The 122,504-nt window shown below is 57.3% G+C and overlaps 2 protein-coding genes and 1 long non-coding RNA gene across 11 annotated transcripts in view; 1 reads left to right on the top strand and 2 right to left on the bottom strand.

Moving 5' to 3' along the window:
- Positions 1 to 5,698: 5,698 nt before the first annotated feature.
- On the bottom strand, positions 5,699 to 15,435 carry LOC112547133 (uncharacterized). 3 transcript variants are annotated; one of them, XR_012896766.1, is made up of 5 exons: positions 14,957 to 15,331; positions 12,068 to 12,210; positions 11,509 to 11,641; positions 11,237 to 11,376; positions 5,699 to 6,502 (listed from the first exon to the last, which is right to left on the bottom strand). It is a non-coding gene; the product is annotated as an uncharacterized LOC112547133 (long non-coding RNA). The 3 variants fall into 3 exon arrangements; XR_012896765.1 differs by lacking the exons at positions 11,237 to 11,376; positions 14,957 to 15,331 and adding an exon at positions 15,359 to 15,435 and having other exon boundaries at positions 5,701 to 6,502; XR_012896764.1 differs by lacking the exon at positions 11,237 to 11,376 and having other exon boundaries at positions 5,701 to 6,502; positions 14,957 to 15,321.
- A 9,080-nt stretch (positions 15,436 to 24,515) lies between these two features.
- Positions 24,516 to 93,353, bottom strand: NCKAP1L (NCK associated protein 1 like). Its single transcript, XM_075902081.1, has 31 exons — positions 93,085 to 93,353; positions 81,813 to 81,923; positions 80,748 to 80,840; positions 79,966 to 80,022; positions 79,607 to 79,749; positions 79,143 to 79,233; positions 77,416 to 77,553; positions 76,858 to 76,906; positions 75,107 to 75,263; positions 73,870 to 73,926; positions 73,254 to 73,350; positions 71,421 to 71,530; positions 69,782 to 69,914; positions 69,546 to 69,627; positions 69,216 to 69,274; positions 68,625 to 68,770; positions 67,112 to 67,244; positions 66,541 to 66,660; positions 65,802 to 65,941; positions 64,956 to 65,087; positions 64,224 to 64,442; positions 62,572 to 62,702; positions 59,043 to 59,140; positions 58,335 to 58,428; positions 57,635 to 57,717; positions 53,218 to 53,298; positions 45,313 to 45,406; positions 42,784 to 42,900; positions 41,179 to 41,288; positions 31,331 to 31,420; positions 24,516 to 27,291 (listed from the first exon to the last, which is right to left on the bottom strand). Exons 1-31 carry the CDS (start codon positions 93,184 to 93,186, stop codon positions 27,166 to 27,168), a joined length of 3,393 nt encoding a protein of 1,130 aa, XP_075758196.1. The 5' UTR covers positions 93,187 to 93,353; the 3' UTR covers positions 24,516 to 27,165.
- A 7,135-nt stretch (positions 93,354 to 100,488) lies between these two features.
- Positions 100,489 to 122,504, top strand: part of LOC102449466 (gametocyte-specific factor 1-like) — a 25,297-nt gene continuing 3,281 nt past the window's right edge. For 2 of the 7 annotated variants that reach the window (XM_025188754.2, XM_006131136.4), the window contains exons 1-4: positions 107,662 to 107,764; positions 109,657 to 109,754; positions 112,200 to 112,326; positions 114,300 to 114,389. In XM_025188754.2, the coding sequence (XP_025044539.2) occupies positions 107,677 to 107,764; positions 109,657 to 109,754; positions 112,200 to 112,326; positions 114,300 to 114,389 (403 nt within the window). In that variant the 5' untranslated portion in view covers positions 107,662 to 107,676. Of the gene's footprint in view, positions 100,512 to 104,865; positions 105,192 to 107,661; positions 107,765 to 108,908; positions 109,009 to 109,656; positions 109,755 to 112,199; positions 112,327 to 114,299; positions 114,390 to 122,504 lie in introns of those variants that run through there. The other 5 variants (XM_075902080.1, XM_075902079.1, XM_025188752.2 and 2 more) reach the window with 5 other exon arrangements.

Below are 122,504 nucleotides of genomic sequence, written 5' to 3'. Positions count from 1 at the left end.
GCATCTACACAGCGCTTATTTCAAAATAGCAGTTTCGAAATTGGAGCTATTCCTCATGGAATGAGGTTTACCAATTCCGAAATAAGCCCTCCGCTATTTCTAATTAATTTCAAAATAACGGAATGGCTGTGTAGCTGCTAGGAAAGTTATTTTGAAATAACTGCTGTTATTACTCAATACCTTTGCTGTGTAGCCATACCCAGAGGGAATAAGAACATAAGAACAGCCACACTGGGTCAGTCCAAAGGTCCATCTGCCGACAGTGGCCAATGCCAGTTGCCACAGACGAAATGAACAGAACAGGGAATCGTTAAGTGATCCCTCCCCTGTTGCCCATTCCCGGCTTCTGGCAAACAGGGGTTAAGGGCATCATTCCTGCCCTTCCTGCCCAATAGCCATTGATGGACCTAACCTCCAAGGCTATGTCTACACAGCAACATTATTTCAAAATAACTAGTGTTATTTCGAAATAACATAGTCTACGTCTACACAGCCGGAAGTTATTTCAACATTATGTCAAATTACTGTCAAGCTGGAGGACTTCTTACTCCAACTCCTGTAACCCTCATTTTATGAGGAGTAATGGAAGTCGGAGGAAGAGTGCTCTACTTCAAAGTGAGCACCAAAAATCAAAATAAGCCATTACAAAATAAGCTATGCAATTGACATAACTCAATTTGTGTCGATTATTTCAAGTTAAGCCCTGCTGTGTAGATGCACTCCATGAATTTATCTAGTGCTTTCTTGAACTCTGTTATGGTCTTGAACTTCACAACATCCTCTGGCAAGGAGTTCCACAGATTGACTGTGTGTTGTGTGAAGAAACACTTCCTTTTGTTTGTTGCCCATTGAGTGGATGTTTTCAGAGAACTATCAACAATGACTCCGAGATCTCTCTCTGGAGTGGTAACAGCTAATTTAATCCCCATAATTTTATACATGTATGTGGAATTATGTTTTCCAATGTGCATTACTTCACATTTATCAATACTGAACTTCAACTGCTGGTTTGTTATCCAGTCACCTAGTTTTGTGAGATGCTTTTGAAGCTCTTTGCAGTCTTCTTTGGACTTAACTATCTTGAGGAGTTTTGTGTCCTCTGCAAATTTTGCCACCTCCGTTTTCCCCTTTCACTAGATCCTTCATTGAACAGGGCTGATCCCAGTACAGATCTCTGGAGGACATCCCTCTCCATTCTGAAAACTGACCATTTATTCCTACCCTTTGTTTTCTGTCTTTTAACCAGTTACCAATCCATCAGAAGCCCTTCCCTCTTAACCCATAACAGAATTATGAGATCGGGGCTGTTAGCTCGTGGACTTGGCTTTGACACAATGGAGTGACCCCAAAGTCAAATCCCCACCCCCCATGGCTACACCTGGGGTAGACGATCTGAGTGGGGGTAGGGGAGAAAACTCCCCCAAAGCTCTTAGCGTCCTCCCGCTGGGGATGTCCAGTGTGAGGCTGGATCCTACCAGTTGGATGGTACCTGTCACAGCTCCCTGTTGACCATAAGGAAACTGGCTGATGGCGTATGTTGCATTCTCGTCCTTTTCCCTGCCTCGGGACGGAGTTGCTGTGCACTGCCAGCTGCTTCTCGTGAGTGTTATGGGACATGGTGCCTTCAGTTCCCCTGGGGTTCAAGTCCTACCCTGTACCTTGGGGTTCAGGTCCCAGACACTGGATTTTTTGCTTCTTACTTGCATGTAGGGCCTCTGCACCCTGCAGTGCCAAGCAGCCATGCTGAGCCAGTCACTGCTCATGTCAGGGCAGGCCCACTGCCGGCCCATCCGACGGGCCGCACTGGCAGAGTGGGCTGCATGCAGGAGGAGCAGGAGCTAATGTGGGTAATGAACGTGCTGCCAGACAAAGCCGCTCCCGCAGCGGGGAGCACTGGCAAGCTCATTATTATTTAATAGCATGATTGATGAGCTCGAAAATAGAAGCGGGCATCCGGCGAGGCCAGTAACGAGCTGCTCACCTTTCATTGTGGCACGAGCCAGTGACGGGCTGGGCAGAATGCACAGTAGTGCGCCCTGGAGGGGAGAGAGGCAGCACGAGGCTGCTACTTGTGCAGTGGCTAGAAGGTCCCAGTGGGTCCTGGTGTGCGTGCCCTGGGCACCGGGAGAATCACTCTGCTCTGCCCCTTGTGTGCTTGCACTAGTGTCAGGGCTGCACGCAGGCTCTGTTGTCCTCCCTGAGAGTGCAAATTGCATCCCCATCAGGCTCTGAGCAGGGTGATCCACTCCCCACCCCACGCTGTGTCTCGCTCCCCAATAGCACGCCGGGCCCCTGGGTGTTACAGCTGCAATAGCCAGCAGCCAGGGCTCTGGGCTGAGCCCCTTGCCAGGCATCTGGCTCTGAAAAGGAGGGGATGAAAAATCCTGGCCATCAGGATCTGGAACCTGGTGCTGCTCCAGCAGCTTAAACAGGTGGAACTGGTCAGAATCCCTGCTGTACAGGGGTCCCCCCAGCCTGTGCACCAGCCCCGTTCCCAGCCCTTGCCATCCGGGGCAGGCAGGGCAGGCAGCGGGCATGGCTGCAGGGCACCACTGCTGTGATCTGCTTCCCAGGGCCCCAGGCAGCCCTGAAGCTGCACTGACTGACGCCATGGCCCGGCAGGTCCCCCACGGCTCCAGAGTGGTGCGTCTGAGCCTCAGCCCCTGCCCCGGCCAAGGAGATGGCCCCTTGTGTCTGCCCAGAGCCCTGCCTAGCTCAGAGCAGACAGTCACCTCCCCGGCAGCTCCCTGACACAGCGCCTGCCGTTCCAGCCTTCGGTAGCGTGGCTACGGCCTGGGCGTGGGGCTCAGGACGTCTGGGTTCAATGCTGGGTCTGCGCGTGGCCTTGGCCAAGCTCGTCACTGGCTCTGGGCCTCAGCCCAGTCTGTGGGTGCCCGAGGGCACCGGCTGCCTCCCACTAGGGGCTCATCCTTTCAGCCAAGGGGGGAGGGAGCTTTGGCCAGCCCCATGTGTCTGTGCAGCCCCAGTCCAGCTCCAGCAGATGTAAAACAAACATTCTGTGACGGGCTCCCCCGGCTGACTCCAGCCAGGGAGCTGGATGGTGCCAGATGGGTGGCTGGAGCCCCCTAAGTTCCACTGGTCAGCCCCAAGGCCTGCTCCTTCCCTCACTGCCCCCTGCTGCTTTGCCTGGGCTCTGCCCTGCCGGGACCAGCCGTTTCTGGCTGGGGCGTTTCTGGCTGCATTCACCCAGCCCCGGGCTGCTGGGACAAACCCTACTGCAGGGCGGTGATGGCCGACCTAGAGAGAGGCGGGCAGGGGCCCGGCGAGGAGGAGATGCAGGTGCAGGCCCAGTGAGGGAGAGAGGAGGGCAGGGGCTGGGTGAGGGAGAGACACAGGCAGGGGTCGGTTGAGGAAGAGAGGGGGATGGGGGTCTGGCGAGGGAGGCAGGGGTGGGGGCTGGATTAGGGAGACACGGGCGGGGTTCCGGGAAGGGGGGGGGCAGGGGCTGGGTGAGGGAGGGGTCGAGGGAGGAAGAGAGGCAGGTGGGGGTCCAATGAGGGAGAGAGGGGGTGGGGGCCAGGCGAGGAGGGGGCTGGATTAGGGAGACACAACGGACGGGGGTCCAGGGAGAGAGAGGGGGGCCAGGGGTTGGCGAGAAGGAGAGAGGGGTGGGGGCCGGGCAAGGGAGAGTGGGGGTGGGGGCTGGATTAGGGAGACACCACGGGCGGGGGTCCAGGGAGAGAGAGGGGGGCCAGGGGTTGGCGAGAAGGAGAGAGGGGTGGGGGCCGGGCAAGGGAGAGCGGGGGTGGGGACTGGATTAGGGAGACACCATGGGCGGGGGTCCAGGGAGAGAGAGGGGAGCCAGGGGTTGGCGAGAAGGAGAGAGGGGTGGGGGCCAGGCGAGGGAGAGGCAGGGACACGACTTGGCAAACAACACAGCAAGACTAAACCCCAGGCACTCCGAGGTCGCTCACAGATCAGAGAAGAGGTGAAAAGTGTCACTATAGACTCATTGCATTCAAGCAGCACTTAGAGGCCACCACAGAGCACAGAGCCCCCGTGTTCCTTACCTGCCCCAAAGAGCCGAGGGGCCAGTCTGACCTGGGAAGGGTTGCTAGGCAGATGGGGAAAGAGGCCCAGGGAGACGGGATGGCTCTGGCCCTCGGGTCACATGAGGTCTGTAGCCGAGCCAGGAAGGAGCCCTGATTCCCTAAGTCCCTGCCCAGAAGCACAGCCCCCTGGCTGTTCCTCCTGCGTGAAGAGCCGCTGGAGCCACCGCGCTAGGCTCCAGAGGGGCCTCTCTGTCCCGCGGGGGAGTGGCCCAGCGGCAGCGCTCATGCCGTGCCAGGGAGACCTCCTGGCCTTGTCTAACAGTGCGAGCTGGCTGTGGGCGCGCCCTCTCTGCCGTGGCTTCCGTGGGCGGCGATGCCATCGGCCACTCCGCAGCCAGGGGCATGCTGCACCGGCAGCCACCGCCTCGGACCGCGTGTCAGGAAGGGACAGGTGGTCTGGGAGCAGGGGTCCCGGTTCAGCCAAGCGGGCCTGGCACTTAGCCCCCGGCGACACACGGGCTTAGTGGCACCCCTGTGCCGGGGGTCTCGCTGTATCGCGGCCTCGCGCAGGCCACGGTTCTGTGACAGCTGCTGCTGCACCTCGGCTCCAGCCTCTGCTCCAAACAGAGCTCCTGAGGCGCTAAAGCACTGTCTGCCCGGGTGCCCCAGCAGTGCTGGGTCAGCCCATGAAGCTGCCTTGCTTCCAGCCACCTCGGAGCAGACCTCCCATCTCTCTAGCCCACAGCCAGCCTCCAGCAGTGGCTGATGCTGATGCTGAGCAGACGATGGAAAGGAACCCTCCTGTGTCTAGCCAGGGGCTCTCTCCAGTCCAGTCCCCCCCTCCCCCAGGCCCACCGATGGCTCGCTCTGAGCTGAAACTGCCCTGCTCCTTGTCTCAGCTTGGGGCAGCTGCCGAGGTTCGTACCAGCCTCAGGTTTGTCGGAACCCTGCTCCCCCTGCCTCCAAGTGGAGCAGTCAGGCATGGAACCAGCAGCCGCGTACATTAGCTCCCTGCCCCAGAGGGGAAAGGTTGCTGTCTGCTGGTACTGGCAGGCCAGCGGACACCTGTTCAGCAACGTGACAGAGAGAATCCGGACGGTTCTGCTCCAGAGAAGATGCCGGGGGAGGGACTGGAACTTTGACTTTGAAGCGGCGAGCTAACATGCCCCCAGCTCCCGGTGAGTCATTCTCCGAGCCGGTCACGGTGGATGTGCTCTGCCATCTCCATTCCAATCTGCCGGGCACAGAGCGCGCACGATGTGAGCAGAATGAAAGCTGAGGCCGCGTCGCAGAACGAAGCCACACACACTGCCCGTTTCCCCCTCCCCATCTCGCCGTTCAGCTCAGCAGCCCTGGGCCTCGCTTCAGAGAAGAGGGGAACGCACAAGAAATCCTCGCCGAGGAGGAAAAGAAGAAAAGAACGAATGAACGAACATGCTTTACAACCAAGTCTCTCCAGTCCCCTCTGCTCGTCAGCAATAAGCAACGTTCCCCGGCTGTTTGTGGCTGTCAGTCTCCACCCCGAACTCTGCTCCCCACCTGCCTGCTTTGTCTTATCTCGTCTTCTACACAAACACAAGATGCCACTAACCAAAACTGCATTAAAAAGGGAATCTCTGACTTCAAAGGGCCGTGTTCCTGCTGCTCCAATTAGAGGGGAAAGCAATTCCTGGCTGAGGAGGCAGGAGGGAGACTTTGTGCTGCCAGATCCGTTCCAGCCCAGAGCGGGAGCAGGAGAGAGACATCTGTCCCTACTGAGCCCTTTGTAGGGCCTGGCCTTAGGGGAGCACAAGTCCCCTGCAGTTTGAATGTCAGTACTGTGCTGTGCACGGGCGTGTCCTCACTCCGTGGCCACACGCAGAAGTTAGGGACACTAGCTGAAGGAATGTTAGGCTGGCAGAATACCATTACAGAGGTTGGAATGTGCCCAAAGTGAATTCCGATTTTATTTTTTAAATTTGAGGCTGGCATTTTTCTGTTCAACGCTTTTTCTTTCTTTTTTTTAATACGCTGTTTTACTGCTTTTTAAGAAAAGACCACTGTGCCAAAAAAGGTGATTTTTCCCAAGAATTTAAAATGTTTCTTTCAAAACTTTCCCCTTTTTTTCCTAATTGTGCAGCTTTTTATTTGCCATTTTTCACCCACTGCCAATTTTGTCTAAATGTTGAATTTTTACAAAATTAAAAATGTTTTATTTCAGAATTTGGAAATTTAGTATTTTGAACGTGACCGTGGTTGGAAACCTCCCTTAAAATGTCTGGATTCAAACAATATTCTGAAAAACATACAAAATCCAAAAAAGCCTTCAGTCAACAAAACTGCTTGCAAAACTCTCATGGAAACTTGATTTGATTTTTCAGCCAGCTCTAATGCTGAGTTGATTCTTCCTGGGGTGGATGCCCCGTGTTCTCCGCTGAAGTAGAAATGTGCACCTGATGTTTTTGCTGAGAGCACTGAGGGAAGCCGCCGTGGAAACCAGCATTGATTTTCTGTTTGAAAGCAGAGAAAATTGTCATTCCGTTTAGTTCTGAGCTGTGGTGAAGGACATTCCACCACATGAAGTAATCCTAGCAGCTCTCACAAGCTAAATGGGCTGTTATGGGCAGGGGGCTGGACTTGATGACCTCCTTAGGTCTATTCCAGCTCCATGATTCTATGATTCTATGGAGATGGGAGACCTATAGTCAATAGACTGTACTCAGTAGGTGGCTCTCCCCGGTGTGAATCGGCTCAGAGCCACCACATTTGGGCGTGTGCTTTCTGCCTCCCTCTGTGGTTCAAACAGGATCCTTCTATAGATCCTGCCCTGGGCTCACTGCTACATTCTCAGCATTTCTCCGGGCTCATCGCTGTTTTGTTTAACTTGTGTTAAACAGCTACCGAGTTCCACCCAAGAGGTGGCTACAATTCAGGGCTGGTTCTATGTGAGCAGCATACAACCTGTCCCTGCAGTCCTTGCATGGTCAAAACTGCGATGGGAATTTCTGCTAGGACAACCAAGCTCCTAGCAGACGTTATAACAGCTCTTGCTCCACGTCACCAGACCACTGCTTAACTCTGACCCTGTAGGGCCCCTGGCATTGTGGGCCCTGGGCCATGGATGGCTGTTCCCTGTAAGCTGAGCGCTTGGGTGGCCACCCAGGAGAGATTCAAATGCTGCCCACCTGATTAGCAGAGCACCCACTGTGCCCACAGCCAGCAGCATGTGTTTCTACTGGTGGTGCACATCCACACATGCCTCAGTGCACAGAACAAAATTTATCCCAGACATAGATAGAGACAATTAGGAGGAACACTGATGGCTGGGACTGCTCACACTGCCACAACACACACCATAAATAATAATGCACCGAGCTGCTTTCTAGAGTTCAGTGCCGTCCCCAGCCCAGAGCGAGGCTGGCTTTGCCATATCTGAGCCTGTGAGCGGTGTAGCCGGCTACAGGTCACAAGGGACCATTGGGATCATCTGGTCTGACCCCCTGCACATTGCAGGCTACAGAACCTCAACCCTCTGCCCTGTAAGAGACCCCTAGTCTCTGTCTGAGTCACTGTCATCCTCAAATCAGGATTTAAGGGTTTGACGTTATAGAGACTGCACCATTTACACTAGCTGAAACCTGCCAGGGCCCCTGGCCCCTTGCTACAGAGGAAGGTGAAACCCCCCCCAGTGTCTCTGCCAGCCTGACTTTGGGGGGAAATTCCTTCTCCACCCCAGATGCAGCAATCAGTTGGACCCTGAGCATGTGGGCAAGACCCCACAGCCAGACACCTGGGAACAAATTCTCCGTGTAACTCCGAGCCCTCCCGCTCTGGGGTCCCATCTCCACCACCGGACATACTTGCTGCTTGCAGTCACAGCCTGCTGCCTGCCAGTGTCAGCAGTGCCACCACCCCACCCCCTCCAGAAACTTGGCAAGCTCAGATTTGCAGCCAGTTGGGTCTTGTGCCCCCACGGCTCCCCTTGGGAGGCTGTTCCCGACTGTCACTCCTCTGACGGGTCGAATGTCACGTCTCTGACGGGTCGAATGTCACGTCTCTGATGGGTCGAATGTCACGTTTCTGACGGGTCGAATGTCACGTCTCTGATGGGTCGAATGTCACGTTTCTGACGGGTCGAATGTCACGTCTCTGATGGGTCGAATGTCACTCCTCTGATGCCTTGAAACTTTCGGCTCCTTTCAAACCTAACTTTGTTGCTGGATCATTCATAGCCATTTGTTCTTGTTTTCACATGGGCATGTAAATAACTCCTCTCCCTCCCTGGTACGTGTCCCTCGGATGTACTTTTGAAGGAGCAGTTGTATCTCCCCTCAGCCTTCCTCTGGTGAGGCCAAACAAGCGAGCTCTTCGAGTCTCCTCTCCATAGGTAGCTTTCCCATTCCTCTGATCAGCCTAGTGCCTCACCTCGGCACCTGTGCCACTTTGAACACTTCTTTCTGAAACATGAGAGATCAGAGTTGGCCAAGAGTGCCAGAGGGTCTCCCCAGTGTCCAGGTGTACACTGGAACCAACATTTCCCTGTCGCTATGGAAACACCTCGCCTGACGCAGCCTAAGACCATGTTGGGCTTTTTCATGGTGTCACCACAATGGCAGCTCATAGTCACCCTGGGGTCAGCCCAGGTCTTTCTCCTTGTCTGTCATTTCTAATACATCCCCAGCTTATAGGGAACATTCTTGTGGCTAGTCCCTACTGCTACGTCTAGATTGGCATGATTTTCCGGAAACGCTTTTAACGGAAAAGTTAAAAGGGCCAGCTGTCTACACTGGCCCTTTTGCGCAAATGATTTGCGCAAAAGGACTTCTACCTGAACGGGAGCAGCATAGTATTTCCGCAAGAAGCCCTCATTTCTTACAGTAGGAAGTCAGTGCTTTAGCAGAAATTCAAGTGGCCAGTGTAGACAGCTGGCAAGTTTTTCTGGAAAAGCGGCTGATTTTCTGGAAAACTGGCCAGTCTAGACACAGCCTAAGTGTATGACTTTACTCTTTGCCCTATTCCCATTCCCATTTGTATTATTTCAGTTTTCAAGGCCACCCTAACATTGTACAGTATTCCAGTCCTTTGTACTGGCAATACCCCCACCTTTGGGCCATCACACACTTTATTAGCCAACACCCACTTTTGGTGCCAAGATACAAATGCTAAAGAAGATCAGTCACAAAACCAATCCCGGAGGAATTTCACTAAAATAAGCTCCTACCAGCCTGACAGGTAGGACCCTTTCACCACTTCCGTATCCACCACCAGTTCTCCTCTTAACCCTATCTTCTACGATTCAACAAATAATTTTCCATGTGGGACAGCATCAAATGCCCTGCTGAAATCCAGGTAGATTCGATCTACTGCATACCCGTTGTCTAAAAAAATGAGTTCTCTTCTTGAAAACACTGATCCACTTGGCCTGGCATGAGCTACCTTTTATCAAACGTGGTGTTTTATCCCGACCCAATTCACTTCAATACCCTGAACTTTCTCTTTCAGCATTTGTTTCAAGACCTTGCATACAACAGAGCTCAAACTAACAGGCCTGGAGTTTCCCAGCTCATTTCCCCCCTCTTTCCTAGAAACAGGTCCTACGTTAGCCATTCTCCAGCCATGACCCCCCGCGTCACACGATCGTTCAAAACCCTTGCTATTGGGCTTGCAATTGCTTGTGCCTGTTTCTTGGGTGGAGATTGTCCCAGTCCCTCAAATTAGTTCTATGAAGCTGTTTTCTGCTTGACTCACCGTGCTTCGTGGTCCCACTACGTATTGCCTTGTTTTTATGTATTTATTTGGCTAATTTTCTTGGCAAGGTCCAGCCCTGCTGGGCTTTTGGCAGCTCTCACTTCTCCCCTGCACTTTCCGCCCCCAAGAGGTCGCTTTCCCCTCACTGATCCTGCCCATCTGCCATTGCTGGGAGGCTCTCTGCTTTCCCTTAATTTGCTGTTCAGAAGCTTCCTCATACGGCCCTTCCCTAGGGGTTTGCCCAGGTAGGTCACACCGCGCAGCCGCTCCATCCCAGGCTCTGCACCCTCCAGAATCTGAGCCACGTCTCCTGTTTCTATGTCTCCGTGCCTCGCGCCCGCTGCCTGCCGGCTCTGTGTTGACAGATGCTGCGCCTGCCCTGCCCGGATCCCTGCTGCTCGCTGTCTTGGCAGAGGCATGTCAAGGAAAACTGAACCTGTCAGAAAGCCCAGGTGATGCATGTTGTTTTGTGCAAATCCATTAACCTTTGCTCCAGCCTTTTAAAGCCCTGGCAGGGGAGCAGGGTCTCCCAGAGCAGAGCTCACTGTGCTCCTGATGCCTTGGCTGGGAGTCTCGGTGGCTGCTCCGGAGAGTTGAGTTGCTCACACTTAGCCTGTGCTGCTCCTGTGAAGCCCCGAGGCCATAAGCATCCTGCTGTCACATCGCGCAGGCTCCAAATCTGACCTCCCTCCCTGCGTCAAGCCGTGCCCTGCCCTGCCTTGCACAGTTCTGAGGGCTCCAAGCCATTTACACGCTGGCTCCCTTTACAGGCCAAACTCACGCCTGAGCTAACTCCGCTGACTTCGGGCCATCCCTGGGCTTGTCTTCCCACAGCGTGAGGGCCTGCTTCACTAGTGCCCGGGCAGCCAACCCACAGCCCCCAGAATTTTTCCCCACCCCACCAAATAATGAGCTTGTAGCATTCCAGGAGTGGGGACCTTGCACGGTTCAGTTAGTGCAAGGCAGGTGTGAAATGCTACTGTCACAGCTCCCCCTGCTGGCGGCTCACCAGATTGCTGTGAGGAGATCCCGGCACTAGGACCCCATGTCCACTCTGTATGTGCGGTTGTAGAGATAGGGATGCAGATGGCCCTGGCTCATTCCTGCCCATACAGATGAAAATACAAATTTTGTATCTGTGCAGGGTTCTACCCCTGTGCCCTAAGCTCCCCTGGGTCTCAGCAGACTCCAGCCCGCTCTGGCATATTTCCTGCCACTGATTGTCACAGAAATGGAGCTCGTCAGCCCACCTGCAGTAGGCCCGCAGGACCTGCGCTGACCCCCAAATAGCCCCTCTCCCAGAATCCCAATGGAGGGGGGAGCGGCACAAGCCTTTTGCTTCCCCTCTACCAGCCCTGAGGCTGCATGAGCAGCGCAGAACACACAGGTGTGTTGCACAGACACCTGACACCTGATTGCTCCTTCCTTGAGCACATGAAAAATACAGAGCTCTAGGAAAAATAATAATAATAATAATAATAATAAATGCTGCCCACATCTCCTCATCCCTCCAGCATCACTGGGCCCATCCAGAGTTCTGCGCCCGTGCATGGCTCATGTTCTGGAACATGGGGCCATCTCCCCGGCTCTCTCTTCCACGTTCTGTCCTTAAAAACAATTAGATGTCCTGTCGCACCTTAGAGACCAACAAAAAATATAGACAGTATCCTGAACTTCCGTGGCCACAACCCACTTCCTCAGAAGAGCAGAGTGGAGAGTAAAGGGGGGGGGCTCACAATTTATGACAGAAAAAGAAGGGGGGCCGTACCTGTCAATAGTAGTGCTGGTGCTAACGAGGCTAATTGAGTGGGCTGGAAGTGTCCCATACTTAGCTTTCGATGTCGGTTGGGTGTTGAGTGTAAGGAAATCTGGGTTCATAACGGCCCATCCAGTTCAGGTCTCTGTTCAAGCCAGGAGAGAGAGTGTCAAATTTGCAGATGAAGGCAGTGAGGAGTGACGGGGCTCAGGCTATGGGAGCCCAGCCTGAGATGCCTTGAAGGAGCTGAGCACCTGCCCTGGAAATTCGGCCCAGTATCCCCCAGGCACTCATTACCTCGGAAATGTTAGCCGTAGGCGAGTTGTTGGCATCAGAAGGCAGCTGCCAATGAGAATAACAGCCTGTGGTGCATACGGCCTTTGTGCCGGCCCGGCGGTGTCTTCACACAACGAATACTAACTATCCCTGCTCCTGCTTTCCAGCCCCCCCTCGCCTGAGCCTTACCAGGGAGGTTGGATTCCCGCCCCCAGCTCGCAGGCGGAGAAGCTGCAGGAAGAGGGTTTGTGGCTCAGATCAGTGCACTGCTACACGCCCAGGGCTGCACACTTACACTAGCCTGGGGAGTACGGGATAATCAGCGAAACGTGAGCTCCCAGGGCGATGCCGCGATGCCGTTCTGGGATCCAGGAAGCAGGGGAATCACACGTCTATTTCACCTCTGTCTTCGGCCCTCCTGGGGTGGCTGCCGGACTCCTGTCACGAGGGACATCGATCAGTTGGAGGATTCAAAGAAGAGCCACGAAGATGACAAAAGGGCCAGGAAACCTTCCTCAATGAGCTCAATCTGTTTAGTTTAACAAAAAGAAGGCTCCGGGGTAACTTGGTCACAGTCTGTAGGTACCTGCCTGGGAACGGGATTTAGTAACAGGCTCCGAAGCCGAGCAGGGACAGGGGTCTAAGATCTGTGACTGAGATCATGAAACATGACAGGCGTTTAACCAATGCAGTGACACCTGTCGCTCTGCAGCAAGCCTGTGTAACTCGCACCCCTAGTGTGGTTCACTGTCCCTTGCAGTGGCACTTAGACCGCTTACAGCGAGAGATAAGAACAAGGGAGCTCTACAGCCAAAGCTGAGAGCCAGCTGGCTTTATAGCTCAAGCTGTAGAGGCTTCTGTACTAAGCTCCACAGATCCCTGGCAGCTACACCGACAGCAGTAATTCTGTGAGGCCTGAACGGCCTCCCCCTTCACTAACCTCTAGGACAGCTGTGGTCCCCTAGGAAAGTGCAGCTGGGCTCACAGCACCCAGGAGAGCAGGGCTGCCCCTGGACCACACAATCTGCTGTCTCACTGCTGGCCTTTCCCCTTGACAGACTCCTTTCTACCATCACAAGAAGGTCTCTAGGCAGGGACCCGTCCCAAAAAAACACGAGAAACAACCTGGCCTGAGCAGAGATTTTAGACCCTCACAAAGGGGAAAGCCAGCAGCCTGGGTGTCACCTAGAGCAGTAGGGCAGTGGGCTGAGGGGCTGGTGGCAGGGGACCTCCACTGTTTCAGCAAATTCTCTTGTTTGGGACAGGTCAGGTCCAGAGAGTGCGGGACCTGAGAGGTGCAACCTGCATAACTGCCGAGATCTGCGCTAGCCTCTTGTACCACAGCACCACACCGGGAGCTCCTGTTCCACTGCTTGGCCCTGAATCCTGCTCCCAGACACAGGCCGCGTGGGGAGGCAAGGCCTGTGCTCCGTGGAGCCAGATGGGGCCTTGCCCTGCCTGTACTAATGTGCGTTCTGTTGGAAAGGTCCTAGCTGCTCAAGCGCTCCAGAGCATGCCGGGAGACGGCCCTGTCCTCCTCATCCTCTCCCACTCTGTCAATCTCTGCGTTGGCTGCCGGCTTAATCGGCCGTGATTGCATGTTGTTATCCAGCTGCTGAGGGAAGGGCTGGAAGATTTTCAACACCACTGCGGGGGTTAGAGCGTTTCTTCTCCTTTTTTTTGTTTTTTTTGCTTCCTTTGTAATGAAAGCTGGGAGTCTGCACCATCCCCGTGTGCCGCATGATCCCAGCAAGCAGGCCTGATTCCGCACACGGCTCAGGGGTTAGTGCTGCAGGCTCCCCCGGAGCAGCCGGTACATACAGAGCAGCTCCGTGGAGGCTGGTCACCCTTGTGCAAGGCAGGGAGCGGGAGAGGCAATGCGCCCCTCCTTTGGTGGGCATGGTGACTCACCGTGGGTGCCAGCGTTTGCACGGGGCCCGGAGGCCGTCACTCGCACAAGGAGCCGGAACTGGCCCTGACAAACCGTCTCTTGTTACTCATCAGACTGTCCCATCCCAGCTCATGCCCAGTCCCTGGATCCTGATAGGCGCTTTGTTTTCTACCCTGCTGGTGCAGTGTGAGCATCCAGGGCAAGTCCCTGTGGTGCCTGCAGTGCTCAGCACCATGGCGCAGAATTGGACCACCCATTGCCGCAACCACCTCCTCTCCTGCTGTAAAACCCAGTCAGCCCTGCAGAGCTGAAGAATCCAGGACCGGGAGTGTAGGAGACAAAGGGAAAGCCAGGGGAGAGGGGGAGGCTTGCTATGTAAACCAATGCCTGCCATTCGGAGGTGAAAATGTGTCTGCACTTGGCCTCTTCTTGTCTTGCTGCAGCCCCCAGCTGCCCTGCGTCAGCCAGTGTCGGCCCTGCAGCTGGCAATGGGAATGCAACAGAAATTCCCAGCTCCCAGTGCATGGCCATGTGACTGTATGGGGTGGGCTGGCAGGGAGGATGCTGCCAGCTGGGCGAGTAACACCGGCTGCTTTCACTCCAGCCCAGAGACTTTGTATTTCTTTATTTGCTGTTTTTATTTTCTGAGCCTCAATGAAAAAGGCAGGGTGGTGCATTGGTTATGGCAGCCATCTGAGATTTAGGAAGGCTGGGTTCAGCTCTGCTACTGACTTCCTCTATGACCTTGGGTAAGTCCCCAAGGCTCTGGACCTTGGTCTCTCTGCAGAGCTCCTTCTCAGATCCACTTAGCCCTGTAGGCACCTTAACATGCTCTGGGCTTGTACAACAAGCTCCTGGGTGCCAATGCTCACCCTGATTGGCTGGCTGCTTTAGCTGTACTGATGACTGCCTGGCTATTTTTTCTCTCCTCTTATTGGCTAGTCATTTATTCTCTGCTGGAGACTGGCTATTTTATTTTCTGGATCTGCTGATTTGCTGGCGGGGGGAGGAGGGAGAGAGGGACGGGTTAGGGTACTGACAATTTTTTCTGACCACCCCTCTGCCTAGCGGATTTATGGGCCCTGATCTATTTGGCACGCTGAGGGGCTGCCTTACTCCACATGCACCAAACGGCCCTCCCCTGGGGCAGGCGGTTGGGATGTAGATGGGGTTCTAGGTGCCGGCTCTGGGACAGCGTTTGGATGCAGGGGTGCTCAGGGCTAGGGCAGGCTGGAGGGGGTTCATGACTGGGGTAAGAGTTAGGGATGTGGGCTCCAGCAGGGCCCTGCTTACCTCAGGCGGCTCCTGTTTGGTGGTGCAGTGGGGCTAAGGCAGGCTCACCCCTGCCCTGGCCCTGCACCGCTCCCAAAAGCAGCCAGCAAACTCCATCCCAAGGCCTGTTGTGCCCCCTCTGTGCTTTGTAGCGACGGGATACAGAGTGGGAGGGGGCAGGGCACCTTGACATCAGCACCCTCCTCTCCCTCCCCTGCCCTGCACAGGAAGTAGGAGTGTCCCCAGGGGGAGGGGTAGCTCCAAGGCAAAGAGCAGGAGATGAGCAGCAGTGGGGGGAGAGGCAGTCGAAGTGCCGGCACATGGTAGCCTCTTGGCCAAACCAGTCAGGATCACCTGCCAGAGGCGCCAAGATCTGCCAAGAGATCTCAATAGACGGGTTGGTGACCACTGGCCTACACTGACCTGACCGGGCACATGGACAGCCCCAGGCCAGCAGGGGGCGACTCTCCCACAGAGATGCTTCCCGGGGGGGGGGGGGGGGGTGGTAACTATGCCGACGGGAGGCGCTCCCAGGAGCATCGTCTGTAAAGCACTCAGGTGCCCCGCGTTGCCATGGCGCCGTCAGTCGATGAAAACGGAACTTTGGCGTCGGTGGCGAGCCTGCGCGGGCCCCACGTCCAACCTGCCCACGTGTCCAGGGAGCAGGGTGCCAGCTCTGCACCGTGAATCCAGCAGGGCCCTGGAGCAGGGACTGCAATGACCATTCCAATGCCCAGGTGCTGTGGGGACTGTCCCAGCATGGCCCCCAGCGCAGAGACGGCCTGCCCCGACTGACACCGTAGGAACAGTCCCCCAAGGGACACAGAAGCCATCACTGTGCTGGGGGGCTGGCAGCAGAGCTACATGGTGTAGACCAGGCCTTAGTTTCTGTGCAGGGCCATTCTGTGCTGGGGTCCCATCCATTGGATGCTTGGGGTGGTCACCATGGGCCCCCAAAAGCAGGGGGCCTATGGATAGGGTGGTTGTAGTTCTGTGACATACACCAGTGGGGCTGTCACTCCCACCTTGCACCCAGGGGTGCTTTAAATCGCCTGGGCTACTCACCAACAGGCAGGTCATACCCTGAGTGCCTGTGAACGCAGCCTGCCAGCCACGCAGGGGTTACCTGCTCTCCCCAGCCTTGGTTAGACAGCAGGGGGACCCAACACCCCCCACGCTCAGATGTTGCCCCAGGAATGGAGGCACTGACCTGACTGGCCCTTTCCTGGACAATGCAAATATTTCCAGTGTGCGATGCCCGTAAGGGAATGATATGCCAGTGTGTTAACTCAAACAGGGATCAGACACATTGGAGTAGATCAAACAGTAAAACAAGCAGATTAATGACAGAGAGATTTTAAGTGAATACAAGTAATGAGCCATAAAAGTCAGAAATGATTTCAAGAAAAGCAAGGTAAAACATTTACAGTACTAAAGTCTAATGTGATTAACTTTATTAGATGCAAGCGCAGCTTCCCACCACATGCTCCAACCAATTACTGACCAAACTCTCTGGTTAGCTTCCCTCCAGAGTCCAGCACCTGCGTCCTTTGTCTCTTCAGGTGCAGTGAAATGCAACGGGAGGGGGTGTCTTGGGGTATTTGTCCCTCCTTTGTATAGTTTCATTCAGCCCCCTTCTTGAAAAACATTTCCAGGTAGGCACTAGGGGTATGTCTACACTACAATGTTAGTTCGAACTAACGGACGTTAGTTTGAACTAACATTCATAGCCACTACACTAGCGCTCCGCTAGTTCAAATTTGAATCAAACTAGCGGAGCGCTTAGTTCGAACTAGGAAAACCTCATTTTATGAGGATTAAGCCTAGTTCGAACTAGCTAGTTTGAATTAAGGGGTGTGTAGCCCCTTAATTCGAACTAGTGGGAGGCTAAGGCTTCCCAGGTTTCCCTGGTGGCCACTCTGGCCAACACCAGGGAAACTCTATTGCCCCCCTCCCGGCCACGGAGCCCTTAAAGGGCCACGGGCTGGCTACACAGTTTGTGCCAGTTGCAAGGCTACAAGCACTCGTGCCAGCAGACCCTGAACCTGCCACAACATGAGCCAGCCACCCGAGGACACCCAGCCCTCCAGTGCTCCCCAGGACCAGCCTGGCGGCTCCCAGGAGCCTGCCCGGGGGCGCAAAAGGCAGGCGCCCGCCTGGTCAAGTGCGGAGATCGTGGACGTCATCGAGGTTTGGGGGGAAGCCTCCAATGTCCACGATCTCCGCACTAGCCACCGGAACGCGGCCGTCTACGGACGCATGGCTGCCAGCCTGGCCGCCAGGGGCCACCAGCGCAGCCGGGAGCAGGTCCGCTGCAAAATTAAGGACCTGCGGCAGTCCTACTCCCGGGCCTGCCAGCCAGGGGCCGACCCGGAGGCCTGCCCCCACTTCCACGCCCTGGACCGCCTCCTGGGGGCTCATGCCATCCCTGCCCCCCGGGACGTGATTGACCCCGGGGCAGAGGGCCCGCTCCAGGAGACGGAGGAGGAGGAAGAGGGCTCTGAGAGCCAGGAGCCTGCCGCCAGCCTGCCCGGGACCCGGGACCCCCGAGGCACGCCACAGAGCCGCTCCCCTGCATTGTCAGAGGCCGGGGAGGCGTCCACCTGTGAGTACCTTCGTGTTCCCCTTATGTGTACGGGGGGCTGGGGCGAGAGGGAGCCCCGGGACCGTGCGCCTGGGCCTTGCCCACCAAGGAGCAGCAGCTGGGGATCCTGCAGGGGCCCTGGCCTTGCAGAGGGGAGCTGGGTTTCACACACCTGGGCCCCTGGGGTAATTGACCGCTGGTCTTGTTGCACCACAACCGCAGCACCTGGGACTGCAGGGCACACCACCCCGCCTGCAGCAGCCGCCCGCGCCCGGGCAAGCAGGAGAGCCAGGAACCAGGAGGAGTACCAGAGGCAGCACCTCCGGTTCCTGGATCAACAGCTCCGTCTCCCGGACCACTGGGTCCAGGAGGACCTGAGGCTGCGCTGGAGGAGTCTGGAGGCCCTGGAGGAGCAGGGCCGTGCCCTGCGAGGCCACCTCCAGAGCCTGCTCGACCGCTTCCCATTTCTTCCTCCTGCTGCTCCCCCTGCTCCCCCTGCTCCCCCTGCTCCTCCTGCTCCCCCTGCTCCTCCTGCTCCTGCTCCCCCTTCCGCTCCTGCTTCCTCCACACCCCCTGTCCCTCCTGCCCCCCCCCCCACAACCATTTCCCACCGACGCCCCCGGACCCGCAGTGTGGCGAGACAGGAGAGGCAGCCGGACTCCCACCCCTGAGCTTTCCTTTCCCTTCCTCCCTTCCCTCCCCTTCCAGCTCCCTCGTCCCAGGTTTCCCCCTCCCCTCTCCAACCCTCATTCCTCCCTTCCCTCACCCCAGTTATGTTAAATAAACAGACGTTTTTGTTTCAAAAACAGGTGTCTTTATTGTACAGTAGATAGGGAGGGGAAAGGGGAAGGGGGGTAGGATGGAAGAAGGCCCCAGTGGGGCATGCAGGGAGAGGTCAGTCCTCCTCCTCCTCCACCAGGAAGCTCTCCCGCAGGGCTTCCCGGATCCGGACGGCCCCCCGCTGGGCTTCCCGGATGGCGGCAGTGCGGGGCTGACCGTAGTGTCCAGCCATGCGGTCAGCCTCAGCCATCCAGGCTGGCAGGAAAGCCTCCCCCTTCCGCTCACACAAATTGTGGAGCACACAACATGCCGCCACCACGGGAGGGATGTTGTGCTCGGCCAGGTCCAGACGGGTGAGGAGGCATCGAAAGCGGGCTTTCAGTCGCCCGAAGGCCCCCTCCACCACGATGCGGGCCCTGGTCAGCCTGGCATTGAAGGCCTGGCGGGAGGGATTGAGGTGTAGGGCTTCATGAGCCAGGGCTGCAGTGGGTAGGCGGCATCCCCCACCAGGCACACGGGCATGTCCACGTCCCCGACCCTGATGTGGCGGTCGGGGAAGAAGGTCCCGTCCTGCAGCCGCTGGCACACGGAGGAGTTGCGGTACACCCGTGCGTCGTGTGCTTTGCCGGACCAGCCCACATTAATGTCCGTGAACTGGCCCCGGTGGTCACACACGGCCTGCAGGATCACGGAGAAGTACCCCTTGCGGTTGACGTACCGGGACGCCTGGTGTTCCGGGGCACGGATGGGGATGTGCGTCCCGTCGATGGCCCCCCCCGCAGTTGGGGAAGCCGAGGGCGACGAATCCCCAGATGACGGTGTCCGGGTCGGCGAGGCGGACCACCCTGCGGAGCAGCACCTGGTTGATGGCCTTGACCACCTGCGGAGAGAGACACAGCAAAGTGCCAATCAGTGGGGCGCCCGGGTGGCTGGGAGCGTTCGTGCCCTGGCAGTGCCCCGCGCCCCACTCCCGGTAGCAACCCCCCTGGCGGCATGTAGTACGGCCGGGACAGCCCGACCCCTCCGGTGCGGGGTGCTTTCGCCTCCTCCCGCCCCCCCTTTGTCCCTGGGGCGGCCCATCCCCTCCTTGCAGCCCCCCTTTCCCCCGGCTCGGTGGCCGACGAGCGCCGTACCTGCATGAGCACCGCTCCGACGGTGGATCTCCCCACGCCGAACTGGTTCCCGACGGATCGGTAGCTGTCCGGCGTGGAGAGCTTCCAGAGGGCGATGGCCACCCGCTTCTGGAGGGGGATGGCGGGCCTCATGCGAGTGTCCCTTCTGCGCAGGGCAGGGGCGAGCCACTCACAGAGCTCCAGGAAGGTGTCCCTCCTCATCCTAAAGTTCTGGGTCCACTGTCGGTCGTCCCAGCGCTCCAGGACGATGCGGTCCCACCAGTCGCTGCTGGTGTCCAGACGCCAGACGCGGCGGGGCACGCCAGTGCCGAGGCGCCGCCGCGGCTCCTCCACGGCCCCCAGGGCGGCCAGGCGGAGAGGCAGGGGGCTGACGTTCCCCAGGTGGTGCCAGGCAGCCTCGAGCCATTGCTGGCAGGCTTGCAGCAGCAAGTCCAGAACGTGCACCAGAAGGTGCAGGGCGAGCCGTGGCTCCATGTTGCCATCTGCGGCGGCCCCCCCGAAGGGAAGCACCGACACAGACGGGCACAGAGACCAACGCTTTGCTGTCCCTCGGCGAGGTAGGCAAGCAAGCAGGAAAAGCTGAGAACCGGCTGTCCAGGGGGGTCCCTTTAAGCACGAGCCTCAGATAGCCTCAGACAGCAGCCACACAAAGCAACTGCTGACCTGATGCCCTGCCAGAACCGGTTTCAGCTGCCCTTAAATGCCCCCCTGCGTCCAATCAGTGTGGACGCGCTAGTTCGAATTAGCAAAACGCTAATTCGAACTAGTTTTTAGTTCTAGACGCGCTAGTTCGAATTAGCGCTGTAGTGTAGACGTACCCTAGGAGACAAAATGGTTTTGTTTTCCTACCTGCGTGATAGCCCCAGGAGCACATGTTCTCTTGCCTACGACACGCCTGTTTGCTAAATTCTGTGTGGGCAGAGCTGTGGGGTATATGGGACATGTGTTACTAACACCGCACAGGGGGCTCTTATAACTTCACATACAATGTTGCCACACATCTCTCACCAGGACAGTAATGCCCAGCAAATTAGGAGTTTTCAATGATACCTCACAGAGCAGACATTAGTGCGACAGACAGTCCCCCGGGGTGCTTGGGCATGCCTTGCCGCCAGGTGAGCTGGCTTTTGTGATGATGGTCCCATGCATGAAGAATCACAACCAGTCCCACAAGCTCCCAGCCACTTACCCCAGGTCAGAGGCCCTTTAGATCTCCCACCAAAAACAATGCTTTTAGTGAAGCCTGTATTCAACTACATACAGATTTACTGGGAAAGGAAATCAGATAACTATTTACAAGGTGAACAGGAAAACACACACACTCCATGTGCCCCATAGGGCTAAGCCAAGCAAAGCAGCTTGGGAATAGTCGCTTACGCTTAGAAATACCTGGGCCCCCGGAGGGCAAGCGCCATAGAGATGCCAAGTTTCTTTTGTGTGGGGCTTTCATCTCCCTCCTGCCATGTGCTCTGAGCTGCTGGGAGGAACCCACTTGCAGGACTCATCTTCGCAGGGCGGAGGCAGAAGAACACGTCTTTTGTCCTCCTGTCAGGGCCCGTAGGGAAATTCCAGCCCCACAATAGGCCAGCTGGTTCTGATGGCCTTGCCTTTCAGGAAGGGCACAAAACCTTCTGTTCAAGCTCAGCCCTTCACAGGAGTTAACGTCTCTCTCCCAGCTAGTGAGTGACGCAGTTGCAGAGGCTCCCAGTGTGAATGCTCAAAAATTACCTTGCAGCGTGAGCTCCTGTCATAACCAGGAGGGCTGCTATCTGCTGTTCCTGCCCCCTCCTTGGAGCGTGAATCTTCCTTGGAGCTGGACATCTTGCCTTGATCGGAGGCTGTTTCTACTTCAGGGTGTCGCTTAGGAAGGGTTGGTTGCTTTAGGGCTACTTTGCCCAATCACAAAAGCACGCACTGGGCTGTTTCCCTGCCCTGTTCTAGCCTAGCTATCCAGTTGCCCCCAAAGCTAGAGAAAAACAAACTGGTTGGGTTGGACTGTCCGGCTTTAGCTTAACCTTCTGTGTACCTCTCCCCAAGGCAGCAACAGAAAACAAAAAGAAAAAAAAAACCTCCAAAGCTTGCAACTACTACACTACCTGTATCCTTTTAAAATCCTGGGTTCTCAAAATGATCCCACCTCTGCCACCATGTCAAGGCTGTTCCCCACTCTGGCATGACTAATACAGAAGTGGGGGCCCACAAAAGCACCCCAAAACCTTATCTCTACAGGCTTTTGTACAAAAAGTTCCCCCCCAAATCCTAATACCCGGACTTTGGAGACTATCCGCTGCCACCACCCAAGTAATTCCAAGGAAACCAGGGAAAGATCATTTGGAAAACCTCCTCCCTAAATCCTCAGGGGTATTTCAAGTTCTTTCCCCCCCAAAGAGCTTGAGAAAGAAAAGAGAAAATGAGCTGCAGTCTGTGATAGCTGCCCCTGAGTTAGACAAACAGACCTTCCAGGACACAAAAATGAACCAATACAGACTGGTTAATTAGAAAAAGAACATAAACTTTTATTATCAAAACAAAACTACCATTGCAAGCGTAGCTGAGGTGGCTAGGTGGTAAGAGCCACCAATTGATATACTCAGAGAAAATTCCCTGGGTTAGAAAGCTTCATTACAAAAGAAAGAGAAAAAATACTTTTAACAGCACAGACATCAGTTCCAAATCCCCAAACCAGAAAACAATAAAACCTGACCGGCTCACTAAACTTTGCCCTACTTACACATTCTAAGAGATCTTTTCTTGGAGAGAGACAGGGCTTCCCATCTCCCTGTTACTTGGAAGGAAATCCCTCTGACTCAAACAAAGGAGGGAAAAGATAAAAATTCCTTTGTCCCAGTTTGAAATCCCTACCTGCATTGCTGTTGGCTGATCAGATACCTGGCTAGGGACAGGAGACCTAGTTAACCCCTTAGTCCCCAGGTGCTGATCAGCTCTCCTGGTTATGACAGCTACACATGCTCAAAGTGAGGTAACTGCTGCCGCGGCTCACAAGCATTCAGCAGAGTCTACACTAGGAGTGCACAATCATTTTTGCAGGGGGGCACATAATGAATTTTGGCAGTGGTCAAGAGCCAGTCCCCCTTCCCTGGAAGAGTCGGGGCCTTAGGGGAAGGGGTGGGGCCTCGGGCGGAAGGGGCTATTCCCTGTAGGCGCCCCATGGCAGGGAGAGGTGCTCCCTCACCCCTGGGCCAATCAGTGCCTGAGGGCACGGGAGCGTGAGAAGTCTCTCGTTCCCTCCCTGCCCCCACCCTGCCAGGAGCATGCAGCGCCTAGACGGAACCTCCAGCCATGTTGAACAGCAAATGACTTCGCACGCTCCCCCACCCCCAGGTCTCGATTGGCCGGGAGGCAGGGAAGTGACAGGATAGCCACAAGCCAGATCAAATGGCTTGGTGGCTGGATCTTGCCCACCCTTGGTCTACACCATAATCATCTCATCTGAGGAAGTGGGCTGTGCCCACAAAAGCGCCTGATACTGTAGGTATATTTGTTAGTCTCTCAGGTGCCACAGGACCACTCCTTGCTCATAAACCCACCTGACAGCGCTAGCACAGGTGAGCCAGGTGAGCGTCTGCGAGGGGTTTGCCACTGTTCAGCGCAGACTTGGGGACCTTGGCACAAGCTGGCGCCTGCTTTGCCAGCATCCTGCTGACCACTTTTGGAAATGTGTCCTGACACCCCTGCCTCAGTTTCCCATCTGGAACTGGGGGCCAGCGTGACTGGGGCCGGGACACCTGTGCGGATGGGGCCATCGCCGTGTGGCACGGCTGGCGTTCGTGTGGGCCAGGCTGCAGATCAGGATAGTTTTTAATCAGACGGGTTTGTATAGCAGCGACTGCGCCAGAGCGGAGTGCTCAGCGGGGCCCAGAGACGACGGGAGAAACAAACACGTTAATTAATTAAAGCCAATAAATCTTGGAAGCGCTCGCCTGCCTCCCCATCGCCACCTGCCAGACAACAAATGAGGCTTTAATGAGCAGTGCAGCACTCCGCTCCCCATGGGACCCCGGCCTTGCGCAGCTGTGGGTGTGGGGGGGACCAGGCTGGGAGAGTGGGGGCTGTGGAGGGGGGATGTGAAGAGGCAGCTACAGGGAATGGGAGAGGCGCAGGTGAGGAAATATCCCTGTTTAATGGGCCGTTCGTGCGGCTGGGCCAGGCCCCCGAGCTCAGTGGCCCAGGAGGCGCTGCGAGCCCAACCGCAGCAGCAGTCCCGGGGGACATTCGCACCAGGCCGATGCATCAGCTGGGAGAGGGCGCTGGTGTCAGCAGCGTTGCTGAGTGGTCTGGCCCAGCACAAAGGGGCGGGGGTGTCAACATCGCTGGGGGCTCGTGCTGCAAGACACCCCTCCCCCATGAGGCCAGGGAGCCGGTGGGGGAAACGCTGAATCCCCGATGCCCCGATACTGCCCCTGGCCTCCGATTCTGGGGCTTTCTGCCCCAGTGGGATGCTCTGAAAGCCAAGCTGCTAACTGAAGCGGCAGTGACCAGGGTGGGGGGCTGGGAGCCAGGACGGGGGGTGTCTCTCCCCAGCTCAGTGGGGAAGTGGCTTCATGGATTAGAGCAAAGACGGCCGGGGCACCAGGACTCCTGGGTTCTGTTCCTCGCTTGGGGAAAGTCACTATATCTCTCTGGCCACCTGTAAAATGGGGAAATGATGCCAAAGGCCTTCCTGGCTGAAGCTGTCACACCTAGACCTGTAGAACCCCTCCTGGTGAGTGGGCTGGGAGTGGCTGGACAGCCAACACAGGATAAGGGACCCTTTGAAGGCAGGGAGTGGGAGGGCTGTTCTGGAGTGGATTAGGGGATAGGGCCTACACCGGGGGAGTGCAGAGTGCTGGGTTTAAGCCCCAGACAGCCACCACAGGCTGCCCCAGAGATGGAGCCAGCTCCTGCATGAGGAAGGTAGGATAAGGGGGACTTGCTGAAAGTCAGGCCGGGGGGATTCTGTAGTGACTTAGGGAAGTAGGGCATACACTGGGGGTGCATGGGGTGGTGAGTTCAAGTCCTGCCACTCCCTGGGCAGCTCAAGTCCATCACCCCTCCCACCCACCCTAGAAGCAAGCAGCCAGCCAACACAGGATAAGGGACCCCCTGGAGGTAGGTGTGGAGGGTTTTTGAATGGCTTAGGGGATAGAACATTGCTCTGAGCCAGAGGGGCAGCCCAGTGCTCCCTCAACAAGGCAGAGGTTCGTTTGGAGGCAGCTGTTACGGGGGCCAGAGGCAGTGGCGCTGACGGATTGTGTGCATGAGCCCAGGATCAGGTCCCATGTCACTCAGACAGGGCTCCCTGGGACTGGAGCACAGATGATGCCCTCCCTGATGGAGATTCAAACACGGCTGGTTTTGCCAGCCCTGCAGGGTGAGCAAAGGGATCTCCAGCACCAACAGGAATTTTACTGGGGCAGGTCTCCAGGCTGTGCTATGTCATGGCTGCAACAAATCAGACCTCAGACATCTTCACAAGGAAAAACCTGTCAGTTTGCATTTCAGCCTACCTGCACTTAGTCTTAACGACTTTACTTCAAAGAGACTTTAACACCAGATTACAGAGAGAAACTTCAGAACTTCCATTCATGCTTAAATTTGACTCTTTACGAATGGGCCACAACAAAGATGCTAATTATCTTACACATTATAAAGACAGCTTCCCCTGATTAGCCATTCATTGACTTATAAACAGCTATTCCCTCCCTCCCCCCACCTTCTCTTCTAAATCTGATTTGTCAGTTTAATAATGTGTTTACTTTTTTCTTGTATTCCTTTGGTATATATGGTCATGCCAATTCTCTTCCAGAATACGATCTAAGAAAGTGAGCCTGGCCCATGAAATCTCATCACCTATTAAACCATCTTGCTAGTCTTTAAAGCGCAACCTAGTTTTTCCTTTTGTTTGGACAATCACAGTCATTCCTTCTGGCTTTGGGATTCACACCTGAATGACCTTTGTGCTCTTTCTGGGGATGGGGTGAGTTACCCTCTCCCCAGGCTAGATCCATGGCATCTGTGGGAGGAGATGAGTGGAGCAGGGCTGCCCTGGGGGGAATTCCAGCCCCACAAGTGCTGAGTTCCCCACAGACCGAGCCAATATCCTTAAAATACCCCCTGCTCTGGCCAAGGCTTAGTTGCCCTGACTCTGGGGCCGGGCCCATTCCAAAGGGTCTGCTCCTGGCAAGGAGCAAAGCCACTAAGCAAAGGAGTCTGCACCCTGGCCACTCCATGAGGCCAAGACCTGGCCAGCTCTGGCCAATCCCCCACAGCCCCATCCCATCCCAGGGGAGAGGGTTATGGGTCCAACAGGCCAGCACTGCAGAGGTCGTGGTGTTTTGCTTCCATTCCTGGCAAGCTCAGCCGAGGAACATTTCTGCAGGAAGGGCGAGAGAAGAGCTGGTTGGGGGAGAGGAGAGGCAGTTAGTTAACAGACAGGTCAGTATCTCCGTCTCCCTGCTAGAGGTGGGCAAACAGGCTGAGAGCAGGGCTGGGACACGCTCAAGTCAGCAACAGGGCTGGAAACAACACAGGAGTCCTGCCTCCCGATCCCCTGTTCAAACCCACTAAACAGCACCCCCCTCCTAGAGCAGGGGTAGAGCCCAAGTCCTGAACCCCAGCCTCCACCGCTAACCACTCCACCAGGCTGCCTTTGGAAAGGCAATGCAGGCTGGCCTGCTGCTGGGAGCAGTGCAGAACTGGGAGCGCCAAGCTCAGGGAAGACGCCCCGCTCTGTAATTCCGTTTCACCAAGCCAGTGACAACGGTGAGCTCCGGGATCGCTGTGTCAGACTTAGCACGGAGTCACTACCTTCCCCGAGGCTTCCCAGCCGGACAAACTGGACTTTGTGATCAAATGGTCACTTACACCAAAAACCACATCCCATGTAGGTTTCTCCCAGTCCCCAGAGCCCCATCACTGGCCCAGTTGGCAGGCCGGATCTTACCCCAGGACAACGCGGGTAGTAAACTAACCATTTATTAGCAGAGAAGAGGAAAGAAGAATTGTAGCGACGTTAAGGCAGGTAAACAATATGCACAGAGAGTCTCAGCCTGTCACTCTGAATGGCGGCTGTAGCGGAATCAAGTGCTATTTCTCAGAAGGCTTTTCAGGTTCCCAGGTGGTCTCTGAGGGTCTCCGCTTTGCATCTGGGCACTTCCCTGTCAGAGTCCAAGCAGGCCAGAGACAAGGGTCTTTCCTAGAAGCCAGATTTACAAGCTGGGGGGCCCCTACCCAGACAGGCGCTGCCTTGGAGGCCAGGGAGGAGGAACACACAGGGAGTCTCTGACCGCCAGTCACCAGTCACTCTGAAATTAGCACTCTGCTGTTGAAGTCCCTCATTTGCATGCCACAAGCTTCAATCTCCTTTCCTGGCTTGTTTGGGGGTCATTTAGTTACAGGGGATTAGACAAGGGAAATGTTTGCTACTCCCGTACAACCGGCCAGTGAGAAGTGAAACCCAGGCAAGGGACCTCCCATGCAGTTTAAACACCAGGCACTCTCCGGCACGTTTAACAGGCGCTTTGGGCTATGCTGATACACAAGGGACTAGGCTTGCGGCTCTGGCATGGGCTGGCACCTGCTCTGCCAGCGTCCTGCATGTGCACACAGGTAAGCCCAGCCCGCAGCCCTATGGCAACCTAAGCGCCTGCTCCGCGGCCTGGAAGAGGTGGGCTCATTGGCAAAGCTGTGGGGAAGAGAGGGCGAGGGGCGGCTGGGAGCCCCGCCAGCGGCTGTCAGTGTGCGGAGAGTTTGCTCAGCAGGAAAGCCTTGTGCACCTCGCGGTAGGCGTTGCGGAGCAGCACGTAGGGGAAGCAGGTCTCCAGCATGTCGGCCGTCAGGAAGGACGACTCCTCCACGATCTGCAACACACACACACAAGAGCCAGGTGTCACGTTACTGGAATTTGAGGGAAGCAGCCGGATCGTGGCTGCACCCATAGGTGGGGGTGCTGGCCCCAACAATGATATAGAAGGGGGCCATATGGGGTATTGAATGGGAGCTTGTTGTTTGCTGATCCTGTGTACGCTATTTTTGTGAGTGTATAATGTCTGTGTGAGTAGATAGGAATCTGTAATCTGTGTGGAAGCTGAATATTTCTCTGAATGTGGTTAAGCATGGCTATGGACAGGCTGAGTAGCGAAGCCCTGTGGAACAATGGCACTTGATGGCCCAAGGACACACCTAAAGCAGGAGGGCGGAGACCTAAGAGCTGCCAGCAGAGAGAGGCTGAGGACCAGGTGACCGGCTGAGACCAGAAGAGGCCAGGAAGGGGGTATAAAGAGGCCATGTGGTCAATGCCATTTTGTCTTCAGCTCGGCACTTCATCCCAGGGGCAGCATTGCAGGGATCAAAGAGCCCGATAGACCTGTGGACCTATTCTGATCTTAGGATGTGCAATAAGAACTTTTAAACCAGCAGCTGCAACATCTCTGCTAGAGCCTGCATCGAGGACTGGGAGATTCGGTGCATGTAACGTACTGTACTTTAATAACCTTACTCTCATGCTTTTCTTTCTTATGTTAATAAACCTTTAGATGTTAGATGCTAAAGGATTGGCCCAGCGTGATTTGTGGGTACGGTCCAAAGGGTAAATTGACCAGGGATCTTTGGCTGGTTTCTTGGAACCGGACAGAACTTGTTCGGGGTAGGTGGGATTGGGTGCTAGGATCCCCCACCTGTGTATGAGGCCCGGGGCCATCTGGGGCACGGATATTGCTGGGGTGTCGGAGGGGTTTTGCTCGGGAGGCTTCAGGCAGGTTGCTGAAGTGCTCTGTGGGACTGGTTTGTGGCCTATTTGGAGAGGTCACCAGTCTGGAGGCTGTAAGGAGCCCCGGATTCGAGCAATTCGCCCTGAGCGGACACCCTCAGCTGTGCCCAGACACGGCCCGGTCCGTCACACCAGGTAAGGGTCTGTCCCCGTCAGGGGCCCTAGCGTATGGCCCCACAGAGCAGGGGAACACTGGGCACGGCTGCCACACGAGCCCTCTGGAGACCCCTGGCATTACGTGGTGTGGCCTGCAGCAAGACGGAGGCTGCCCCAGAGGCCCGCGGCTGGGCATGTAGAGCTGCTGCAGGAGGCGTTCGGGGAAAGCTGGCAGGTGACTCGGGGACCGCATGGGACACAGCAGACGTGGGTTCTATTCCTGGGGATCTCCTCACTGCTCTGTGCTTCGGTTTCCCCATCTATACTAGGGCAGTGAAGAAGGGCGGAAGTGGTCTGACCCTGCCGGGCGAGGGGCTGGCGAGGGGAGCGGTGACTTTCCTGAAGTCAGGCAGCCAGGCAATGGCAGCGCAGGGAGTAGAACACAGGAGTCCGGGCTCCCTCTGCGTGGGAGGGAGGAGCGGCCAGTGTCCATAACTGAGTGTCTCGCCCTCCCCTTTGCTGTGCAGACACTCAGGCTCCAGCGGAGGCAGAAATTCACTGCGGACCCTGGGGTCCAAGCAGGCAGGGGGCCTTGGGAATGAGGGTGGGAGGGATGGGATGGCGGGATGGCAGGGAGAGCTGGGCCCAGCATGGCGTTCACATTGAAAAGGGCCCAGCCCTTCCTTGCCTGGGGCCTTGCTCCCAGAAAGCCCTGGCAGTGCAGGGTGGGCAGACGGGAAGCGGGGGGGATCAACCCTTGTCCAGCAGCCATTTCCTGAGACTGGGGGATAGGACAGGGCAGCAGGGAGAGGCTGAGGGAGACGGAGCCTCTGGCGGGTGGGGCAGCACTGGGAGGGGGAGGGGCCAGTGGGTTTCTCTCTAGTGCGTGGGCTGGGGAGGTCTAGGTTGGAGATTAGGAAAAACTCTTTCCCTAGGCGGGAGGGGCAGCACTGGGAGGGGTTCCCTGGGGAGGGGGTGGAATCTCCATCCCCAGAGGTGTTTAAGCCCTGGCTGGGTTGATTGAGTTGGGGTTGGTCCTGCCTTGGGCAGGGGGGCCGGACTCGATGCCTCCTGAGGTCTCCTCCAGCCCTGGGATTCTGTGGAGCTGGAAGCTGCTGACCCAAACGGGAAGCTCCGTATGTCTTCGGCTGTGACTGCTGCCCAGGGTCTGGGTCTGCCTCTGCTGTCCCTGCTCCCCACCCAGGGCTTATGGGGCAGCCCAGCCACCCCCAGTCAACTCTGAGACCCCTGCGTGGGCATCCCCTAACCCAGCTGTGGAGCTTCACCTTCACCCAGCTGCAGCCCCTGCCAGACTCTGTGCTTGCCCGTCCAGGCGCCCGATGCCCCTGGGTTTGGCTCAGGAGCCAGGATAGGTACAGAGCCCACGCACCAGGCCAGAGCGCTCCCCCCAGAGGGGGACAATGGGCCCGGGCAGCCTCATTCACACATTCCAGATTGAAACATTTGCATTTAAATTGCTTTGCTGCAAACACCCGCGCTCCCCGAATACCAATCACGGGCAGCGCAGGCCTGTCCAGGGAGCGGATGGGGAGCCCTCGCCTTCCCCAGGCACAACCGTCTCCTCCCATCAGGGCAGGAATCAATATCCTTCCGGTGCTAATGGAGACAGATAGCTGGCTGCCCAGCCTGCACGGGGCCGGTGCAAGGGGCTACTCTGGTGCCAACAGGGCAGCTCCAAGGGTGGCAGCTGCCCTCTGAGAGCACCCCCATCCTGCCTGCAGCCCCCGCCCCACACAGCACAGGGGGCTGCACTAAGCAGGCAGGTTGGTCCTGGGGATCAAAACTGCCGGGGACTGAAGCCCAGAGCTGCTGACAGCTCCCCACCGAGGGTAAATCCAAGTAAGGGCCAATGGTCCCCCCCTTCCAGAGCCAGCCCCCCACCCCAGCTCTCACAGCACAAGGCCAGAGGCAGCAGCTGTACCTACCAAATGTACAGCCAGGAAAAATGTCACGGCCCATGAAATGTCCGTCCCCCCCCCCCCCCACACACACACACACGAAATCTGGTGTGTTGTGCGTGTTCCCCCCGTACTGCACAGATTGTACAGGGGAGACCATTTCTCAAACCGGGAGTCCGGACCCAAAAGGGAGTGGGGGGGGGCACAAGGTTATTTTAGGGGGCAACAGCGAAGTTCCTGCTAATCTTTTCCAGCCACGTGTGGCCATCTGCAGCCTAAATGTTTCCTGTGCGGCCGCACCAGCGCTCAGCCACGGTATCGCCACCCTTCCTTCTGCCCTGCCCTCAGAGCTGGTTAGCCAGAGAGCAGCAGCTGCTGACCAAGCGCCCAGCTCTGCAGGCAGCAGCGCAGAAGTAAGGGGGGCAGTACCGTGGCCTGGCATCTGCTGGACTCTGCCCTGGGTGCAGTCTGCCTGCTGCCTCCTCTCCTAATGCTCAGGGAAACCCTGGCCCGGCAGGGTGACTGGGGCATGCACTGACAGAGGGGCATGGGCACAACACCCAAGGGTGCTGGCCCCAGGGACTACAGCAGCTTTCCCCAGGCAGTGCGTGTGGTGCTGGGGGTTCAATCCCCCAGCACAAGGGGCTACCGAGTGCCCGCCTCTCCACCTAGGGGCTGGAGAAAGGGGCTCTGTCCATCTGTGGGGCCGCAATCTTGCCCCAAAGACAAGGCCTTGGTCCCCAGGAGGGGCAGACGAGAGAGCAGTGGCCTGGTGATGCTGCTGCCTGAGAAGCAACAGCCCTGCAGCAGGCTGGGCATAAGAACTGGCCTGAATCAGCTGGCCCTGCTCAGCCCACTGAGGCACAGAAAGCAGGGGCTGCTGGAGCCAGGCTGAGCCCCACCCAATGCGGCAGGGAGCCTGTTTCTGCTCCTCTGACTGCTTTTATCCCTGTGGAGTGACAGGGGAGTCCAGCCTCGCCTCCCAGCTGAGCACAGCTCAGCCCCGCATGGCCAAAATCCTGCCCAGCCCCCGGCCCAGAGCACGTGGGTGTCTCAGCGTCCGAGTGTCTCCGGGGGCACCTGCCCATTGTCCACCCCAGCATGCAGGAGCCTCACCAGGTGCATCAGCAGGGAGATGGATTCCCGGTTCTTGGCCCGGAGCTTGTCGGTCTCTTGGCCCAGATGCAGGAGGCTCACGGACGCCAGCTGTGGGGAGGGAGAGAGATGAGCTCCCTGGCGGTGCCTTGGCAGGTCTGCAGAAAGCAAAGGCCCCGTGGCAGCTGGGACGATGCCTCGGCTGGGGCGCCTGGGCTTGGGGGCTGCCGAGCACGGGGAAGAGCCCCTAGGGCACCGCAGGGGTTGAGCTTTGCTAAGCTCCTCTCGGGACCGAAAACGGGCTTGAAGGATTCAGAGCCGCCGCCTACTCCAGAGCCTGGGGCCGGGGCAGGGCAGAGGTCTGCCCCGAGCCGGATCCAGACCCAGACCCCAGCCCAGCTCGCCATGGGGCCGGGGGAGGGGAAAGCGCACCTGACTGAAATGGAGACTCCCTGGGTGCAGGGAAGTGATTCTTCACCCGCCCTTTCCTGGGCCCTGGGGCGGGCACCAGCCAGGGACACGGAGCTGGCAGGGAGCCAGCACAGGCCCTTTTGGGGCTCAGAACTGGAGCATCAAGGGGCTCGGAAGGAGCAAACCAGCAGCCCGCCATGCCCGGGGCAATGGCACCAGGAGACTGGCTGGGGCGAGAGCAGAAAGGGGAGCATGCTCCTGAGGGCCCTGGCCAGTGCCACAGACGGGGGATCCCCCATTGCTCACGGGGGGAGGGGGCAGGGAGATTCATCTCTGTTCACAGCAGGGGAGGGGGGAGGTTTCCATTGGTCTCCGTGTGGGGGAGGGGCATTTGCCTTTGTTCTCGGGGGGGGGTGGTGGGGGGAGCTGCGTGGTCAGGCACAGAAGAGGAAGAACATGGGAGCCCGGAGCCTGCTGCACGGCAAGGGCGGCGTTTCGGGGGGGCAGCAGCCGTGCGCTCTGGGACGTGGCTGGCTCCCGATCTGGGACGCGGCTGGCTCCCGATCCCCAGACGCTAAGGGAGAGAGGGGAAAGCGCTTGCTCCCCTGCGTGCCTCTCGCCCCTGGCTAGTGAGGGGAGCGCACGGCTGCTGCCCCGCCCTCCCGAAACTCCGCCTTGCGCACTGGGGCAGGGCAGGGTCCCCCCTCTGGCGGGTGTAGCAGCCCCCTAGCGAGCAACAGGGGAACAACCTTCCTGACCCGCTCGGCCAGCGCCTGGGTTTGCCCTGAAGCAGTCGGAGCTCCTGGCCATAGCACAGCCAAGCTGCGGCAGTGTGCAGTGTGCAGTGTGCAGTGTCAACCCTTCCTACAGCAAGAGAGGGGGGCTTCCATTGCGCTAGGAACCCCACAGCCCCTCGAGGGCCTAACCCCCTTCCCTGGACCTGGCTGTATCGCCACTGGGGGGTTAGGCCCACAAACCTGAGTGCTGCAGTGACCCCAACCAGGGCCGGATTAAGGGGGGGCTAACCGGGCAGGTGCCTGGGGCACCAACCTATGGGGGGGCACCTGATGGCAGCTGTAAGGGGCACCGTGTGCCTAGGGCTGGGGGGCCGTGTGGCACCCCTTAGAGTTGCCATCAGGTGCCATGCGGCCCCCGGCGCATGGCGCCCCTTAGAGCTGCAATCGGGCACCGCGCGGCCCCCGGCGCATGGCGTCCCTTAGAGCTGCAATCGGGCACTGCGTGGCCCCCAGCGCATGGCGCCCCTTAGAGCTGCAATCGGGCACCGCGCAGCCCCCAGCGCATGGCGCCCTTAGAGCTGCAATCGGGCACCGCGCGGCCCCCGGCGCATGGCGTCCCTTAGAGCTGCAATCGGGCACTGCGTGGCCCCCAGCGCATGGCGCCCCTTAGAGCTGCAATCGGGCACCGCGCAGCCCCCAGCGCATGGCGCCCTTAGAGCTGCAATCGGGCACCGCGCGGCCCCCGGCGCATGGCGTCCCTTAGAGCTGCAATCGGGCACTGCGCGGCCCCCGGCACATGGCGCCCCTTAGAGCTGCAATCGGGCACCGCGCGGCCCCCGGCACATGGCGCCCCTTAGAGCTGCAATCGGGCACCGCGCGGCCCCCGGCACATGGCGCCCCTTAGAGCTGCAGTCGGGCACCGCGCAGCCCCCAGCGCATGGCGTCCCTTAGAGCTGCAATCGGGCACCGTGCGGCCCCCGGCGCATGGCGTCCCTTAGAGCTGCAATCGGGCACCGCGCGGCCCCCGGCGCATGGTGCCCCTTAGAGCTGCAGTCGGGCACCGCGCAGCCCCCAGCGCATGGCGTCCCTTAGAGCTGCAATCGGGCACCGCGCGGCCCCCAGCGCATGGCGCCCCTTAGAGCTGCAATCGGGCACCGCGCAGCCCCCAGCGCATGGCGCCCCTTAGAGCTGCAGTCGGGCACCGCGCAGCCCCCAGCGCATGGCGTCCCTTAGAGCTGCAATCGGGCACCGCGCGGCCCCCAGCGCATGGCGCCCTTAGAGCTGCAGTCGGGCACCGCGCAGCCCCCAGCGCATGGCGCCCCTTAGAGCTGCAATCGGGCACCGCGCGGCCCCCGGCACATGGCGCCCCTTAGAGCTGCAGTCGGGCACCGCGCAGCCCCCAGCGCATGGCGTCCCTTAGAGCTGCAATCGGGCACCGCGCGGCCCCCAGCGCATGGCGCCCTTAGAGCTGCAATCGGGCACCGCGCGGCCCCCAGCGCATGGCGCCCTTAGAGCTGCAATCGGGCACCGCGCGGCCCCCAGCGCATGGCGCCCTTAGAGCTGCAATCGGGCACCGCGCGGCCCCCAGCGCATGGCGCCCTTAGAGCTGCAATCGGGCACCGCGCGGCCCCCAGCGCATGGCGCCCTTAGAGCTGCAATCGGGCACCGCGCGGCCCCCAGCGCATGGCGCCCTTAGAGCTGCAATCGGGCACCGCGCGGCCCCCAGCGCATGGTGCCCTTAGAGCTGCAGTCGGGCACCGCGCGGCCCCCAGCGCATCGTGCACCTTAGAGCTGCAGTCGGGCACCGCGCGGCCCCCGGCGCATGGCGTCCCTTAGAGCTGCAATCGGGCACCGCGCGGCCCCCAGCGCATGGCGCCCCTTAGAGCTGCAATCGGGCACCGCGCGGCCCCCGGCGCATGGCGTCCCTTAGAGCTGCAATCGGGCACCGCGCGGCCCCCAGCGCATGGCGCCCCTTAGAGCTGCAATCGGGCACCGCGCGGCCCCCGGCGCATGGCGCCCCTTAGAGCTGCAGTCGGGCACCGCGCAGCCCCCAGCGCATGGCGTCCCTTAGAGCTGCAATCGGGCACCGCGCGGCCCCCGGCGCATGGCGTCCCTTAGAGCTGCAATCGGGCACCGCGCGGCCCCCGGCGCATGGTGCCCCTTAGAGCTGCAGTCGGGCACCGCGCAGCCCCCAGCGCATGGCGTCCCTTAGAGCTGCAATCGGGCACCGCGCGGCCCCCAGCGCATGGCGCCCCTTAGAGCTGCAATCGGGCACCGCGCAGCCCCCAGCGCATGGCGCCCCTTAGAGCTGCAGTCGGGCACCGCGCAGCCCCCAGCGCATGGCGTCCCTTAGAGCTGCAATCGGGCACCGCGCGGCCCCCAGCGCATGGCGCCCTTAGAGCTGCAGTCGGGCACCGCGCAGCCCCCAGCGCATGGCGCCCCTTAGAGCTGCAATCGGGCACCGCGCGGCCCCCGGCACATGGCGCCCCTTAGAGCTGCAGTCGGGCACCGCGCAGCCCCCAGCGCATGGCGTGCCTTAGAGCTGCAATCGGGCACCGCGCGGCCCCCAGCGCATGGCGCCCCTTAGAGCTGCAATCGGGCACCGCGCGGCCCCCAGCGCATGGCGCCCTTAGAGCTGCAATCGGGCACCGCGCAGCCCCCAGCGCATGGCGTCCCTTAGAGCTGCAATCGGGCACCGCGCGGCCCCCAGCGCATGGCGCCCCTTAGAGCTGCAGTCGGGCACCGCGCAGCCCCCAGCGCATGGCGTCCCTTAGAGCTGCAATCGGGCACCGCGCGGCCCCCAGCGCATGGCGCCCTTAGAGCTGCAATCGGGCACCGCGCGGCCCCCAGCGCATGGCGCCCTTAGAGCTGCAATCGGGCACCGCGCGGCCCCCAGCGCATGGCGCCCTTAGAGCTGCAATCGGGCACCGCGCGGCCCCCAGCGCATCGTGCCCCTTAGAGCTGCAGTCGGGCACCGCGCGGCCCCCGGCGCATGGCGCCCCTTAGAGCTGCAGTCGGGCACCGCGCGGCCCCCAGCGCATGGCGCCCCTTAGAGCTGCAATCGGGCACCGCGCGGCCCCCAGCGCATGGCGCCCTTAGAGCTGCAATCGGGCACCGCGCGGCCCCCAGCGCATGGCGCCCTTAGAGCTGCAATCGGGCACCGCGCAGCCCCCGGCGCATGGCGTCCCTTAGAGCTGCAATCGGGCACCGCGCGGCCCCCAGCGCATGGCGCCCCTTAGAGCTGCAATCGGGCACCGCGCGGCCCCCGGCGCATGGCGCCCCTTAGAGCTGCAGTCGGGCACCGCGCAGCCCCCAGCGCATGGCGTCCCTTAGAGCTGCAATCGGGCACCGCGCGGCCCCCGGCGCATGGCGTCCCTTAGAGCTGCAATCGGGCACCGCGCGGCCCCCGGCGCATGGCGCCCCTTAGAGCTGCAGTCGGGCACCGCGCAGCCCCCAGCGCATGGCGTCCCTTAGAGCTGCAATCGGGCACCGCGCGGCCCCCAGCGCATGGCGCCCCTTAGAGCTGCAATCGGGCACCGCGCAGCCCCCAGCGCATGGCGCCCCTTAGAGCTGCAGTCGGGCACCGCGCAGCCCCCAGCGCATGGCGTCCCTTAGAGCTGCAATCGGGCACCGCGCGGCCCCCAGCGCATGGCGCCCTTAGAGCTGCAGTCGGGCACCGCGCAGCCCCCAGCGCATGGCGCCCCTTAGAGCTGCAATCGGGCACCGCGCGGCCCCCGGCACATGGCGCCCCTTAGAGCTGCAGTCGGGCACCGCGCAGCCCCCAGCGCATGGCGTCCCTTAGAGCTGCAATCGGGCACCGCGCGGCCCCCAGCGCATGGCGCCCCTTAGAGCTGCAATCGGGCACCGCGCGGCCCCCAGCGCATGGCGCCCTTAGAGCTGCAATCGGGCACCGCGCGGCCCCCAGCGCATGGCGCCCTTAGAGCTGCAATCGGGCACCGCGCGGCCCCCAGCGCATGGCGCCCTTAGAGCTGCAATCGGGCACCGCGCGGCCCCCAGCGCATGGTGCCCTTAGAGCTGCAGTCGGGCACCGCGCGGCCCCCAGCGCATCGTGCCCCTTAGAGCTGCAGTCGGGCACCGCGCGGCCCCCGGCGCATGGCGCCCCTTAGAGCTGCAGTCGGGCACCGCGCGGCCCCCAGCGCATGGCGCCCCTTAGAGCTGCAATCGGGCACCGTGCGGCCCCCAGCGCATGGCGCCCTTAGAGCTGCAATCGGGCACCGCGCGGCCCCCAGCGCATGGCGCCCTTAGAGCTGCAATCGGGCACCGCGCAGCCCCCGGCACATGGCGCCCCTTAGAGCTGCAATCGGGCACCGCGCAGCCCCCAGCGCATGGCGTCCCTTAGAGCTGCAATCGGGCACCGCGCGGCCCCCAGCGCATGGCGTCCCTTAGAGCTGCAATCGGGCACCGTGCGGCCCCCAGCGCATGGCGTCCCTTAGAGCTGCAATCGGGCACCGCGCGGCCCCCGGCGCATGGCGTCCCTTAGAGCTGCAATCGGGCACCGCGCGGCCCCCAGCGCATGGCGTCCCTTAGAGCTGCAATCGGGCACCGCGCAGCCCCCAGCGCATGGCGCCCTTAGAGCTGCAATCGGGCACCGCGCAGCCCCCGGCACATGGCGCCCCTTAGAGCTGCAGTCGGGCACCGCGCGGCCCCCAGCGCATGGCGCCCCTTAGAGCTGCAATCGGGCACCGCGCAGCCCCCGGCACATGGCGCCCCTTAGAGCTGCAGTCGGGCACCGCGCAGCCCCCAGCGCATGGCGCCCCTTAGAGCTGCAATCGGGCACCGCGCGGCCCCCAGCGCATGGCGCCCCTTAGAGCTGCAATCGGGCACCGTGCGGCCCCTGGCGCATGGCGCCCCTTAGAGCTGCAATCGGGCACCGCGCGGCCCCTGGCGCATGGCGCCCCTTAGAGCTGCAATCGGGCACCGCGCGGCCCCTGGCGCATGGCGCCCCTTAGAGCTGCAATCGGGCACCGCGCAGCCCCCGGCGCATGGTGCCCCTTAGAGCTGCAGTCGGGCACCGCGCGGCCCCCGGCGCATGGCGCCCCTTAGAGCTGCAATCGGGCACCGCGTGGCCCCCGGCGCATGGTGCCCCTTAGAGCTGCAATCGGGCACCGCGCGGCCCCCGGCGCATGGCGCCCCTTAGAGCTGCAGTCGGGCACCGCACACCCGATTGCGGCTGTAAAATGCACCACACACTGGAGGCGGGGCTGCACATGCACCATGCACCCGGGGGCGAAGCCAGGCATGCATCGCGCGCCCGCTGCCCGGGGTGCATGAGTGGCTCGAGCCGGCTCTGGCCCCAACCTCACTTTTAGGCCTAAGCAGACAGACTGGCAGACCCTCTCCAGCACAGCCCCCCTCCGCTCCCTGCCGGGACGCTGGGGTAGCAAATGCCCCAGGGGGAGTCACCGCCACCACTGGCCCCAACCCAGAGGGCAGAACGGAGCCCCCGTCCCGGACACACTCCCTGCTGCAGGGGCTGCGCTGCCCAGGCGGACGGAGCTGATGGTCTCACCGGCTCGGCGATTCCTCATGCCTCCGGGAAGGGCCGCCTGGGCTCACCGCCTGTTATCTCTGCAGATGCCTGGACACGCCCCGTGCCTCGGGTCTGTGGCTGGATCTCGGCCAGCAGGTCGTGGTGGGCAGCAGCAGGCAGTGACCAGGGGTTTGCTTTTGGCTGTCCTGGCGAGTGAGCCCCCGCAGCCAAGAGCTCAGTGCTGCCTGCCCACGACATGCTCTCCCTACCAGCCAGCTGGGAGGCTCTCCAAGGGGCCGCCTCTGCTCCTGCCCAGGCATCCAGGGTATGCTCAGTGCTTGGATTTCCACCCTGTGTTCTCTGCACAGTGAGGCGGGGATCCGCCCCCGCCACTCGAGAACACACCAGTGTATCTGAGCCGGGATCTAACCTCACCCGCTCCCATGGGGGACAGGAGCCACTTCACTCCCGTCCATGGCTACACCCCTGCAAGGCAGCAGGCCCGAGTTACCAGCCCCCCCACCTCGGCAGCTCAGCCATGCCTGTCGCTCATGGCTTCGGGCAGTGTCTCCGTGCCTCGCGGCCCCAGCCATATGATAGGGATGCCCTGCCCCCACGAGTGTGTGGGGACAAAGACATGAGCAACTGGGAGACACCCAGCTGTTACCACAAGGAGCAAGTTAGAGAGATGCACAACTGGCATGTCTCTTGACCTGTGATGCTTCCTCAGTAGGGAGTGAACTGAGAACTAGCAACTCATTACATGTCATGGGACGCTGGAAAAAGCCAGCTCTTGGCTACGGTCGTGCTAGGTCAGACCCAAACTGGCAGTGATCTCAGCAGGCCTTTGGGTGCAGTGACACTCCACAGAGAGGACACCCTTGGCTCGGTTTGCGATCTCTGCCGTTTCTAATGAACAATGAATCAGGCTTACTCCCTAGCTGGCTGCTTTCCCACAGGCCAAAAATAAAAGTCTGACGCACAAGCCTCTTGCAATCCCCCAGTTCCTCCATCAGTCACCCACCAGGAGCCAGGGAGAAGGGCACAGGATTGATTTTCCCTGGTGTTTGGCCTTGGGACTCCAGAACTGCATGGAGCAATGGCAAGGAAAGTCTGAAACACTGAGGGCAAGAAAATGAGATGGGAGTGGAGAAGCAGGAGGCCTTGGGAACTGGGCGGTGGCTTGTCCCTCACTAAATGCCCCAGCTTAACAGATGGGCAGGCAAACCCCTGCCAAGCCTGAGCGGCGCAGCCAGGAGTAAACTGCAGCCTTATCCACCGTGCCGCCTGATTGCTCTCCTAAGGCCCTGGCTGGTTCTCTCCCCACCAAAGGAATGTAAATGCCTCAGAAGAGCTCAAACAAGAACTCCCTGGGGAAGGAATCCCTGTTTGGCGACAGACTCGACAGACTCGCAGCAGCAGCTCCCTGCAAACCTCCGCTGGAGCGCCATTAATTAGCTTCTCTTACAGCACAGCCGGACTGGAGACCCAGAGGGCCAGGGCTGGACTCGGAAACAACAGGAGACAGCCCAGGCCTCCAGAGCTGTCTCGCCCATTGGACGGTTCGGGGCAGCAGCTAGGGGCTGCACTTTGGGGGACCCCTTGGGGATCACGGTCCCGGGATGGGGCCTTCCCCCTCACTCTCCAGCGGGGCAGGAGTCACAGGAAGCAGAGCAACCCGGCTCTGCCATTTCCCCGCCGGGTCGCTTCACTTCCCCACAGCGAACGAAGCGGGCTGGGGCTGGGGGCTGGTGTGGTGAGTGGGAGGGGGGCTCAGCCTTTGCGGCCGGTGCCAGGTGCCCTCAGTAATCTCTTGTGTTGTGTAGAGGAGAGGTCTTAGGGGGCGGGAGGGGCAAGGCAGAGCCGGAAGAGGTGGAGCAGGGGCAGGCTGGAGTGGAGGGGGGTTGTCCCAGGCCCCTCACTGCACTGCAGACTGCACTGCGCCCCAGGAGCACCCGGCAGCAGGCCCGGCTTCTAGGTAAGGGCAGGCGGCAGAAGAGTGCCCAGGGCTCCGCACCCTGCCCCGGCCCTGAGCTCTGGCTCCGCACCCCCAGTGGCTGGGAACCTGCTGCTGGGCTGCTGCTCGAGGTAAGACCCTCCTGCCCCAGCCCTGACCCCCACCCCAAAGCCGGAGCCCCCTCCTACAGCCCAAAGCTCTCCTCCTCAGCCCCACCCCAGAGCCCACTCTCCAGTCACATTATGTTGGGCCAGGGGCATCAACAATTTCCTTCAACTGGGTGATGAGAAAAAAGTTTGAAAGTTACTGTCTTTACAGGCGGTACTCCCAGCATGCCCCAGGGGGCAGTACTCCCAGCACGCCCTAGGGGGGCAGTACTCCCAGCGTGCCCTAGGGGGCAGTATTCCCAGCACATCCTAGGGAGCAGTACTCCCAGCACGCCCTAGGGGGGCAGTACTCCCAGCGTGCCCTAGGGGGCAGTATTCCCAGCATATCCTAGGGAGCAGTACTCCCAGCACGCCCTAGGGAGGCAGTACTCCCAGCACGCCCTAGGGGGGCAGTACTCCCAGCGTGCCCTAGGGGGCAGTATTCCCAGCACATCCTAGGGAGCAGTACTCCCAGCACGCCCTAGGGGGGCAGTACTCCCAGCGTGCCCTAGGGGGCAGTATTCCCAGCACATCCTAGGGAGCAGTACTCCCAGCACGCCCTAGGGAGGCAGTACTCCCAGCACGTGGGGCAGTACTCCCAGCACGCCTAGGGGGCAGTATTCCCAGCACATCCTAGGGAGCAGTACTCCCAGCACGTGGGGCAGTACTCCCAGCATGCCTAGGGGGCAGTATTCCCAGCACATCCTAGGGAGCAGTACTCCCAGCACATCCTAGGGAGCAGTACTCCCAGCACGTGGGGCAGTACTCCCAGCACGCCTAGGGGGCAGTATTCCCAGCACATCCTAGGGAGCAGTACTCCCAGCACGTGGGGCAGTACTCCCAGCACACCCTAGGGGGCAGTATTCCCAGCACACCCTAGGGAGCAGTACTCCCAGCGTGCCCTAGGGAGGCAGTACTTCCAGCACATCCTAGGGAGCAGTACTCCCAGCACGTGGGGCAGTACTCCCAGCACACCCTAGGGGGCAGTATTCCTGGCACATCCTAGGAGGCAGTACTCCCAGCATGCTCTGGGGGCAGTACTCAGAGTGTGCTGTAAGGGGCAGTATTCCCCTCACATCCTCGGGGGCAGTACTCCCCACACATCCTCGGGGGCAGTAGGCGCTCACCAGCAGGAACTCCTTGAGGTGCGTCTCAATGTTCTTGCCGTGGACGGTGAAGAGAGCGGCCGACACGTGGATGATGGCTTTGGCCAGGCAGTGGATATTGTTGCTGTAACCTGCAGGAAGGAGGAGACGGGGAGGCTTGATGCCTGCAGCTCACTGACCTGGAGTGGGGCAGGGAGGCTGTGCCTGTCTCCCCACAGCACCCCCGATGCCCTGCATGCTCAACAGCGCTCCAGGTGCTGCACTGCTACAGAGACACTGTCCCCGCCTCAGAATCTAAGGGCCTGGGCCTGGGAGCCTTCACACACGCTCAGTTTGAAGCCGCTCAACCCCGCGAAGGCACTGGGCGACTGGCGAGGGGTTGGCAGCAGCGCGAGGGAAGTAACACTGCCATCGGCACGGCACTGGGGAGCCTCCTCCAGAAGCCGGCGTGCAGCTGTGGGCCCCTCGTTGGCAGGAACCAATTCCAAATGGCAGAGGTGCGGAGAAGGGCTACTCGGCTGGCCCAGGGACAGTGAGCCAATCTTACAGACGCTAGCGAGCGAGACTGCAGGGCAGGGGGCTCTGCTCCCTCTGTAATTCCTTTGGGGAGTGATGCCAGGGAGGGGGAAGAGCTATTGAAGCTAAAGGACAAGGCTGGCACAGGAACTCCGGGGGTAAACTGAGGCCGGAAATGAGAAGCAGGTTTCTACGGGTACGTCTACATTACAGAGATTGAAGCCGCCACTGTTGATCTTCTGGGGTTCAAATTAGTAGGTCTAGCGAGACACTAATTCGAATTGAAAGGGGCGCTCTGGTCGATGCCAGTAACCCTGCTTCCACGAGGAGTAAGGGACGTCAAGGGGAAAGCGTTTTACCTTTGACTTCCCGCAGTGTGGACAGCGCCAAAAGCCCAGTTAAGCTACTTTGACTTCAGCGACGCAATTGCCGTAGCTGAAGTTGTGCAGCTTAATTTGACCTTCTCCCGTAGTGCAACTGCACCCTGACTGCCAGAGGGAGGTGTGGGAACAGCTTCCCCACAGGCAAGAAACCGCCTGAGTTGGAAGCGGGAGCTTGACACGCTTAGGAAGGGGCGGATCTGACAAGGCTGCTGGCAGTAGCAGAGGCTGGGCCGCAAGGGCCTCGCCCGTCCTGCGTTCCTGGAGCAGGATCCGGGCCTGGTGCTGCGAACTCCCCAGCGCGGCTCTGATGTGATGCGTGTGAGCAGCCCTGTCACAGCAGGCAGACTCGGGCATTTTCCTTTGTTCGTGTCTGTATTTTTCTTGACAAGTGAATTATGGAACTAACTGAATGTGTCAGCTGGGGCAGGTTCCCTTGAATTGTGAGCCAGGCCTATGTTACGAAGGACCCCACCCAGCCTTTCCGCAAATGCAGGCTGGGGTTGTAGCGCGGAACAACATGAGGGCCCATGTCCCGGGAGCGTGCGCTTTGTAACACGAACTTGCACCACCTGCCCTGCCATCTGGGCAACTCCCTGCCCCCGCACAGCAGTGTGGTACTCTGGGGCACCCCCTGCAGGGGATCTAGTCCGGGGTACTGGTGCAGAGCTCTTTAGAGGCAGGTGAGACGATAACAGCATTGGGAAAATAGCCCTTCCTGGCCTCTTACCATCCAGCTCGATGCTGTACACGGAATGGGGATCGGTGGCGAGGAGCGGCAGGGCTACAGCCACGAAGACCAGCAGCAGACAGGCTGACTTGTACTCCTCCTCGGGGGACGAGCTGTCTGTCAGGCAGAGTGGGAGAAGATGTACAACCAGAAGTTTCAGTAATAAGCTCAGTTTGTGCTCTCCACTTTTCTCCCCGGCTTGGCTACTCGACAGACTTACCAAAACATATCTATAAAAACACCCAGCGGCTGTGACAGGCCAGTAAATTATCTGATCGATGGAGCCAGGCCCCTGCTGCTCTGCAGCTTTGAGTTTTGCTGAACAGAACTGACACTACTCAGATTCGCTTGACGCTGCATATGCACCATAGAAAAACTTCCAGTGTGGTGAGGGCGGGGAGAGCTCCCTTGGGTGCCCCAGGCTGGAAGACAGCGTGCAGACAGCCGGGGACCAGAGCCATGGGGATCCTGACTGTGTCCCCCGAATGTCCCTGGATCAGCTGCAGCGCCTAGGACAATGCTATGCGTATGATTAAGACGTATTTGTTAGCCCAGCCCAGATCTTTATTGGCTTCGCTCATTGCTAGCGCCAGGTTCTCCCTCCAAAGACAGATGCTTCAACGTAAGGCGATTCCCTTTTATCAAGGGCTTAATGAAGAGAACCCAAAGGTCAGTGTCATCATTGCCATTTTACAGAGGGGAAACTGAGGAACAGAGCAGGGCAGTGACTTGCTCACGGTCACCTACATGTGTGCACCTCCGAAGCGCTTGGCTGAGGCCTGGCCCTCCCTGGAAAGGCCTCCTGTTTCGGCTCTGTTGGGAGTGGGGCTGAGATTGCACCGATCTAGTGACACGGGCACCAGCCCTAGGGGGAGCCCCCGTCCCATTCCGAAACAGCTGTACTGGCATAAGCCACTTTAAGCTGGCTGTGGCATTCTATACGAGTAGGTCCCCCTGCCCCTGCTCGACACCGTGGAGGATGCCTGAGGCCCCCACGTGCCTCGTGCATATCACCGTGACATTGCGTGGAAGGCAGGCCAGGTGAGGTATCTGGGGACAGGTTATGAACTGCTGAAACCCACTGCTCTGTCTAAACCTGCCTAGTGCCTTGAAGGGATGAGATTGGGTTGTGCGGCTGTAGGTGAAACACGCTGTGTTGGGGGGCCAGCCAGACACTGCACAATTCAATGGGCATGAGGCCACAGCAGAGGAATTGCTCCCCCTTGCCTGGGACTCAGCAGTGACCCAGGACATGCCTGGCCTTCTGTGCCCCAGGCACATGGTACGGAGGGTATAGAAGAGCCCACAGGGGCCCATGCCTGGCTTTTCTCCTGCCCCCACATGTGCTGCAAGCAACAAGGACACTGAGAAGACTGAAACTCCAATAGAAGAGACAGGCCCGGGCTTAAGGGAGAACCCGGTGCACCGCGAACAGCGGAGAGTGGAAAACGGCGTGCTCTAGCGCTGCCCAGCCTGAGAGTTCAGACTGTGCGCCGGCATCTCCTTTTCCTTTGGGAACTACTCTGATGTGTTGCCCATCACCTCCAATCACTCGCCATCTCTCCTCTTGCTGGGCTGTTCGTCTTTACCGGTGAGTTTGGCTGCAGTGTCTGGTCAATTGCTCAGGGTTACCAAGGCAGGGGTCTATCCTAGCCACTTGCAATTCATGAAGCGGTGAACCTATTAATACATTAGGCTACATCACTGTAGCCTTCCTCTGAAAAAACCTATGCAAATGAAGCATGCCATGGAATATTGCCACACTTCATTTGCATAATCAACTAGAGGCCGTTTTTGCACAAGAGGCTTTTGTGCAAAAAGGAGCTGTGTAGATGGCTCCTTTCTGCGCAAAAGCCTCTTGTGCAAAAACAGTCTCTAATTAATTATGCAAATGAAGCACAGCAATATTCCACTCCGTGCTTCATTTGCATAAGCTTTTCTGAAAGCAGGCTACAGTGTAGACGTAGCCTTTCAGTGCTCACCTTGAGTATCTTCTGCAGGTACAATACTGGGGGCTGGGGGATCTGGCTGGTGTCTGTCTCTGTGGGATTTGTGAGGCTCTGGGAGCAGTCAAGCAATCTAGCTGGGTGTGGGGCTTCACCTGGGGTTGTGCTGAGTGATAACAGCACCTGGAGGGGTTTGCGGCTGGTCACTGTGAGACATCCCAGGCGGGAGCGTTAAGGGGGCACAGCGGCCCCCAGTCCCAGGCTGCACCCTGGGGGTCCTGTCACCCTGGTGTAACTGCATTCATGCCGGGTGGGGTTCTACTGCTTTGACTAGCCTGGGATAGTTACAAAGCTGCCACTTTCTAGCGTAGGCAGGGCCGGGCTGCGCACCGCTACAGACACAAACGCCCAGCGGCCGTGTCTGTGAGCTGGAACAGTCGCCTGCATCTCGATTCACAGTCGCATGTGAGAGCGCGACTGGAGGAGCGAGTGCTCCAGACTGCAAGGCGGCGGCAGCGCCGGAGGACTGGACTAGAGGGGCTCTGCTGTCACCTCGCCTGGCAGCTCCCGGCCTGGCTCTTACCGGTCTTCAGGTTGGAAAGTGCCGTCACCAGCGCGGGGTCAATGTCGCATGGGATCCCGGCCGCCGTGGCCAGCTCGAAGATGCTCAAGGTGACCTGGGGGAAAGGCCGGGAGAAGGGACGTCAGCATGGCCGGAGAGCTCCCAGGCCCCCTCGCTTCTGCTCCGTGGAATGAAACGCCTGCGTGTTTATGGGGAAAACATCAGCTGCTGTGAGTGCAGGAGCCGCGGCCCCACGGGCCAGTCAGTGGCCCACGGGCTGCTACCGGCTGGGGAGAAACAAGCCCCTTCTGCCACATATTGGCACAGCCTCCTGCCCCAGGCCAGCAGGGCCACAGACCGTCCTGCCTTCCCTGGGAGCATCTCCCTTCTGTGCAGGAGAGGGGGGACCCGGAGCCCCTGGGCTGTGAACACTGGGCTGTGTGAAGGGCCAGAGGCTGATGGAGGGGTCAGAAACGCCGTTGCAGGAGGCTGGGGTACAGCAGGCAGGGCTTTCTCCCTAGAGACATGCAGAGCCCAGTGGAAAAGAGCAGCAAGCTGGGGGCAGCTGTCAAGAGCTCTGCTTTCTGGGGGGCCCAGCACTGTGGGGAACCGGACCCAAACTGGCGGAGAAGTGGCTTGATATTAGCCCCGGCTGCCTGCCCCTGGGGTGGACGGGATTTACACAGTGCAGCTTGCTGGATGGCCAAGTCCCTACAGGCTAGCTTACCCCCCAGGTACGAAGCAAGGGTTCAGAGAGGAGTGTACATCCCTCATCCCTCCCCCAGGCCTCCCACTGCTATTCTAGTACCCTAGCTCTCAGAAAGCTAGCGCAGGGAGATGTACCCAAGCTGGCTGTGCAGTGGCCGTGCACACAGACCCCGAGGAGGGGGCCAGAGCTAAGGCACTTGAGGCAGGAGCCTGTCCCAGGTCTGACTGTGCCATGCCTTGGGCCCAGCCAGGTACCCACGCCTGGTGAGACTGCACCATGCCTGTACCCAGCTGTTCCCAGTGGTGGCAGATGGCAGAACGAGGAGCAATGGTCTCTAGTTGCAGTGGGGGAGGTCTAGGTTGGATATTAGGGAAAGCTATTTCCCCAGGAGGGTGGGGAAGCACTGGGATGGGTTCCCTAGGGAGGTGGGGGAATCTCCATCCCTGGAGGTGTTTAAGTTAAGGATGTTAAACACTAGTCGACTATCCGATAAGCATGTGCTTATATTGGATCAGTGACCCCACAGCCATGACTGCTCGGGGGGCTGCCCCCTGGGGACTCAGTCCAGCTTTCAGGGTCCATGATGGGGACTTATGCCCACTGCCTGGCTTCCTGGCTGGGATATCAGCCTCCCTGATGGCTATGAACTAGCCCTATCCTCAGGCAGGAGCTGGCTGGGGAGAAGGGGGCAGAGGGGCTCCAGGCTCCCCAGGGCCCCAGCCCTGAACTCCCATCGCTCTCATGGCTTGTTCTCCTGAAAGCTAAAGGGCCATAATTCCTGTAAGCCGGGTGCTTGTGGGGCTGCTCAGGAGAGATTCCAGTGCCACCCAGCTCCTTAGCAGAGCACCCCAGCGAGGTTTGTGTTTCTCCTGATGGTGCACAGTCACACAGGCCTCAAGGCACATAAAAATGTGTTCTGCACATGGATGAAACAATGCGCATATGGATGGAAAAGATTAGAAGGAACACTGGAAAAGGGGAAGATGCAGGCAGCCCAGGGACAGAGACACAAACCTGACACAGCGAGACAGATGGACAGCCATGACACACAGACAGAGAGCTCCCTCCACGTCTCAGGAGCTGAGCCCTTTGATGGTGCAGGATAATGAGCTCACACCCATCGCTCCTCCCTTTCTGTGCTGGGGCAGGGAGGCAGGACTCCTGGGTGCCATTCCTGGCTCTGCCACTGACAGACTGGTGACCTTGGGTGAGTCACTTCACCTTCCCTCCCTCTGCGCTGCAGCTTCCGCCACGGCAACACGGGGATAAAAAGGGAGCCCCTCCCTGTGGCTTCACTCATGTCCCCAAGCGCCAGTGCCCAGGCTGGTCTGCACTCTGGCTGAACAGCAGGTTGTCCTCGCTCACAGATCAGTGGGAAGCTCCACAGAACCAGATGTGTGTACCCTAGAGAGCTGATCTCCCCCAGGTGCCCCTGCTTGGCAGTTGCAAATTCCTTTAACTCAACAATGAAAAATTGCCCTACTTACATCCCTCTCGCCCTTCCCTACCCACTGGCTTCACTGGATGTGCACATACAGGGGACACTTTGTTAACCACTCTGATGCAGCCACCTCTGGGTTGAACACAGCAGCTGCTTAGCAGTGCGCAACAACACAACAGGCAAGGACCCATAGGCACACAATGCAATATTGGTGCTGCTGAAATAAACATCCCCCAGGGTCAAACCAAGCCTATCTATAGACCTAGTTACACACACATGGGTCTGAAATGCAGAGCTGAACACTGCTGGCTTAGCCAGCTGATGCGCCTGAAATCGTAGCCCAGCATCTCCCTGCAGCCCTGGTGCAGAATCACCCGGCTCCCTCCTGTTCCCAGCTTGAACTGTTTGCAAAACTGGCCCTGCAGCACCATGCACAGTTCTGAGCAGCCCGGATAGCCCAGCCGAGCCCAACGGGACCAGCATGGCAGCCCAACGGGACCAGCATGGCAGCCCAACGGGACCAGCATGGCAGTGAGCCAGGCCCATCCCCACTGTCTACGATCACGCCTGCAACACGGTGCCCGTCCCAGCTGTACCGAGAGGGACACCCCCAGCAAACACAGCTGCAGAGGGCCCAGCCTGTAGCCTTGCCACAATCCAAGGCAGAGGTCTAATGGGCTGTCTGCTGCTGCCCCCTGGGGCTTGTGGTGGGTATCACTGCCCTGACCCAACTACCCGGGCGCACACAACTCAGCCAGGGCTGTTCCCGGCAGATAGCCCCACACAGCCCAGATCCCCCCTCCCCCTGAGAGTTTCTCAGGCCTGTCCCCTGGCTACTCTCCATCAATGGCCCTGGGGAGAACAAGCAGTACCATGGGACTGCTCCTGGAGGTGCCCCTCCCCCCAGCCTGCGTCTGCCAAACCCCTGACCTCAGAGCCACGGGTGTCCATCCCCTGGCACATGGATCAGGACACCAGGCAGTGGCTGCATCTCCCAGCCCCACATACCCGTCTTGTGCTCCCAGCAATGCTCCCTGTACAGCTCCCACCCCAGCCGGGCGGGTGCTTGCATGCAGCGTGCTGGCCTCTCCCTCTCGGGGTCCCTCAGGCCATGCTGGACCCTCTGGCTGCTAGAGGCACCGGCTGGGCCCCCTGCTTCTTCTAACCCAGTGAGCTGACACCGTGCTAGTACTGCCGGAGCAGCCAGCTCCTTCCCTCGCAGGTGCTTCATGCTGTGGGGATGCGGGCCAGCCGCTGGGGAGCACAGAGGGCCCCGCTCTGGCCAAGGGCAGGGGGATGGATACAGCAGTCCAAGCATGCGGGGAAAGAGCCGCCAACCCCACTGAGGCACTGGGCCTGCCCAGTCCTGCCTGCACAAAGACACTGGGGTCAGTGAGAGCATGGGGGGGTGGGGCCCAGCCAGCAGCTCCAGGCAGCTCGTCCCTCTGCTCTATGGTTCTGAGCTCCGTCCCCTGATCAGCACCGGCCCCAGGTGCGTTAGGCCAGCCCCATGATCCATCTGCCAGGTGCAAGTGGCACCCAGGCCTGGAGTGATTCATCCCGGCCCTGCTGAGCTCCCCCGCACGAGAGACTCGCTCAGCCGGTGGACAGCAGGTGTGTGCTGCCCTCACAAGATCTGGTGGCCGGCACCAGGGTCTGATCTACCCAAACCCAGCCTGGGGACAGTCAGCCCCACACAGGGTGCGGCAGAGATCCAGTGCCCGCCTCCCGAGCTGCTCCCATCTTACTATCAGGAGCGGCATCAGCGCGACCAGACCTCTGTCCATGGTTCTGAAATATGGGCAGGAGCTGGAGTGGGACTCTCTGGCAGCCCAATGACAGGCAGCTTATAACCCTCCTTGTCCCACTGTGCAGTAAAAACCCACCTCTGCATTCACAGCCTGCCTCATTCACTCACAGCTTGACCAGCTCTGCAGTCACACCCTACATCCTTAACATACCCCCTGCCCAGCTCTGCAGTCACACCCTACGTCCTTAACATACCCCCTGCCCAGCTCTGCAGTCACACCCTACGTCCTTAACACACCCCCTGCCCGGCTCTGCAGTCACACCCTACATCCTTAACATACCCCCTGCCCAGCTCTGCAGTCACACCCTACGTCCTTAACATACCCCCTGCCCAGCTCTGCAGTCACACCCTACGTCCTTAACACACCCCCTGCCCGGCTCTGCAGTCACACCCTACATCCTTAACATACCCCCTGCCCAGCTCTGCAGTCACACCCTACGTCCTTAACATACCCCCTGCCCAGCTCTGCAGTCACACCCTACGTCCTTAACACACCCCCTGCCCGGCTCTGCAGTCACACCCTACATCCTTAACATACCCCCTGCCCAGCTCTGCAGTCACACCCTACGTCCTTAACATACCCCCTGCCCAGCTCTGCAGTCACACCCTACGTCCTTAACACACCCCCTGCCCGGCTCTGCAGTCACACCCTACATCCTTAACATACCCCCTGCCCAGCTCTGCAGTCACACCCTACATCCTTAACATACCCCCTGCCCAGCTCTGCAGTCACACCCTACATCCTTAACATACCCCCTGCCCAGCTCTGCAGTCACACCCTACGTCCTTAACACACACCCTGCCCAGCTCTGCATTCACACCCTGTGTTAGTATTCACCCCAATCCGCTCTGTATCTACACCCATGTCATTCTCACACAGCTCTGCATTCACACTGTGTTATTAACACATCCAGTCTGTCCTGTTCTGCATTCACACCCCGTGTCATTCATTAAACTCATCCAGTCTGCTCAGTTCTGTATTCACACCCTACGTCATTGTGACAGGGCGTCAGCCCCACACTTGCCCTTTAAGGGTAAATCCCAGCCCTGGCAGAGGGCTGAGAACAAAGCCCACAGCTGAGGCAGATGCTGCCAACTGAGGCCCAGCGAGGGCTGTATCAATAAGGGCTCCAGGAGGGAGGTGAGGACACCCACCCTCTTGTGTAGCTGGGGAGCAGGAGGGACCTAGTTGCCAGGGAAGCTAGAGGGTTCCTGACTTAGAGCAGGGCTGGGGAAAGGCAGGCAGAGCTGGACAAGTTCCCAGGCCGCAGGGCCTGAAGCAAGGCCTGAGAGTACTGGGACTGCAAGGGGGCAGCCAGGGTAGGCAAAGGCAGCAGGTCCACACCCTCCTGCCAATGATGAGTGGCCAGACTGCAGTTGCCCCTGTGGCCGGGGCTGGATGAAGACTGGCAGTGGGTCACTGAGGCAAGGTGGGGCTAGGGGAATTGGGAGGGGAGGGGAGGTCCCAGGAGTGCAGGGACACGGGGCTGCTGATAACCCCCCGGAAGAGACAGGTGCAGCGGGGGCTGCTGGAGGGCAGGGTCCTGGGAGGACGCGGTGGTCTGGGAGCAACACGGGTCCGGAATGGAGAGTGTGGAGTGAGGATACTGGGCGGTGCCCTGTGTGCTGATAGGAGCTAATTCCAGTGCAGGAGGCTCCGGGCAGTGAGTCCGACCCGTGAGTCATTCACACGCCCTGATCTGCCCTGCGCTCACACTCTGCATCGCACACACACCTGCTGCCCTGCTCTGCATTCACACCCTGTGTGACACATACACACACTGCTCTGCATTCACACTGTCATTAACACATGCTGCCATGCTCTGCATTTACACCCTGTGTGACACACACACACTGCCCTGCTCCTTAGTAACATCCTGTGTGATACACACACCGCCCTGATCTGCATTCATACCCTGTGTCATTAACACATGCTGCCATGCTCTGCATTTACACCTGCGTCATTCATACGCACTCTGCCTGGTTCTGCATTCACACCCTGTGTCATGCACACACACACACTGCTCTGCTCTGCATTCACACCTTGTACTATGCACACACACACACTGCTCTGATCTGCATTCACACCTTGTATTATGCACACACACACTCTGCTCTGCATTCACACCTTGTATTATGCACACACACACACTGCTCTGCATTCACACCTTGTATTATGCACACACACACTCTGTTCTGCATTCACACCCTGTGTCATGCACACACACACTATGCTCTGCATTCACACCCTGTGTCATGCACACACACACTCTGTTCTGCATTCACACCCTGTGTCATGCACACATCCACTGCCCTGCTCTGCATTCACACCCTGGGTCATTCACACACACACCCTGCTCTGCCTCCACCCTCAGGCTAATCTTTCAAGTATCGGTAGAACAGATGGCCCCACCAAACAGGTCTGTCCCCTTGGTGCCCCCAGGACCCTGCAGTACCAGTTCCTCTGGACTAAAAATGGGGCCCAGCCAGGAAACCCCAATTTGAACTGGCGGCCACTAAACACAAGCCCATGAGCCATCACCCTGGGAGCGACCTGCTGCGCCAGAGCCGTGTCTGTACCCAAAGCCAGTGGGAGCCCCCCATGCCCCTCAGTAGCAAGGGCAGCACTGTATTGGCACTGCCCCAGCTGTATCAGCACATCCCACTGGGGAGCCACCACACCGAGCTTGGGGCAGAATCTGGCCTGCAGGGATTGAATTTGTCAAGTCCCACAATGGGCATACAGCTCTCCACCCGACAGGCCCTCCCCAGACCCTGCCACCCTGGGGCGCAGCGTCCCTGTGCAGAGCACCATGCATGACGCCTCAGCAGCATGTCACGTGGCCATGTCTGGCCCTGGGTGACCAGAACGTATGGCTGCCTGGGCACCCCCTCCAGAGGGGTCTCCACTCCCACCCAGGGCTGGAGGCCAATGCTCCAGCCAGGGGCCCAATCACAGGAGTGTCCAGCCCTGGGCTCTGTGGGCTGAACCATGGCCCACTGACACCAAGGGACTTGGGGCACTGATGCCATGTCCCCAGGGTGCTGCTGTGGCCGGTCTCCTGGTAGCAGAGCCCCCTGGGCCTGCACAGCCTTCCAACCTGGCCTATCCAGAGCTGACACTAGAATGGGAGGTGGCGGGGGCACGGGGGGGGGGGGTCTCCATTTCTTACCTTGGGTCTCCGCACCATTTGAGGTCTGAGTTCCCCCAGAGCAGCAGCGGATTTAGGGCAGGACGAGAGGGGTGGCTGCCCCAGGCCCCGCGCTTCCCGAGGCCCCGCGCATGCGCCGTGTCAAAGGAGGGGCCCCGCGGCACTCTCATCCGCCCCTGCCTCAGAGCAGGGCAGAGGACTCGGAGAGCTCAGCCCATCTGCAGCAGCGCTGGCTGGCTGGCCCATGCCCAGCCAGTAGCCCCTGAAACTCCCCGCCTGCAGGGGGCGGTATGGGGACACTGTGACATGCTGGGCCCAGGCCCGGCAAGGCGACGGCTCAGACAGACCCAGACCCCGCCGTGGCAGGCAGGCATCCAGCCATCTCTGCAGCAGCAGAAGGATAAACTGAGGCCCAGTTTCTATCATGCTCATGGCTAAGAATTAACTCAGGTGCCAAGGGCCGATCTCTGGCCCATGCAGCAGCAGCACCCTCGCCCCTCCCCAACTGGGTCTGCAGACCCCAAGGGCTACTCCTGAGAACCTGAGCCAGGCATGGGGGCCAGACCGGAGGGTCAAAGCGAGCTGGGAGTTTTGTCTACCCCCCGCAGCCCAGAACGCGCTGCCACGCTCAGGATCCCCAGCTGGGGTAAGGCCCCTGGCAGGAGGAGGGTCGCCCTGGCAAGTCGCCTGGGGGCTCAGGCATGGACAGTGCAGTGGGAGGCTGCCTGCCCCACAGCCCAGCCTGTTCCCTGATCCGCCTGCCTTGCCGTAGAGCCTGGCCCACAGTGCAGAGAAGTCTGAGGGTCACACCCACCTTTATGTCCGTGTCAGGGGTGACAAAGTCCTTCAGGCACTCGATGGGGCCCATCAGGTACGGGCAGCGGTTGGAGAAGACCTGCAGCAAGGAGAGAGCCAGCCCGTGAGACGCCAATGGATACAGGCAGCCCCCCTGGTGCCTGCCGCACTGCTCTGCCCTCCCTCTGCCTCATGGTGATGCCTAGACGAGTCCCTCCACTCTGCCCTTCCACGCCCAGGCTCCTACAGCATTGCACAGATGGCCAGGAGGGCTTTACCCACCACTGAGCTGCAGCCAGCCCGGGGGTGGGACGTGGAAGCTGCATGACCGGGAATTGAGCAGTGCAATAGCTGAGGCTCTTGAGTCTGCCAGGGAACCGTCTGAGAGGAGCTCTGGGGAGCAATGCCTGGGGGGCTGTGCTGAGATATCCGTGCGTCTGTCTGCTGTGACCATCTGTTTGACGGGAGCTAGCTGCAGGGACTGTTGGGCCATGGGTGCTTGGGGGGCTTTGCTCCAGGTGGGCCTTGAATGCTTACTGGAGGAAAGGCTTTGAGCCAGGCCCAGCAGCCTTATAAAAAGGGGCCAGTTGGGAACTGAGTGAGCGTGAGCAGAGGACAGGCAAACAGAGGCACTCCCACAGAGCGTTGGTGCCTTTTGGGGTTCTGTGAGCAGTACACACAACATCTGAAGAGAGGAAACCATGGGCAGTGAGAGATCAGCTGTTGTGACCTGCACTGGAGGCATCGTGTTTGTCTTTCTCCCAGGGGACAGAAGTGACTTCATCTGCACAAAGTGGTCTCCGTGCTGGAAGAGAAGGTTAGAGGACCAGAGGTCCAGCTATTCCCCTGCATTGCCACAGAGACAATGAGGACTTTCTGGAGAGAAGCCAGTGCTTGGTACATCAGGCACCGCATGCTGAAGAACCAGAGGGCAGTGCAAAGCAGCACTGGCAGCATGTGACCTCCACAGGAAGGAGAACTCACATACCCCCGGGGCAGACACAGGTAAGACACTGCTTTCAGGCTCTCTGCGTGGGTACTGCAGTGGAGAGGGGTCTGGAAGAGCTATCTGAGGAAAGGGGCCAGAAGATGTCTCCATCAATCGGAAGGCATGGGATGCATTGTCCTAAGGGAAGGGGTCCACAACTACCCACTCCCAAGAGAAGGAGACGATGGTGGTGATCGGGGACTCGCTTGAGAAGTGCGCTGCCTGCCTGGAGCTAGAATTCAGGCTGTGACGGAGATCAAGCCCTTGGACCGCTACCCCTTCCTGCTTCTTGGGCACCAAGGACACTGCCAAGAATGCCAGTTATGTAGGTGGCATCAGAGAGAAGGGCTTTGGGCTCTGCAACCATGGGACGCTGCTCCAGGAACAAGGATTGCTAGGAAGAGATGGGATCCACCTAATGAAGAGCGGGAAGAGAAGCTTGGCAGGCAGGCTTGCTAACCTGGTGAGAAGGGTTTTAAAGTAGATTCTCTAAGGCAGCGGTTCTCAAACTTTTTGGGCTCCAGAGCCGTTCACATGCGTAGCAATGTCTGCGGAGCCCCAGCAGCGTGTGTTAATTGCGTCAGTTCGGGGCGACTCTCAAGTATGCTTTTGAAGGCTTTCCAGTTTGTCAACCTTGTGGACCCCCTGGAGATGTCTCACGGACCCCTGGGGCTCCATGGAGCGCAGTTTGAGAAACACTGCTCTAGGGGATGGTGACCTTAGCCCTGAGGTAAAGGACAAGAGGAACACCATGAGGAAACAGAAGGGCTTCATCTACAATGCCAGTTTGGCTGGCAGTAAGTATGCAAATTAGCATATTACGGTGTCTCATTTGCATAATTTATGCACACCTTTTTGCACAAAGGCTTTTTGCAGAGAAAAAGGTAGTGTGGATGGGGTTTTTTGCGCAAAAGACCAATTTTCCGCAAGATCCTTATGCCAAGGAGGAGGATACAACAGGTCAATCCTGACCCATACTGAGAAAGCAGGGTAATCAGCTAATTAACTTAGGGCCTGTGTCATTCCAACAGACCCCAGACATCTATGAACAGAATCAAACCTGGGATCTCTGGGGCTTAGTACATGAACCTCTACCACATGAGCTAAAAGCCAGCTTGCTGGTCACAAAGACTGTAGAACAAGCTTGTTATTCTCTCTGTAAGTGGTCTCGGTGCCACTAGACCATGGGACCATGCTCCAAAGCCAGAAGGTGTGTGGGTTACACCTGTACACAAATGCACCAAGCGTGGCTGACAAACTGGAAGACATGGAAATCCTGGCACAATTAACGAACTATGATGTGATTGGTGTAGTAGTTCAGGATAGCGAAACAGTAAATTCAGGATTCACTGGTGTGGCATCCTGACAGGTTTCCTGCTCCATCAAAGGATAATTGCGGGAAACCCCCAAGATTAACACACGGAGGACTGCAGCATAACATTGCAAAACCCATAGACTCAACTGGGATCTTACAAGTATAAAAATGGGATGCTCTTGCCATGGGACTCTGAGGCTGCCTACACTACTGCGTTTTTGCGGAAAAACAGCCGTTTTCTGCAAAAACTCGCAGGGCGTCCACACCTCAAACATGTTTTTGTGCAAGTAAATCGAAAGATCAGAGGGGGCTTTGCACAATTGGTAATCATTCTATGAGGAAGAACACCTTTTTGGCAAGAATTCTTGCGCAAAAAGGCGTGTGTGGATGGGGAAGAGGGGGTTTTTGTGCAAGAAGAGGGAAGAGGAAAAAGCACAGGTGGCCATTCTGTCCATAGCAATCATTGCTTACTTGTGAGAGACCATCCAGCAGCCTGGACGCTCTCTTTCGCAAAAGCCCATTGCATTTTCTGTGCGCTTTTGCAGTGTGGACGTTCTCTTGTGCAGTAAGTTTTTGCGAAGATCTCTTCCAACAAAAGCTTCTTGCACAAAAAGCCTGCAGTCTGATGTAGCCTGGGTTTGGTCCTGCAAAGCCAAACCTTGGAGCCTCAAATCGAGATCAATGGAACCCAGCTCCTCCCTCCTGTTCAGTGTAACTGGCCAATAGACTGACTTGAGCCTCGACAGACTGGTAACTATAAGAACATTGGCAGGGCCGCTGAGTGTGTGAACAAATACATATGCTGCTTTTCATACTGTATTTTTAATTAAAGCAGCTTATTGCCTTTTCCTCTGACAAAGATCCCATGTGCTTCTTAAAAGCATAACAATATGAGTCAACAGGGCGCCCTTGTTGCCAAAAAGGCTATTGGTATATTAGGGTGCATTAGGAGGAGCACTGCCAGCAGATCTAGAGATGTGATTATTCCCCTTCCTTCAGTACTGGTGAGACCCTATCAGGGTTATTGCGTCCACTTCTGGGCCCTCCTTTACAGAAAGGATGTTGACGCATTGGAGAGAGTCCAGCGGCGGGCAACAAAAATGATTAGCGGGCTGCAGCACGTGACCTATGGAGAGGCTGAGGGATTTGGAGGATCGCCTGAAGGAACTGGACTTGTTTAGTCTGCAGAAGAGAAGAGTGAAGGGGGGTTGAGAGCAGTTTTCAACTACCTCAAGGGGAGGTTCCAGAGAGGATGGAGAGAGGCTGTTCTCAGTGGGGACGGGTGGCAGAACAAAGAGCAGTGGTCTCAAGTTGCAGTGAGGGAGGTCTAGGTTGGAGATTAGGAAAAACTATTTCCCTAGGAGGGTGGTGAAGCGCTGGGATGGGTTCCCTAGGGAGGGGGTGGAATCTCTATCCCTGGAATTTTTTAGTCCCGGCTTGGCAAAGCCCTGGCTGGGATGATTGAGTTGGGTTGTTCCTGCTCTGAGTGGGGGGTTGGAGTAGATGGCCTCCCAGGCTGGTGCACAGTGGGGGCAGCCAGCTCCTCCGCCCCTGGCAATGGGGGAGTGGCAGGAGCATGCGGCTCTCACGCCTGTCAGAGGCAGGGGGGACCCAAAGCCGTCCCTCCCCCACCTCAGGTGCTCTCTGATCCCACGCTAACACTTGCCCCATGCTGCTCCCACACAACAAAGGTGATGCACAGGGGCCAGGCAGGGGAGGCTCACTGGTGACTCCATGCACCCTCACTTTGCATAGGGGCGAGTGACACACCCCAGGCCAGGCAGGCATGGGTCGGGCCCGGCTGTGCTTTCTGGCAGTGCAAGGACAGGGACTGCAGGAGCCTTCGGAATCCAACAGCCCAGTACTGAAGCATTTTTAAAGCCCCCCACATCATACAACTCCCCCCCACTGACCGGCTCCCACCTCACACATCTCCCCCCACTGACCGCCCCCACCTCACACATCTCCCCCCCACTGACCGCCCCCACCTCACACATCTCCCCCTACTGACCGGCCCCTGCCTTGCACAGCTCCCCCTGACTGACCAGTCCCTCACCTCACGCAGCCTCCTGTGGACTGACCAGTCCCTGCCTCACGCAATGCCCCCCCAACCCCCGACCAACTGGCACCCACCTCACGCAGCCCACTCTGGGCCATGGAGCGGAAGTTCAGGATCTCCCCGATAATGGTCATTCTTTTCAGCACATTATCAGCAGCTGAGAGGAGGGCAGGGGGGTGGGGGTGAGTTGCAAGGACACATGGGAGACAGGATTGCAAAACACATGGGGTACAACACATCCCTGGGCCTATGATGGGGGACTGCTTACCTCCCACTAGCGCCCCTCACTCTGACCTGCAGCCCTTCCCCTGCCATTCCCCTCCTGAGACCCCAGTTCACCCAGTGCCCCTCACCCCAACCCTCAGCCCCCCTCCTGAGCCCCTCACATCAACCCTCAGTCCCCCTCACCCCAACCCTCAGCCCCCCTCCTGAGCCCCTCACATCAACCCTCAGCCCCCCTCACCCATCACCCCAACCATCAGCCCCCCTCCTGAGCCCCTCACATCAACCCTCAGCCCCCCTCACCCATCACCCCAACCATCAGCCCCCCTCCTGAGTCCCTCACGTCAACCCTCAGCCCCCTGAACCTCCAGCTCAGCCAGTGCCCTTCACCTCATCCCTCAGTCTGTCCCCCTTACTCCCTGCTATTGTCCTCCTGTGTCTCCTCTCCAGTCAGTGCTCACTGCAGCTCAGCCCTGAGCTGCACCTTCGGCTGGCTCTGGACTGGGCAGTGGATTCAGTGGCCAATGCCAGGGATGGGTGAACAACACTTACACGTCAGCCTGGGCAGCAGTGATGCCATCTCCTCAGGCTTGTAGAAGTTGGAGCGGATCTGTACCAGCACATCCATGTTCTCCGTCACCAGCTTCTGCAACACACATAATCACCATGGTAAACAGGGGCCAGCCAGAACCTGCCAGGCCTGACTGGGCCAGAGCCAGAACCTGCCAGAGCTGACTGGGCCAGCGCTAGCCAGAGCCACAACCAGCTAGGCCTGACTGGCCGAGAGCCAGAACCCACCAGGCCCAACTGGGCCAGAACCTACCAGGCGGACGTGCCCAATGCCCCAATCAGCCACACCCAGCTTGGCCACAGCCAGGTGCTGCTGCCACAGGACTTTCCTGGTATCAGTGTTTTACCCAACACCAGCTCCTCTGGCTCTAAGGGAACTCCCAGACACTGACGAACTGGCCCCCCATAACTCTCATGAACCAAAGAGCAGTGGCCTGTGCTCCCCCCAGTTGGCTGGGCAATAGCACACGGAGCTGAGGGGAAATATTCAGCAGGACCCAGCAAGTTAGTGTTAGCTCTGGCAATAAAACCCAGGAGTCCTGGCTCCCATCCCCCTGCACCCACACTAATCCCACAACACTCCCCAAGAACCCAGGAGACCAGCTGGCCCCTCTCCAGTAAGCTGCTGGGCCGGTCGCTGTGGAGATCTGAGTGCAGCCAGCAGCGCCTCCGCCCGCCCCAGCGTCCTACCTTCAGCTCCACCACCTGCGAGGTCACGTGCCACATGAGGTTGTCGCTCAGGAACTTCATGCCATAGGGGCCCAGCAGCTCGGCTAGTGCCCGCATCTCTGGGGGGAGGGGAGGGATTAACTCCTTCTGCCTACTTGGGACAGACCTACACCCCCACTCTCCTGGACAAGGGACAGCTAAGCCAAGCCCAGGCCCTCCCATGCCCCCACATGGCCTAGCACCATACCTGGTCCTGAGCCAGGCAGACTAACTCCCTGACAGCTGGCTGCCCTGCCACGAGCCAGTCTGCCACCAGACGTCCTGAACCTCATCCCCAGTGCTGGCCACACCAGCACCGCCACGCATCTCCCCTCACAAATCCAGAGCCAGACACCCAGCACCAACACACATCCCCACCCCCAGCTCCAGAGCCAGACACCCAGCACCGCCACACATCCCCACCCCCAGCTCCAGAGCCAGACACCCAGCACCGCCACACATCCCCACCCCCAGCTCCAGAGCCAGACACCCAGCACCGCCGCACATCCCCACCCCCAGCTCCAGAGCCAGACACCCAGCACCGCCGCACATCCCCACCCCCAGCTCCAGAGCCAGACACCCAGCACCGCCGCACATCCCCAACCCCAGCTCCAGAGCCAGACACCCAGCACCGCCGCACATCCCCACCCCCAGCTCCAGAGCCAGACACCCAGCACCCCCGCACATCCCCACCCCCAGCTCCAGAGCCAGACACCCAGCACCACCGCGCATCCCCACCCCCAGCTCCAGAGCCAGACACCCAGCACCGCCGCACATCCCCACCCCCAGCTCCAGAGCCAGACACCCAGCACCACCGCACATCCCCACCCCCAGCTCCAGAGCCAGACACCCAGCACTGCCGCGCATCTCCCCTCACAAATCCAGAGCCAGACACCCAGCACCGCCGCACATCCCCACCCCCAGCTCCAGAGCCAGACACCCAGCACCACCGCACATCCCCACCCCCAGCTCCAGAGCCAGACACCCAGCACCGCCGCGCATCTCCCCTCACAAATCCAGAGCCAGACACCCAGCACCGCCGCACATCCCCACCCCCAGCTCCAGAGCCAGACACCCAGCACCAACACACATCCCCACCCCCAGCTCCAGAGCCAGACACCCAGCACCGCCACACATCCCCACCCCCAGCTCCAGAGCCAGACACCCAGCACCGCCACACATCCCCACCCCCAGCTCCAGAGCCAGACACCCAGCACCGCCGCACATCCCCACCCCCAGCTCCAGAGCCAGACACCCAGCACCGCCGCACATCCCCACCCCCAGCTCCAGAGCCAGACACCCAGCACCGCCGCACATCCCCAACCCCAGCTCCAGAGCCAGACACCCAGCACCGCCGCACATCCCCACCCCCAGCTCCAGAGCCAGACACCCAGCACCGCCGCACATCCCCACCCCCAGCTCCAGAGCCAGACACCCAGCACCCCCGCGCATCCCCACCCCCAGCTCCAGAGCCAGACACCCAGCACCGCCGCACATCCCCACCCCCAGCTCCAGAGCCAGACACCCAGCACCACCGCACATCCCCACCCCCAGCTCCAGAGCCAGACACCCAGCACCGCCGCGCATCTCCCCTCACAAATCCAGAGCCAGACACCCAGCACCGCCGCACATCCCCACCCCCAGCTCCAGAGCCAGACACCCAGCACCACCGCACATCCCCACCCCCAGCTCCAGAGCCAGACACCCAGCACCGCCGCGCATCTCCCCTCACAAATCCAGAGCCAGACACCCAGCACCGCCGCACATCCCCACCCCCAACACCAGAGCCAGACACCCAGCACCACCGCACATCCCCACCTCCAGCTCCAGAGCCAGACACCCAGCACCACCGCACATCCCCACCTCCAGCTCCAGAGCCAGACACCCAGCACCACCGCACATCCCCACCCCCAGCTCCAGAGTCAGACACCCAGCACCACCGCATATCCCTACCTCCAGCTCCAGAGCCAGACACCCAGCACCACCGCACATCCCCACCCCCAGCTCCAGAGTCAGACACCCAGTACCGCCGCACATCCCCACCCCAACACCAGAGCCAGACACCCAGCACCACCGCACATCCCCACCCCCAGCTCCAGAGCCAGACACCCAGCACCACCGCACATCCCCACCCCCAACACCAGAGCCAGACACCCAGCACCACCGCGCATCCCCACCCCCAGCTCCAGAGCCAGACACCCAGCACCGCCGCACATCCCCACCTCCAGCTCCAGAGCCAGACAATCAGCACCGCCGCACATCCCCACCCCCAGCTCCAGAGCCAGACACCCAGCACCGCCGCACATCCCCACCCCCAGCTCCAGAGCCAGACACCCAGCACCACCGCACATCCCCACCCCCAACACCAGAGCCAGACACCCAGCACCACCGCGCATCCCCACCCCCAGCTCCAGAGCCAGACACCCAGCACCGCCGCACATCCCCACCTCCAGCTCCAGAGCCAGACACCCAGCACCACCGCGCATCCCCACCCCCAGCTCCAGAGCCAGACACCCAGCACCACCGCGCATCCCCACCCCCAGCTCCAGAGCCAGACACCCAGCACCGCCGCACATCCCCACCTCCAGCTCCAGAGCCAGACACCCAGCACCGCCACGCATCCCCACCCCCAGCTCCAGAGCCAGACACCCAGCACCACCACGCATCCCCACCCCCAGCTCCAGAGCCAGAAACCCAGCACCACCACGCATCCCCACCCCCAGCTCCAGAGCCAGACACCCAGCACCACCACGCATCCCCACCCCCAGCTCCAGAGCCAGAAACCCAGCACCACCACGCATCCCCACCCCCAGCTCCAGAGCCAGAAACCCAGCACCACCACGCATCCCCACCCCCAGCTCCAGAGCCAGACACCCAGCACCACCGCACATCCCCACCTCCAGCTCCAGAGCCAGACACCCAGCACCGCCGCACATCCCCACCCCCAGCTCCAGAGCCAGACACCCAGCACCGCCACGCGTCCACACCCCCAGCTCCAGAGCCAGACACCCAGCACCACCGCGCATCCCCACCCCCAGCTCCAGAGCCAGACACCCAGCACCGCCGCACATCCCCACCCCCAGCTCCAGAGCTAGACACCCAGCACCGCCACGCGTCCACACCCCCAGCTCCAGAGCCAGACACCCAGCACCACCGCGCATCCCCACCTCCAGCCCCAGAGCCAGAAACCCAGCACCACCACGCATCCCCACCCCCAGCTCCAGAGCCAGAAACCCAGCACCACCGCGCATCCCCACCCCCAGCTCCAGAGTCAGACACCCAGCACCACCGCGCATCCCCACCCCCAGCTCTGGAGCCCACTGTCCTGCTGCCCCACGTCCCACTCCTGCCTCTCCCAGTGCTGCAGAGCCCCGCAGAGCAGCCACCCTGGCCTCCCATGCTGCAGCCCAGCCCGCAGCCAGCCAGGGCCAATGCAGTCAGCTGTCCCACCCTCACGCAGCCTCTGCATCCCGGGGCCCCATCCTCAGCACATGGAGTGGCACCAGCTCACCTGAGACGTCTGAGAACTCCTCCGCGCAGAAGCTCTGCTCCCCCTCCCTGGGGATGCTGATGAAGGCCTGCATGGCCGGGGACAGCACAATGGCCCCCATGCTGGCCTGGCGCAGCAGCGCCTCCAGGTACCTGCAGGAAGCCCAAAAGCATCCACTGACCCCATCGGCCAGGCCCAGCATGAGTCTCCCAGCATGCTCCTAGCAGGGGCAGCCCGTGATTAGTCACGGCCATTGACGGCCATGTAGGCGGGGGCGCCATGCGCCTTCTGCCTAGGGCACCAGCTGCTGCAGCCGGCCTTGGGCCGCTCCTGGCTCCTAGTCCAGCTGCCAAGGCCCAGACTGCCCTGGGGTGGGATTGAGGGGGCACTGGCAGGGCTGGGATAGCAGGGGGCTCCGGGTCAGAACTGAGGGGCACTGACACGGGCAGCCTGCCCCCTCACTGGCTCCAGAAGTAAGTTTTTGTTCCTTCTCCTCCCCAGCCCTGTTTGCCCAAAAACTGCAGCAGGGCCAAGCATAGGGGGAGGGTCCAACACCCCCCTCCCGGGCAAACCCCCCTTGTCCCGCCATGCCCCACTCTGCCCCTTCCCCCAAGCCCTACCTCTGCTTAGATCCACCCCCTCCAACCTCCATTGCACCCCTTGCCTGAAACCGGGGGATTACTGGGAGGGCCTGGCACAGGGCAGGCTGGGAGATGGCAGCAGAGCAGGCTGCCAGGTCACTCCGGCACCCGCTGCCATGGTGAGTGTGGGTGGGGGGCCTGACTCCCTGCTGCCACCCCACACCAAGCCCCCCAGGCTGCCCTGAGCCCTGCGACTAACATGGAGGACCCTCCTGTCCATAAGGCAGTTGAGGCAGCCGCTGAGGGACCCCCAAATTTCAGCGCCTGGGGCAGCTGCCCCGAACTGTCCTGTGGATGGGATAGCTCTGCCTGCGAGGCTGAAGGGCCTGACTGCACCTCCCCTGGCGGCCCTGTGCTGGGCAGAGCCACCCACTGCCCTCAGAGCATGGACTCCCCCGGTGCACAGGGCCACAGACATGGAGGCAGGACCCAGGACTGTCCCTGGCAGGGGTGTGTCCAACCAGCTCCTACACACCTCCAGTAACAGGGACTTCACAACCCCTGCTCCACAGCCCGCCATGAGGTGTACAGGTAGTTCGGAATAGGAAGCCTAGTCCGAACTACCTAGTCCGTGCCGTGTGTAGCTGCGGGCACGGAGTCCGCACTAGCGGACATTTAAAAATGGCGGCGCCCGGCAACATGCAAATGAAGCCCGGGAAATTCAAATCCATTTGCAAGTTCGTATGACTACATTAACCACCCTGGTTCGATCTAGGGCAGTAGTGTAGACATACCCTGAGATCTCCCGCACAGCAAACAGCTGCTTCCTTCTTCTCTTCAGCTGCATTAAGGACAGGACATGGAGAACTGGGCACTGCCCTTCCAACAGCCCTTAACGTAGCTAGAGACTCGTCAGGTCGCCCCGGGCCCCTTCTGCTCTACACTCCACATGCACAAGACTCTCAGCCCCTTCCTCACATTCTTAGCTCAGCTCACCCCACCTCCCGATCGCTCTAGGCATCTCCCAGGCTCTTCTGCCCCATGGCCCAGGGGTACCCAGGGCTCTGTCCTGCCCCCAGCCCAGGTCCCCACCAGTTGGTGTAGATGGTGGTGAGGGTCTGCTCCCCGTTGGAGTCCAGGGGCTGCGTCTGCTGGAGCAGCACACTGCGGATGATGCGGCTGGTGTCCACGCACATGAACTGCCCCAGCGACTGGAGGAAGGCGAGGTAGGCGCGCAGGCCGGCCAGCAACTCGGAGGGCCGCGTGATCTCCTGCGTCGCCTGGTTGTAGTTGGCCATGGACACGAAGGATCTGTACGGGAATGGGGGGCTCAGAGGGTGCTCGGCACAGACTCTCTGTTGAGCCCACAGCCCCCCCCTGAAAACATCCAGACCCCCCCACCCCCATTGTTCCTGGAGAATGGGCATCTCCCAGCACAACCAAGCCCAGAAGCTGCCTGGGGCTTGTGGATCGAAAAGCACCAATATCCATCTCAGCTTCTGAATGAGAACTGTGGGCAGGGACAGGCCACTCCCGCACCCCCACCCAGCCACCATGGGCAGGGACAGGCCACACCCCCACCCAGCCACAATGGGCGGGGACAGGCCACACCCCCACCCAGCCACGATGGGCGGGGACAGGCCACACCCCCACCCAGCCACAATGGGCGGGGACAGGCCACACCCCCACCCAGCCACGATGGGCGGGGACAGGCCACACCCCCACCCAGCCACAATGGGTGGGGACAGGCCACTCCCCCACCCCCACCGAGCCACCATGGGCAGGGACAGGCAGTGCCCAGCACCAGCCATGGGACCCACGCACTTGTTGAGCCGCATCTCCAGGTGGCTGCTGAGGTACTCGGCCGGCGTGACCGTGTGCTCGAACACAGTGAAGCTGGGGATGTGGTTGAGGCTCAGGGAGAGCTCGCTCAGCATCTGGTGCAGCTTGTCCATGCTGGGGAAGAAACGCAGCACGGTCACTGCCTGCTGCCAAGAGCTTGGGAGCCTCCCCCCGCACTCCCACCAGCCCGACGCCGCCCAGTCCCACAGCCCAAATACGGTGGGATCATTTGAAAGAATGGGAAAGAGCTGCACAGTGGACAGCCCTGACGCCTGGGTTAGCCCCCCCCCCCTCTGCTCCCAGGGGTGACAAGCAGCCCGGACGCCTGGGTTAGCTCCCACTCTGCTCCCAGGGGTGACAGGCAGCCCGGACGCCTGGGTTAACCCCCCCCCCCCTCCACTCCCAGGGGTGACAGGCAGCCCGGACGCCTGGGTTAACCTCCCCCTCCACTCCCAGGGGTGACAGGCAGCCCGGACACCTGGGTTAACCCCCCCTCCGCTCCCAGGGGTGACAGGCAGCCTGGACCCCTAGGTTTACTCCAGGGGCGACTGTCAATCCGGAGCTCTGGGCTCACTGCCACCTCTGCGCCGAGAGGCAATGGGGAGCCCAGTGAGCCAAGAGAACGGTGGGCACCAGGCTGGCTAGGGGTGCTCACGCAGGGCCAAGTACCAATGTCACTTCTCGGGTCGGAGCCATCAGCCCCTCTGGTGACCCAGAGCCCGTCCCCTCACTGCCCCGAAGCCCCCCAGCCATCTGAGGGATGGGAGTCCCCCAGGTAGCAAAGAGACTCTAATGCCCCCCTGGAAGCCCCCCACGCTGTGGGCTTACTTGGTCACCACACTCCGGTCCTTCCTCTGGCTCTCAGCCCCTGGCTTGTCCCGCTCCGGCTCCCCCTTCTTGGGAGGCTGTTTATGGCTCTTCTTGTTCCGGGCCTTGCTGATGGTGGAGGCGCAGTGCTTGGGCAGCAGCTTCCCAGGAGACAGAGACGGGGCACTGAGGGTCTGTCTACACTACCCCCTAGTTCGAACTAGGGTGGTTAATGTAGTCAGACGAACTTGCAAATGAAGCCTGGGATTTGAATTTCCCGGGCTTCATTTGCATGTTGCCGGGTGCCGCCATTTTTAAATGTCCGCTAGTGCGGACTCCGTGCCCGCGGCTACACGCAGCACGAACTAGATAGTTCGGACTAGGCTTCCTATTCCAAACTATCTGTATGCCTCCGCAGCGGGCACGAATCCTGCCTGCCTGCCTGCCTGCCTGGTATTGGGCTCTCCTAGCATGGAGCCGCTGGCCATGCTGATGCCCACACCCCATTGCCGGCAGGACTCAGCAAGCTGCAGTCACTGACTCCCTGGCACCCCATCCCATGCCATGCCACACCCCATATTCCCTCCCTTGCATGGTGAGGAGCCCCCAGTGTGGCAGCTGCTCCAGGAACCCTTCACAGGGTCACGGGGGTGCCCCTAGGTTGGCAGGTCCACTGGGCACCCTCCGCCCCGCACCATGCTGTGCCCCTGCCCTGGCTGCAGAGGTGCCTGCAGGCTGGATGCTCCCCCGGGGCCCTCACCTGCTCGCTGAGGTTGCGCTGCTCGGCACACGCATCCAGGATGCAGCTGGCCGCCTGCTTGGCCATCTCCTCTAGGAAGCCGTTGCACATACCCAGGCTGCGGCTCTTCAGGTGGGGATACTGGGGAGAGTCCAGGGGCTGCTCACTGCCCTGCTCGGCCTGGCACCTTCCAGCCATGGATCCCGAACGCCAGCCCCACTCGGCTTCATACCCCACGGGGAGACAAATTGCCCCGCCACGTGCAATGCCGTGTGTGCCCGCTGCCTGCTCCTCCCCCCCACACCTCCATGCATGCCCACTCCTCCCCACACCGAGTTCTCCCCACATGCATCTCCAGGCATGCCCCCGGCTCTCCCCCTTTATATCACTCCTCTGTCCCCCTGGTTCCCCTACCAATCCCCATGGATGTCCCTCCACCTTGGCCATGCCTCACCAGGTGTGCCCTTGCACCCCTTCCCACAGCAGGGTCTCCATCTACACAGCATCATGCATGTTCCCCACACCTGTTACCAGACTGTTCCCATCCCCCCCGTGTTACCCTGCCCTCCCACCCCGCCACAGTGGCACACACCTCCTCTGGACACATGGGGTGGGTGCAGTGGGCGAAGTAGCTGCAGACAAGCGGGAAGGCGATGGTGAAGCGCAGCATGGCCGGTTCCTCCATGGTCTGAGCAAAGAGCTTCTCAAAAGGGCGGATGTAGAAACTGTCAGTGGAGATGGACACGCCAGGGCAGGTGAGGCAGGAAGAGTCTGACTGAGAATGTGTGAGCGTGCGTGTGATTCCATACTTGTGTGTGAGATTCCATGTTTGTGCGTGGGACTCCATGTGTGACATTCTGTTTGTGGGTATGCACCTTTCCATGTAGGTTTGTGTACGTGATTCCACGGATATGTGATTCTGTTGTTATGTGTGTATGTACATGAGCAGGGCTCGCCAAGCGGCGGTAAGCCCCGCTCGCCAGCCGCGTGGTTCGGCACACTGCGCATGCGCAGACCTCGCCATGGGCGAGTAGATTACAGTAACTGTCGAGCCCGCTACATGAATCCATGTGTGGGAGAGTCTGTGTGTGTGTTCAAGCATGTACCTTTCCATGCAGGTGTGTGCATGATTCCATGTGCATGTGATTCTGTGGTTGTGCAAGTAATTCCATGTGCATGAGTCTGGGTGTGCTTGTGTGATTGTTTGTGTGTGCCCCCAGTGTGTGCATGCATGAGATTCCACGTGCGCGTGAGTCTCTATGGGTATGTCTACACTACCACCCTAGTTCGACCTAGGGTGGTTAATGTAGGCAACCGGAGTTGCAAATGAAGCCTGGGATTTGAATTTCCCTGGCTTCATTTGCATGTTGCCGGTCGCCGCCATTTTTAAATGTCCGCTAGTTCGGACTCCGTGCCCGCGGCTACACGCGGCACGAACTAGGTAGTTCGGATTAGGCTTCCTATTCCGAACTACTGTTACTCCTCGTGGAACGAGGTGTACTGGTAGTTCGGAATAGGAAGCCTAATCCGAACTACCTAGTTCGTGCCGCGTGTAACCGCGGGCACGGAGTCCGAACTAGCGGACATTTAAAAATGGCGGCGCCCGGCAACATGCAAATGAAGTCCGGGAAATTCAAATCCCGGGCTTCATTTGCAACTCCGGTTGCCTACATTAACCACCCTAGTTCGAACTAGGGTGGTAGTGTAGACATACACTATGTAATTCTGTGTTTGTGCATGTGTGTGTGATTCCATGTGAGCTGCACCACTCCAACCCACATCCCACTCAGAGGCCTTCATCCTGCCAGCCTTTGTGCCCTCTGCAACTGCCCTAAATCACAGCTAGATTCCATGTGTGGTGCCTGGTGTACATGAGTGTGAGGTTCCATGTGGGAGGGACCAGGTCCAAACAGACTGAGCACAGGGCTGGGAACCGGGCCTTAGCAACACCATGGGCACCAAATCTCCCCACCCGCCATCTGACACATCATGGCTCCGAGGGTAACAGATCCTGCCTGGCATCGCACTGTCTGATGGGGAAACTGAGGCACCAGTAGGCTCTGGGCGGCACTGGCCTGCCCACACGGGGCGCTCGGTGTACACACCACAAGGCCGACAGGTCCGAAGTCTCCACTAGCAGCTCCTCCAGTGAGTCCAGCATCTTGCAATGGAACACAATGAGGTTCATCACGCGGCCCACGTCCGGATTCTCACGCAGCTGCAAGGGGGCCTTGGCCGCACTGGTGTAAGCCTGGAGGGGATAAGCAGGGGTGAGAAATAGCCCAGGGTTGGGGCAGCCATATCGTCCCTCCCCCACAATCTGCTCTGCAGCTCCCCTAGTTGGGCTGCGTGCTTGGTGCTGGCAGCTCAAGGGTCAAGTCCTACCAGGGGCAGTTCCACCAGCTCCCAAGCTCCCCGTCCCATGGGCCTGTGGCTGGACAGGGGAGCCTGGAGCAGGGCCATGGCCCTAGTCAGTGAACAGAAACAAGGCTGTTCTGGGTGTAGCAGGAGGCTGAGCTGGGGGGAGGGAGGGGTCGCCATTTGCCACCTGTCACGGGGCCGGGTGGGGAAGGGGCTGCCAGTGCGGGGCTGGCAGGGTCTTGGGCAGGGGTTGCTGGTGCACCCTGGCAGATGCCCAGCCCCTAATAGGGACGCACACATATGGGAGGGGGAGGGGGGAGGGGGAGGGGAGTTACCTGCAGCCGGAACCAATCCAGGCGAAGCCCTGAGAAATCAAACTTCTCCTTGTTGTCAACTGCAGGAAAGAGAAATGGCTCAGAGCATGCAGTGGGCCCATGGGTGGGGGAGGGGGGCTCTCCCCTTGATGCTCCTGCCCCCACAGCTGACTCAGCACACAGGGGCATAGGGGGCTGGCTTGGCACAGCAGAGCCCGGCTGCCACAGCTGCCCCCTTCGCATGGGTGGCAGGGGTGGGGCTGGGTCCTGGCTGGCTGCAGCGTACCGCCCTCTGGGAGCTCTGGGCTGGAGCTGCTGCTCCGGGCAGAGCGGGGAGGGGAGGCTGCGTACCTTGTTTCAGGGTGAGGGACGACAGGCTGCTGACGAAGGACGACATGATGATGGACTCCTCCTCGGGGCACACGGTCAGATTCTGAAAGAGACGGGCGCGGCTTAGGGGGCGTCTCACGGGCCGCTAGGGTGCAGGGCGCTCATGGCTCCTGCAGGGCTCCCAAGGGCCAGGGAATTTCCCCTCCCAGGGCTGCGCGTCTGGCTGATCCAGCTCCCCCAGCCCTTCCCCGGCCTACCTGGATGATGTCGCTGAGCAGCAGGGCGTCGAAGCGAGCCAGGTACTGGACGTGGTAGCGCTGGATCACCAGGCTGTGCCTGCGCACCAGGACACGCAGCTGCTCCATGAGGAAGAGCACCTCAGCAATGTGACTGCAGCGGTGACACGGGGCCAGGTCAGGCTCTTCTGGGGAGACAGGGCTGCGCCCCAGCCACCCTGCCCAGGTTTGTGGGCCCTTTGCTTCTGCTGCCAATCCCACAACGCTCCCCTCCGCATCCTAATGCGCTGGCCAAGCCTCCAGGGGCCAGGCCAGGATGGAGCCGAATCTGACAGCTCCAGCTGGAAACTGGATGCTGAGGGCAGCCTCGCACCCACCACAGTGCCACAGGGCTCCCGCCACACCCCTCACACAGGTGTCCACACAAGCTGTGATCAGCCCACCGCCCAGGGGCACGTGTTCCCCTCTAGGTTCCCCAGGGACGCCTGTGCCCACGGAGCTAGGGCTGCCAACTTCCCGACCCAGGGCAGGCCCCACCGCAGCTCCCCTTCCCTGCAGGAGCCATCTCCCCTCGCATGCTCTTAGCTCATGTCTTTCAGGCTGCGCCAGGCAAAGCGGGTGCCACTTGCAGCATCCAGCCCACCTGCCCACTGGCCGAATTGGGCCCAGGATTGTTACCTGAGCCACAAACTGCTGTCATGTCACTTGGCTCCATTTCCTAACCCCCAGGCTGTGGGGCCCTGAGCAAAGACCCGGCCCTTCTTCTCTGCCCAGGAGGCCCACAGGTCCAGTGCACCCCACTCAGCATGGGTCCCACGGCCTCCCATGTCTCACAGCGACCAGTGTCCGTCTCCCCCACTCTTGAGAGCTAGCCCTCCCAGCGCCTGCCCCCCTAGAGCCAGACCCACCATAGGCCTGTTCCCCTGAGGATCAGCTCCCCCCAGTGCCTGTCCCCCTCCGAGCCGAACCTGCTCAGTGCCTCCCCCTCCCCATGCCAGTCCCACATGGGCCTAGCCCCCACCACAGAGCCAAACCCCCAGTGCCTGGCCCCTCCCTCACAGAGCCAGACCCCCCCCAGTGCCTGTCCCCTCTCTCACAGAGCCAACTCCCTTCAGTGCCTGTCCCCTCCTTCACAGAGAAAAACACCCCCCCAGTGCCTGTCCCCTCCTTCAGAGCCAACCCCCTTCAGTGCCTGTCCCCTCCTTCACAGAGAAAAACACCCCCCCAGTGCCTGTCCCCTCCTTCACAGAGCCAACCCCCTCCCCAAGTGCTTTCCCCTCTCTCACAGAGCCACACCTCCCAATGCCTGTCCCCTCCCTCACAGAGCCAACCCACCTCAGTGCTTGTCCCCTCCTTCACAGAGCCAACCCCCCCAGTGCCTTTCCCCTCTCTCACAGAGCCAGACCTCCCAGTGCCTGTCCCCTCTCTCACAGAGCCAACCCCCCCTCAGTGCCTGTCCCTTCCCTCACAGAGCTTGACCTCCCCCCACATTGCCTGCTCCCTCCCTCACAGAGCCAGACTCCCTCAGGGTCTGTCCCCTACCCCAGACCACCCCAAAGCCTGCTCCCCGACAACCAGGCTTTACCATGGATCTGCACCCCCTTGCCCAGGACACCCCCCGTCCCCACCCCCATGGTGCCCACCCTGCCCCTGGCCTGACCTGTCGGCATAGTCCTCAGGGGTCTTGGTCTTGGTGACATGCTCAGCGTGACGCACCAGCCAGTTCACCTCGTCGCGGCACAAGGAGAGCGCCATAAAGACGAAGAGAGCCTGGCAAGGAGTTTGGTGCCATCAGCTCCAGGCAGGGATGGCTCAGGCCTGGCTGGAGGCTGGGCCCCTGGGGCTCAAGGGCTCATGGGCTGTCAGAGCCAAATACCACCCCCCCCTCCCCCCCCCCCCCCGTGGGCAGGCATGGTGCGCGTGGTCACTCTGGGTGACCAGGAATGGGGGGAACCGCTTCCTGGAGAGGAAACAACCCTCTCAGCATGGCCGGGGACGCAGGCAGGCCCACACCTCTCCTGGCGGGCAGAGTACATCTGTGTCTGACCGTTTCCTCGCCATGGCACCCAACGGGGCGGGGCGGCTCTGCTGAGAGCTAAGAACTAGCCAGCTGGCCTGAGCGCTGGTCCAGGAAGCGATGTCCGAGCTATGGGGCGGGTGGGCTTCTGGGCTCTGGGGGTGAAACCTGTCACAGGCTGAGGACAAGAGACAGCCTGGGGCAGAGCCAGCTCGCCCTGCTGCCGGGGAAGGGGCACCCTTGGGCCTAAGTCGCAGGAAACCCCAGGGTGGTCTCAGGCTCAGACAGTGACTGGGACTGATCAAGAGATGAGAGGAGGAGCCACACTGGTCTCTGATCCAGTCACAGCGGGAGCCAAGGCAGGGCTAGCAGGGCTGAGGGTCAGGACTGGGGGCACTGGTAGGGCGGTGGGCGGAGCCAAGGCAGGGCTAGCAGGGCTGAGGGTCGGGACTGGGGGCACTGGTAGGGTGGTGGGCGGAGCCAAGGCAGGGCTAGCAGGGCTGAGGGTCGGGACTGGGGGCACTGGTAGGGTGGTGGGCGGAGCCAAGGCAGGGCTAGCAGGGCTGAGGGTCAGGACTGGGGGCACTGGTAGGGCGGTGGGCGGAGCCAAGGCAGGGCTAGCAGGGCTGAGGGTCGGGACTGGGGGCACTGGTAGGGCGGTGGGCGGAGCCAAGGCAGGGCTAGCAGAGCTGAGGGTCAGGACTGGGGGCACTGGTAGGGCGGTGGGCGGAGCCAAGGCAGGGCTAGCAGGGCTGAGGGTCAGGACTGGGGGCACTGGTAGGGCGGTGGGCGGAGCCAAGGCAGGGCTAGCAGAGCTGAGGGTCAGGACTGGGGGCACTGGTAGGGCGGTGGGCGGAGCCAAGGCAGGGCTAGCAGGGCTGAGGGTCGGGACTGGGGGCACTGGTAGGGCAGTGGGCAGAGCCATGGCTGGGCTAGCAAGGGCTGTGGGTCTGGACCGGGGCCATGGAGGGGGGAGGGCAAAGCAGGGCTGAAGGTCGGGACTGGGGGCACTGATAGGGCAGCGGGCGGAGCCATGGCTGGGCTAGCAAGGGCTGTGGGTCTGGACCGGGGCCATGGAGGGGGGAGGGCAAAGCAGGGCTGAAGGTCAGGACTGGGGGCACTGGTAGGGTGGTGGGCGGAGCTAAGGCAGGGCTAGCAGGGCTGAAGGTCAGGACTGGGGGCACTGGTAGGGCAGCGGGCGGAGCCATGGCTGGGCTAGCAAGGGCTGTGGATCGGGACTGGGGGCACTGATACGCTGCTGGCGGGGGTCTCCTGGGACTGGAGGAGCATGACAAGGACTCACCACTGAGGAGACCCCATGTTCCCCCAGACCCAAGGCTGCGGGGCAGAGCGGAGCCCTTTGGCAGTGAGACAGGCCGGGGGACTGGACATGAAAGCACAGGGTGCTCACACACTCACACACATGCACACAGACACCCTCATGCCCCTTCCTGGCTCCAGCCCTGCCCCCCTCACCTTGGGGCCCAGCAGCCCGGGCTGGTCGTCCAGCAGCGCCTCCAGCTCCCGCACCGCGTGGCGTAGGAAAACCCGCCGGTTCCGGTGCAACTGGCCACTGTGCAAGGGGGGGTGATTGTACCAGACACTGCACTGCCCACCCCCACCCCAGTCCCATGCCCACCCCAGAGCCCACCCAGCACCAGGGAGTCCAAGGCTCCTCTCTCCACCCTGGATGCAGCTGCAGCAGGGCAAGCCCCGTGTCATCCCACAGCCATGTAGGGTCTTGCGTGGGGCTGCAGCATCCGGGGCAAATCTCTCATCCTGGTGGGCCACAGCAGGGGCGGTGGGGAGTGAGGGGCACACGTTGAACTGGGGGGAGGGGAGCCCAGGGCAGGGCTGACAGGGGCTGTGGCTTGGGATTAGGGGCACTGGCTGGGCAGGGGTGGAGCAGCACCCAGTGCCATGTGTTACAAGAGGTGCTAGTTCAGAGCCTTTATACAGGCCCTGCCCACACTGTAAAGGGCACTGGCCAGTGCCAGCGAGACCCACCTGCCATGAGCAATAAATCCCCAGCCCCGTGGATGACCCAGGTGAGAATGGGGATGGGCGGGCGCAGGGACCAGGCAGCCTGTACCTGTTTGCCACAGCTTGCTCCTTGCACTCCTTGACCTCCGCCACCCGCTTCCCATACCTGCAAAGGTGGTCAGAGTGAGCGCTTACTGGCAGGGGAGCCCCCAGCCTGCTGTGAGAGCCCCTCTCCCATCCCCTCACCCCAGCGCAGCTCAGCCAACCCACCGGACTCCAGAACAGAATTTTCAGTAATATTTTCTTGAAGCCGACGTGTGCCTCAGTTTCCCCAATGCATTGCTATCCCGTGGGGAGGATGAGGGATAAGTGTGCTGGCTAAGGGATAAGGGCTGGCTAAGAGTCGGGGGGTGGGGAAGGCAGGTGCTGTCTAGCTGTCTGAGCCTGAATGGGTGACTACACGGCTGGCTGAGGATGCCCCATCTGGCTGGAAAGTCTGAGGAAGCAGTGGAAAACCCAGCCGCCAGCACAGGGACAGCTGGGCCCAGCGGGAGGAGGAACGCAGCTGGAGACCAGGTCTAGATGGGGGGTGTGGCGAGGGCATGGGAGTCTGGGCTGCAGGAAGGAACCCCTAGCACTGGAGAGGGAGGATGTGAGGAAGTCAGAGAGGGAAACACAAGGCCTGAAAAAGAGGTTCCCCAGGTCCGGGGCTGGCCAGATCAGCCTGTGCTGCCCCTTCTGGTCAGTCCAGTGATGAGCTCCAGGGGCCATAGCTGGAACCGGTGAGGGGTGCCCAGCACATCACAGGAGTCCCTCCAAGGCCTGTCCCAAAGCTGAGATGTGGCACCAATCCTGGGATGCTGAACTAGTCCCATAGAGCTCTCCTTGTCCTTCCCCTCCGACCCCTACCATCCACTTGCCCTGCCAGCTACCCTGCCCTCAGCAGCCACCCTCCGCCCTGTGCTAGCCGCTCGCCCTCCCACACCTGTGTTCCCTGGAAACTGAACACTTGGGTGGCCACCCAGGAGAGATTCAGGTGCAGCCCAGCTGATTAGCTGAGCGCCCACAGCTGCCCAAAGCAGGTAGCATGTGTTTCTATTGGTGGTGAACATCCGCACTTGCCTTGGTGCACGTAACAATGATTATTTTGCCCATGGATGGAAAAAATTAAGAGGAAACACTGCCCCCCCCACATGCCCCCACCAACTAACTGCTCCTGCCCCTGCCTTTCACCCCCCACACACACCTGGCTTGCCCCCAGCAGTCATCCTCCATGCATGTGTCAGCTCCCACCCTCACACCCCCAATGTCCCCTGCAGCACCGAAGCCCCCTGCTACCCCGTTACCCTTTCAGGCTGCCAAAGAGCTCCTCGGAGACCTTGTGGATCTGTAGGGCTTCATCCCGGATGAGGGTGATGTAGAGCGAGCCCTTCAGGCCCAGCCTCCACAGCTCCAGGCACTGTGGGCCAGAGCTCAGGCAGCCGTGGCACAGCAGGAAGCCGACTGCAGGGAGGGGCAGAGGGGAGGACATTAGCAGGAGCCTTCCAGCAGAACTAGGGCAACCAAAATGATGAGGGGCTGGAGCACATGGCCTATGAGGAGAGGCTGAGGGATTTGGGCTTATTTAGCCTGCAGAAGCGAAGAGAGAGGGGGGATTTGAGAGCAGCCTTCAGCTCCTATCAGCAGTATGGCAGGTGACCAGCTTGACTTAGCCGGGAAATCCTTGGTGAGCTTAAAAACAGAAAGGAAGCTTATAAGACGTGGAAACTTGAACAGGTGACTAGGGAGAAGTATAAATGTATTGCTCCAGAATACAGGGGAGTAATCAGGAAGGCGAAAGCACAATTGGAATTGCAGCTAGCAAGGGATGTGAAGGGGAACAAGAAAGGTTTCTACAGGGTGATCCGAGAGGGTGTGGGGCCCTTACTGGATGAGGGACGTAACCTAGTGACAGATGATGTGGGAAAAGCTGACGTACTCAATGGTTTTTTTGCCTCTGTCTTCACAGACAAGGTCAGCTCCCAGACAGCTGCACTAGACAACGCAGTGTGGGAAGGAGGTGGGCAGCCCTCGGTGGACAAAGAACAGGTTAAGAACTATTTAGAAAAGCTAGACATGCACAAATCCATGGGCCCGGATCTAATGCATCCGAGGGCACTGAGGGAGTTGGCAAATGTCATTGCAGAGCCTTTGGCCATTACCTTTGAAAACTCATGGAGATTGGGAGAGATCCCAGATGATTGGGAAAAGACAAATGCAGTGCCCGCCTTTTAAAAAGGGAAGAAGGACAATCCAGGGAACTACAGACCAGTCAGCCTCACCTCAGTCCCTGGAAAAATCATGGCAGGGATCCTCAAGGAATCCATTTTCAAGCACTTGGAAGCAGGGAAAGTGATCAGAAATAGTCAATATGGATTCACCAAGGGCAAGTCGTGCCTGACCACTCTGATTAGCTCCTGTGATGAGGTAACTGGCTCTGTGGACGTGGCAAAGTCAGTGGCTGTGATATACCTTGACTCTAGCAGAGCTTTGATACAGTCTCCCACAATATTCTTGCCAGCAAGTTAAGGAAGTCTGGATTGGATAGATGGATTGTAAGGTGGATAGAAAGCTGGCAAGATTGTTGGGCCCAACGGGTAGTGATCATTGGCTCGATGGACCAGGCAGGTGCCGAGGTGAGTCATACCCTTCCCTGCCAACTGCCCGCCCATCACACGAGGGGCCTTATACTATGAAAACACCTGCTGGTGACTCCCTGGACAAGGCATTATCATCTGGAGAGAAAGAGACCCCCGAGGCAGACGAGGGAGGCTCATTAATATCAGTATGGAGACGTTCCCTTGGAGTCTATAGCTGTGTGGATGGATGGGCAGAGATAGGTGGATCTCAGGAGGTGGGGATGGGTGTATACGGGCAGGATAGAGTGGAGGGAGGGGTCTATATGGGGGTAGATGGGGGGATGCCGGGAGCAGGCAGGGATTCCCATGGGCATCACTGGAAGATGCAACCCTCCCCTGCTACATCCGGAGGCCGTGGGGTCTGTGCCAGGCCCAGCCATGGCCCGGAGGGTCCTTCCACCAGGTGGGGTGTGACTCACTCAGTATCCAGCGCTCCATCACCTCCAGCGACAGGTACTCGCAGGCCATCTGGGGAGAGGGAGGAGCAGTCTTGCCACCAGGAACAAGAGCTGCTATCCTGGCTCTCAGCCCTGACTTCCCCCTGGGCCTGACGAGCTGGCCCAGCCCCTGCCCTCCCAGGCCCCAGAACCCGTGGCCAAGCTCTTTGGATCACCGGGTCCTACATGAATGGCTGCCTGGGCCAGATCTTGGTGTGGGCTTGGCCGTGGCATGCCGGACCTTGGCGTTCCCAGCCTCGTTGTCATGGGTACCAAGGGGCACCTTCCACGGCAGCCTGCCCTCAGCTCCCCACAGACAGGGATCGGAGCAGCCCCTCTGCCATGCATGCTTGGAGTCCCTACGGGGCGCAGCCCCTGCTGGACAAGAGGTTGGGGTCTGCCCCAGACTCCTGGGACCTGCCGCACAGCCCTCAGCTGGGTGTGGGCAGAGCCATCGTACAGTGTCCTGCAGACAACACCCCCAAGCCCGGCACTCAGGGCCCCCCCAGCCGGCCCCAGGCCCCGGAAGGCCAGACTCACGACGTCCGAGCTGGCCGGGCTCAGCATGGTGGCCGAGTTGCTGATCAGGCTCAGGAGCTGGTCGCTGCGCCACTGCTCGTCTGACTGGTTCCTCCGGGCAAAGAGGAAATGGAGAGAGAGGAGGGCGCTGGTCACGGCCTGGAGGGGGCAGGGGCAGTTAGCAGGGCAGCAGCAGCAATAATTGTAACTCCAGCTAGACAGCCCCCTAGCAGCAAGGTCAGGCCCAGGGCCCAGATATGGGCCTGTAGCCTGCCCCCAGGTGAGGAGAGCACCATAGGGGCCAGGCATAAGGCAGAGCACAGGGCCAGGCATAAGGCAGGATATGGAGCCAGGTTTGGGGCCGGCGTGAGGCCAGGCACAGGATATGGCCACATTGTAAGGCCTAAAGCAGGGCCTGGGATCTGGGGGCTGGATCTGGCCCCCAACTCGCCTGGATCTGGCCCCCAAGGCTCGGGACTCCCGCCAGCATCAGGGAGCTGGCGCTGGTGCTCCAGCCTGCAGTCCCCTTGTGGCCAGACATTCCCCTCTGTTCCTGCACCCTAGCACCCTCCAGACCCCCAACCCACTCCTGCACCCTCCCTCCCACCGAGATTGCAAGCCTGCTTCCCGGCAGCCCCCTCCCACACTGAACTCCTCATTTTGGCCCCATCCAAAAGCATAGCGGGGGCTCACAATATCTACTAGTCTGGGCCCCCCAGGCTCTGATGTGGGAGCGAAGGTGGGGAGTGTCCTGCCTCTCCCCAGGGATCTTGAGTTGGGTTGGGGTTGGTTGGTTTGGCTTTTTTTATTTTTGCTTCTCACTTTTGTGCACCTCCCCTCCCCCCCCCCCACACTGATTTTACTGTGGTCAGCACCGTTCCCCCTCCCCAACCATCCAACCCAAAAGAGGTTCCCCGCCCCTGGCCTAAAGCCTAGGGCCTTTGTCTGCAGAGAGAATGGAAAAGCAGCAGCCAGTAGCTGAGGTGCAGGGCGTCCGATCCTCACGTTCCATCTAAACTGCATCACAAGAGTCATACCCGACTGCTAGGGACCCCCTGTCCTAGAGGCACCCACTAGCGCCCCGCAAAGAGGTGACAGAGCTTAAGAGGGTTTGATTAGCATGAAAACGTAGCTGGATCCATTCTGTCTGGCAAGAAACCACTTCTCAATAGGTGAGGGTGGGTGCCTATTGGGGGGGCTGTGGCTGAGCCCGAGATACGGGTGAGGGACCCTGCCCTTGGGGGAGGAGGCAAGGAAAGGACGAGGCTCTGGCTAGGTGGTAGTCGGTCGGTTCCTGAAGCGGGGGCTGGGGGGTGGGGGAGAGCACCTTCTTACAGGACTGTGCATGCAGCCCGGACTGTTCTCAGGAAGTCACCCCTATGGGGGAGTATACCCCCCGGATTTCCCCAACATCCCCCCAGTATTGTGAACTATGGTGCCATACAGCCCACCTTCACCCTCACGGTCTCACCCCTCATTGGCCCTGACACCCTCCCTTGTAAGTTAGAAACCGCCCCCCCATTTCAATTCCTGGGAAGGCTACTGCAGGCAGTGACAGCTGGGACCAGTAGTTATCACCATTGCCATCCGCCCCCTCCCCTTGTGCCCAGTAGTTATCACTAGTGCCAGTCCCCCCTCTTGTGCCCAGTGGTTATCACTAGTGCCAGTCCCCCCTCTTGTGCCCAGTGGTTATCACTAGTGCTAGCCACCCCTCCCCCCAAGCACAGACCCTCGCCAGTGTCACTCACCTTGGTGTGAGGCCCAAACTCTTCTGTGAGTTTCTTGAGCGGGCTGTCGTACTCCAGCACCATCTGGCCCAGCCGGGCGAAGCTGGGGTCACTGCAGGCAGACGGCAAAGGCAGAGATTTGGTTCATGCCCCCACAGCAAACTGACCCCAAGGTCCGGGTCACACACCCTATGGCAAACAGCCTCCTTGTGCCTGGACTCTGCACCCCTCCCTGAATTGCTACCCAGTGTCCAGGTCATGCACTCCACAGCAAATGACCTTGCAAGTTCTGCTACTACTCCTCTCTCCTCCACATGGGCGCTACCTCTGGGATTTACACTCTGCCCTGTGGAGCCATCTGGCCCATGTTTGTCCTGCAGCAGGGAATCCCACTGGTTAATTGATCCTGTGGCTCCGCCCAGTATTGTGTGTGCCACCCTCTCCAGCACAACCCTTCCCCCTTCCAGACCCCAGTTCCCTCTCACCCGCTGCCCTGGATCATCTCGTGGGCGCAGTTGTACATCCCGATCAGGGCTTTGCGGTCCTCGGTGCGCGACAGCAACAGGATGACAGATGTGTAGGTCACCACCAGGTCCAGGTAGTTCTTGGTGAAGTCATAGTTCACGTGCTGTAGGGGGATAGCACAGCAGGGGGTGGCAGGGACTGGCAGTGACAGTGTGCGCAAGTGTGCGAGGATTTGCGCATGCAAGCACTGTGCATGTACCCCCCATAGATTCTGCCCCTTTGGGCACCTTGTCCATGCAACCCCCCCCCCCCACACACACACACACAGTCTGTCCCTACCCATGCACCACCCCTTGCGGCACCCTGTCCACACACTCACAATGTCGAAGTAGCACTGGCTGGCATCGATGGTGTTCAGCAGCTCGTACACATGGTCCTGCCAGGGGAAGCTGTGTCAGTCGCACCTCGGAGCCCCCAGCCCCTCCCCAAGCCACAGCCCCGGCAGCCCCACACCCCAGTATTACCAGACTGAAGGCTGCATCAGCAGGGGCAGAGGGCTCTGCCAAGAGGGCAGGCAGCTTCCTCACCCAAGATCTGGCACCTACAGTAGGGCAAAGGCCCCCCAACATTTCCTACTGCTCCAGGAGCAACAGGGTCTGGTGTAACTAGTGCCCAAGGTGCAGTGGGCCTGGAATGAACCTTGGGGAAGGGCTCACATGGGAGCTAGGGCCAACCTCAGCCCCACACAGCCTCCGTGACACGGGCAGCACCTGCTCCATCCCTGGCAAACCCACTCAGACGGGTGCAAAGCAGGTGAGAGCTGGGTCAAGCATCCCCCCCACGTGCGGCCATCACCACAGCATCTGGGCACCGCTGCAATCTGCAATGGATTTACCCTCCTCCCCACAATGCTGGGGGGGGGGGTGGAGCTGTGTTATCAGCCTGACCTGCAGGCCTCAAGGGTGTTCAGGCATTTGGCTCCCTGGAGGCGGCTGATCCTGGGGAACCCGGGCAGTCTGTGGCAGGTCTTGCAAATCCCAGGCCAGGACCGTACCCCCTTGGGCCACCTCCTGACCCCGCCCCCTCATCCTGCCTCCCCCCCCCCCCCCCCCCCCCCCCCCCCGTCTGCACGGGACCATGGTGCCCCCTGCAGGAACTCACCCGGAACTCCATCACGTCCACAAAGGTCTGGTAGTAGCTGCTGAGCACTTTGATGATCTCGCCCTTCTCCTTGTGCACCGGGCCCAGGTGTTGCTAAGGCAAAAGTCAGACACAGGGAGTGGCTTTCCCCCGGCTGCCCACAGCAGGGTGGGCGGGGGGGGGGGGGGGGAGTCACTGTGCGGCTGCCAGCTCACGGCCCTGCCACAGAACCAGCCACCCCACCCCTCCCCTCCCCCATGGGTCACGGGTCACTGGCATTCAGGGCTGGCTGCTGCTGCCCTGGCACACTCGCCCCAGGGCATCTGCAGCCCTCAAGCTAGGGCAGGCTATGCAGAGCCAAGCACTCCAGCAGCAGGGGAAGGGGCTGTATGCATCCGAGCACCCTACAGTAGTGCTGGAATGATTTCTAGGGTAGGGGTGCTGAGCTCTCCTCCCCTTCTCCTGTCTGTGCCCCTCACTGCCCTGGGAGGAAGGGGGGCACAGCCAGACGCAGCTGTAGAGCCCTGAGCCAATTGCTGGGACCCTGGGACTGGCAGTGGAGCCTCAGGGTGCGGGGCTGATGGCCTGGACCTTGCTGTGGGGCCAGTGGTGAAGATACCTGGTATAAAACTGGGGCTGCTGCTGCACCTCTCACACTCCTGCCTCCCATGTGTATGGTGCCGTGACAGGGTGAGGGTGGCCAGTACACATCCGAGCACCATGCAGGCAGGGTGGGGGCTGTACGGGTGGCAGGGCCAGCAGGGTGGGGCTGTATGGGGGGCAGCACTGGCAGGGTGGAGGCTGTACGGGTGGCAGGGCCGGCAGGATGGGGCTGTATGGGGGGCAGCACTGGCAGGGTGGGGGCTGTACGGGTGGCAGGGCCGGCAGGATGGGGCTGTATGGGGGGCAGCACTGGCAGGGTGGGGGCTGTACGGGTGGCAGTGCCAGCAGGGTGGGAGTGGATGGATCCCCACATCCCTGCAGACATGGGGCCTCTCCACATCTGAGCCCCCAGGCTGGGCAGACCGATGTGGGAGCTGTTCCATGGGCAAGGGACTGAGCCTCTGGCTGCGGGAGGCTGCTCACCGTGCTGCTCCGCGCATCCACATTTGGGAACTTCTTGTTGATGTATTTGATGGAGGCCTCCATCGTTTTCTCGGTGAAGAAGGGGGGTTTGCTCCTGGGGTCCGAGCACGTCTGGAACAGAGGAAGTGCCAGGCGTCAGCAGGGCTGAGCCACCAGGCAGGGCAGGGCCTGGTCCAGTGGCTCCTGCTCTCCATGGAAACCCAAACAGGCCCCACCTGCCCGCCAGAGAAATCGATGCCCTGTCCAGTAGTGATGCTCCACACTGATAGCCCACAGCCCTGGGCTCCGCCCGCCCAGCTCTGTCAGAGGCCCTGCACCCAGGCTTGTAGCGGGGCGCCACTGGGGCCGGGGAGGGGGCTGCTGCTGCAGTCCAGGAGTTTCTTTGGGTACAGGAGTGGCTCCCAGGTGGGCCTCTTCACTGCACTGGCAAGTACATTAAGGATCTGGAAGTGCTTAGGAGCATAGAAAGGAGGAATCCCTTTGCATGGGGCAGGGTGGGGGTGTTGAAGAGAGAACAGGGACCTCTAACAGAGCCAAGCCTTCTGAGCCAAGGTCACATTCGGAAAAGAGGGAGACGTGAGGGGGTGGGAGAAAAGAAGGGGCCAAACCCCAGGGAAGGGCTGGCAGTGGTGCAGAGAAGTTCCCACTCCCCCTCATCACAGTACCTGAGCGCCTCACTATGTCGGTCTCCTCCCAGCCCTGGGGAGGCCGTGCAGGGCCGTTATCCCATTGCACGGGGGACGGGGGGGGGGGGGGTGGAGGAGAGGGAGGACACACAGACTAAGGGAAGACTGAAAGAATTGGGCTTGTTTAGTTTAGAAAAGAGAAGACTGAGAGGGGACATGAGAGCAGTTTTCTAGTCTCTAAAAGGGTATGACAAGGAGGAGGGAGAAAAATTGTTCCCCTTGGCCTCTGAGGACAGGACAAGAAGCAATGGGCTTAAGGTTTAAGTTGGATATTAGGAAAAACTTCCTACCTGTCCGAGGAGGTTAAACACTGGAATAAGTTGCTTGGGGAGTTTGTGGAATCTCCATCGCTGGAGATATTGAAGAGCAGGTTGGATAGACATCTATCAGGGATGGTCTAGATCAGGGTTTCCCACCCTGTTGGTCGGGACCCAAATATGGGTCACCATTACATTTCAAAAGGGTCTGCAGGTGCCTCCCCAGGTGGCTCTTAAGGAGCCATTCACACATTTTTTGAATTGCCCTGGGTCCCCAGCTGGAAAAGGTTGGGAACCGCTGGTCTAGATGGTGCTTGGCCCTGCCATGAGGGCAGAAGACTGGACTTAATGATTTCTCAAGGTCCCTTCCAGTTCTAGTGTTCTATGATTCTAAGGGCAGATTTGCAAAGGCATGTGGGCACCTAGTGGCATTTTCAAAAGCAGCCAGAAGGTTTTGGTGCCTTGTTAACCCCACTAGAAGCTGAGCTGCGTCTTTGGGTGCCTAGAACCTGTCAAGCTCTGTCCCTAAGGCCCTGGCCGGTGACCCCACAGGCAGTCTGGGGAGAGGTAGAACCCAGGTCTCTCCAGCTCCCTATGTACAGGCCCAACCTGCTCTTGCTGCAAAAAGGAGAGGATTGAGATCGATGGGAGCCAAGCCAAGGCCAGTTGCCTGAGATTCCAGGAAACGATCCTAGGCAACTGAATTCAGGAAGGATGGCAAATGAGAGGCGATCGCTTCACCCCAAGGGGAGGCAGCAGAGTGTCCCATCCTAGGACAGTTCGGAGCGGCTGCCCCAGGCCCTGTGCTTGGAAGGGGGAGCCACGGGGCCCACTTCACCCATCCTATGGACAGGAGTTGCAGGGCCCAGGCCAGGCCAGTGCAATCCAGCCCCAGGGTGCTTCACTTCCCACTGCCACTGCAAAGAAGAGCGCAGTGGGCTGGGAGATGGGCAGCTATTTGTGTCGCTCCATCTCCCAGTGCTATGGTGAGTGAGGGGGGGCTGGACCCCTGCTGTTGCCTCACATCAGGCCCCCAGGTATTCCCACAGCTCACGTTGCTTGGGGGAGGGGGATTTGGGCAAGGGGCAGGGACAGAGCAGGGGGAAGGGGTGGAGTGGGGGCAGGGCAGGCCCTGTTCCCCCCTAGGGACAACTCTGGGTGTCACATTGTGCCCCCGCTTGGGTTTTAGCACAAGGGCTGCGGTGCAATTTTCCATTTTGACTGAAACCCATTTAGTTTGTCTTTTTTTTGTTCCAAGTCTGAGAAAAGGAAGGAAGGAAGGAAGGAAGGAAGGAAGGAAGGAAGGAAGGAAGGAAGGAAGGAAGGAAGGAAGGAAGGAAGGAAGGAATGGGTGTCGGGTGAGTGTTGCATTATGTCTCAAACTCTTAGGATTTCAGTTGTATCTAGGCCAATTCCTGAACAAGGAACCGAAATTGAACCCACAAAAGTGCATAAAGTCAGCAATGATGATCATGATCTGCATTATTCACAGAGCTCAGCACTGTTCAGAATATTGCAGAATGTAACCCCTGTGCCAACGTGTATAAAGCGTGTAGCCCTAGATAAGACGGCTCCAATATTTAAGTATAAAATGTGTAGTAGAAAGAGAACCTGAGACACGAGATCTTGGTTCAGAGCTCTGGTATGAGGTCAGAGGCCTGAACTAAAGTGATAAACAGGTCCTGCTAATAGAAAACAAGGGGTACATCTAGACTGCATTGCTCTTTCTGGATACTGGAAGCATCCTGAAATAGCAATGCTGTGTCTTTAAAAGCACCTGCTATTTCCTGCAATAGTGGGCATGCTATTCCGGCGTCCCTGAGGGTTAAGGGAATTGTCGGAATAGTGCCTTATTTTGAAATTTGGCGCTGTGTAGACAGAGCTTATTTTGAAATTTGGCGCTTTCAATTTAGACTTGTAATAATTTGGGTGGCGCAAATTGCGTAGCTTATTTCAAAAGAAGGGAGCTGTCTAGACGCACCCAAAGTTAGCAAAGTTGGGCTCTGCTTGTGTGCACGCTCGCAGACTCTGGGCGGGAATTACAAAACCACACACACTCCTGAGGTAGAGTTGCCAGATAGTTACACAAAAAATACCAAACATGGCAGGAAAAAAATTGGTTGAGCAAAAACAAAAATAACCCATGGGGACCAAAGTTGTTGAGCAAAAAAAACCCAAAACAACTGCACAAAAAAAAGAGTCACAGTGCCTTTAAATCCCCAAGCTCCCTCCACCCTCACCAGATGCAGCAGGGAAGGAATGTCCCAAGCGGCCTTCCGTCCGAGAGAAACAGAAAATACCAGACATTTTACATGTCTAGTATTTTCCTTTTTTTTTTTTTACCGGACAGAATCCGCAAATACTGGACTGTCCGGACCCATACCGGACACCTGCCAACCCTATTCTGAGGCACAGGACACTCACACAAACACATTCCAGAAGTAGGGTTACCAGGGTGTCCGGTATTCACCTGGACAGTCTGGTATTTTCGCCTCCCGTCCGGTAAAAAAATCCAGAGAATACCGGACATTTTGGTCCGGTATTTTCTGAATTTTTCCCTGGCCAGGAGGCGAAAATGCCAGGCACCTGGCAACCCTACAAACACTCAGTGCCAGGCCTGTCTGAGATCACCTCTTGCTCCCAACACCCCCAGCCTCCCGACCCCAGCCCCCATGCTTACCTGGTTCCCCAAGGCTGCCGGCACAAAATGGCTGCTGGCCAAAAGACCTAAGGGAAGCAATGCTTTCCCTGGGTGTTAGTGCTCAACGACTCCCTGGTTCCTATCCTTGCACTTAAAGGGGACATGCTGTTTTAATGCTGTTTTATTTTTTAAAAAATTTGTCTCCCCCCCCCACCTTTTTTTCCCCTTCAACAGAATTTTTTCCCAGTGTTTCGTTGTTGTTTTTTGGGGGGGGGGAGGTTTCGGTATTTTTGTTTCAACCATCTGGTAACCCTATCCAGAAGGGGGGTGCCAGAACACCCCAATACCAGCCATAATGAGATACCTCAGTGGGAGTGGCAGTGGCAGTGCCTAGGGGCAGTGGGAAGTTCGCCACTGCCTGAGCTGAGTCCTGTGTCGCGGGCACACATGTCTTAGTGTCTCCTTCCCCGGACAATCTGCCAGGTGCTATTACTATGCTTCTCCAGCAGTAAACCTCACCCAGTGCTTGGCTACTAACAAGTCTGTGCTTACTGGGGCAGTTCAGTCATACTTGGCAAGAGCCAGCGCGCCACACAGAGAGAACGTACATGCAGCCAACATCTGACCAAGGGTACAGTTAGTCAGCACATACTGATTTCTACGAGCGGTGGCGCTGACGACATCAAAAGTGTTATTTCATTAAGGACTGGAAGCTTTGACCCACCAGCTCTCTTTCAAGAAAAATAGGTGCTTAGAGCTCCTGTGTCTCTTTATTTTCCTTTCCCGCCTACCATGGCCCTCAGCTACCTCAGAAGACTCCATTTTTTTCTCATCTTTAAAATGTGGAATTTTCGTGGGGTTTGGTTTGCAATAGAGCTGCCAATTAATTGCACTTAACTCACATGGTGAACTCAAAAAAGGTAATCATGATGAATTGGAGCTGTAATTGCTCTGTTCAACAACACAGAATATACCAATTGAAATGTATTAAACATTTGTGGATGTTTTTCTACATTTTCAAATGCATTGATTTCAATTGCAGCACAGAATATAAAGTGCACCCTGCACACTTTATGTGATTATTTTATTACAAACATTTGCATAACCCACAAACCAAAGCTACATCTACACTGCAGCGCTTTTGTGCAAAAACTCATGGAAGGTCCACACTACAAGTGCGTTTTTGCGCAGGAATAAGTACAGTAGATTGTCAGAAGACAGGGCTTTTGCACAAGAGTTATTCCTCTTTCTACAGGGAATAAGCCTTTTTGCTCAAGAGCTCTTGCGCAAAAAGGCGTGTGTGGACGGACAGCAGGGATTTCTTGAGCAAAAAATCGGAAAAAGCACAGGTGACCTTTCTTGTGCAAGAGCAACCATGGCAGTGTGGACGTGCTCTTGCGCAAACTTTTTGTGGAAGATCTCTTCCACAAAAAGTTTTTGCGCGAGAAGCCTGCAGTATAGACGGAGCCCTAGTGTGGTTCATTGTCCCATGCAATGGCACTAAAACCACTTACAGCAAGAGATAAGAACAACAGAGCCCTGCTGCCCAAGCTGTGAGCCAGCTAGCTTTATAGCGCAAGCTGTAGTATAGAGGCTCCTACACTAAACTGCAAGCTCCCAGGTTCAGATCTACCCAGTGGTAGTTACCTTTGCACTGTAAAAATGATAATAAAAGAAGTAGTCTTTTTCACTTCACCTCCTACAAGCACTGCAATGCAATCTCTTCATCATGGAAGTGCAACTTACAAATGTAAAAATTCTTTTGTTATATAACTGCACTCAAAAAACCAAACATACAATGAGGTTTACCAGTTATTTCGAGTGAAGGCAGGGGACTGGACTCGATGACCTTTCAAGGTCCCTTCCAGTTCTAGGAGATAGGCAATCTCCATTAATTTAAAAAAACATGGTTACACAGGGTGTTTTATTTCGAAATAGCGTGATTTTGAAATAGCAGCCGGACACAATTATGCTAATGAAGCACGGGATATTTAAATCCTGGCTTCATTTACTATTTCGAATACCTACATTTGCATCCCTATTTCAAAATATGGTGCGATTGTAGACATAGCCTCTGACAACATCTACACTGCAGCCTTTTGTCGGCAGAGACAATGCAAATGAAGCGCTCGTTAGCATTTGTCGTGCTGTCATTTGCATATTCTCTGCCCATGCTTTTTGCAGAAGAGGTTTTTGTGCAAAAACAAGCAGGATAGACCCAAAAAACCCCTTAGCATCTTCCACCAAAAGCATCAGCAGAGAATATGCAAATGACAGCAGGACAAATGCTAATGAGCGCTTCATTTGCATTGTCTCTGCAGACAAAAGGCTGCTGTGTAGATGTAGCCTAAGACAAACAAGTCTGTTTACATTTACAAGATGTTCACATGATACTTTTTTAGCTGGTCTTGCAAAGTATTTATGTGCCAGATGTGCTAAACATTTTTCATTTGGCCACCATTCTGGAGTATATGCTGCAATACTGATGATGTTCTTAAAAAATAATGAGTTAATTACATTTGTGACTGAACCCCTTGGGGGAGAATTGTATGCCTCCTGCTCTGTTTTACCCACATTCTGCTACATACTGTGTGTTATAACAGCCTCAGATGATGACCCAGCACATGTTGTGTGTTTTAGGAATGCTTTTGCTGCAGATCTGACAAAACACAAAGAAGGTACCAATGTGAGCGTACTAAAGATACTAAAACACTCCACCCACAGTTTAAGAATCCGATGTGTCTTCCAAAATCTGAGAGGAATGAGGTGAGGAACATGCTTTCAGGGGTCTTAAAAAAGCAACACTCAGGTGTGGAAACTACAGAACCCGAACCACCAAAAAAAGAAAATCAACCTTCTGCTGATGGCATCTGGCATGAACACGTGTTGGTCTGCAGTGTACTGCTTTGGATCACTACTGAGCATAACTCATCATCAGCATAAACACATGTCCTCTGTGAATCTTTCATGTGTCTAACAGGTAATGCCAGACAGAATAGTGCCATGCCAGTGTCTGTCCTCACTTTCAGGTGATGTAAACCAGAAGTGAGCAGCATTATCTCCCATAAATGTAAACAAACTTGTTTGTCTGAGTGACTGGCTGATTAAGGAGTTTGACTAAGCAGCCTTGTAGGCTTTTAAGTCTTGCATTGCCTTATTTTTGAATGTGGGGGGAGGATTCTACACAATTCTACGTTTGTAAGTTCAACTTTCACAATAAAAAAAATTGCACTATTGTACTTGTTTTAAGTCAAGGGTGGGCAAGAGAGCATCCCCGGGCTGAATCCAGCCCACCAAGTAGGTTGATCTGGCCTGCAGACACCCTGCTGCTCCCCCACCCCCAGGCCAATCAGGGTCTGTGGGTGGAGAAGCATGTAAGTGTCCTGGCCCCGCCGCAACTGTCTGAGGCCTAGCCCCTTCTGGGGTAGCCTGGGGCCACTTCAAAATTTTGTGAAATGCCCCCCCCTTCTAAAATTATTGCCCACCTCTGTATTAAGTGAATTGAAATGAAAAATAAATATAAAACAATCACCATATGCTTTGTATTCTGTGTTGTAACTGAAATCAATATATTTGAAAATGTAGAAAACCCCACAAATATTTAAATAAATGGTATTCCATTACTAACAGTGTGCAATTACTTCTTTAAATTATTTGACAGCCTTAGTTTAAAATATTCTCCTGTGGAAAGAGCAACTCGATCACTGTAGCATTGTGTTGAAAAGCTCTCTGGAAAGTAATAAGCTTTTGAACAGAAAAAGCACCGTTGTTGACTCTCATCATTTCGTTGTGAGCCTCATGATAATTATTGTTTTCCTTGAAGCCTCAGCTCCTGCAGTCAAGAGGATGTGTGATGATTTCCGCCTTCCTTCTTAAGGAAAAATGAACTTTCTAGCCATTACGGTGGTGCAGAAAGCATCAAAATGTGACCCTCCAGTGCACCCTAAATGCTCAAAAAGTAGAAAGTAAATACAAAGAACACCAAGCTGTTACTTTTTACATCATCTCAGGATTGTAAAGCCAATCTCAGATTTTTGGTGAGTCTGATTCATGATTTCTGAACATTTGGGGTTGGCAATAGTGTGCAAGTGACTTGAAGCGTCACCTCCAGGTAGGTGCAATATAAATACACAAGGCCTTGCCCTAGTAGGATGCTTCCAATAGTTAAAAGGTGAACCATGCTGGGTGAACTACAAAACAAGAGTGAAAGTAATCTAGATTTCCCTACAGTTGTTTTGTTGTTGTATTCAAGAGTAAGAATATACATTAACATTTTAAAACTAACCAATGTTCCTTAAAAGCTTCAGAGGGGGAGCCGAGTTAGTCTATAACAGGAAAAACTTAAAAAACAGCAAATAGACTAGTAGCACCTTAAAGATTAACAAAACATGCAGATGTATCGTGAGCTTTTGTGGGCATAACCCGCTTCTTCAGATTACTGGATTGTTAGAAGTCCAGATTCAAGAATAAATAAGATGGGGGGGAGGGGAGGAGAGGGGAAAAAAGAGAAAAAAGGAGGGGGAAAGAAAAAAGAGAGAGAGAGAGAGAGAGAGAGAGAGAGAGATTGTGAGTAGATGGTTCAAATAGTTTACAAGAGCCTGATAAGAACGATTAGCACCTTAGCACCTCCATTGTTGGGTTGGTTGGTTAAGTCATTAAGTGACTTGACACAAGATGTTAGAACATGTTAGTAGTAGAGTTGAGTGGATCTAATAGTTATTTCCTTTCTTTCTATAGGAACTAGATACAGTGCTGTTGTCAGCTAACTACTAAGTTGTTATCTGCAAAAAATTAGAGTTTTCAGGTGCCTTTGTAGCCCCTGGCATGCTTAAAGTTGTCCCCTCCCACCAAAATCTGAAATGTTGCCTCTGGCCTGCAGCCCCTTGCTTCTATCCCAGCCCTGTGGAACAAAGGGGGGGGTGCAGGGACTGGGACTGGTGAACTCATGACGTTATTTAACTTTGCATGGGTTGGCCAATGGAATGAACTGTGTGGCATAGACTCTGTACTGCCAGGATAGACAATTCTTTTTTGTCAAGGTACAAAATTCTTCATTAAGGTCCAGCCTCTAGAGAAACTAATCAACAACAACAACAACAACCGTGCCAATGATAAATAAACAAAATGATGTTGGGATCTGTTCAAATGCATCTGTTGGCCCAGATGTGGGTTTTCAGACCACCGATGGGCTACCCCTGCTGCACTGCGAGCAGTGATGGAAGAGATCCCTGTGGCAGGCAGAGGGCTCTGAGCATGGAAGGGGTCCAAGTCCTAGCCCTATTCCTGTTGTCTGGCACACACAGGTGTGTCTAGACTACAGGGTTTTGTCGACAAAAGTGGACTTTTGTCGACAAAACTATACCTGTGTCTACACTGCTGCTGAGTTCTGTCAACATAATGTCGATAGAACTCAGCAGTTTTGTCGATGGCTATAAACCTCATTCTACAAGGAATAACTCCTTTTGTCGACAGAGTTCTGTCGACACAAGGCATTATTGCATCTAAACTGTCCTTTGCCTCTACACTGTCATGTCGACAAAGCGGCTTGCTTTGTCGACAGAATTGGATGTAGTCTAGACGCTCTCTGTCGACAAAAGCCTGTAGTCTAGACGTACCCCCAGAGTTGAGGATCAGTGGTAGGGATGTAAAATTTCGATTAATTGACTAATTGAATAGTCGGTGCAATTTGCATCGACTACTCGATCAGTCGATAGAGCACCTCCACCTTTGAAGTGTAGCGACAGCCCTGGGGCTGTGGCTACACTTCAAAGGCAAAAGTGCTGTGGGGAGCACAGGGCCAGCGGGGGATTCAAGCAGTTCCCTGCTTGCCCTAGGCTCCCCACAGTGTTTCAAAGTGGCAGCGCCGCATGGAGCCCAGGGCCAGCCGGAGACCCGGGCTGCATGTGGCGTTTCCAAGTGGCAGTCCCTGGGCTCCATGTGGTGCTGCTGCTTTGAAACGCTGCATGTAGCCCGGGACAGCTGGGGACTCCCAACTGGCCCCAGGCGGCATGCGGCATTTCAAAGTGGCAGCGCGGCGTGGAGCCCGGGGTCTTTGAAGCACCCCCTCCTCTTTCCCCCACCCTTGCTGCCTCTTTCTGATAGAGGCAGCAAGGGGGGAGGAGCAACTAATAGACTGGTCAAAGGCCAGTAACTCCCCCACTAGCTCTGGGAGGCCCAGCAGGGAGTCCTGGGGAAGAACATGGGGACTGGGGCACGGGGCAGGCTGTGATCCGTGCACACAGGATGCTATCACCAGGCCCAGCTGAGAAAGAGGAAGCTGCTGAGCAGCCGCACCAGGAAGAGAGCAGATGGCAGCTGTTTGTGGTTTGTGACTAGAATGGCTCCAGGCTCTACTCCGCAGCCTCTTGCCCCAGCTGGGTTCTGACTCCCAGGGCACTGTCACATGAGCCTGTCTAACGGCAGGAAACTAGTAACAGCCCGATCAGTCGACCCCCTGAGCCAAGAGAAGAGGCTCCCTTCACCGTGCCAGCCCACACCCTGACCACTGCCCCGGGAGTGCCCAACATTCATCATCCAGCAAGGATCCCTAGGCACCTCAGAGAGCCAGATCTGTCTCCTCCTTCCCATCTCACAGATGGGGAAACTGAGGCACAGTGGGGGATGCAGCCAGTCAGGGACAGAGGCTGGGAGAGAACCAGGAATCTTGTCTCCCGCCAGTGCAGTCTGCTAGGCCTGAGCTCCCAGACCCAGCCGCCCACACATGCAGCAATATTGCCTCCTAGGAATACTGGCCTCCAGCCATGGCAGGAGATGGGCAGGGCAGAGGGGGCGTGACTGGCATGTTACAAGAAAGGCTGAACTGTGTGACCAGCAGCAAGAGCTGCCAGCCCAGCACAGGAGAGGGGTCAGGGTGCAGCCAGGCTGGGGTTTGGGGGGACTTCACTGATTGCATGTCCATGCTCTAGGTAGTTCACACACGGAGCTGGCATCCCTGGGGATTGAGTCCCATAAGGATATGTGGCCAGAGGATCCTGCCTCCTGCCTGCGCAGTGGGGGTGGCTCGCAGGAGATATGAGGCCAAGAGGGCCCTCCTGGGAGCAGCCTGAGGTTTCCACTAGCCGGGGCCAAAATCTGAGGGAGCAACAACTCAGTAGGTTTGAGCCTGAACCCTTGCCCTGCTTCGGCCTTGAATTCTCAACCAAACCTTGGGCTGGATCCCAATTCAACCCCCCCCTCCCCTACAATCACTGCTGCCACAAAGGAGCCGTTAGCCCCTGAGATAGTGAAAGAAGTCAGCTTCCCCTCAGACCCAGAACAAGTCTGGCAACAGTAGGACTCCTGACCCCGCTTCATGCTCTACCCACTCGACCCCACCCTCCTCCCTCAGCCAGGAATAGAATCCAGATGTGCTGGCTCCCAAAGCCTCTGCTCTACCCACTAGACCCCACTCTCCTCCCTCAGCCAGGAATAGAATCCAGATGTGCTGGCTCCCAAAGCCCCTGCTCTACCCACTAGACCCCACTCTCCTCCCTAGGCCAGGAATAGAATCCAGATGTGCTGGCTCCCAAAGCCCCTGCTCTACCCACTAGACCCCACTCTCCTCCCTAGGCCAGGAAGGAAGGCATCCTGGCTCCCAACCCTCTGCTGTAATCATAGAAGAACCGGCCTTTCCCTAGCAAGCCCAACCCTGGTACACACCCAGCCCCTCGCTGGTGGGCCCCACCCACCTTCTTGATGTTGTACATCCGGATGAGGACGCCCTTCCCTCTGTCATTGAGGATCGTCAGCTTCTCAGCAAACTTGTGCTGGTAGATGGAGGGGAGAGACATCTCCTCAGGCGAGATTGTGCCCTGCTCCACACCAAATAACCTGCTGCAGGCAGCAGGCCAGGCCGACCCTCCGGCAACAACCCGACAGGCACCAAAATGGCACGGCTGCACTGGGAGGATGGGGCTGCTTGTCCAGTTGGTGCTTCCTCTTTGATTGGAGGGGAGGCAGCGATCCCCCCTCTGATTGGCCCCAGCGCTCGAAGCCACCACGGAGCTTCACTTCCCCAAAGGCCGCCAGCAGCTCTCCTTTCTGAGCCGTGGCTTCCTGTGCTGGGCTTGGCTTGGGGCGGGCCTCAGCAGGGCCCCGAGCTCTGCTGCAAGCCCTGTCACATGGAGCAGCAGTCTGCTCCGCTCTCGCCAAACCCCAGCTGTTTGACATCATCAGCCCGGTCTGCACGGGCCCCACGCCGGGCCCAGAGGTGCCGGGCTCGCCCCCTGCCATTCACACCACTGCAAATCAAGGGAAACATCAATGCCCTGATCCAGGGGCGACTGGGTCTGCCTAAAAGTGGAGGGGACATAAGGCTCCTTCCCCTTCGTGGCCCCATCCCTGCCGTCCACTTCCCCCAAGGCCCTGGTCCCTGACCAAGCCGGAAGCTGGAGCCAGGCTGGCGATCCCCAGACCCTCCACCTGCCTGAGTAGAGGGGCCCGAGAGCAACCCCAGCCTGGGCTTTGTTCCCACCCCCCAGGTCCCTCACCGAGGGCAGATGGAGGGTCCAAGTCTCCCCACAGCTGCAGGCTCCCAGCTGGGCTGCCCTTCCAGCCTGGCTGGGGGTCAGGGCTTTGGAGAGAAGAGGAGAGGCAGGGATCCAGGATCCTGACACACACACTCCCCCACAGGGTGGAGGGTGAGGAGTCCCAGGCATGGACAGACAATCAGTAATCGCAAAACCCTCTGCAGGACACGTGTGTCATAAACAGCCTGTGGAGGGGGCCTGATCTGTTGCTCTGGGAAATGGCAGCAGCACATCCCTGGGCTCCTTAGCTCATGGGTGGCCAGGCTGCTGGGCGCACTGCCCCTGCCTGCAGGCACTGCTCCCACAGCTCCCATTGGTTGTGGCTCCTGGCCAATGGGAGCTGCAGAGTCGGTGCTGGGGAGGGAGCAGCTAAGAGACAGGGTGGCCAACAGATTTCACCGGTAGCTTCAGGGAATCTCCAAAGGGCTGCTGACGGCCGGGGGTCGGGTGGGAAGGAGGCAACTGCCCCAGGGACTGGCGATTCAAAAGGGACTAGGGCCAGTCCCGAAAAGCGGCAGAAAAAATGAGAGAAGAGCCGCACCAGAATTTTTTTTTTGAGCAATTTTTGTTGCGCAAAAAAAAAAAAAAAAAAAAAAAAAAACCGCTGCCCCTTTAAAAGAAAAGACAAGGCTTTTTGGCCACAACAGGCTCCTGTCGACCATTTTGAATCGCCACACCAGATGGCTCCCCTACCCCGGTGAGCAGAGGGAGCCGAGGACCATTTCTAGAGGAACAGGGGCGGCTTCACGAGCCGCACTTTAAGGGGGGGAAGAGCCGCATGCGGCTCGTGAGCCGTGAGTTGGCCACCCCTGGACTAGGGCTCCCAGGCACAGCTACCAGAGCCCAGGGCCCTTTAAATCACCAGCACAGCTCTGCACAGCTCTGAAGGGCTGGCGGAAGTGTGCGGGGGAGGCTAGCCATAACCCCATCCCTTTGGCCTGAGGCCCCAGCCCTTATGGGAGCACACAGTCTCCCCCACCTGGCCCAGGGGCCTGGCAAGTCTGTCAGTCCCCCAGGGGACCAGCAGCAGATATAGGGCAGGGCGAGCAAGGCGGCTGCTGCACGGTGGAGGAGCGCACGCGCATGCGCCGAAACGCCGCGCAACACAGGTGAGAGAGGAGACGCCCGTGAGAAGTGCCCTGCGAAATTGTGCTGCCCTGGGCCCCGCAAAACTCTCATCTGCCCCTACTGGGGGTGGAGAGGGGTGAAGGAGAGGGGAGGAGGGAGACTCACCAAGCAACAGCAGCAGCCCATCCTGGGAGGGCTCGGGGAAGGATCAGAGCCGGGAGCGGAAGATCTGGTGAGTGGGGCGTCACGGCTCACAGGTCATGCCCACACTTGACACATCGGTCCCCGGATGGGACCACCCCTCTCCAATGTGGCATCCCCTTCTCGGGGAGCCCACTCCACTACAATGGTAGTCTGACAGTCTTTCTCAGGAGGTCCACTTCAGCGTGGCTACCCTCTCTTGGGGTGCCCATTCTCACTTGTGGAGTTAGCCCTTCCACCCCTGAGCCAGTGCCTCTCGGGGCCTGATGTGAGTCGCCCACCTGTTCCTGATCTGCTGGCCACAAACTCATCCACCAGTGTCCCCGCACTGTGCAAGTCTTTGGACTTCCGGTTGGCCAACCACACCTTGAGGTCTGGAGGGCAATTGTCCTACAGTTGCTCCATCCCCACCAGGTTGCACACATCCCCAGTGGTTGTAGCCCCAGCCCCCGTCCCCCACTTGTGGAGATATGCCCCCAGCAGGTTGTGTCACCTCCAAGGAAGTTGCTCTGGGGACTTGTGCACACCCCAGAACCGTGTCCAGTCGGCCTCCGAGGTCAGCTCAAACCTCAGCAGCCAGGCCTGTTTGAAAAGCTCATAGTCCCCGGTCTCAATCCCGTCCACTTGGCCAAATGTCATTTTGGTCTTGGGCACCTGCAGGGGGTCAGACAGCGGAGCCTGTCTGCAGGGTTAATCCGGTGCAGATCACAAGCCCTCTCAAAGGCTGGGAGGTGTCAGTCCCCGTAATACACGAGGTTCGAAGGGATGCCGGAAAGGATGAGACCACAACTGGGGGTTTTAAAAAGCACAAACTGATTTTATTTTGATGACGCCAGACAATCATCAGAACAAAAATTAAACAGATTGCCAGACAACACAAAACAATTCCCTGAGGCTTTTCTAAATCACAATAATTCCCAATAACTGCCCAGGGGTTAGGAACAGTTGAATTAACACTGGTATTGTCCATAGGGCTGATTATTTACACAACTTTATACAAGGAAACAGTAAAAAACCTAAACCACAACTATTTATAAACTAACTTAGTAACTTTTTAGCCACTGTCACTTGACAAGCAATAAGGACAACTAAGAAATCAATTAGGATAGGGATGATGGCGGGGGAGGGGAGGTGTTATACCAGTTTTGGAGACAGCAGGAACACAAGTACCAGTCACATGCTCATAAACTGTCTCCACTCGGGTCGACCAACTCGGAGTACACTCAGTAGGACTCGAGAGCGGGGGGTGCAAGGCGTCTGGGTGATCAGGCCAGGCGTTCACTCGATGCGAATCCCCAGTGAGAGAGGGGCTGCCTGCCTGTTTTATTGCCTGTGAACTTATCACCCCATAGGTTGGTTTTTGCTGTAGTGGGTGGAGTAGCAGGCCTGAGCACAAGTCAGCCCATTGGCTGATCTTTCACTGCAATGGGTGGAGCGAGCAGGGGAAGATTATTAATTTACATGCCCTTATTTGGAAAACACTCCACCTCACAGACAGAGCCCCCTATACCAGCCTCAGAGGTATTACAGGCTATGGCTCCCTGCGACGGGCAGCCATTTCTGATGTTCTGTCTCGGACATGCCCCCGTGGCTGTCCGGAGCAAGCGGTAAGAGGGTTGCCTAAGGTGAGAGCGCACGTAAGGGTAATTAGCAAGAAGCCAATTGGGTAAATTGAGGTTCTGGTGAGCTGCTGTCTTCAGAAAGGGGGAAAAGGAAAAGTAAGCAACAGTAACAGGGAATGCGGAAACAACTCTGTGGATAAGAGCTTTTGCAACAGCAGTGCCCACTAAAAAGGCTAGTAACACAAGAGCACATACAATCAACCACTGCTTAATGGTGGATGCCCAAGTACTCAGTCCCCAAGAGGAAAGTTTTGTTTGCCACCAGTCCCATTCTTCCCGCTGTTCGCGAATCCGAACTGCAAGTGAGGTCAGCTGTTGGGTGATGGCTGAAACGTTGTTCCACCCGGGCTTGAAACGCAAACAGGATTGGTCCTTAAACCTGGGGTCAAGGTCCTCGAGTGCCATACGAAAGTCCTTCTGCAATATAACCTGTATCATTAGACGATTCTTTTCGGCATAATGAGCTAGTACAGTGAGAGCCAAATCGACTTGTCGAAACCCTTCAGCGGTCAAATTAGTGAGGGCTTCGAGATTGCGGGACATTTGGTAACATATCCCCAAACTAAAGATTCAGTGGCAGACTTAAATTTTTTCCAGCTTGATGGTTCTCGTCGGCTCCGGAAGTCAAACAGCCGGTGGGGGGCTCGAATGGGTTGGTACCTGAAAAACAAAAAGGGGACAAACAACGCCCTCAAGGCGGGCTAATTAAGATCGAAGAGAAAGCCAATTGTGACAGACTAACGTAGGTTGCTTCAACGCTATTTAATCCCTGTACAAAGACTATCTTTCCAGTGGGGGTGTGGGGCATATCGGGGGGGATGATGGATACCTGTGCCCCCGTGTCTAACAAAAAGGGGATAATTGTCTCGTTTTCGGTAGTCAGGTTTTGATAGGGTCGAGGGTCATTTAAATCGGGCCGAGTGACCGCTAGGCACTCGGCCTTTCCCCGTTTTTTGGCTGCGGGGGAATAGGGCGATCTTCCCACTCCAATTTCACAGCCAAGTCTTTCTGTTGATCACTATTCATTTTCCTAATAGCTTCCTTGGCGAGTCCCTTACCCAATAAAAATCCAAAAATCTTACGCTCGATGAACGAACGCTCGGGGTATTTGGGTTTGGGCACCATTTTGGACCCTTTCACCAGAGTAGAGGGGGTTGCAAGTAGGGCGGCCTTTAGTGTTGCCCACTTCACCCTCTCTACAGCGTCGTATAGTCGGCCAATAGGTTGTCCTGTGTATCCCCTTAGCCACAGAAGAGCCCCTGTGTCGAGATTAGGGCTGTTGTCCACAGCTAGGGTAACAGCCGCATCTTCTATGGGAATCTGAGTGGGATCATCAACAAAACGAAATGGGTTTTGTGCTACCGTCTGAACGTTAGTTAAGTTGAGGGGGTGTGCGGTGGGATCCCAGAGCAGAATAGAACTCCCAGCGATCGCGTACATAAGGGTAGTGGAGTTATTCACACAATCAGGTGGCATCTGTACTGCGCGAAATCCCCCTTGTATTTGGAGGTGCGCGGCAGCCGTGGCTGTTACAGGCCAATGATTATTCGCTGCCAGTACTTCCCCCATAAGGCCCCGCGACCAGCTCCCAGTACGGGTTAACGTTAAGGCTTCCTCCCAGTCAACCCAGTCACTCCCCTGTTCCAAGGCTAATCTCCCTACCCAGATTATAGGAGGCTCATCTGGACGTCGGGTAGTATCCGTGATGAACTCCTTCATTTCCGCCTTGGTTTGGGGGCGGGTCTCAGTTACCTGAGAGGTATTCCCCTGACCATCCATTTTTGATCGGGTTACGGTCACAGGAAGGGCCTCCGGTACAATCAGGTCGGGAGCTGTGGGTATGGTTGAACTCAGGGTAGTCAAGCCAGGGTAAATGTTTGGTGGGTCATGAGAGCCTTGGTATGGGGGAGGAAGTTGTGTCTCTAAAGGAGGCGTCTTTGGCGTCTGAGGGGAAGACTCTGGTTCTCCCTCCGACTGCGAGTGCGCCACCCCACGGGCACAATTTGTAACGACCCCATGGTAGACGGTAACTTTATCAAGGGCTGCTGCTAGGGTATTGCAGATGGCAGCCAGAACATCCTCTGATTTATAAGAATCGGGGCGTAGTTTTTTAACCTTTTTTATCCCATCTAACCTTTGGACCAATCCTATTAACAGGTGGTATGTAGGTGATCCATGTGGGGCTCTTGGCTCGGGGGCCAAGATGGAGGGGGCTACCCCACAGAGTTTAATTACCCTGTTCACCTCTTTCCAGAGGCTAAGAGGGTTTGAATTAGGGGCTGTCTCACCCACTTGAGTGAGACACGGTTGAAGGTTATTATCGGCCGGGGTGGCCCTGAAGGTGGGATTGCAAGTTAGCAAGCAGCCCACATCGCTCAACCCCAAAGGAACGGTGTAGGTCCTAAAATCATGGCCGTGTCCTATGATACAGACCCAGTCAAAAGTGTTAGGGGCCCCTTCGCGCTGTCGAGTACAGAGGAGGTGGTATTGCAAATGATTAAACTGATCCTCCTCAGAACCTGGGGTCTCAGTTTTAGCCCAGGGGCAACTGTCAGAGTTGTCATGGTTCCGGCATCCTGTTCGTGACGCCATGTCAGTCCCTGTAATACACGAGGTTCGAAGGGATGCCAGAAAGGATGAGACCACAACTGGGGGTTTTAAAAAGCACAAACTGATTGTATTTTGATGACGCCAGACAATCATCAGAACAAAAATTAAACAGATTGCCAGACAACACAAAACAATTCCCTGAGGCTTTTCTAAATCACAATAATTCCCAATAACTGCCCAGGGGTTAGGAACAGTTGAATTAACACTGGTATTGTCCATAGGGCTGATTATTTACACAACTTTATACAAGGAAACAGTAAAAAACCTAAACCACAACTATTTATAAACTAACTTAGTAACTTTTTAGCCACTGTCACTTGACAAGCAATAAGGACAACTAAGAAATCAATTAGGATAGGGATGATGGCGGGGGGGGGGGAGGTGTTATACCAGTTTTGGAGACAGCAGGAACACAAGTACCAGTCGCATGCTCATAAACTGTCTCCACTCGGGTCGACCAACTCGGAGTACGCTCAGTAGGACTCGAGAGCGGGGGGTGCAAGGCGTCTGGGTGATCAGGCCAGGCGTTCACTCGATGCGAATCCCCAGTGAGAGAGGGGCTGCCTGCCTGTTTTATTGCCTGTGAACTTATCACCCCATAGGTTGGTTTTTGCTGCAGTGGGTGGAGTAGCAGGCCTGAGCACAAGTCAGCCCATTGGCTGATCTTTCACTGCAATGGGTGGAGCGAGCAGGGGAAGATTATTAATTTACATGCCCTTATTTGGAAAACACTCCACCGCACAGACAGAGCCCCCTATACCAGCCTCAGAGGTATTACACGCTATGGCTCCCTGCGACGGGCAGCCATTTCTGATGTTCTGTCTCGGACAGGAGGTAGGCAGCCATGTCATCTCTCTAAACGGGGTAGCAGCTTGGAGTCCAGCTTCCTGCCAGCACTGCATCCCAGGGTCCTTCCCAGCGTACCCCCGGGCAGGACCTCCTGGCCCATCTCTCCTGCAGCTCCAGCTCGTGCTTCCACTGTTGGACACAGTCTCTGCGCCTCCAGCTCCAGCTGCTTCACATTCAGCTCCAGCCTCCTCAGCTCTGCTGGACAGAACCCGGATTGGGGCTCCCCTGTGCAGACTGGTGAGTCAGCTCTGACAGACTCCAGGCCGCTATACTGACTGCCCCCACTGGCGACTCCATGGCTCTCTGGGCATCCCGGGAGCTCTGCTGGGACCCAGAACCTGTAGCGCCAACTGGTCATTCTCCATAAGCTGAGCTATTAGCTGCTTCTGAGTGAGCCTCCCCACACTCAGCCCCCTGGCCCTGCAGACGTGCCAGGTCGCTCTTACGGAGCTGGGCATAGGCCATTTCTCCGCTGGTTCCCTCAACACCCTCATTTGTCGCTGGCACTCACTCTGCAAAGCACCTGCACCCACAGCCAATGGTCTACAAGGTGCACCTCAAACCATCCTCTGCTACCACGTTGTCACGGCTCACAGGTCGTGCCCACACTTGGCCTGTCAGTCCCAGGGCGGAACCCCCCCCCCCATCTCCAGTGCATCGGTCCCTTTTTGGGGAGCCCACTCCAGTACAGTGGCAGTGTGACAGCCCTTTCTCAGAGGGTCCACTCCAGTGCAACTACGCTCTCTTGGGGTGTCCACTCCCACCGGGGGGGTCCGCCCCTCCGCCTTCGGGACGGCACCTCTCAAGGCCTTCAACATGTCTGCCTCCGCCGTGAGCGCCTCCGGGGGGTCCACTCCCTCTGCACCCCTGGGGCCTCCACCCTCCGAGGGACTAGTGCAACCCTGTTCTCCAGACCAGAGCAACTCTCAGCCACCACAGAACAGGAGGGTTTATTGAGCTTTGAACGCAGCAAAGGATATCTCAGGCCTGGCCTCCCTCTGCCCAGCACGTCTCAGTCTCCCCTGCAGCGAGGGGAGCCCAGCTGGCTCTGCTCTCTGTCCAGATCCGAAGCCCCCATCTTCCAGCAGAGCCTCCAATATCCCCAGCAACAGCCCCTCCCCTGTCCACTGTCTTCTCTTCTCTCCACGTAGACAGGGTCGCCTGGGTCCCTCTCTTCTCCGCTTCTCCCCTTCTTGGTCCATTGTTCTCTCCTGGCTGGAACCAGGAGGTCTCTCCTCTGCAGCCCACTGTCCTTCAGCAGGCCAGGACCAGTCTGAGCGGGGTCTGCTGGTCACCAGGGCACCAGTCGCCAGGGCTCCAGTTCTGTGCTGTTCTCTGCAACAGACCCAAACAACTGTGTTCTCCTCAAAACGGACAGCTGAGAACATGGAGTGAAGTGCTTCGACATGGGGCCTGTAGACAAGAGAGCTGATAAGGCGCAAGGCACCCTGCCGTTCTGGGTCTCGCCCCATGGTGGCTCCAAACTTTCACAAGCACTGAAATAGTTCAGGGCACTGCTACTCCAAGTGCCAGCACTGGCCTGGCTCTGGGTGAGCCCGCAAAGGGATGACAGAGCAATTCACACCTCTCCCCGCTATGGAAAGTCAGAGCCCCTCCCCACCCCAATCCCCAGGACACTTTCCCATTGTCTCAGGCTCCCCACTTGTCTCTTGGGTGAGTTTCCTCTAACAGCAGGAGACTGGACTTTTTAAACAGCAGCTGAGATTCTAGGGAATATCTGGGATGCCTCCCTGCACCTGCTCTTGCTTTGCCTCCCAAACAAGCCCCCCTCACCCTCCCCCCCGAAAACTGGGAAATCTGGAACCCTTCCAAATGAAGGACACTTCTAGACAAGGGTCCATCCACACTATGGAGCAGGGAACTTGTCACTCAGGGCAGGGGAGAAGATGGTTCCAGCCTGCAGGGTGGATGGAAGAGCTGGCTGTGAGCAAGTCAAAGAGGGAAGCCCTCCCAGGAACAAATGCTGAATGTCCTGGTGGGGGGGTTAGCAGCCTCTTGTGCAGGGTCTCCAACCAAGCTCACTGCCTCCCGGGCACCCCCGCTGCCAGGGCACCTGAGTGTGTCATAAACGCCCGTGGAGGAGGCCCAGTCACCTGAGAACGCCACGCTCAGGCCCTGGATCCTAACTGCTCCTCACTGCCTGTGCCAAGCTCTCTCTCATAACGTGGGCAGCCCCACAGCCAGAGAAAGTCGTTGTCCTACTGTCTCATCCCAAAAATCAAACATCTTTGCCCTGCTGCCCCCCTCACTCTGCCCCACTCTCATGCAGTTTCACTGGGCTGGGACGGAGTGGGGCGCAGAAGGGGGGGGGGCTGTGGGAATGGAGGGGTCTCTGGGCTCAGCCTGGGATAAGGGGTTAGGGTGCAGGAGGAGGTTTAGGGTCCTGGCTATGGAAGGGAGTTTAGGTGCGGGAGGAGGCTCAGACTCAGGGCTAGGCCAGCGGCTGGGGAGTAGGAGAGGGTGCGGGCAGGGGCGGCCCTAGACTAGCTGCCAGCAACTGGCTCCCTAGGTGAACCATGCAATAGGCTCCCCCACCTCCAAACCCCTCAATGATACTGCGCCCCATTTAACTTGGCACCCTAGGCGACTGCCTAGTTCGCCTATATGGACGGGCCGTCCCTGGGTGCAGGCTCTGGCCGGGCGGCACTTACCTCAGGCCGTTCCTGGAAGCAGCAGCATGTCCAGCTGCAGAATCAGTGTGGGGGCAGCTCGCAGGGTAGGGTGGCCAACAGACTTCACTGGGCCCTGGGCAAGGTGTGTGTGTGTGTGTGTGTGTGTGTATGTGTGTGTGTGTGTGTGTGTGTGCACGTGCATGCGCGCGGGAGGGAGAGGGTACAGCTCCAGGCCCCTGGAAGGGGTAGTGTTGGGCAGAAGGGGCAAGGACAGGGACTAGCCTCCCCCAGCCGGCCCTTCAGCGCTGCCCGGCATGCAGAGACAATTCAAAGTGCCCTGGGCTCCAGGTGCTGTTACTGCGGCTGGAGCCTCAGGCCTTTTCAAATCACCAGGCTCCCAGGCAGCTGTCCCCTTTGCCCCCCGCCACTGGCTGGCAGAGACTCCCTGGCCACCTTGCACCTACGGCTGTGGATGGGGAAGGATGGGGGTCACGCTGATTCCTAGTGGCCCCGTTTCAGACCCACAGGGTCTGGTCTATGCCCGGCCTGTAGCCAATCTCTTGGGAGTGACGCTGGCAGAGTGCCAGGCCCCCGACCTGCTCAGTTCCACAGGTGCGGGCCCATGGGCTCCACTGCTCCAGCACTTGATCCTCGTCTCTCCTCGGTTCTCCACACAGAAGCCAGCCAAGCCAGACCTCTGCCACGGGCTTGTCCTGTCCCTGCCAGGGCACAGAGCCTCCGAGAGGACTTGCAGCCACACCAGGAGCCTTTCAAACCAGGGCAGGGTTGTTCAGTCAGCTGGAACCCAGTCTAGTCCTGAGCTCCGCAGAAAGAACTAAAGCCAAAGTGCGAGTCCATCTGGCCAAGCCAGAGCACTCCTCCAGCTCCAGCTCCAGCTCCAGCTCCAGCTCCAGCTCAGCTCCAGCTCCAGCTCCAGCTCCAGCTCTGTCTCACTCAGCTCAACCCGAGAGCAGCCTCCATATTCCCTTCCCCACCTCCCCCCTCCCCCTGTCTTTGCCACTCAACCTGCCTGTCTCAGCCCTTGGGGCTTCCACTGTCTTTTCAGATTCTCTGTTGATATGGGTCCAAGTCCCATCAGTTCCTTGAGGACCGGCCCCATACCCCCCCCCCCCAAGAGAGTGACTTAACCCTTTTGCACCCACGGGGCAGCAATGCACAGTACAGAGGGAAACCACAGCCCACATAATGCGGCCCCATGGCAGCACAGGTTCTAACTGGCCTGGGCTGGCAGTATCAAGGACCAAGCTGAGTTGGAAGGGGGCTGATCACAGAGCAGCAGAGATAGGGATAAGAAGATGAATGACCCTCCTGCCTGGCACCGCTCACCATCACCGCACACAGTGGCTCACTGGCCCGTTCACCATGGTATAAATCACAAGAACAGCTAAGAACTCAACCGAGATTTGGGCCCCGTCGCATGAGGCGCTGCGCAGAAATGGAGCAAGAGAGTCTCTGCCCCAGCGGGGTCACAGGCTGAATGGACAAGACAGACAGGGTGGGAAGGAAACAGAACAGCTTGCTAAGTCACACAGCAGGCAAGGAAATAGGAGCAGGACTGAACTCCCAGGCCAGTGCTCTCCCCACTGGGCACTTCTGCCTGCCTCACCTGCAATTCGAGTTTTGATGGTCCTAGGATAACTCACATTCCCTGGCCCTTGGATTTACCATAATTGCAAGTGTCAGGTTCCCAGCAGGGCTCCCTCCTGGATTGTCCAGGGAATAAACCTGCTCCTCGGTCCTCAGCACCTGCTGGGATCTCCCATCCAGGCACTGACCCAGCACAGCCCTCCCTGCTGAACAACAGGGATGCCCAGACCCCTGCCCAAGCAAGCATTAGAGTGCCCCAGTGTTGTCTGCATTCATGCAGCTCACGTGGGATGATGTCACTGAGCATTCTGAAAGCTCATTGGCCAGGCTCCCCCCCCCCTCGTGGCACCTGCACCCAGTTCTACAACTTAAACCATGCAGCGGTTTGGCCCGGATTCCCTGGGTACCACAGGGCCCCATCCCTGCACAGGGAGCCTTGTTGGAGCCAAGTAAGGGGCCATATGCTAGAAACCAGCCATAGCCACCAGCAGGGGGAGCTTGTTCTCAGGTTGTAGTGGGAGTAGACTGAAGGGAGGATTTTATCTGAGAGATAAGGTAGGAATTTGCCCTCACCTGTTCTAAATAAGTGGCCTATAAAAGAGGCTGATTGTATGGGCTGCTCAAGGAGCAAAGCAGGGTGGTTGGTGGGACAGAGCTGCCAGAAAGATTGGCTGTGGTGAGTACAGGCAAGGCTTGGTCCCTGTGCCAATGCTGGCCTCTCTTTACTTGGGGGCTTGGGGCTGGGAGGTGAAGCAGCTGCTGCAGAAATCCCTTCCTGAGAACTGGATGTGGGATTAGAAAAACCTAAAGGCAGCCTAAGCTTCTGAGGTGCTGGGTAGGGGATCTAGCAAAGGCTCTTGCAAAAATTCAGTGATGGGCTTTTCTAGCCATGTTTGGTGGCATTGCAGCAATACTTAGCTCTTCTACTGAGCCAAATGCTGTGTAGCTCAAGTGTTTGGCCAAGGGCAGAGCATTGCTGTCCCTCTTCCCTGGCTGTAATGCTGTTGTATGTTTGCTGGGCTTAGCTCTGTGAGCCAGGCCTTTATGCTGTTCCTGTAAGTGGGGGGGGGGGGCGGGGGAGAAGAGTCAGAAAAAGGTGAGAACTCTCTCTCAAATGCCACATCTCAATTGTATCCCCCCTGTTTTCTGCCATATAAAAGTTGGGCAACTGCCCAGGACCAAGGGGCCCCCATGAAACAGATGCTCAGCTTTAGCCTTGATGGGTATGGCTGGAGGGGGGGGGGGAGGGAGGCTTCCTCACCAAGTAGTGGGGCATTGGCTTTCTGCCCTGGGTGCCAGCAAGTCTAATACTGGCACAGCTTGGGGGGGAGGGGCTCCCAAAACAATTGATCCTGAATTGAGAACCACTGCTGTAAGGCACTGGGCACCTGCTCTGCCCTGCCTGGCCCCTTGTGCCATTGCTGGGGGGAGGGGGGAGCTGTGAAATGCCACTAGGCAGATGGCAACCAACGTGTGCTCGCTCTATGCTGCTATGGGCCCAATTCACAGGACAGGGCTGGCCTCTGTAAGCAGCATGGTTCCTGTTGGGGCTCTTTCATGGCTGTGAGTAGAGGCAAATCTACTGCTAGAGCCTTGCCTGGGGGAGGGAATTCAACCCTCCCCCTCCCCCCCCCCCCCCCAGCTATTGCCAAACCTCTGATTTAGCTCCATTCCCAGCTCTGCCATTGGCCTGATGACCTTGCACAAGTTCCCTTCTGCTCTCTGTGCCTCTCTATCCCCATGTGCAGAACCTGCAGAGCACTCTGGTTATCTAACACAGGTGGGGGGAAGGGGATGAGATGACCATCGTGGTGCCAGCCAATGCCTTAACTGCCAGTTAGTCCTAGGGCAGCCCAGCAATACAGCTGGATTGGAGCAGAATCTCTCCTGCTGCTTTGCACGTGCATCAGGGCTGAGCCCCACCCAAACACTCAGGAGTCCGTGCCCAGCCTAAAGCGGCACTTAGCACTCTGTAAACACACTCCACTTGCAAGCAGACTGGAGACAGGCCTGGTCTCCTTCACAATGAAGTGGCTGCAGCTAAGGAGCAGGAGGAGGAGGAGGGGGCGGGGGCATCTCTCTGTGTCTGAGCTATGAAGTCAGACCAGCATAACCAGGGCTCGCGGAGCCGCAGCAAGCCCCGCTCACCAGCCGCGCTGTGCGGCGTTCTGCGCATGCACAGATTGCCCAAACCAGACTCTTCTGGGACGTAATCTACTCACCGAGCGAGTAGGTTACATAGATTGTTGAGCCCTGAGCATAACTATGCTGCTGGCCCCTGTAGTGTAGACAAGCCCTTGCATTTCAAAAAATTGGGTTTGTTTAGTTTAGAAAAGAGAAGATTGAGGGGGGACATGGTAGCCGTTTTCAGGTATCTAAAAGGGTGTCATAAGGAGGAAGGAGAAAACTTGTTCATCTTGGCCTCTGAGGATAGAACAAGAAGCAATGGGCTTACGCTGCAGCAAGGGAGGTTTAGGTTGGACAATTAGGAAAAAGTTGCAGACTGTCAGGGTGGTTAAACACTGGAATAAATTGCCCAGGGAGGTTGTGGAATCCCCATCTCTGGAGATATTTAAGAGTAGGTTAGATAAATGTCTATCAGGGATGGTCTAGACAGTATTTGGTCCTGCCGTGCTGGCAGGGGACTGGACTCGATGACCTCTCATCCCTTCCAGTCCTAGTATTCTATTATTCAACTGGGGATGCAGACAGCTGTTGGAAGTGTTAATGTCTCTTAATGCAACCCATGCTCCCGTGCCTGCCTGTGTGTCTGAGACTGTTCTCTGCCAGCCCCAGGGCAGGAAGGCAGTGCTACCTACACCGGTAACTCTCTACTGCAATCTGTGGAGCCTGGTGCCTAGCTGATGCCCCAGCTAATAGTGATGTGACACTGGGAGGATGCTGCTGGACCAAGGGTGGGCTGGATCCGGCCCACCAATCCTTTTAACCTGGCCTCCGGCTATCCCTGCAGCACAGAACAGGGCTGATCAACGTGGCCAGCTGCTCCCTGTGGCTCTCTGTGCTGAGGGGAGGGAGGGCTGTGTGCTGCCCTTGCCCCCAGCAACATCTCTCTGCTCCAATAGACTGGAAACCTGCCAATGGGAGCGGAGAGATTTTGCTGGGATTGCACAAAGCCTCTTCTGCCACAAGCTCAGAGCCACATGGAACAGCCAGCTGGCTTGAGTGGTCTGGGGCTGCTAGCAAACAGGGAAGTCTGCCTGAGAATGCTGCTGACCAGGAGCTGCTTAGGTAAACACCTTCTGGCCAGACCCTGCATCCCCCGTCCTACACACCCTGTGCCCCAATCCCTTCCCCCAAACTCCCCCCTCGGGGCCCCACACCTTCTCCTGCATCCCAGTCCCCAACCCTGAGCTCTCATCTTCACCCAACCTCCCTCCCAGACCCTGCACCCTTCCATAGAAAAGCCCTTGATTGCTTACCAAATCCTTGCCCACCGCTGTGCTGGACCTGCAAAGAACTAGGGTGGGAGCTGGCCCGGCTCACTGGGGTTCCTTGGTCTGCCCTCTCCTGGTATCCAAGGGGAAGGGCAAATGAGAGCTCAAGATCTTGACTGACAGTGCCCAGGACGGATCTGGGAGAGGCCAATGCTCCAGGGGGGGCAGGCACTGGAGTCAAGCAACATGGGGTCGTGTCCCCATAGGAGCTGGCTAGGCCAGCACAGGGCTGAGCAAAAGCAGGGAGGGTGGAGGGCAGCCAGAGCTGGGGTGGAGCTGCAGGCCCAGGGCTGAGGACAGATGTTGGTTGTGCCATCAGTAACACCAGAACCAGCTGTGGAGAGGGCAAGGGGGCCCTGGGCAGAGGGTCCAGGGCAAGGAGACACCACGGACACAAGGCCTTGGACTGGGGAAGAGGGGAGTCTTGCCGCCTGAGGCGGCAGGGCAAGTGTCCCACCTCCAGTGTCACCACTGCCAGGGCCTGAGCTGGAGGCTTGGGACAGGCATAGAACAGGCTGTGAACTTCCCTCAGGACAGCTGCCTGTGGGGTCCCCATGCCACAAGGGAGGAGCTAGTGCCTTTGCCTTTCCCATGTTCCATCTCCTACGATTCATTGCACAGCACAAAACTGTTTGGTTTGGCGTTAATGTGCCGCTTGCTGGCTAGGAAGCGGCTGGTGTGGGGACAGCCCCGCAGCGGGGGAGCCACCCTGGCCTATCTGACTGATACTCAGACAAAGCCTCCCAGGGATCCTAGGCCCAGCCTTGCAGGGGTTGTGGGGACTGACACACGGGAGAGTCTGGCAGGCATCTGGGTAAAGGGAGTTGGCGAGAGGACTCCAATCCGGCCCCGTTCCATCAGGGCAGTGTACATAGGCCAAGAGAGCCCCACGTTAACAACTCACTCTGTGGCTGCAGATAAAATCCGAAATCCTTAGTCTGACCCTCCCCTTTTGAAGAGTACTATCTCCTGGTCTGAAGGCGTGGAGGCAGCTGCATGGAGGTGTGATCTCACTGAGGTTACCCTCAAGGCCAGGGGGTGAGCAATAACTTTTGCAGGGGGGCGCCATTTAATGAATTTTGGTAGGTGGTCATGGGTTGGCTTCACCCACCCAGAAGGGGCAGGCCTGGGGGCAGGCCTGGGGGCTAGCCTCCTTCTACAGTTGTCTGGGGCTGGAGGCTGGCAGCTCCCAGCCCTGTGCTCTTGCATTGCCTGGCAGCCAGGTGGAGTTGCTGCAGTGATATTAAGGACTCACAGCTCCGGCCCCTGGCAGGGTAGCACTGTGACCAGCAGCCATGAGCCATTTAAATACGGTCCTGCTGCCTAAGCCACTGCCTGGACATTCGGTGGCCCGGCCAGGATATAAATGGAATCCAGCCGAATCCAAGTGTTAGGAAGGCTGCATCTGCGCCACCCTCCCCGGGCTGCATCTTGGCCAGCCCTAATCAAGGCCCTGATCCATTGGCATCAAAATCTATCATGAAGACCCAGTTCTCCCCTGCAGTGCTGGGGTTCCCCTTGGCTCTCTGCTGGATCAGCTGTGAAGAAGGTGGAACTGGGCCTCTGATATGGGGGTTCTAGCTGCTGAAGGCATCACCCCTGGTATGTGATACTCTGGGCAGCCTGCCCCTCCTCTGGTCTCACTAACTGTATTCTGTGCTTTTTTTTTTTTTTTTTGATGCGCAGGTGTGATGGATCCTGAGCGGCTCATGCTGTGCCCCTATGACAAAAACCACCAGATCCGAGCCAGCCGGTTCCCCTACCACCTGGTCAAATGCAGAGAGGTAAGAGTAAGCTAACTAGTGAAGCTTTTATTTCATGACACAAGACCAGCCAGACCAGGTCAGGCCAAAAGTCCATCTAGCCCAGTATCCTGTCCTCCAACAGTGGCCAATGCCAGTGCCCCAGAGGGAATGAACAGAAGAGGCATTCATGAAGTGACACATCCCCTGTTGCCCACTCCCAGCTTCTGCCAAAGAGGCTAGGGCCCCCATCCCTGCCCATTCTGGCTAAGAAGCATTGGTGCCCCTAACCTCCATGAATGTATCTAGCTGTGGTGTGGTGGTAAAACCTGTTACATTCCTGGTCTTCAAAGCATCTGCTGGGCAAGAAGTTCCATAGGTCTTCTGTTGTCAGAAATGCTTCTGCGCATATTTTAAACCTATTGCCTATTAATGTTGTTTGGTGACCCCTAGTCATTTATTTAGCTTCTGTTTGCCACACTTTGGAGTGTTCACTAGCTTGATTGTTGAGAGGGGATGACAAGCTCAATGTGCTCCGAGGGCAGGCTGAGGTGCCCCGAGAGAAGAGAGCCGCATGTCCCCCTGCAAGCTCTTTGCACAACAAGACACACATTCCTCCCAGTGCAAACCCAAAATGGGAAACGACTGCAGGAAGGGATCTGGGGCTCATGGTGGATCAGACTCAAAGGGCTCAGCAATGTATACTATTGCCAAACACTGCCTGTTATTCTGGGATGTAAGAGCAGGACTATTGTCAGCAAGACCCGAATTCCTCCCTAAACTCACTAAGGCCTGAGCTGGAGTATTGTCATCTTGAGTCTCTCTCCACGAAAGATGTAGATAAATTGGAGGCAGTTCAGAGGACGACCACAGAAGTGATTTAAAAGTCTAAAACATGACCCACAAGGAAAGATTGGGAATAATTGGGTTTAGCAAGAGAAGACTGAGGGAGGGCAGGCCTGGTCCTTCAAGCAGGTAAAAAGATCTTGTAAAGAGCAGGGTGATTAAATTGTCCTCTGTATCCACAGGACAAGAAATAATGGGCTTCTTTTGAGGCGAGATCTAAGGGAGACACTTAAACAGGCTAGACAAAAACCTGGGATGGGCTAGATAGCACTTAGCCCTGCCTCTGTGCAGAACAGGGAACCCATGACTTGAGGTCTCTTTCACATCTACATTTCTGTGAAATTTATCTCCACTTCCCAGGTCACTCGGGTCTGCCCCTACCCTATAATGTCCATAAGCAAATGCTCTGGTTGCACTTCACCTGGATTAGCCAGCCCTCACTGGAGTCTGGGGTGCTTCTTAAGATTGTGGTGGTAACCTGCCCGCTCTGCACTGGAGACCATGACTTAACCTGATAGTCCTCCATTGCCTTCCCATCGTTCCCTAGGAAAATCCTAGAGCAGCTCAACTGAGTGAGTCAGTAACTCTGTGCCCACTCCTAAGTCTGAGAGCCTTGCAGGTGAGTGCAGCTCTAATAACTTGGGCAGGGCTCTGGGCTCAGCTGTTCATCCTGGCCAGGCCAGCCCAAGTGCTGCTGGCATGAAGACCTAACTCAGCAGGAGTTAACCCTTGGAGAGACCTAAGCACCTGAACTTCAGGGCAGCTTGGATCCAGACCTGCCCTGTGTCCCTGCGGGGACCTCTGGTGCCTCAGTGAGGTTACACTGAAGTCTTTTCAGGCCCCTTTGTGCAGTCAGAGGGTCTCAAGTGTGTGGAAATCCATCTTCTGGGACAACAGCCTACAAAGGTGCCTCCCTGGGTTGGGTGCAAGCTCCAAGCCCCTAATGGAGGGGACAGGCTGCAGCCTAGCTAGAGTATCTGTAATAGCTATGCTCTGCTGCCCAGGGGCCGTGGGAAGTAAAGCTCTGTTAGAGCAGCCCAAAGGTTACTCTTAATGTGCAGCAGCAAGGGCAGCAGCTGCTCAGCCCAAATCAAGGGAGAGCTAAGCTAGGGGGTGTGTCTCCAGTCTGTTCTGCTCCCTGCTTCTCCCTCCAAGGACTGGGATGGAGCAACCAAGAATCGGGCCCAAGATATTCAGTGCTGCTGCAGATGCACCAGGCTCCCTGCACATAAACACTCCTCTAGTGGGGCTGGAGCTAGTGCAGCTAAATAGCCATGTGGCTGTTGTGGAGGCTGGAGAGCCCAAGTTCCAGTCCACACTGTCATGTCCATGCTGCTATCTTAGCACACTGCTTGAGACACAACTGTCTCCACTCCCTCCCGCCAGCTGGAGGCTTGCTCTGAGCTGCAGTGTGTGGATGTACTGAATAGCGTGCACACGCACGCGCACTAAGCGCTCGGCAAGTCAGCGCTTTGTTGGCTCGCCAGTCTTCTGCTTCTCCATCTAACAATACCTTCTCTTCCCCCCCCCCCCCCCCCCCCCCCCCCCCCCAGACAGTGGGAGGTGCACTGAGCAGAGCTCACGCCCACAGTGGTACCTCCCTGCTTTCTGCAAAGTGGCATCTCATGGCTTCTCTTCTAGAACAATAAGAAAATAGCCAAAGAGCTGGCCACCTGCCCCTACAATGCTCGCCACAAAGTCCCGAAGCGAGAGCTCCAGCTTCACATCTCCACCTGCACTGACAACACAGCGCCAGAGCTGTTCAGCGGTAAGCCGGAGAGAGGGTGGGAGCTGATGGCAGCTCCCCGCTTGAATACGTGCCTGCTCCCCTGCCCTGCCTGGGAGACTGAGCCTGCTAGGACATCTTGTTATGGACATCATGCAAGCCTGGCGAGGGCTGGATATGCACGTGACTGCTGCAGTACGTGCATTGGCAGATGTGCTGGGCAGCAGTGCTCCCTCGGTCAGCAGCAGCAGGGGCTGGCTTAGTTGCACTGGTATAAACTGACATGCAGATTCTGCACTAGTGGCTGAAATCCCAGCATAGAGCAGGCTGGGCTTATGCTGCTCTTCCGTAGAGATGGTCCTTTCATTCCCCAATGTCAATAGTGAGCTGTGCCTCTCCTGCAGACTAGGGCTAGGGAAGTAGCCTCCTGGCTAGCATGGGGGGGGGGGGGGGGGGAGAGAGCGCAACTGTTGGGCACAGCAAGGACAAGTCATCTGGCATCAGTGAAGGGTCATGGTCTCTACCCCATCTGCTCACTGGGTTGGGAGCAACTGGGCGCTACCATCTCCTAACCTCTCATGGGGGGGGGGGGGGGGGGGGACAGCCTGCATACCTACATCCACAGATCTGAGCATTTGGGTGCCGTGTTTTCTGAAGTGCCCAGCACCAAGCCTTGCCTTGCTGAGTGGCTGCCTAGGTACTGAGGTGAGACAACAGGGAACTTAAATGGAGCGTGTCCGTCAGGAAAGCACTGATCTCCATGAATGTCAGGAAAAGGGTTTTGAGGCTCTGACACTGCAACTTGGAAAACTTTAGTCCTAGAATCCTAGGGCTGGAAGAGACCTCAGGAGGTCATACAGTCCAAACCCCTGCCCAAAACAGGACCAACCCCAATTCAAACAACCCAGCCAGGGCTTTGTCAAGCTGAGACTTACACCTCTAGGGATGGAGATTTTACCACCTCCTTAGGGAGCCCCTCCCAGTGCTTCCCCACCCTCCTAGGGAAATGGATATTAGGAAAAACTAACCTAGACCTCCCCCACTGTAACTTGAGACCATGGCTCCTTGTTCTGCCATCGGTCGCCTCTGAACAGCCTCTCTCCATCCTCTTTGGAACCCCCCTTCAGGTAGTTGAAGGCTGCTACCAAATCCCCCCTCACTCTTCTGCAGACTAAATCAGCCCGAATCCCTCAGCCTCTCCTAGTAAGTCATGTGCCCCAGCCCCCTAATCATTTTTATTGCCCCTCCACTGGACTTTCTTCAATGTGTCCATGTGCTTTCTGTAATGGGGGGGCCCCAGAACTGGACACAATACTCCTGATGGGGACTCACCAGCACTGAATAAAGGGGAATAATTACTCCTTAAATCTGCTGGGAGTGCCCCTACTAATGCAGCCCAATATGCCATTAGCCTTCTTGACTAGAAGGGAGCACTGATTCATATCCAATTTCATCCACTGTCATCCCCAGGTCCTTTCCTGCCCAACTGCTACTTAGTCAGTCCCCAGCCTATCCCAGTGCTTGGGATTCTTCTGTTCCAAGTATAAGACTTTGCACTTATTGAAACTAATCCGATTTCCATTGGCCCAATTTCCCTACTGTCCAGCATATCTACCTCTCCCCCAGCGCGGTGTAATCAGAACTCGTTCTGAGTGCAATCCATCCCCTCGTCCAGTCATTAATAAAGATGTTGAACAAAAGTGGCCGCAAAACTGGCCCTTGGGGCACTCTGATACCCACTGCCAACCAGACATCCTGGGGAACACAGGCTGTCCAGCTGGCTAGCAAACTGGAACCACAGCAGGAGAGCAGAGACTCTGGACATACTAAGTGTGACATGAACCTGGCTCCTTGGAGTATTCGGAGACTCTTCCCTACTAGGGAGCATCTCCAGTTCAGTGTGACCTGGCTAACAGAACTGAGCCATGATCTGTGCCAAGGACTGTGTCACTCCTAGACCAGCTACTTTGCTTCTCTTCCTTCCAAATCCCATAACGTGTCTCCTTTGCTTGCAGGGACAGCAATGACTTTCAGCCCCAAGAAGGACTGGAAAGAGACCCCAAGATCCTGGCAGGGCCCCCCCTGCCAAGAGGACTGGGAAGCAGGTGAGTGTCTGAGGAAGCTGTTTGTGGTGGTATTGCCATGTGGACTCGCCTGGGGCTATGGTTAAAGTGCTGAAGTGTAGGTACTTGCTGCAACAATGGAAAGTGGATTTATTTTTTTTTAGCCGCTGTATTTAATCCACCTCCTTGATATCTTCCACTGCCCTAGGTGGGTCATCTTCCAGTGCTGTCAATGCCACCAGGATTTAGGCTGGCTTAACTACATCTCTTGGATGGATGGGTGTGTGTATGTGAATTGTCACACTCCAAAGACTGATCTAAGTTTTAGATGTAGACCAAGCCTTAGAGCCGCAGCGTCCAACCAGTTGTGACGCAAGAGCCACTACAGTGGTTACTGATATAGCAAATTAGCCACACCCAACTGGCCAAATAGCCACATGTGGCTATTGGCTAGCATGTTAGACACATGGCCTTGGAACATGAAACCATATGCCATGCTGCCTTTAGCTTTGCCAGTCACTAGTATACTGTGTCTACACATGGAAACTGTCTGGCATAGCTAATGTGGAATAAAACAATTCAGCATTACTTCCCTGACTTTCAGAATAAGTGACTCTAGCCTGTGGCATAAACCAAGGAATCCTGTGGCACCTTAAAGATTAAACAGATTTATTTGGGCATAAGCTCTTGTGGGCAAAAACTCTGTTGCATCTGACAAAGTGGAGTTTTGCCCACAAAAGCTTATGCCCAAATAAATCTGTTTAATCTTTAAGGTACCACAGAACTCAATTTGTATGCAGATACAGACCAACACAGCAGCCCTTCTGATACTTGTCATAAACCAAGTACTCCTGAAATAGCCCCTGCCCTTTGCATATCTAGGCACTAGCCCAGAATAGACAGGTTTTCCTTGAATAGGATTCAAGGTTTGGTGGCGGGGGGGCCTAGTGTTTCACTAAACTAACTTGGCACACATTGAAGTACAGCTGCTTTGCATCCCACATTGTTTAGGGTTTTACAAAGGTGTATGCTTGGCAGGGGAGCAAGGGGATGCATGGTTAACGGGTTGTTCCTAAGTGGCCAAAGCTAGCTGTAGCTGACAAGGCTGTGTGTCTCCACTGGGGATTCAGAGGGGTAGCCGAATTAGTCTGTAACTGGAAAAACTTAACATAGTTTTCAAGGTGCTGCAATATTAACACACAGATGGTATAAGTTTTCATGGGCACAACCCACTTCTTCAGATGACTGGAGTTAAAGGTCCAGTTTTTGAAATCATATATTTGAAAATCAGAAGTGTAGCAGGTCCCCCTGTTGTGCTCCAGCCTTTTCCAGGTAGGTTATCCTGAGCAGCTGCAATCTCTTCCCTGCGCCCCTCTGGCATGAAAAAAGGCAAATTCCCCCTGGTGCTGAAGTCCCTGAGAACAACCACTGACTGAGCCCTCCTGCTGGCTCTTGCTCCTTTCAAAGAAGTTGCAGCTAACTACAAGGTGGAGCAGATCGTTAGCTAAGTAGTTAACCTGTGTTGAGATCGTTTGTAGAGAAGTGGCTCTTTAACCCCCGCCCCTTCCATCGGAGGGAGGGCAGCTTGGGGAAGGGGGACAGTTAGTGGATTATTGTCTCCAGTACATGTTTTGGTGCCTTGCACAATTAGGAATTTAAGCTTTCAGGAATGTCTTCTGAAGGGGCGGTGCAGGTGTCACCTGCAGACCAGGCCTGAGGGCAGATGTCGGGATCCTTTTATGAAGGGTGTTTGCTTGCAGGTAAAAGCGTCTTTGCTTTACTGTGGAAGTTCATTCAACAGTATAGGGATTGCCTGTGCTTCAGCTCAGGATGTTGCTGGCATTGAGTGCACTGGATGAGGTCTACGCCACATGTCATGACAGGCAACTACAGGAGCCTGAAAGTGGAGCTATGTCTGTAGGCTTTGCAACAGCTCAGACAGAGTCTGGTACTTTGAGTGGTGTGACCTGGTCTGTGGGGGGGAGGCTGTTTAAGGTTTAGGAAAGATTGCAGAATCCTAGAGTTGTATGACTGGAAGAGATCTTGAAGTCTTCTAGTCCAGTCCCCTGCACTCAAGGCAGGACTGAGTATTCAGACCATCCCTGTCAGGTGTCTGTCTAACCTGCTCTTAATCTCTAATTGACTGAGGTTCCACAACCTCCCTGCATAAACTATTCCAGTACTTAACTGCCCTGGCAGGGAGTTTTTCCCTAATGGCTAACCTAAATCTCCCTTACTGCCGCGTGAGCCCACTGTTCTCCTTTAAATCGCTGAAGCAAGGACAAGAAACCAGTCGTCTTTCTTCTGTCCCTAGTCAGTCTCCTTCCCAAGACTAACCCTTCCCTCCATAGCTCGTTTTCTAGACCTTTAACTTTGGTGGTTCTTTGCTGAACTGTCTTCAGTTTGTGCAAATCTTTCCTCAAAAGTGGCACTCGGAACTGGACTCAGTAGCACTGAGTAGAGCAGAGGAATTACTTGTGCTTTGCTTACAACGTGCTGCTAATGCTTCCGGGAAGGGTGGTACACTGACGCCTATTTAGATCTTTCTGCAGGATTCCTTCCTAGGCAGTCACTTCCCATTTTGTATGTGTGCACCTGATGGTTCCTAAGTGCAGTACTTTGCATTTGTCCTTAATGAGCATCATCTTAGTTCTCAGGCCACTTCTCCAAATTGTCCAGCTAACTTTGAATTTGATCCTATGTGCCAAAGCATTTACAACCCAGCTCAGCAAGTTAGATGCCTGAGGCCCTAAATCAGTGGTAGGAAACCTCAGGCCCAGGGACTGGATGTAGCCCTGGCTTGTTTTGATCCAGCCCAAGATTCAGGGATCCCCCATATTGGGGAGCCCGCACTGGTGCTCCAGCCCTCTGACACCCACCCACAGGGCTGGAGCATACAATCAATTACCATGGTCCTCCCTCCCCCCGCCTCTGTTGTGCAAGGGGAATGTGAGAAGTACCTTTTTCCTTCTCAGTTGTGGGGCTTCTCACTTTGCCTCTCACTTCAGTAGGGGGCTGCAGAGGTGTGTGGGTTTTTTTGTTTTTGTTTTTGGTGGTTCACAGCCCCCAGTTCAAAAAGGTTCCTCACCTCTGCCGAGAGAGCGAGAGCGCGCGAGAGATTTCTTGGTGCCCAAATAGCCTGAGAGTCTACTGCCCCTCCAACCACACACCTGAGTTGTCACCTGCCATCCCACACTGGAACCATAGTTCCCTCCAAGGTGTCTGCCTGGGCAGCCATGCTTAGTGGGGCTGCAGAGAAGGTGAGTAGACTGGGAGGAGACTAGGGGATGGGGTCAGTGGGAGAGACTTGACTTGGGCTGCCTGGAAGAGAGCTGGACTCCTACCTGAGCTGTGGGTGGTGGCCTGGAAAGATACTAGTGAGCAAGATGTAACTAATGTCACTTGTCACATCTGTTTGTCACTGAAGATGACCACGTGTTGTCATGTGTACCAGTCACAAATATATGTGTTTGGCAGGATTTTACCTCTGATCTAGCCATTAGGGTTGTTTACAATAAAACGGCAATCACAAAAGGAATTCACTTCGCTTTCACTACTCCCCCGCTGATTGTACCTGAAGCTAGTACACAAGTCAAGCCGAATGACCCAAATAGGAACAGGATTTGGGGTGTGCTCTAAATAGAACTGCTATTCCAAAGATGAAATACTCATAAGTAGCTCTGGCTGGAGAATAGCTGCAATAACTGGCTGACTGGTGGTGTTTTGAGTCTTTAATGAATTTTGGGTTTGGATTCATAAATCAGTTGCATCGTTAATGCTCTGTCTTCACAGAAGTATTATTTAGATCTCACTTTTGCACTGGATAGAATTTTGGGGAATTGCTTAACTGGAAGAGGTTAATTTAGCTGCTAAAATTAATGCTTTGTCCCCCAGCTGCTTACTGTTTGGTTTTGGCTGAGATAGGGTGGCCATTTTGTCCACTTTACAGAGGCTGGGCCTGTTTTGCTAGTCTGTCCTCCACAGATACACAACAGGACCGCCTTAATGTCCTCTTTGTCTGAGACATGAGGTGCCAGAAGCTGCTGCACCCTGGGGCTTTCCTACAGACTGCATTAATCAGCAGCTGGTGAAAGGGGCTGGCTGGGGGTGTACCCACTGCCCCTGTCCAGGGCTACCCTAGCCACCCTCCTTCTTGCCCCTGTGCCCTTTCAGGAGAGTGCAGGGAGTGTGTGGTTGCAGCTGTACATATGGTGTTACCTGCACAAATTTCTCTCCCTTCCACACTTCAGGGACACACCCACCCATACCCAATTCCTAGGGCTCAGGGTGTAACTTCCTCCATGTTTGCAGAATCTTTTGCTACTGAAAGAGCCTTACACAGTAATATTCTACTTTATTTATTGACAATTGCCAAGCAAGCAGAATACACATGCCAAGCACACAGCATCATGCTCACCAAGCCTGATAAAGGCAGGCGGATTTCCCTTGTTGGCCAGGCAAGGTCAGTCTCTCTGGATCTTAGCTGCTGAACAGCAAGCAGGGTTGTGCAGAGGAGTTGTGGCAGCTCTGGCCTTAGGCTGTGTCTTGGAGGTGAGTTCTTCCAGGTCTTCCCTTTCCTTTTTCCTCTGGTCTTCTCCTTGGACCCCAGTTTATATAGTGAAAAGTGAGTCCTTCTTAGCTAGACTTTAACCTGTTATTTTAGTATAACTTTACTATCCAATCCTAACATACCTACCGCTTTAATTGACTTACAGCTAGCACAATTGTACTGTAGACAAATAATTAAACCAGTGAGATCATGCAGACAAACAATAGGAAAGTGAGGACAGTAATCATAGAATGAGGATTTCACACTCTGCTAGGATATCCCAGCTCTTGCCAGTGGAAATGCTGTCAACTAAGTTCTCTACCCATCTTGAGAGCTGTTTCTTTATCTGGTGACAGCAGGTGTAATGCACCTTAGATGGAATGTGAGTGACTCCAAACTAGTGGCTGCTGCTCTTCAGTCTGACTGCAGAGGAAGCCTTTAGCCTTCCCTTATGGCTACAGAAAAACCATATTGTTACAGAATAGTGGTAGAAATGTAGCCGTGTTAGTCTGGTGCAGCTGAAACAAAATACAGGACTGTATAGCACTTTAAAGACTAACAAGATGGTTTAATAGGTGATGAGCGTTCGTGGGCCAGACCCACTTCCTCAGATCAAAATTTTCTTCCACTGTTTGGTCTGAGGAAGTGGGTCTGGCCCACGAAAGCTAATAAACCATCTTGTTAGTCTTTAAAGTGCTACACAGTCTTGTTTTTTGTTTCATGTTACACTGGGTTATCTTCCTCTTCCCCTGACTAAGGGAAAGTGCTCAGCTTGTGCCTTCCTCTTGCTTCCTGCAGCAGAGGGGAGGGCAGAGGAGAATGCAGCAGGCTGGGAACTTTGCCCTTGCTCCCTGAGAGTTGGGGGAGCAGAGAGCAGCAGTCCGCTCTCCCAAAATGTCACCCTTGCCCTTTCCATATCCCCCTGCCCTGGGCTCCCTATGCACTAAATAGGACTGTCCTCTATAGGGATGTAAGCAACTAGTTGACTATCCAATATCCAATCAGTCACTTAGTGACTTGATTAGTTGCTCTCCCCCCCTCCTGCATCTATCAGAGGCAGCAAGAGGCAGGAGCCAGCTTAAAAGCCAGGTCCCCCACAGCACTACCTCCTTGGCAGAGGGTTGGGGCAGGGAGGCAGAGGTTAGTCGATTAGCTGATAAATGCCATTTAACATCCCTAGTCATCTATTCTTGAGGTACCTGGATGGCCCCCCTAGTCTGGGAACATGTACTATATTATAGCTTTAGAGTTGCATTCCTTTGAATTTGTAACCTAGGATATCCCAGCACCAAGGCTGCTGGTGACCTGGAGCCCGGCTTCTAGACAGTGATTTCAAAGTTTCAGAATTTGTTTGGGGCAAGGTATCAAACCATTAAGGCCAGATCTTTGCCATCTGGGATAGTTGTGGCTGTTCAGAGTAATCCCATTTGCAGGGGTGGATGAGAGCGCCGCGGCCCAGGGCAGCAAAATTTCACAGGGGTGCCCCCCCCTTTGACACGGCACGTGCGTGGGGCCTCGGGAAGCGTGGGGCCTGAGGCAGCCACCCCGCTTGTCCTGCCCTAAATCCGCCACTGCCCATTTGACTGATAAGTAGCAAGCACCTTTGGTGGTAGGTGGTTTGTAGGATGAAGTTTTTATCTGCAAGCTTTTTGATGCAAAGGTCTCTCTGCATACTCCAAAGCCAGAGGTTAACGGTGCTCCATTTACTGAGGGCCAGATCTTGTACAAAATGTAATGAGCCTACTCAGAGGGTTTGTTTGTGGAGTCGGTGACTGACACACATTCCAGTGTGAAACCTGCAGAAATTGGCCTTTTGCTACAGGGCTGTACACCTGGAGGGGGGACTCCTGCTGTGCCTTTCCCAAAACACTCATTTAAAATACCCACAACATCCACCCACTTGATGTTTTACTTCCCGTAACATTTCCAGGGTTGTTTGTGGCTTTGTTTGCTGTCTCTGTGGCTTGACTTATTTTTCCTGCTCTGTGTGTGAAGTCTTAATTTAAGAGCTGACATCCCATAGGAATTGTATAAGCCTCAGGAAACATCTCTTACTCATTCAGTATCGAACTTACATGTGTGAGGAGAGCATGACTATTTCTAATTGTACTCCACAAATCTACGAGTCCTTGAAACCCAGCTATGGATACAGATGATATGCCTGGAAGTATAGTTCTGTGGACTGCAAAAGTCTGTAGCATTCTAGTGTTTTGGAAGACTGGGTGTTTTTTGAGCCATTTGCCCTGAAGATGTAGCTGTCTATGGCAGTAGATTATTAAATTGGGACCCTGGTGCATATTTTTATGCTTTCACTTATTAGCCATGTCTGCTTTTATTTATATAGCTTCTGTGTGCCACATTTTTGCAAGTACTAGCTTGGGTCCTTAGAAAGGATGATTAAAAATTACACTGCCCTTGGAGTACATACCCTCTTATTTCATTTCAGATTAAGTTAACAAGGCCCACTCCTTAAGATGTTTGTGATCCTTTGGCTTTAATATTTTTCTTTAATATATTTTTAAACTGGAGATTAATACCTATGAACGGAATTCTTTCTGCGGATGTGCATGCCAGTGCTGCACTTGTGGAACGAACTTTAGCAGGAACATTGTCTGGAACCCACACCATTGCAAAATGCCCCAAAAACGATGAGGGTGAAATGACAGACCATCACTGTGCTCCTGAATGAATGCTCAGGAAAATGGAAAGCCCCTGTCTGCAGGTGAACAACTTTCACCCTGACCTCTCAGGGTGAATCTGGCCTCTCAGTCCCCATCCTCAAAGGAAACCTCAACAAGCCCTTCAAGAGAAGTACCTGGGTGCTTACATTCCAACTTGCTAGACACTGAATCATGAACTGAAGAAACCCTAGATTTATGGCTCAGCCCTCCCAAATTCACAGCCATGCAAAATGTCATGGAGCATAACAGCTGGTGTCCTCCCATGAAATCTGGCCTCTTGTGTGCTTTGCCCCTCTACAATACAGATTTCAAGGGGGGACCTGCATTTCTCAGATTGGGGGGTCCTGACCCAAGAGGATTACAAGGTTAGTTCAAGGGTCACAGTATTGCCACCTTTCTTGCTGCTTCTTGAGCAACTGGAGCAAGATGATTGTAACGTTGGTCAGGGGCCCCCGCGCTGAAGGCAGCACCATTCCCATGTCCTTCTTACTTCTGTGCTGCGGTTCTTGGCACTGGGCACCCGGAGAATGGCAGCTGCTGACTAATATCCCAGCTCGACAGGCGGCAGTGCCGAAGTAAGGGTAGCAGAACTGCAGCCCTCTTTACAGTCTATTTTGGGGGAGGGGGTCAGGACCCCTCCAGTAACACAAACTTCAGATTTAAATATCTCAAACCAGACACTTTAAAAATCTTATGACTGAAATTTACCAAACTGGCCCATCCATTTGGTAGGGCTCTTCTTAGTATAACCTAATCTCTAACCCACTAACGGGCTCCCTCTCCTCCCCTCCTTTCTCCCTATCACTGGAGAGGTGTCAAGCCATTTCATCATCTCAAATGGTCCATCAGGAGGAGTAGGTGGCTGACTTGTTCTAAACCAGTGTGGTCCACGGCCAACTTACCAGGTACCCCAAAATGGCATCACTC

Source organism: Pelodiscus sinensis, chromosome 19 (genome assembly GCF_049634645.1).
Source record: "Pelodiscus sinensis isolate JC-2024 chromosome 19, ASM4963464v1, whole genome shotgun sequence".
Taxonomy (NCBI): Eukaryota; Metazoa; Chordata; order Testudines; family Trionychidae; genus Pelodiscus; species Pelodiscus sinensis.
Note: the sequence above shows the minus strand (reverse complement) of the source record. Positions and strands in the feature narration are given on the sequence as shown.

Bases quoted from the DNA above. Each gene is read 5' to 3' on its own strand.
- NCKAP1L (XM_075902081.1), bottom strand. From the start codon at position 93,186: ATGTCTCTCCCCTCCATCTACCAGCACAAGTTTGCTGAGAAGCTGACG. The intron at 73,351-73,869 runs GTACAGGCTGCC...CCCCTTGCACAG, and splicing joins GAGCAAGCTGTGGCAAACAG to TGGCCAGTTGCACCGGAACC. The intron at 71,531-73,253 runs GTGAGGGGGGCA...ACTCCTTGCCAG, and splicing joins CCGGGCTGCTGGGCCCCAAG to GCTCTCTTCGTCTTTATGGC.